The sequence below is a fragment of the Thamnophis sirtalis genome, unplaced genomic scaffold (genome assembly GCF_051295495.1).
Source record: "Thamnophis sirtalis isolate CommonGarterSnake01/CBP01778 unplaced genomic scaffold, rThaSir2_p1.2 scaffold_4, whole genome shotgun sequence".
Classification (NCBI taxonomy): Eukaryota; Metazoa; Chordata; class Lepidosauria; order Squamata; family Natricidae; genus Thamnophis; species Thamnophis sirtalis.
The window spans coordinates 94,599,350-94,743,528 of record NW_028261384.1 but is presented as its reverse complement, the minus strand read 5'-3'; the positions used below and the strand labels follow the sequence as shown (position 1 = coordinate 94,743,528).

At 37.4% G+C, this 144,179-nt stretch overlaps 4 protein-coding genes across 6 annotated transcripts; 3 read left to right on the top strand and 1 right to left on the bottom strand.

Annotated features, from left to right (window-relative positions):
• Positions 1–24,314: 24,314 nt before the first annotated feature.
• LRRC3C (leucine rich repeat containing 3C) lies at positions 24,315–35,309 on the top strand. Its single transcript, XM_014073837.2, has 2 exons — positions 24,315–24,706; positions 30,838–35,309. Exon 2 carries the CDS (start codon positions 30,941–30,943, stop codon positions 31,721–31,723), a length of 783 nt encoding a protein of 260 aa, XP_013929312.2. The 5' UTR covers positions 24,315–24,706; positions 30,838–30,940; the 3' UTR covers positions 31,724–35,309.
• A 10,063-nt stretch (positions 35,310–45,372) lies between these two features.
• Positions 45,373–56,895, top strand: GSDMA (gasdermin A). Its single transcript, XM_087714437.1, has 9 exons — positions 45,373–45,583; positions 46,056–46,230; positions 47,397–47,559; positions 49,734–49,833; positions 49,935–49,988; positions 50,985–51,121; positions 52,830–53,007; positions 54,305–54,378; positions 56,344–56,895. Exons 1-9 carry the CDS (start codon positions 45,373–45,375, stop codon positions 56,575–56,577), a joined length of 1,326 nt encoding a protein of 441 aa, XP_087570563.1. The 3' UTR covers positions 56,578–56,895.
• A 3,303-nt stretch (positions 56,896–60,198) lies between these two features.
• Positions 60,199–81,339, bottom strand: ZPBP2 (zona pellucida binding protein 2). 3 transcript variants are annotated; one of them, XM_087711867.1, is made up of 8 exons: positions 81,188–81,339; positions 72,684–72,761; positions 71,191–71,350; positions 69,643–69,804; positions 66,963–67,181; positions 65,869–65,954; positions 64,262–64,439; positions 60,199–60,322 (listed from the first exon to the last, which is right to left on the bottom strand). In XM_087711867.1, the coding sequence occupies exons 2-8, from the start codon at positions 72,702–72,704 to the stop codon at positions 60,225–60,227; spliced, it is 924 nt and encodes a 307-aa protein (XP_087567993.1). In that variant the 5' UTR covers positions 72,705–72,761; positions 81,188–81,339; the 3' UTR covers positions 60,199–60,224. The 3 variants fall into 3 exon arrangements, with proteins under 3 accessions (XP_087567993.1, XP_087567992.1, XP_087567994.1); XM_087711866.1 differs by having other exon boundaries at positions 71,191–71,316; XM_087711868.1 differs by having other exon boundaries at positions 81,223–81,339.
• Positions 81,340–86,512: 5,173 nt separating this feature from the next.
• IKZF3 (IKAROS family zinc finger 3) lies at positions 86,513–128,959 on the top strand. The gene is made up of 8 exons (XM_087714436.1): positions 86,513–86,531; positions 88,994–89,074; positions 89,416–89,529; positions 101,425–101,688; positions 102,141–102,308; positions 104,071–104,187; positions 113,907–114,023; positions 126,961–128,959. Exons 1-8 carry the CDS (start codon positions 86,513–86,515, stop codon positions 127,668–127,670), a joined length of 1,590 nt encoding a protein of 529 aa, XP_087570562.1. The 3' UTR covers positions 127,671–128,959.
• The last annotated feature ends 15,220 nt before the right edge of the window (positions 128,960–144,179 follow it).

The following is a 144,179-nucleotide window of genomic DNA, read 5'->3' as shown; positions in this document are numbered from 1 at the left end:
CCTGGAACTCAACCCAGAGATGGTCTGCCAAGTTATCCCCTTGTGTCTCGGCTGGATCTGCAAAGGTGGAGTCCAAGTCCGACCGAAACCGAGCAACTTTGTCCGCTAAGAACTGGACATAATCCTCAGCCTTACCCTGCAGGGGGTCCCCCGTATCCCTCCTATTTAGGAGGGAGCGGGTTATCCTAAACAGGGCGGCTGGGCGGGACTCAGCGGACGCAACCAAGGTGGCAATATATGTTCTTTTTGCTGTCCTCAATGCCCTGATATATTCCTTGGTGCATGTTGTCAAAAGTGCTCGGTTCGATTCGGACTTATCGGACCTCCACAGGTGCTCCTCCGGCGCTTCTTCTCCCGGAGACCTAATTTATCATCCAATGGAATGTAATTTGGCCAGTGGTGGTTTCCGGATCCTGTTCCAACTGTTATGGCTGGACGCGCGCAGCGTGCTCATGCATCTTAGTGCCTCCGCGAGCCTCTGTGATGCTCCAGCTGTTTAATGGAGCATCGCACAGGAGCTGTATGTGCCATGCCCGTGTGCAGAAGCGCCGAAGACTTAAAAGACCGGTAAGGAGCTCGGGCGGGCGGGCCCTCCGGAGCACTGTACCGGAATGATATTGGGTGCTCCGGGCAGGCTCTGGTATGCCCATACTGGGGCATACCACCTGCAACCCACCACTGAATTTGTCTGACCTCATGACAAAGCCATTGGGTATACAGAAATACATGGATCTTGTGAAACAACTTGGTTTAAATGCTGTCCAGGTATAAATTGGAGAGGTGTTAACAGAGATGGGCTTTTACTGGTTCGCACCAGTTTGGGTAAACCGGTAGTGGTAATTTGGCCTGGGTCACAGAACCAGCAGTGACCCAGGCTGGCCACACCCCCGATCCAGTTCCCCAATCTATTCTGATGTTGCTGGCATATTTCTGTGCATGCGCAGAACAATTTAAAATCAACTGCGCATGTGCGAGCAACACGTGTCAGGCATGCACATGAAGCCAACCGATACCAACTGGTACAGGAACCCATCCTGGGTGTTAAGATATTTAAATTTAATAGCTGGAGCAGTGGAGTTGTGCAGGAAGGCAGATCACATAGCCGTGGTTGATTAGTTGTAGATTGCTTGCTCCTGTGTGAGGCAATTTATAGTATGACTGGTTGCTGTAGGTGTGGAAGGGCTGTTTCCCTTCCCCCCACCCTTTTTCCTCTCTGTGTGTTTGCGTGTGTGTGTGTGTGTGTGATCTGTTTGCTCTTTAATTTACCTTATGATGCTCCTGCTGTGTTGATTTACCTGATGATGCTCCTGTTTGCCCGACTATCTTATTTGCTGTACATATATTTATTTATATAAAAACTACAAGTTCATGTCTAGAGTCTCTGACTTCGTTTGGACACCTGCTGCGCAATTCCCTGACATAACACGTTGGAGGCTGTTCACTCTATGGACCTGCTGAAAGTAAAGCTATCTATTAATGAGAGGGTTATGACTTTTTTTTTCAAAAGCCGAGGAACCAGAAAGCTCCATATCGATATCATATAAACACAGGGAGAAGAGAGAAAGGATTTCATTCCATTTCTTTGGGCTTCCCATTGCGTTACGTTCACTCGTGGTTGCTGCAGAGTGGAAGTTGGGAGGGGATATTTATTTATTGAAAAGGTTTGTATGGCCATCCTCCTTAAGCAATCCTGATGGGGATCACAATAACACGTTTGTACGCATGACCTTCAAGCACACAACTATCAGAGACCGAACCAGACTGTGACAATGATTTGTTAGCCTCTCTTGTTTGAACTGAGCTGGCCCCCTTCCAGCTTTTTTTTTTTTAAAGCAAGCAACCTTTCTTTAATATTGTGCCTCTTTCATGCTGCACCAATTCTGTCCCCCCCCCCCAAGTCTCAGCTCTGTGCAGAAACATCTGAGCATCTCAGGAACCCCATGTGTTTCCCTGTTGCTTGGTAACCAGGGGTTTTTCAAGAGAGATGAATTAAGCTTTTCATCCTGCTCTCTCGTGATTTTGCTCCTTCCACGAGCCCAAGCATTCCTCTCCCTGTGTATACTTGTACACATGCAAGCATGCGCGTGCGCACATATGCACGTATGTACACACACACACACACACACACACACACACACACACACCAGCACCAGAAAGGGCAGCCCGTTCTAAAAATAGCTCCTGGTGGGAAAGTGCTGAGTGCCTGAATGGAGGGAAATCCTAATGAGGCTCCGGAAAGGAAACACCTGGGGCTGCCATAGCTTCAAATGTAGTAGAAGCTAAAAATACATTGGCAGTATATAATCTGAAGCCCTTGAGACAGAGACGATGCTGTTGTGGGCAAAGAATAATGGGCCGTAATTCTAGACAAGCCATTTTCATTACCTTTTCAAGGTTTAGAGCTATAAAATCCTGGGATTACTGATCTCTGAACAAGCCATCTGCTTGCATGTGAAATGGCTCACCTGGGATGCCTGTTCAAGTGTGCCCGTCTTCAAAGATAAGGGCAAGGTGAGCAAGATCTACCTAGTGGACTGCATAGAACCCTGAACCCCCAGTTAGAGGAACCATCATTTTTCATGTTTTTAAATCTGGAGGCATGGCATGCCTATTTTGCATCTTAACATACTCTCAAAAACAAAAGATCTCTGTGGCTTCAGCCTTATCTTTCCTGCTGCTATAAATCTGTTGCCTTTGGAGGGAGAAAGAGAAAGTGGGGGGGGGGGGGAGAGAAGAAAGTGTCACTCCTGGCCACAAAAAAAGGCACTGGGCACACTTGTTCACAGGTGTCCTCATACTGGTTACGAATAATCATGCTGCCGCTATCTATTTATTTTTAGAGCACAAGAAAATATTGTATTCCTCCAAGCTCTCATTCAATGACACTGTAATTCTGGGTTGTTTTTTTTTGCTAGTTTGTTTCCAGCCAGGATACCTTAAAAACCTTTTACTGCTGCCTTTGTTTCAAAATTCTGTGCCAGAAAAACGCCTGACATTTTGGTGTTTTTAAGCCACTCTCTCAGTTGAAATATAACCCCCCAGTGGCTCTTTTAAACTGAAAGAGAATTCTGTAAGATGGTAACAAGAGGTTTTGGAAAAACAGGTGCTGACCATAGCCTTTCTGCAGAATTGACCTCCTCTCTTTTATTTCCCATTATTTATTTATTTAGGTGTCAAGTTCAGTTCTTCTTAATTGAGGCAGGATCCCAGCCAGCTGCCCAGTAAATAGGTTATTGTCGCAATACAGCCAAAGGGCAGACAAATATGCCAGGCTTACATTGCAGTCTCAAAAACACAGAGAAGAAATTGAATTAGTATGTTCCAGTGTGCTCTGGTTGTGTAGCATTAGTTCCCGGTGTGAAGTTCAGGGAAACCAAGACAGCTTATTATTGTGACGTTTACTTTTCTCTCAGAATTTGACGATCAAGACTGTCTTCATTAATCTAGAAAGAGTGGCATTTGCCTCTTGTAGGGATATCTGTTCTGTTTTGGCTTCCCCAAAAAGCATGAGGCAGAGTCCTGGTCCTGACAAAACCCCTTTTATTAAACAAATGTGAATTCTTCTCATTCACATTCAGCAAGACCTGGCAAACAGTCTTTCAAAGGAGTAATTGTGACTATAGACCTTATCTAGCTTGGAAAGCTGCCATGTAAATATTTTCTAAACATGGAAAGACTTGGCACAGAGTCTCTGAGATTCACGGACAGATCTTCACACTCCTGAAATGAAACAACCGACCAAATTAATTGTTTCTTGCAAAAGCCCACCACCCCCTTTTGCTCCTCTTTTATTTCTTAAGGGAGGGGCCAATCACCTTCCACTTGTGACTTTACTCCTAAATCTACCCTGATTTCTGAATTGTTCTTTTCTTCTGGCAGCTCTGCACATGCACACACTGGGAACAGGCTCTAGCTGTTCCTTTGTCTCACTCCTGTCTAGCTCCGTAGGCACCTGATCACTGCCAGATGGCCTCGGCTCTGTCTCTGCCTCCAATGCAGAGCCCATGTTGAAGCCTTCCCCAGCCTCCAGGACTGGCCCATGTTCCTCCACAACCTCCTCACTGTCCGACTCTGCTGCCAGCTCTGCTGACTCCTGGCTGGCCATAACAAATTTCCTATAAAATGTAGCAAGTGCCATTAAGTCAGATATCTTTAAAAGAGATTTAAAAATTTAGGGAAGGTCAAATTTACCCATTGTAATCCCCCTCTCTGCAAGGTCTTCCTGTAAGCACCATTGGTTCAGGAATAAGAATCAACAAAACCTAAAGTCTTCATGAATTGAATGTGGATTCCCCAGTAGCATTTTCCCATGGATTCTTTGTTCTTTGGCCAATGTGGGATGGAAGACGCTGGATTTAGGACTATCACATCTGGACTGCAAAAATCTGGATAAGCAGATTGGTACTAGCCCAGTCCACAGCAGCAGTTATTTTGTGAGAATCTTTACTAGAATCCAAACATTTAGCAATGTTTAGCAATCAAGAACTAAGTGCAAAGGTGCAAATTTAAAACAAAAATAAATCCTCCTAGCTGAAAAAATATGTTTGAAGCAAATAAGTCTTCACAAAAATCTGTTTCTCATTACTTCCAATCTTTTATTTTGCACTGGAATAATTTTAGTAGAAAGATTGAATCATTTTTTTTGCAAAATTTGTAACAATTTGAATCAAATATCTTTGCCAGTCTACTGCAAATCAGGTGGATCAGTTGATTCATGTTTTCTTTAATTTTGCTCATTCCTATCAAGAGAAACTTGTAATTGCTTATCAATTTCTTATAAGTTGAAGAATTTCAGACATCTACATTTCTTCTGGTCTGGAAGCCTTATTTCTACCCAATTCCTGTGAGGGCTATGTATAATTCCATGTAAGGGGTAGGAAACTTTCTGCCTGTGCTTAGAGGCAGGTCAATTTTGTAGTGAATTTGTATTTTCTAGGATTGATTTCTTATTTCCCAAAGGTTAAAGGGAAGATCATTGTCAGTGTTTTCTATTCTGATTAGAATATTCTCATTCAGCTATCTTAGATTTGTTATTCTTTGCTTTGTGAACATCTTACTGCCTTGATTCACCAATGGTTCAATAGGATGTCATTTAATAGGAAGGATACATCCGGCTTTTCATGACAGAATAATGAGAAGAAATAGTTTTTGGGGGGTTAGCAAACAATTGCTGCTTGAATCTTGCTGACCCCTGGAGGTCTTTCACAGACCCTACACTTTCCCTTCCCACTTTCTATTGCTCAATAAGTGGGCATTGAACTTGGCATGAAAGTTGGTTGATTGCCTCCCTTCTTCACTTTAAAACATTACAATGGAAGGCTGTACCCTGAGCGCAACAATGGTTAACTTTTACTTGAACTCTACAAAGAGCCTCTTTTCCTTACTCAGTGTTGGGACTGTTGTATTGCATTGTTAGTCTGCTCTGGTTCTTTCATCCAAAGAATTCAAGCTGAAATAAACAGCAAAGTAATTTTTCCTTGCTTGCCACCTGTCCTAGCAACCTTTCAGTTGCCTCTGATACCTGCCTATGTAAATGATTGTAACAATTCTTGTTTGATGGCACCTGGAACATTTTATTGTAGGAGGTCATTAAACAGCAAAAAAATGAGCATTCCAGACTCGGTAAGATGATACATTTCGCTTGGAGTGGTTTATATTGATGGAATCATATGTGAAATGCTGAAGGCGGTTCTACAAAGTCAGTTTAGGATCAACTTCAGATTAGTAAAAGATTATCTGATTACAGGTAGTCCTCGACTTTCAACAGTTCATTTAGTGATCGTTCAAAGTCCCAATAGCACTGAAAAAAGTGACTTGTGACCCCTTTTCACACAACCATTGCAGCATTCCCATGGTCACATGATCAAAACTCAGATGCCTGGCAACTGACTCATAATTATGATGGCTACAACGTCCCAGGGTAATGTGATGACCTTTTGCCACATTTTGACAAGCAAAGTTAATGGAGAAGCCAAATTCACTTAACAACCATGTTACTAACTTAGCTACTGCAGTGATTTATTGAACAAATGCAGTAAAATGGGGCAAAATTCACTTAACAACTGCTCACTTACCAACGTAAATTTTTGTGCTCATACTTCGAGGGCTACTTCCTCCGTGTTGATAGTATTTCATGTTGGAAGTATGAGTCCAATGACAGTGACCTTTTTTGTACTCTGAAAGAGACTTTGGGGTGTTGATAGTTGATTCTGTGTTTCCTATTTATCTGTCTACTTATTTGTTGTTTAAGAGATGGTCGAACCGAGGTCACTTCCTTCTGCCTTTCTTTCCTGGTCATGATCAGAATGACTTGTTACTCTCAAGTAATTCATATTGCTAAACCCCCAGCAAAATGCATGTACAGTTGAATGTTCCTTCTAAATGTAAGTGCTAGACTTTGCTTTTCCCTGTAAAGTATTTCCTGAAAATATATTCCATTATGTTTATAAAACCCATTTCACTAAAGTTTGCTAAGCTTGCATTCAAGCTCTCAGGAATGCTCTCACAAACTCTCTCATCCTCCAGAATCCCAACTGTGAGTTTAAGGTGGAAGTAGACATACTTGGGTGCTATTTTAACTTCTTGAATGCACTGGGCTACCTGACCCAATGCATCATTCAGGTGCATTGTGGGCTCCTCTGGAAGGAAGAGCAACATAAAGATCATGATCACTATGATAACCTTACCTGTCAGATAAGCCCTGGGTAAAATCTATATCGATGGGCTTATCTTGAACCCAGGGAGCTACCCAGGTATGTCACTTTTTGATGCCGAGTCTGACTCGGTTCAGAAATAAATTAGACTTGACAGTAGGGTTGATGTTAGATAGGTCACTTCCTAAGGCAGAACAGTAAAAAGAAATCCACATCAAGATGCATGCTGTAATATAAAAGGGTGATCAAGCTGTTTTGGAACCCAAGGAAGATAATATGTAAGCACTTCTTCCTTTTCCTGGCAGTAAAAACACATAATAATTATAAATGAAACAGCTAACAATTTGCTACCCTTTCATGGCACCCAAACTGGCTGAGGTCTGAGAAGATCTTCCTTAACAAGCATTTCCAAATTATATGCTGACCTCTTCCGAAATCATAGAGAGATGTTAATTCTGTCCCCTTTTCTGCCCTCTTGGCTTTTTTTTTGTTTTTACTGCATTCATGAACGTTTTTTTTTCCTAATGGGGAAAAAAGCTTGAGAGGAAGTAATTTCTGTTTTTGAAATGGTGGAGAGTGAGAAGATATAACTTAATTTGGATGGTCTCTGTTTCATGGCCTCTGCACCTTTGTTCATGTTTAAGTAGACCACATTTAGTTTGACATGTCCACATTTTAATCTTAATGTTTAAGTACCCCATTCTAAGATATTTTATTTTAATAGGATTCTCTGGAAATGTATTGAAAGGCAAGGAAGAGATTAAACAAATAAACTTAATAAATAAAATCAGATTAAACCATGGTAACATAAGCCTAACTGATGGCAGAAGGATAAAACCAGTTTGCCAACAAATGAAATGAAAAGCCACAAAAACATTCATTTATTACCTGTGTGGTAGCTAGGATTGCACAATGTTTTGAGCAAGTTCAAAATGGATGGCTAGTTGATGGGTAAACCCGTCTGTTGTCTTTGTAAGTTGTGTCAACCATGCTATCATGTTAAGCTCTAATGTAATTGATTTATTTGAGCATAACTTGTTATGTGAATGCAGCATTTTTGTTTTGTTGGTTTCATTTCAGAACTGTGGATGCCCTACTAGCATTAGTTAGTTCTACAGAGGAATTATTGTGTCTGTCATCTGCACCTCTATAACTGTCTGGTTTGGTTCTGCAACCAAACAAGGCAGACACAGACCTCAATGGATAATTAGAATTGTAGAAAAAAACAATTGCTACCAACCTGCCTTCCATTGAAAACCTGTATAGTGCATGAGTCAAAAAGAATGCTGTGAAAATAACAACAGACCCCTCACATCCTGGACATAAATTGTTTCAACTTCTACCCTCAAAATGACACTCTAGGGCACTACACACCAGAACAACTAGACACAAGGACAGTCTTTCCCCAAATGCCATTACTCTGCTAAACAACTAATTCCCACAACACTGTCAAATTATCTACCAAGACTGTATTACTATTATTCTTCTCTTCCTTTCTAGTACCTATCTCTTCCCACTTATGACTATAATCATATTTCTTGTATCTTTAAAATTTATATTGTCTTATTTGTTTCCTAGTATAATTTGATTCTTATTAGCAATGTATGATTATCATGCAGTGTTGCATCTTATGATTTCCTGATGAATGTATTCTATTTTATTTTTCTTTATGTACACTGAACTTATGCAGCAAAGACAAATTCCTTGAGTGTCCAATCACATATGGCTAATAAAGAATTCTATTCTATTCTAATTTACATGCTGTTGTATGCTATGGGTGACGTTATGCAATGGAAGATTTTAGGAATTGCAAAATGTGTGCCTTAGAGAGAGATGCACTTCATTATAAAGGAAAAGGGAATATGTACAGTGTATGTATGTGTGTGTGTGTGTGTGTGTGTATGTATATGTATATGTGTATATATATATCAGTTAATGATAGAGTATTATTATATCCTGCTTTTCAGGCTTGGGAATTGTATCCAGTAGTCCCTAATTCAGGTTTATTGTTAATGATGATGAGCTTGCTAAAGAACTATTGGCCTACATCTCTACTCTGTATGCTAATAAGGCTAGTTCAGCAGAGAACTGTTGATCTTGTTGTCTATGCAAATATAGGAGTACAATTTATGAAGACATGCTTTGCATTATAATAGAAGCCACAGCTAGTAAGAGCCTCATCTATCTTTGCAATATATTTACAGGAGCATTAATCAAAAAACCATGTCCCCTTAACAGATGAATGCAAGTGAGTAACTCATTTCATCTCTTAGGACCAGATTATCAATGATCCTGGTTATTGTTCCCAGACAGAATAAGCCTGATGCTAAAGGTAAATGTGAGATCCAGTTTGGTATCCTGGTTAAGCTACCAGGCCTTAGGCACAACGCCAGCTGGGTGATCTTGAGTTAGTCACTTTCTCTCAACCCTAGGAAGGGGACGATGGCAAACCACTTTTGTAAAACCTTGTCAAGGAAACTTTATGAAGATGTCCAGGTAGCCTCTTAAGAACTGGACACAACTGAATGGAAGCAGGAGGGGAAAAAGGTAATTCTTGACTGTAAGTCATTTCTCTGATCTCATAAGATTAGTTCCCATTTTGCATTTAAATTGGTGGTACTCATAAAGATCAGCATGTCCCCAAACTTTTATCTTAGTATCCACCAGGTTCCCCCTTCCTTTCCTGACTTTTAAATAGGAAAGGCCTGAAGAAAAAAAGAAAATCACAGGATAGCTTCCAACATCTTATTTATTCACAGGTTGCCAAACAAGCTTTGCCTGGAAGACACATGATTGTAGCTTGCCTCCTGACATTTTAAAGTGCACCCATGACCTATTCCCAACATTCAAAATGACCCTATCTGCTCCTGAGGGAAACCCTATTTTGCTTTGTACTGCATTCTTTGTGAATCCAATGATTGCCAATCCCAAGCTATGATTTATTGCTTTAAGGCCTGTGCTTGTACAAGATGCTTAACCAGTTGGTATCCTGTGTGGGCTCATTGTGGCCTATCTTCTAAGGAGTTCCAAGTTCAGGGGTGGGAGACAGGGAAAGGAAATTGATTCCTGCCAAGAGAAAACAAGCAATTTCCACAATGCCATAATGTCTGAGTCTGAATTTTCAGGCCGTGCTAAATCTTAGTGAATGCTACCATTTTACATTCTCCTGGATTTCACTGAAAAACCAAGTTTTGTAATCTTACTGCATAATCTACACTTGCAAAATAGTCACCATTTGGGATCTGCCATATACATCTCCAGTCTTAAGTTCCACCATCAGATGACGTAGCAATCAACAACATCTAGTTACAATCAAATATATATGACAGGGTCAAGTGCCAATTTGTATGCACTAGTTAAATGAGATTTTTATTTGATGATAACCACAAATTTTAGGTTACTAGTCTTGAACTATGGCTGAAGCTCTGAAATAAGTTATAATAGCTTTTTTTTTTTAGAAGACCACATATTCCTCCAAACAATACCTTATAGGATTAATATTGAGAGTTGACATTTTTGACATTACCTTCAGCCAGATTGAACTGTTGGAACATTTGATGTCATTTTATCAATACTCTGATTTTTAAAGACATCTTGGAATTTTGCAATATATCCAGTCACCCAAAAGGCTGCAACATTTTTAGCCACTGATGGAAAAGAAATGTGTAACAACAAGGCAGCGAACTTTGTATAATTGTTTCGGCAAAGAAAGGACTATTGTACACAAAACTGGTTTTGTGCGAAAGGCAACCGTTGTTCTTGCACCTCCACTTGTGGCTATTATTTGTGGCTCATAAAGAGCCACAATTTGTGTTGCATTGATAAATAAGCAAATGGTGAAGTGATGGGATGAGGTTAAAATAATAAATTAAAAAGCAATGATTACCTTGATCCTGAAAAATAATTTCATCCTACTATGCTGAAATTAGACTTATAAAATCCATGGTGCATAATGAAGTGAAATAAAGTATTTTACAAGAGGTTTTGTATGTTTACAAAAAAGAGATTAGCTATGATCAAATACCTCATATATGCCTCAGAGGTTTAAGCTATGGTTTTCTGAATAACTCAAAATGACTGAGTTCATATATGATTCAAAGCCACAACAACTGAGTTCATCTGCATAAAACCACAGACGCAGTGTTCATACATTGCACTAGGCCACAATGAAATAAACTACATTATGGTCTATTGTAAAGTGGAACCTAGACCATAGTTTTGGATATTTTCACAGATAGTCTGGGGAATACTGTTTGAAATCTAGAGGATATTTTTGATTTTCTGCTTCTTAGAGTGGTTATAATTCCCACCTGACAACATTTTTAGGTTTCCTATACTTGAAGAAATATTTTATCCATGACCTTGAAGATGTTGACTGACAAAAATTATTCCTAGGCAGTGACACATGTTTCTCTATCAGGGCGCAAAAAGGAAATATTTGCTGCGAACTCTGCATAGGTTTCAGGAAGGGAATCTGGCCAATAAATGCTCATCTCCATTTAGTCGTCCTAATCCATCCTGATAAAAGGGATTACAGAATCATAAAAGGAAAAAAACATGCACGCACATGCACACACACACACACACACACACATTAGCATTTGTATAGTTGTGCAATATATATCTTATCTATGATGCATTTTCTTTGGGGAAGTGACGTGATTAATATCCATTTTCTGCTTGCTCCCCAGTTGAGATCCATATTTATTTTAACCTACACATTTCCATGTCTCTCCCTTCCTTAGGAAATGTATCCCCATAAGCCAATAACAGATTGGAAATTCTTATTATTACAGAAGAAGGTACAGATGGTATTACATGTGTACTGTCATGACAAGAAAGTAAGTAGTTTTTATATGCCCACCCCAGCTGCACTGATGGGAACTAAAATTGGCCATATGTGAAAACATAAGTTTGAGGAAAGTTGATCTGAAATTGTATTCAAGTTCTGAAAATGGAATTTGAGGATTTTGCTCTTGTGACTGATAGCTGTCAGTGAACATATCATCTCTTTATTCATTTTTAAAAAGCCATCGATGGTCTTCATAAATGGATTTGTTTTTCTTTGCGTTCTTAAAACCATCTATGAATTTCTACAAATTACACGTTCTCTGAGATGAATGTAATTCTTGCTTTTAATTCTGTCCAATTCACTGGAGCGTCTGAGAGAAAAATATAATCAGGCCTAACCTGGTGCCCTCTAAAAACATGGGGCTTATAGTGCTTAGAATTGCTTGTTAATGCGTTTATTTTTCACTCACATTTTAGTTTTCCTCTCCCTATTGTAAACATCTAGCATACATGAATTAATAGTCAAATTGTAGTGAAGTGAAAGGTGGAAGAATTAGACCCTGTATCTCTTTTTCTTCTGCCTCTCCCTGCAATTGTAGGTATAATTTTGTGGAGGTACTTGGTGCTCTGTTTTTACATATTCTTGTGCCATTTTGAATCAGAATCAGAATAGAGCTGGAAGGGACCTTGGAGGTCTTCTAGCCCAGCCCTCGTGCTCAAGCAGGAGAAGCTATACAATCCCAGACAAGTGACTGTCCAGTCTCTTCTTTAAAAACCCCAGTGATGGAGTGCCCACGATTTCTGAAGGCAAAGCTGTTCCACTGGTTAATTGTCCTCACTGTTAGAAAGTTTCTCCTTAATTCCAGGTTGCTTCTCTCTTTGATCAGTTTCCATCCATTGTTTCTTGTCCTGCCCTCTGGTGCTTTGGAAAATAAATTGACCCCCCCCCTTCTTCTTTGGGGCAACTCCTCAAATACTGAAACACTGGTATCATCTCACCCTTGATTCTTCTTTTCTTTAGACTAGTCAGACCCAAATCCTGCCATGACCCGTCAAAACCGCGCTCGACTAAGCCGCGCCCGATTAAACCGCGTCGCTGACGTATTCAACAGGGCGACAACAGCCAGCACGGAGAAAGAAGGGCGCTTCAAATAGTGCTTTGAAAGCAAGCCGATTCAACTTAAGGTAAGGGTTAGCTTTAGGGTTAGCTTTAGGGTTAGCTTTAGGGTTAGGGTTAGGGTTAGGTTAAGGGTTAGGGTTAGGGTTAGGGTTAGGTTAAGGGTTAGGATTAGGTTTAGGGTTAGGTTAAGGGTTAGGTTTAGGGTTAGGTTAAGGGTTAGTTTTAGGGTTAGGTTTAGGATTAGGTTTAGGGGGGTTAGGTTTAGGTGTTAATTTTAGGTTTAGGTTTACAGCGTGCTTCTGTCTCCGCGCTGTTGTCGCCCTGTTGATGACGTCAGCGACGTGGTTTAGTCGGGCGCGGATTAGTTGAGCGCGGTTTTGTGGTGGAACCAAATCCTGCAGCCGTTTTTCATATGTTTTAGTCTCCATTTTTTCTTCTTTTATAATATAAGTTTTATACTAAATAGTTCACATAGTTTTATGTCTTTCCACTGTATTAAAGTAATGGTCACCAGCCAGACTACTTCCTTATTTATTGGTTAGATTTATATCCTGTATTCATTGAGGACTCAAGATGATATAAATAGCACTCCCTCCTTCCTACAATAACAACAATCTTGTGACATAAGTGGACTAAAGAGAATGATTGACTCAAAGCCATCCAGGGAGCATCTGTGTCTGAGAGAAGACTTGAATCATGGTATTCCTGTGCCATTCCAACACCTTGATCACTACATTGTACTGAATAGTTGCTAGTGGTTCCTAGCATGTAAGCATTTCTTCCCAAGAGATTCAATCCTGGTGTAGGAGTATGGATATTATATATAAGCAAACCCTGCCTTTAATGGGTAATGCATTGATATGGTATTTTTGAGCCATGCAATACAATCAAAAACACATTACCAGATCATTATGGGAGTCAGGATGATGCAGGCTGGCCAGCAGGCAAGTCTTTTTTTTGATTTACTGGTGGGCCACATCTGTAGCTGAAGGATTGAAACAAGATGTTATGAGAAAGAAATCTATTCCCCAGATTGAAAAATTCTCCATGGATGCATTCATGAATTTAATTTAATGGACATATGCAGAAAATAGAATCCAATTAAGCAGAAGTATACTTTTTAATCAACTCCACATAACCACATGTTTTGTTTGACTATTTTTTGGATCAATGGTTCAGTTAGTTGAGAAATGATATTGTCAACCCTGGAGCACCTTGGCCTCGGAATTTTGATTGCTTTGGGTCTGTTACTTGGAATCTTGACAGATATATTGGATCAATAATAATTTCTGATCATGCATCTGTTTGTATTATTAGTTGTGTTAGGAAAAAATGATAGTTCAAGGAAGGTGACATTTGAATTTGTGATTGTTAGGGGATCTTTATTTTGTTGATTAACACAAAGCAGATACATTTTTTGAAGAAATAAACTATTGATTAATGTGATAGTAGTTTGGGATACATTTAAGCATGTATACATGTACTGTATATATGTATATATCTTAAGATAATATCTTCCTTTTGTTGCCTGGAGGAAAAATGAGAGCCACAATACAGATAGTGAGAAAAGAAATTAAGAAAATGTATATACTACCAATCAGACTATGGAAGCATGTTATGACTTTAGATCAGTTAAATTGTTAGCCAATTATATGCTTTGAAAACAAGAGTGTTTGGTGAACAGGGAGAAATAACTGGTAAACTATTGCCTTCTTATTTGAAACGATTACAACAAATTAATACAATAACTGCACTAAAGGACAATTGAGGACAATTCATACTACCGTAATTAAAATAAAATTAATTTCAACTTAATGGCATTTTATATATAGATCAAAATTTTGCAATTGTTGGGCTACACATTGAATGTATGAAAGATTTTAAAATTTAAAAATAATTTTACAAAAATTTAGATGCCCATTTAAGAGAGTTAGTCAAGAGTTTAATACTGCAAGAAGAATTTGATGCTATTATGGCAAAGAAATCTGGAAAGGCCCATGGACTTTTATATAATCCATAGAGTGACATCAAAAATTTAAACAAAACTTGGTTTCTGTTTTGTTATATGAGTAATCTTTTAAAAAATGGATCCTACCAAAATCATGTTATAAGGATTGCATCATGGTTATTTTGAAACTAGAAAATGATCCTATGAATTCTGTGAGCACTTGCCCAATATTTTTGTTAAAGATTGATACCAAGTTTTTAACAGGCACTTTGACATGATGATTATCTATGCTGATAAAAAAGGAACAATTGTTTTAGCTTCTTAAAAAAGAAAAAAATGCTTTGTTATTCTGTAAATTCTGCAAAATGGATTTCCAAATGACATACTTAGTGTCAGTATTTGTTTATTTATTAAACAAATTACATAGCTGCCCTCATAGGTGACTTCTAGTAGGAATTCCATCATTTTCCATCCTTAAGATTGATTAGACATAATCTCATATTTAGGTTTTATTGGGGCAAGAAATAAAAAAGCTTAAAGAATATTATGTCAGTCCTGCATGGTTTCAAAATGAAATTAATTCAAGGATAATCTTTGACTTCCCAGAAAATGTTTTAAAAAGTCGGGTGTCAACTTGTTTGCTGAAATGTAAAATAATTACTTTTTCATGACTTTTCTAATGTCTGTAAGTTGTTAGAACAGACTGGGAAATAGTTCAAAAATGTGAATGCAATTTTGAATTAAAGTTGGAATGTATAATTATATGAAGAATTATGGATATATCAAGCATGAATTCTATCAGTGTGGATCATATATGGAAAGATAATGCTACCCCACATTTATGGCCATGGATTCTTGATATGTGTTAATTTTCTGTTTATCAACTGGCATTTTATGAATGCAATGGAAAAATTAGCCAATGTGCTCAAGTTTTAATACATCTTTTCTCTATTTTTTCAGTATGATAAAGCAGCAGAACTAAAATGGTAAAAGATACAAATTAATTAAAAAATATTTTCAGGTCTCTCTTGTATTTTTCCATCAAGTAAACCTGTACAGCTACTCAGAATTTTCTCTTTTCTCTCATTCAGCCTCCATTGGGGACAGTTAAAGATAAAAAAAGTGTCTGAGAACTCATTTGTGCCTAAAGCAAAGGACAAGATGTGTCATTTTTCTACTCCATACACAGTAGCTAACCAGACAGGAACCTGAATTTTCCTTCAAAACTGATCAGGTGGGACAACTCCTTGGCCACACTTGAAAGAAATAAGCAGGCCATAAGGAATACACCTAATTCAATTTTTTTCAAGCTTCATTGTCACTCTCTAGTCTTCCGTAGGAGGCAGCTGCCTGGCTCAGCTAATGATATAGCCAAAGCCAATAAATGCCAGAGCTGTCTTGGCTCTTTTCTTTTTCTCTCTTGGGTGCCTTGTTATGACATCATTTGCTTGGGACAATGAACTCTTTTTCTCAAATAACTTCCCCTATAGCCCTGGTTGACATCGGAACGTTATATAACAATGCTGAACCTCAGTTGTGTTTAAGGACATTTCATATGAAAGCATCTTGCTTTTTAAAACTCTAACATAATTCTGAGACACAGGACAAAAACTGCAAATTTTACAGCAAATAATAGTTGGGAAATGACTTTTCTGGCCTGTAAACCTATTTCAATATATTTCTGATTCCAAGGCTACTGCCAGGACGTAGTCCTCTCCATCATAAGAGGCTGGAAGATGAATTTGAGATGGTTCTCAGTGGTACCTCTCACTAAACTTCAAGTTAGTTTCAAGAAAACAGATGTGATCCAAATTACAGATGCCCACAAGAGATGAAACATGCATTATGATATTGCAGCATAAACTGTTACTTATATACTTGCACCAGATATTTCAGGAAACGTACAAAAAGTTGGGGTTTGTCATTGTTAATTGATGTTGTTATAGTGTCTTTGATGTTGTCTCTCCATCTTCTTTTGAATCTGCCTTGTGTTCTTTGACCTCCTTTTTCTTATTCAGTGGGTGTCGAACTCACTGTGTCACATTGATGTCACATGACGTATCATGATACTTTTTGCCTTTGCGGAGGTAGAGTGGGTGTGGTCTGTACCTGACGCATCCGGCCCACAGGCCACCAGTTTGAAACCCATGCAAATGGTCTGGAATCCAACAGTATCCTCTCCAGGTGATCAAATTACTATTTTATTTGCTGTTTTAGTATGTAATTTAGGGTTGGTTCTATGCCAATTCTTTCCTTATGGTCTCATTTTTGATTTTATCTCTTCTGCTCACTCCAGCACCTTTACTTAAACATCTCATTTTTGTGTGACTAACTTTTGTTTAAATTCTGTTGTGAGCGTTTGGCACAGGGTGGGGATGAACATGCTTTGTATGAGATGATTTGAAGTGAAGCAAGCTGTACCAATACTTGATTTGTCTTACTGCATAGTAAGTTAATCTCATTTTACAAAGATCTATCATCACACCTGATATTAGATTCCTGTATCTTGGAGGCCACTACCTGATACATTCTCCTTCACTAAGAACAGGCTTTATAGAAATATTGGCATCATAGAAACAAAGATCTAAATGATGTTAGGTTAGGGAAGGGCAATGTAGGCAGTGCTGAACTAAATGAATAAACCATGGATAGCAACCTGCGGCTCTGGAGCTGCATGTGGCTCTTTAATCCCTCTACTGCAGCTCTCTGTTGCCAATCAGCTCACAATTGATAGGGCTTTCGGTTAGGACAGATAGAGGAAAAAGGACACCGCACTAAGAGGAGACTTTATGGTGGGGTAACCTGACTTCTGGTCAGCTCCAGTTAGTACCTTTGTGGCTCTTTGAGTATTTAAAGTTGCCAACCCCTGGGATAAACTGTCTGACTCCATAGACTCCATATTTCTATTTTCCTACTACATTTCTTAACAATAACACTAATTCTATTTTCTTCATAATAAGGCTACCGTATTTACTCTGAAGAAAGTCTCACTGAATGTGTTGAGATTTCCATAAAGCTTATTGGGATCCAACCCACTGTTGTCCTGAACCTCTGCACAGCTTTCAGCAGCAAGAAGAATATATAGAATTGGCTTGGTTTCAAAACTCTTAATTCTTCCCCAGGATTAATCTAGGGTTGCTTATGGTACTACATATAAATTTCAAGCAGAAGGGAACAAGATAATTTTTGATATCTTTAGCCAGTATTTCCACCCAGTGGTTTTATTCTAGTCTTGTAGAAATCCCAAGGTTCATTTCCAAAGTTTTCATCCATAGCAATCTTGCAGTATATAATGAGTAAGTGATTAAAAGTCATCTTGAGTCCAGGTCTCTATCAACAGGCCTAGGAAGTGTATAAAGAGCAACATCCTTCTAAAAGCTAAAATGAAAGGGTATCTCTATTTTTAGTGGGGAAGAAAATACTTTGAGCAAGATTTTATAAGATTTTCAGAAGAACCATATGCCAGTAACTGACTTCACAGTTCACATAGTTAATTTAAACATAGCTAATTAGGTAATTGAATAATCATAATGACCTGCATTAATAAAAGTCATTGTTTGTAAATGACCATAGCTAGATTTGAGGGGTCCTTGGTGCTCTGAGTTTGCTTGTTTTCTTGCAGATGTTTCATTACCTCAAACTAAATGACATCAGTGCTAGGGTTAGGGTAACACATGATGTTACCTAGTTTGGGGTAATAAAATGTCTGCAAGAAAACAAGCAAACTCAGAAACACCAAGGTGTTTCTCTGCACAAAAACAAATAATGCAGAGAAGAGCAACCAGGATGATTAGGGGACTGGAGACTAAAACATATGAAGAATGGTTACAGGAACTGGGCATGGCTAGTCTAGTAAAGAGAAGGACCAGGGAAGACATAATAGCAGTGTCCCATTATCTGAAGGGCTGCCACAGAGGGGAGTCATCAAGCTATTTCCCAAAGCACCTGAAGGCCAGACACGGAATAACAGATTGAAACTGAACAAGGAGAAATTCAACCTAGAAACAAAGAGGAATTTTCTGACAGTGAGAACAATCAACCAATGGAACAGAAGTTGCTTTCCGAAATTGTGGGAGCTTCACCACTTGAGAATTTCAAGAAGAGATTGGACTGCCATTTGTCAGAAATGGTGTAGGGTCTCCTGCTTGAGAAGAGGGTTGGACTAGATGACCTACAAAGTACCTTCCAACTCTGTTAATCTGTTAAGGACTCCTCATATCAACGCTGAGCTACAAATATTCTCCTTTAATAGCTGGATTTATACATCATGCTAACTCAAAACTAAGCCAATCACCCTGTGACTTTGCAGAATTTGAATCCAGAATTTCCTTTCATGCCTAACCCTCAGAAAAGTAGATTGGACTTATGTGAAGCTTGCAAATTAAGGATATGTTTCTAGTGGCAGGAGAGCAAGGATAAAGAAGAGCGTGTCTGGCCCCATTTCTTAATGCAATCTTCCACCTCTGATCCTTTTGAACTTAGTGCAATTCATATTTATGTCTATTTGTCCACTGGTTATCTATTGTGAAATTCAGTGCAACTATCAGGCAAAATGGTGACAACTATACAAATGTGATATTTTTTACATTTTTTGCATAAGGAGTTGGCAGTTGCAACTCCTTATGCAAAATGGAATTTATCAGTTGCTATGAAGTCTCCGTCCATCCCAGCAGGTATCACCATTTTAGGCTAAGAGAAGAGGGAGACAGCACAAAATCTATTTTTGGGCAATATCTAGGCAACTGCATTAAATTCAGAACCACCATTTTGAGACTGACCTTGACTTATAGATGGCTCATAGGCTAGGCCTAGTGTCAGGCTTCTTGTTTCCTTCATATTCCCTAGGTTTTGTTTAGTTTATTCATTTTGTCTGCTGATGATCTTTGAAGAATTGGAAAGCTAGTGTATTATTCTGTGTCCTTTTGGGTGGTCCTTAAAAAGACAAAAACCTGGTCTTGATTTTAATGCCTTTTGCTGAGAAATAAGGGGGTGGGAGATAGAGATCCCCTGCATGTGATTGAGTGACAAGCTACATCATACAAAAACTCTATTTGATTCTCTTGCAGTATGATTCTCATACTGTTTCTTGGTATATGTGTAGTTATTTTTAAAAAGACCAAACATTTCAGCTTGCTTTTGCAACCAATACCGATTCCATATTTTCTCACATTTTCAAATGTACCTTTGAGGACCAGAAACCTATAACCAGGAACACCAATACAGCAGGGTACTTAAGAAGCTGGGTTCTGCATGGCCTACCATCTTTAATAACTGTCTGTTATATCTACATACATTCTTCAAGAGAAGAAGAATCTATTTGGGCTCGAATTCTCCTCCTCTAGTCTGTTATAAATGTTGGACCAATTGCAAGCAGGGTTCAATTAGGCAAACAACAACAAACATGGAAGCTCCTCCTTATACAACGGGGAGGAGGGGCTGGTTTGGAATAGCTCTGCTTTCTTTCTCTCTTAAGCCTTCATCCTTGCCTTCCCATCAATTGACCTCCTCCTCTCCTCCCCCCTCTCTTTTCAAGAAATAGTTTTCACATAACCACCTTTTCTCCATTGCAGTACACATTCGTTCTCTCTACATATCTGGCCACACACTGAATTTATTTCATCTCTCTGTAAAATGCATGTCAGGGATACGGTAATCTTCTCTCCATCCTGGGAGGTTCAATTCAGCCTGAACATTGAATAATAATATTCATGAGCTTTAAAGCTTGTTGACTTGATGCTTTTATTTGGGGGGCGGCTACATGTGTGGGTTCGCGCGCGGGGAAGGTGGGGGTGACGACGACATTCGTCCCAAGAAGCCTAAGGTTCATTTGTCCCGCGGAATATTAGCGCTTTACTCATCCAAGGAAATTCTGGGTTCGGCTGCCCACGCGCGCGCGGATTGAGAATGGTGCCTTGGGTTGCCCTCTCTGTTCCTACACCATCCCTCCCTACTTCAGCAGGCAAGCTTTCTCCCAGCTCAGGGCGAAATTCTAGTTGCAGGCGGCGATGTGTGTGCGTGTGTTTCTGTGTGTGTATGGGCGGTCTCTCTCTCGCTTGCTCTGGTGCCAGGCGGGGTTTTCAATCCCCAGAGGAGAGCGGTCGTTCTCAGAGAAACGGGGAAACCCACCCTCGCTTAAACGCCCAGTGGCGGGAGGACGGGCGCGCGCGCGCACGCAGACACGCACACATACACACACACACGCTTGTTCTTCCACCGAGCAGCACACATCTATCTTCCACCCCTCGGGAACCGCGGCTTCCTCACTCCCTCCGCCGCGATTTCTCCTAAGCTGCCCAAATTCTGATCGAGGGGACACCGGTAGTGTCCGCCTCCCGCAGGCATTCGCACAACGAGTCCAACCTTGACACGCGTGGCGGTGATCACCTGGCAAATTTCCCGCGTCTTGCCCGGGCGTGATGGGGCTCCTTGCGGAGGGCTGGGGTCACCGATTCCGCACTCCGGGAGGCACCGAAGCCTGCGGATTCAAGGGATAAAAAAATAGAAGGCAGGGGGTGGGGGTGGGGGGAAAGGAAAGGGTGAAAAGCCGCAATGCCTGTTGCTTGGACGGGGAGCGTGGCGGATTCTGAAGACGCCCCTTCCACCCATTCGCCTTGTTTCTTCGCCCCTTGGGCTGCAGGTCTCCGGAGGACCGAGAAAACCGGTTGCTGGAGGCAAAAGGCGATAGCAGGTGAGTCCCATCTTCCCTCCGCCCCGCGCGTGTGGAACAGACGAATGAGGCGAGCAAACGGGGCTCTCCGAGGGCCCGCGCTTCCGAAAGCCCGTGGCAGTTTCAGGAAGGCGGCGGAGGCGCTAAGCTGCAGGATGAACGAGCTGGTGCAACTTTCCCGCATCGGTGAAAGTTGTATCGGAGGACAAACTCTTCCCCCCACTCCATTCCCCCAGCCCCCCCCCCCCCCTAGACAGACATGAACTGATATTTACTTAGAAGCAAGCCAGCCCCTCGGACACTATTCCCTAGGAGCCCTTACTTCCGAGGAAATGCCTGGAAAATGGCAGTGACCGGGGCTGCACATCTCTGGTCGCTGGGAATCCTGCAGAGGAGCCATCGCGGGGCAATAGAGTCACGCCGCAATCCGAGACAGCCCTGGCTACTCAGACGGAACCTCCCCCGTGGGTCTTGTGGCTGGTGCAGCCAGCCCAGGATCGCAACCTCTGCGATCTTTAGAAAGGAGTGAGAAGCTCCGAGGGAGAGGACTTTCCAAGGGCCACTGTGCCTGAATTTTCCGGAGGGGGGCGGGAAAGGGGTGTGTGATTTTTCGACCCTCCTTCAGGACCCAGGTAAGGCAACCAGCTGCGGAACGGAAGCCTGAGCCCCAACCAAGCAGGCTTCACGTTTCCGCCTTTCGTTCTCCTACTCCCTGTGCTTTCCTTATCTGAACTTCTAGGAACGACGTAGCGTATTGTGCTATTGTCAATTAAAGCTGGGGAATCTCCTACACTGAGCTAGCGGCGAGTGTGTGCATGTGTACCCGCGCGGTCTCTATTAGGGAGAGAGAGAGTTGCTCGGGTGCCCCCTTGTGGCTACCTTCCATATAAAATCTTTTATTTTATAAATGAAAGATTATGGCTTTTTAACTTTAAGTTGAAGACGAGATGTGGGGAAGAAGTCAAGATTTTGATAGTGAGAAAGCTGATTTTCACCTTCATTCACACTTGGTCTGATAGAAATCATTGTCACAACATGATTTAAGTTAGTGATTCTTCACAGTTGGTTAAGAGTTTTCAACCACCCTCTGTTTTTTGTTTAACATAGCTTTTCCACATTCTGGCAAGTTTTGCTTATATTTAAAAAGAAGATAATGATGCTACTTTGTGAGCTATTTCGTAGTAGCATGTTAGAGAGTGGCCAGTTGTAGCCATTTCTCCTAGCTCTTCATCAAAGTGTCAGGAGCATGTGCATGAACATATAGACACACACACACACACACACACACACACACACACACAGAGACATAGATACACCAATCCTGCAAAACAAATAGAGTAAAAGGAATAGCAAAAATAAAGTACTGAAATGGAACACCATTTTTAAAAAATGAAACATAACATGCTTTTCTTCTCTTCAAATTTGATTCTCAGCGTAGCCTTCTCTAATGACTATTTCTTTCCCAGATGTGTGGAGCCACATCTCCCATCATCCACATTCTGCAAACCATAATGCTGGAGGTAGAGGTAATAGTCCCACGCGTGATGCAAGGTTGAAGAGAAATGATGCATTTGTAAATCACATGGCGCAAACCTGATTCAAATTTTCCCCCATGCATGTGTGCCAGACTTTCTCCCTACATATGCACATACATTACAGCATTAGGTTGCTGTCCCAGAAGATGGGTCATTCTAAAATACCTCCTTTTTTATTGCAGAGGGCTTCCTTTCTGCAGATTAGGTACACCAAAAAAAATGACATCAGAACAGCAGCAGTATCAAAAAAGAAAGAAAGAAAGAAAGAAAGAAAGAAAGAAAGAAAGAAAGAAAGAAAGAAAGAAAAGGGGGTGTGTAAGAGATGGTTTTGTTCTGCTACACCAAAATCTGCAATTTGATATCTTCTGAAGTTAGGCTTAAAAAATACAAGTAAAAGAAATTGGCAGAGGTGTGCACGCTGCAGTCTTTAGAACTCTGGAAATGTCATAAGACAAACACTCCAAGAGATATGGATGCTTTCCAAATTGGCTCCTCTGGAGCTGTGAACAATGGCTACTTCATGTAAAAAGAGCATCCTTGTAACGGGTCAGCTTCTTGACAACACTTACAGAAATAAGGTTTTGCATATTGTGTACATTAAGCAAAGCTCATGTTGCTGCTCAGGGGCTTATTAAACAGCCGGTTCCGACAGTAAGAATTTAGGGAAATTCTAAATGTTCAGTGCAGTCTATCTAAAACATTTTAATTGCCTCTCTTTTGTTCAAAAGCTCCCAAGGCAATTTGCAACACTCATAAAGATACTAAGGCTGGCACCGGGTAGTACAAATGAAGTAATTAGGTTTCAATGCTTCGCATCAGCCTCCGCATCCTTCAGATCTGTTGGCACTACAGCTCCCACACTCCCAACTACTAGCACAGCCATGGTGGCTAGGGAATTCTAGGGTTGAAGTCATACAACATCTAGAAGGCGTTTGATTGGGAAACAGTGGAATCTATTTCTGAATGGAGTTGCTTTTGCTGACACCACTTTGTTAAATCATCAATTCAGATGTATCTTAGATGGAATCCTAGGAAAAAGCTTGGAAGAGACAAGGTTTGACAGTGAAAGGACATTAATGTAGCAGACAAAGCTTTCTTGTGAAAGAATTACACATAAATTCCAGCTTTAAAGGGCTTGCCTGTCAGACCTATTATAGTTTTGGAAAAAGAATGGCTTCATATTATTTGACATGTGATTTAGACTCATGAGCAGTTGAAATTATTTGGCACTCCAATGATCACTCTACCTTGTGCCCATAATTTTCAGACTTCTGATTTGGTGTCTTCAAAATGTTATGGTGCACCCATCATTCCTAGAGGCCCAGATTGAGAGGGCCAATCTCTTGAGTGTATAATGCAGAGGATACTCCAGAGGGGTAAGTCCTGATATATCTCAGCATAAAGACATTCATCTCATTCCTTCTCCCTATTCCTCTCAGTGGAAGGAAATTTAAGCAGAATTCTGAGAGGAAGGAATGAAGCAATAAAATGGCTGCTTCCATAAACCTAGCTTGCGCAGTGAGGATTTCCATGATGAAAAGTCAAGACCTATTGTATATCTACTACTAGGAAGTGCCTACTGCCTTTAGTAGGTGTAAGGTACTAACTTCTTTCCCTGTGTCCCCAAGAAGAGAGTGGAGCGAGGCAGGGTATCATTGATGTTATCAACTATAATAGATGACAGAGGTGTTACTGAGGACACTCCACATGATGGCATTAAGTAGGACATCAGTAGCTATTTGGACAGTTCTGCCCTTCTTTTTGCCTATTGCTCCTCCATTTTCATACATAGTCCTCTGCCTTCATAGTTTTGTGTTGCTCAAATAGGATGCTTGCTAGATTTGTATATGTTCTGACTCTACTGCTGCTATCTTCAGGCTCCCACCGTCTCAGTGATGACCTTCCACCTTTGGGACAGCTTACCCCTGCATATCTGGACCACCCCCTCCTACCTGTAAAAACATGGCTCTTCAGGAAGGCATTTGGAGATGAGTAAGATCATGCTACCCCCAATACGATGGCACATTGGATTGTAATTGTACTAATTAGATTTTGCTCTTAATCTTATTCTTTTGATATGGAAAGCCACTCAGGAAATGCAGTGGCGTACCGTTTGTTACAACAAACATTATAAATAAATCTAATTAAATGTTTACTAGAGGATGTATACATTTAATATTGGTTTCAAAAAGATAATATCAGCTGCTGAGAGACAAAATACCAGAGTCACTTATGTTTGTCCTGAATCCCAGAAAAAATAAATCTATTTTACTTGAATGTCTGTTCACCTGACTCTACAAAATGTAAATTAAAACCTACAATCTGGCAGCTACACTGTTACTTATTTGTCGCTCACCTTTGAATAAGTACATGCAAGCAATTTGCTGATTTTCTGCCTTTCCAAAGTTTGTGGCACACCAAGGCTCTGAAAAGCTTTTAAAAAATGAACCAAATTCAAATCTGGTCTGTCTCATTTAAGTAGGTATTACTTACTTAAATGAGTACGCTTGGAAGACATTTTGACTCATCATTACCCATCAGAAAAAGGCTACCAAATACAAGCTGCAAAAATTCAGAATGTCCCAAAGGGGCAGCCATGGGGTTATGTGGTAGCCCTTTGGTTATCAGGAGTTTAGTAGCTTAAATCTGGTAGGCTTAGTTACTAGGAGTTTTCCTACTGTCCCTATTTATGCAAGCCAAAAATAAAGGGCCAGGCTAGCGCACTCTCTTTCTATTATAGATGAAATGTTGCTTTCAGAAACTGAAGAAAAATTATTTTAATGAAGGTTTTTCGTTTGGCTAATAGTCTTCCATCAAAATGAGCAAAATTCACAGAAGTATTTCTTAACCTGAGAAATTTTCAGATGTCTGGACTTCAATTCCCAGAATTTTCTAGGCAATGTGCTGACTTGGGAATTCTGGGAGATGAAATCCACACATGTGAAGATTGCTGAAGTTGATCCACAGGGCACTCTCCGTTCCTCCTTTGACACTGGCAGCTTCTTTAGCTCCCACCTCAAGTCCAGCTCCTGTGCTCTTTTCTTGATACAAGGCTTCCTTACTCTTTCAGTAGCTTTAGTTCCTGAATTATAACAGAACTCTGCTCCAAATGATTGCCCTGTCTGGCTAAGGTCTCTTTAGCTGCTGTCTTGAAAACAAGGAAGTACAATATAGTTTATGTGTGAAAGCCGTAATTTCCTAGACCTAAAGCCCCTTAATGTATATTAATTTCAAAGGGGCTTGCTCCAAGTCTCCTTGGTAATGGTTAATTGGCCAGTCTATCATAGGCAGGGGTTTCCTCATCATTCTGGGTGCTTTTAAGCACAACAATCCATCATTTATAAGGACTAAAATTGAATCTCTTTCATCGTTTAATAGGATTGCCTTTTTGGCAAAAAATCCATTTTCATGAAAGGGAGGAAAGACCCAAACAACTTTGCTTGGCTCCTTTGATGGAATTCTAGGCTCATAACCTTTTATAGTTCTGCTGTGAGATATTTTTTTTTGAAAGTCTACAGGACCTCTCTCTCTCTCTGGCTCTCTGAATTGGGCAAAGATCCATTGAGTACATCTGGGAAAGCCACTAGGCTGTTCCACCGATTGCATAGTATTCATTAAAAAAAGTACAATATGTGCCGTAATGTTTTGCTTCCTGACTGTGTTGTACACACTTTCTTTCCTTCCTTTTTTAGAAGAAAAGTTACAAATATTCTCGGCATCCTTGGTGCTAAAAATATAAACATATATAAACAGAAGCTAATATTCAATGAGGTGCATTGAGAACAAGCTTTAGCCACTGATTCCTGATTACAAAGAAAATATTCAAACATTAACCCTTAAGTCTAATTTATTTGGTATGGGTGTAATGTATTATATGGAAACAAATACAGGTAGTCCTCAACTTATAATAGTTCATTTAGTGACTGTTTGAATTCACAAAGCCTTTGGAAAAAAAATGACTTATAACTGTTTTTTTATACTTATGGCCACTGCACCACCCCCATAATAATGTGATCAACATTCAGATGCTTGGCAACTGATCTATATTTATGACCGTTGCAGTGTCCCAGGGTCATGTGGTCCCCTTTTGTGACATTCTGACGAGCAAAGTCAAAGGGGAAGCCAGACTCATTTAACAACTATGTTATTAATTTAACAATTGAAGTGATTTGCTTAACAAATGTGGCAGGGAAGTAATATGGGGCAAAACTCACTTAACAAAACTTTGGGCTCAATTGTGGTCATAAATCAAGGACTGCCTGTATTGTAGTTGATAAATTATACTTTCATACTTCATACGATATAAAAATATAGACCAAAATATGTGGCGTATTCAACTAACTATATAATAAAGCATGGTTTAGCATGGTATTTGCAACAAGTATATTGGTACTTTGGTACTCAACTGCTTTGAAATCTATCAAATTTGGTACTCAATGCATTTTGTTGCAAAAATTTTGTCCCAGTACTCATTGTTGTTTTTTTGGTACTCAACGCACAAGCTGGAACTTGCCGATATTGACTGCCTTGTGACTCACTACATTAATCCTTAAGGGAAAATTTTGTTTGGTACTCATTGTTTTTGGTATTCATTCTGCCTCCCGGAACCAATTAATGATGATCCTTAAGGTACCATTGTATTAGATAATTTAATCAGATATACAAGTTTCCTCTTAAATGTTCCATTTCCAAGGCTAAAAATTTTGGCAATTTGGGATGAAGTTGGATCAGTAGATATTACTTTCTACATTTTTTTTTAAAATAGGGGAAGGAAACAACAACTGAGGTGAATATGGTGATTTTTCTGTTTATTACTATACTTATTATTTTATTTACTTGCTAATAGTAAAAAAAAATTGAATGATGCTGACGTGACAGATGTTTCAATCTGATTTACAGTTGTGTGTCGGAGATTGTTTTGGACATATTAGTGAATGATTCATATTCAGAACTGGAAGGCAAACGCCTGTCTCTGTTGGGCTCTACCTGTTCCATCTTATCTCCAGGCAATTTAATATATAGATGAAATAATTTGGAGAGTTTGCAAGCCATTCAGATAGTAATGACACACCCAGCTACTGATACCTGGTGTTTAAAATAGCTCAAAAGAGAGTAAACACATTAAAGCTTAATCCAGACAAGAGAGATGCTCTTGGATACTTGATAGGCAGTGACATTTCTATGCCGGACAAAGGTTGAAGCTGCTGCATGGGTATATTTCACAAACCGCTGATTTGATGCCAGTGGAACTGGGTCTACCTTTTAGCAGATTTCTTTTTTCTGCTAATGGTTACTTTCCCAACCTCAACCTCATCTGATTGTTTTTTTTTCCTTTTGGAATTTATTTTGGAATTTACAATATATAGTATGGATCTTCTAAGCTTTCCAAGTCTATATGTGCCTCTTACAGGTCCCCCCCCTCAAAGAAACTACAGTTATTTTGTTCAGATATAGTTAGATTGTGTTACTTGGAGGGAGGGACCTTTATCTCTTATGTCTTTGCTTAAAATATGTTGGAATGTGACAAGGAAGATATTCAGAAGCAATGGTCCAATCATTATTTTCTTACATCGGTAAGGTCCCCAAATAAAGGACGTATCTTTTCAGCAGATCTGTCAATTTTAATTTTAAATACAAAGCCTACCCCAGAAATGTTGCTTATAGGCATTTTCCTCACCAGGCTCCCATGCAACTGATTTTTTTTAAAAAAATATCATTTTACTTAAATATAAGTTAAATGGGAATCTGACACATTGCAAAGCAAAGTGGCAGGTTCCAATCTCACTCCTCCCTACGACCAATTAGATCCCACAGATTAGGCCTCCTCCGAATACCATCTGCTAGCCAATGTCGACTGTCGACCCCTCGGGGGAGGGCCTTCTCTGTGACTGCTCCGGCCCTCTGGAACGATCTCCCTGTGGAGATCCGGACCCTCACCACTCTTCCGGCTTTCTGCAAAGCCATTAAGATCTGGCTGTTCCGGCAGGCCTGGGGCTGATGAGTTCCCAGCCCCACTTGAATTGTTGCGACTGTTACTTTGTTTTTAACTTGTTTTGTCTTTTTGTTTTGTTGTTTGTATTCCCCCCTCACCTTTGTTTTGTTAGCCGCCCTGAGTCCCTCGGGAATAGGGCGGCATACAAATGGAATAAACATTTCCAAACATTTCACTTTATTTCCAAGAGTGGAATTGTTTTCAGAAAATAAAAGTGATAGGTAACTGCCACCTACTCAGAAAAAATTGTAGTGATAAACATTCTGTAGCACCAGAGATGATGGTGAGAAATATAACCACCTGTTTCGTGACTGATGTGATCCATCATGGCAAACCAGTTTGTGAAGTGTATCCTTGCAGGCCTTTGAAAAAAAAAACTGCTCACAAAATGCTCTCACAAATTCCAAGTTAGTTTCTCTCCAGCCTGTTAAAAGCCTTCTGCTTCCTCTCGGAATGATACTTATGGGTATGCCCAGTGGGGTGCTAACAGTCCCTTGTACCCAGTTGGAGCGTAGAGTGGATAACTGAAGCTTCCCAACAAAATATGTTCTGGATACCACAGAGAAAATCTTTGTACTATAGTGAATGTGAAATGCTTTTTACATCCTGGTCATTACTGTAATGGATTTATGTTGCAGTTACATTGTGCTAATCTTTGGCTGTTCTAACAGGCTGCCTACACTATCCTTTCTTCAAGCCAGCTAATTCTTCTGTCAAAGAAGAATTGAGATCTCTTTAGCCTGAACAAAGAGTTGAAGGCCGATTCGCGTCATGTTCTCAATTCCTGGTCAGGTCACCTGAGCTGATGTAGGTTTCATCTACAACCAGGACAGGGTTTATCATCTGCTAGATGGTGGAATTCAATACTCTGGTGTGGAATTTAGTAGTCGGTGATCTTGCCAGAAGCTTGATTTTTATAATATGGCATTGTTAATAGAATGATAGTTTCATCTCTATCTATCTGTGTATCTATCATCTGCCTCCCTCCCTAACCTCCCTCCCTCCCTCACCTCCCATCTTTTGAACAGGATTTGGCATGCATCCTGTTCTTTCCCTTGTTATTCCCCAAAAGAGCAACCCTGTGAGGTAGGTTGGGCTGGGAGAAAGTGATGGGCCCAAAGTCATCCAGTGAGCCTCCATGGGCTAAATATGGATTAGAACAAGGAGGCCTTCTTAATATGAATATGGGGTTTTCAAGTTAAGTTGGAAAATGTTCATTAGGTATATTTTTAAAAAGTATCTGCATCTATAGTTGCTTTGGGTATGCTTTGCTGGAAAAGTGTAACAGACAGATAAATTGTCTGCAAATTAACATGAGTACATGGAGGTGCCTCCAATGCACCTGCAGATGTATTTTATTCATCTTACCTACTGAGTGCACATTACACTTAAGTCAAGGTGGCACAGTGGTTAAATGCAGCACTGCAGGCTACTTCAGCTGACTGCAGTTCAGCAGTTCGGCTGTTCAAATCCCACCAGGCTCAAGGTTGACTCAGCCTTCCATCCTTCCGAGGTGGGTAAAATGAGGACCCGGATTGTTGTTGGGGGCAATATGCTGACTCTGTAAACCGCTTAGAGAGGGCTGAAAGCCCTATGAAGCGGTATATAAGTCTAACTATTGCTATTGTTGTCATCCTATTCAATGAATGGGACAGTGCTCTTTACTATCTTAGTCCTGTCCCCATCAAGGTTCTAAACTTGCCTATAACTTCATGTGTCTTTCAGACTCGGAAGAGCCACTCTCCCTGGTTAGCAGGATTCAGAATTGTGAACCCATATTTGAAATTATAGTTAAAACTTCTGCCAATAGAAAATGGCAGTCTGGGTTCACATAACAAGTTCAATCTTGGGTAAACCTTGATTAAAGGACCATATGAAATGGGATGGGTATGCATGATCAAAGCTCCAACTACCCAATTAATTATGGAAGGTGACTTAGCCTTTGTGTGAATGTAATGAGATACATTCCAGTTGATGAGATACACTCTCGCACTTCAGTTTTATCCAGTGTGAATCAATTATGCGTTAATATAGAAAATATACCCAGTCCACATACCTTTTGTTTGGATAGTGGAAATTCTAAAGTGTTGGTTCATACCTAGCTTTCCCCCGCCTGTTCTGTCTTCCACAGATAGCACTCCCTAAGTCATATTCTCCAAGACTTCCTAAGAAACAGAGAAAGTACTGGAAGGAACAGATGACAGAGTGGATACACAATTACCTGGTGCCCCAATATGCCTTTTCTGGACTGGTTCCTCTACCACTCAGTTGCCATGTGGCTGCTCCTCCAGAGTTTTGTTCTGATGGCCTTTTGTTTCCACTCAGCCACCACTTTTCCCAAGGGGTGTTACCCCTCCACAGAAGATGGCTTCAAAACGTTCCGCTGCAGCAAAGCTCAACTTACAGTTATCCCAAAAGATATACCCAATGATACCAACAAGTTATATTTGGATTATAACCAGATTTCTTTCCTGCCCAATGACGCCTTCCAACATTTGCCACTTCTAGTAGAACTAGACTTGTCCCACAATGTCATAAGTCGCATGGAAGTCGGAGTCTTTAGGGGCTTGTCAGAGAACCTGCATTCACTGGACTTGTCTTCTAACAAGCTAGTGTCAATCAATAAAGATGTCTTCAGTGCACTAAAAGCCAAAGCCAATTTATCCAACAATCCTTGGCTCTGTGACTGCACATTCCAGCAGCTCGTTGAGAGAGTAGAGCTGGTTGCTGGTACCTCTGATGGGATTGTGTGTGATGCCTCTGCACGGAAAGAGCACATTGGCAAGCCTTTTCTGCAGTTGATTGGAGACATAGATTTCTGCAACATCTATAAAAAAACCACAGACATCGCCATGTTGGTCACCATGTTCGGCTGGTTCGCCATGGTGATCTCATATTTAATCTACTATGTCCGGCAGAATCAAGAGGATGCCCGACGACACTTAGAGTATCTCAAGTCCTTGCCCAGCAAGCAGAAGAAGTCAGAAGAGTCATCTACAATTAGCACTGTAGTGTGACCAAAATTAATCCTTTCACCCTCACAAATCCCCAGGAAACTATTGTCCATTGGAGTAGATAGGTTTTACATCTACTTCAGGTGGATCGTGTCTGCTAGATGCTTGAATGCACAATGGCTGAAGAGACTGTTATTAAACAAAAGAATGAAATTTTTAAAAGACTTAAGGAGGTAAGGCCTTGCTTATATAAAAGGCCTCTCTTACTTTCATTCCTGAGCAATGAAAAAACACAAGTAATCATAAATCATAGCCATGGTTGAATTCACTGGCACAATTCAATGTATGGAATAGTGCCATGTTATGTATCAGTTATTTCTCAGTCCTGCAATGGAGGCACCGTTGCACCTAGACTTTGCAAAACCTCACAGCTCTCAACTTGTACTATTCTATGAAGTTCCCATCCTATAATGTTCTAGAGATGCCAAGAATTGGGAGTGAGATGATTTTGTTGTTTTCTCTTGTTGTCACAAGGATTTTGCTGCAGCCCTAACTTACCGGAGTCAAGAGCAAACTTCCCCAACCTGGTTCCCACTAATTGTGTTGGACGTTTAGGAGTTGCCCTTACATAGTGGTGGTATTCTAGGTTTTGGGAGGGAATAATAATAATAATAATAATAATAATAATAATAATAATAATACAGTAATAATTAAGTACTAGAAGACATGCCAGCCTGTTATTCATGTGCATAATCCCAAATTCAAATACTGATCCTTTTCTTTGGACACACACGTTAATAACCACTGTTGAGTTTCCTTTCCAATGCTTCATATCAAAATGTTTTTTTTTAAATAAATATTTTTCCTATTTGCAGGAATCTATTAGTATATTAAGTATAGAGGGACGGTCAAATAATATATTAAGCCATTATTGCCATTTTTATTGCTCTTTTAAGATTCTTTGTGGGGCCTATTTAGAAATGGAAAATCTCAATTGAAGTGATGCAGCAAAAATTCAGAAAAGGACACAAAGAAAACATTCATAATCACCTTGATCCAGAGAACAAGAGGAACAGCAGAAGCTGCAGACAAGGAATCTGCTTCTGCAACCAGTCATCTAGCTTTGAAGTTATGTACGCAGCTACGTTGTGTGTAGGGGAAGAGGTAGCATGTGATTTCACATGGTTCAAAACTTCTTTGCCCAGCACATGGCTTGGTGAAATCTAGGTAAGCAACCTTGTCTGCAGGTCGGTGTTCTAAGAAAATGGAATCTGCCATGCTGTGACTTCACTTGATCAAGGTGTGATTATGCTTTTCACTCATTTTCTTTCTCGTTGCAAATGATTGCATCATGACAGTGGTGATAGAGGACTTCAAAAAGCCTAACAGTTGAGAGCTTTGTTCATTCTGATGAAATAACTTAGAGAAATAATAATTATTACACAGAAATCATCAACCAATAGCCAACATTATTTAGCTGGGCACGTATAAGCAACATATGTCACATGACCAAGAAATGTATAGCAGTTTTTTTTTTCCTTCTCTCAAGGGGAACACTGCACATTTTCTTTGGCTAAATTTTCTGGACTTAAAAAAGTGGAAATTCAAACACATGTCAGTAGTTTTTAAAATGGGTCAATTTTTAAATATAATCTGTAGCAATAGCTGGATATCCATTTTGCTGGAATGCTTCACTTCTACTCATGAATATGGACTTATGGATCACTTATATAAATATTTGGATAAGTAGTCAAACATGAACTGGAAGATACATCTGCAATATATGTAAGGTATAGAATAGAATAATGAGGGTTATGTTCTTCAATACCTTTTTAAAAAACAAAATCGGTTCTAAAATCAAATAAGAGAATAACTTAACTGGATTCCAAAAGAGCATTGCTTTCTTTCCATTTGTCAGAACCAGAAATATGAACCCGTGAAACGGAGGAAAGGAGGGGGGGAGCCATTCACATCTTGCATTTTGTTATTTCTTCCCTCCTAGAATTGGGTCTGCTTGTGTGAATAAGAATCCAACACTTGAGCAATGATTTTAAAAAAAAAGTTTTTATAACAGCTTTCCTCAAGCCAGCATTTTCCAGACGTGTCAGATACAAACCCCAGCAGTCTCGATATGTAGCAGGATTGGGGATATTAAGAAATGCAGTCTTACATACTTGGTGCCTGTCAGGACTGTGGCTTGTATTGGAAATCTAATACAATTCATCCTCTGTGGTCAGCATTGTTAAAATAGGGCCACTAGCTGTATGGCTGGCCATTGATGCCTGTTTATTCTTCCTACCTATCTTCATGAATGTAAGCCAGATGTTCTCACATCTCAGCTGTGATAACCTCCATATCTCCAATTATCTGAAATGTGACAGGAATTGACATGGCTGAGATCCCCACATTGTGCTACTCGCATAAGTAGGTTCTTTTTAAGGGAAACAAAATTATCCAGTTGTAACATTTGCAATGGGCTCCAACTCAGACACAGTAGAAAATGTAAACAAGCCTGATGTCTCCTGCTACCCAACTTTGCACCACCTTTATATATACCAATGTGCCATTTTCAAGGGTTGCTTTGTCAAGATTTCCCTAAATACTGGAATAAGCAAATGTGGCGAACTTGAGGGAAGTGTCCTTGGAGACTGTTTTTACTTAATCTGGATATTGAGGTTGGAGATGGAACTGTAGGCAATGAAACCATCTGTGTGGCATATCATTAAAAACTGCCATTATGACCTGGAGGTCCACCTGTATTCCTCATGTGCCTACCTGGTTTGTACTTGAGGGAATTCTGCCCTGCCAGGTTACTAGACCATCTTACACTCTGCTCTGGCCCATGAGGGTAAGAGGCAGAGAATCGCATCAACCTGCCATACTCTCAAGTGCCCTTCATTGAGAGGCTGTCTCCTCAAGAGCTTTATGGTCTGGTTTTTCAGGGCAGAGCTTTCTGTGGGTGGACAAGGTGGTTTTTTTTTTGCAAGTCCTACCTACTTTGTAACAAAATTCTTCCCTTGATTTTCAAGAGGTTCCGTCTTCTGTTTCCTTACCAATAAAAGCCAAAACGCCTTCATTGGAAGAAAGAGATTGTGCTGCCGTTGTGTACCATCAAACAGAAGGGGCGCTGGTCACCAAATGTTTGTGTGAGGATCCAGATGAGAGCTGACCTGCTACTGTGACCAAGTATTGAGGAAACAGGATGAGAAGAATGTACATGCTCTCTTTCTCCGTGGATAAGCAGCCTTATGCCTTGAGCTTTTCAAACTTAGTACCTCTTCTCTACATTCCCAGTATGCAGTTGGACTCCTCTAATGGGATGCTGGTAGTTTACAAAGAGCTGCGCACAAAGAAAATCTTGAGAAATCAGAATGCTCACTGAAAAACCTTTACACATGCACAAAAGGGAGAAAACAAAGAAGTTATGTAATAATCAAAATATTTCCTGTTTTCCCTTTCCCAACAATATTATTTATTTAATTTTCTTTTCCCATGAAAAAAAGATAAATAAACAATAATTAAGCAGGATGTATTGAATGGTGCCATGATGTTCTTGTGTCTCTGGAAAGAGGTCCTTTTTTCATACAGCTGAACTGATGGGATGGACCAAGATATGTGGGTTCCTGCAATGGGCAATATAGATCGTTAGGTGGGTAGATGGATGGATGGATAGATATAGATTTTGTAGTGCACTTAGATATAACCACATACCAAATAAAAATACTGCTAAATATTAATATAAATGTCTCCTGTTTTTGCTACAAAATTAACTCAGTTTTTAATCTGAGAACCTAACATGCTGTTGGAAAAGTATGGATCTTCTGATTGCTTCCAAAACTTTTTTGCAAAGAAGTGCCTACTAATTTGATAAACAGGAAAATCAACTACTTCTGTGTTGGCATTATGGAACTGGTTAAGTTAATACGAATTGTTCAAATTAATAGTCCCCCAAAAATCAGCTTAGAAAATTGGCTAAAGTACATGATGGATGAGGCAGGTAAGAGGAAAGAGATCTTGATCTTTGTTTCTACTAAAGAACTGGTAGACAGGAAAAGATTCATTTTTTAAAAAATTGATGAGTAATGAAAGAAAAATGGTGTAAAGTTGCACACTTTCCACAACAAAAATAGAAGAACACTCTATAACATAGATGACAGCAACACCTGAAACTTAAAATACATAGCCTTCTTGGCACTTCCTATTTCTCCTATGGTTACAAGTTATATGCCTTGTACTGTACTCAGTTACTACATATATCATCATCATATTTTCATGGGTATGCCAAATACTAGTTGCATTTTGGAAAACTACTGCCATCCCACACATAATAACCTAGAGCCTGACAGAGGTTCAGATTCTACTTGATATTACCCTAATATCATCAGACAAGAAAATTACTTTGCTACAAAAAACAAAAAACTTCAACAGCCACTTTCTGAAGTTGCTGCTTTAGGAGTGGGCTGTTAGGACAAGATTGCTAATTCAACTTCTTTCTGGAGATGTTCAGGACTCATTCATGGAGCTTATTTCCTTGTTCTCCTGAGATGTGCAGGAAATGGGTGGTTTCATTTAACTACTTGTAACTGAATAATTTTGGCCCTGACCCCTCATAAACACAACTCCTGGGACCTTATAATGGTCTTGTGCAGGAATGAGAATCAGGATTAAAATAATCCCTAAAACATACCTTGTGTTTAGCTGGGCCTTAGCAAAAATGCATGACCGATTAGGTCCTCAATTTTAGAAGTAGTCAGGCAGGAGTAACTATACTGAGCCCTTTTTTGGATTAAAATACACTATAGCTGAATTTCAACTCTTGGTGGGTCTGCGAAGATACTTTTATTCTTCTGAATTACTAAATGACTCCCTGGCTTCCTTTTTGTAGTGTTCAAAGTTTAGAAACAAGATATTACTACCCTACTTTCAGTCAAGAATGTGTAATACTATCTTATCCTTGAATGAATAAAAGAAGCCTTTGGGGATTTGTGAATCGGAGAACAAGGTCATATCAAAGCCTTTGTGATAAGGTTACCATCTTCTTCCTCATTTCTTGGGCACGAGAGCCTGCAGAATTCCCAGTGAACATGGTGCATGTCATGCTTTCTTGAAAATCTGTAATTTCAACATATTTGGAGAGCAACAGGCCCAGGAAAGCAATATTATGTCTTGGCTATCAGATTAATTTATTGCCATCAATGCAATAAATGGGACAAATATATAAGGATCTAGAAAAAAATATTTTAATTATTGCTTTGGCAGGAGCTGGTTGTGCAATCCAGATTTCTTTCTTAAGGGTTTGAAAAATAATTATTTTTCAGAACAAACTGATGTGGAAAGGAATGGAATTTGTATTCTGTATTTTTGAGATAACCAAGGTGTTTCTTCCAGGATTAGTTTGTCTTTAAAAACCCACTGTAGGTATTCAGCAGGTTCTGATCAGTTCTGGAGAACCAGTAATGAAAATTTTGAGTAGTCTGGAGAACTGGTAAATGCCGCCTCTGACTGACTCCACCCCCATCTATTCTCTGCCTCCCAAGTCCCAGCTGATGTGGAGGAAATGGGGATTTTGCAGTAACCTTCCCCTGCCATGTCTACTAAGCTACACCCACTAAGTCACTCCATGCCCACCAAGCCATGCCCACACAACAGGTAATAAAAAAAACCTGAATCCCACCACTGTTCTGGATCATGTGAAGGCAAGTATCCCCTGGCTGGAACCAAACTGATTTTGAAAGCTGGAGACCTGCCTGACTGTTTTATTAATTGATTGTGTGCTTTGTTTTCTCCGTGATGACCTGTCACTAAGCTTCATGTCTTACAAAGGTGTATCCATCTGCCTTCTGCTGGTCATCCTGTTCTCTTTTCCTCCATTTTTCCTAACATTAAAGCCTTTTCCAGACAGCATATTGTGTCTGAAGTAGGATCATTTGATTATTTGTGTCAAGAGTTTATGAGTTGACCCAATAGGCAACCCTGGGTTGATTTGTTTAATAATCTGTTTGCTTGTTTTCTTGAATCTCCATGGTATTCTTGAGTCTTCAACACCAAATTCAAAAACATCAGTATTATTTCTATCTGCTTATTATACTATTTTTTTTAAAAAAATAAACAAAATCTCAGCCCTTCTTTGAAGAATGAGTGACTAATACAGGAGGGGAAACATTAGTTGACACTATAAGAATTGGGCTATTGCAATAGGAGAAATTTGTGCACCAAATTGTTACACAACAGTCTTTCATTTGAATTGTGCAGACTCATAGCAAGCTCAACTGTATTTTAACACACTGTTTTAAAGATTATTTAGGGTCAACTGGAGCCACAGGTATCTCTCTATCTATTAATCTGCTTTGAAAAATATTAGGTTTAAATCCTTGGGCATTTGAAATTTTGGGGAACACACTTATCTCGGGAAATAGCTATTACAATAATTTCCTCATAAATGAAGGAAATTGGGTAAATTGGGTAACTGAATGGAGGTCAAGAAACAATTCAGCTTTTTTTGTCAAGAATATAAATGTTTATTAGGAAAGATATAATTTCTGAACTGCCATGAATGTAAATGTATTTTAAATACAGACATTTGCTGAATTAATTGTTTAATTATTTTAAGGCTACAATTCTTAAGATAGAAATTATGATCCCTGCTTCTATAAGCAACAACTATAGAAATAAATTGGATTCTCTGTACATACATTCTAAGGAAAGAACAATGGTCCCCAAATTACACTGCCTGGGATTCTCTTCTGTCAGACAGGCTTATATTGAGTGTTTTGGCATTAAATAGCCCTCTCCAACTTTGCCTCTTCAAGATAATGGCTGCAGGTAAAAGGATTTTAGCCCAATTATTTGGAGGCAACTAGGATGAGTTGTCTTAAACTAGATTCCTAGACATCTATTGATCCTGTAATTAATGTGACTATACTGCTAAAGAATCCTGAAACATTAAGTATAAAATAATATAAAACCAAGAAAATAAGGGGGAAAAACAAAATAGCCCTTAAAAATACAGATATTAGGAAGAGCTAATAGCTGTTGGAAAACCAACATAAGAGATTGGGTTGTACAGGTACTTTATATAAAATGAATCAGCATTGGAGTCTGCTTTATCACCAAGGGTGATATGATGAACCAAATGTATAATGTACTACATGGTTCTCACAATGCACAAAAGTAATAATTATGATTTAGGGTTATATTTAAGCAGATCATTAAATTGTATAGAACTTGGTTTCAGCATATTTTTGCATTATAAGTGAATACTGGAATATATTTATATTCTACTAGCTCATAAACCAGCGTTGCCCGGGTATTTATTTATAGAGGGAAAATGTCCGGACCAAATGTAATTTCTAATGTTAGATTTTCCCCCTTAACAGAGGGAGTCCCCTTGTGGAGTACTGTGAAGCCATTACCATGGCAACTCCACTCCGCTGTTCAGTAGAAACCATTTTACAACAGTGCAGTAGATGCCATTTTAAGGCACAACAGGCTGTATCTTAACAGAATATCCCCTCCTGCCCCTTTCTATAATGACTGTTGCAGGATTTTTTAATACATTGATTGTATTATTTTCCAGATACTGGCTGCAATTGTGGCTGATTTAGGAGATCTGTTTCACAATATGTTGACAACAGATACCTTCAGAAAAATGCTCTCCCCCCCCCCCCCAGAAACAGGCAACAATGCTCTGAAGAGAGGTTCTATTTAATACAATAAAAGTTCGATGAAGGGTGTTTGTTTTAAATTAGAAAATCCTAACAACACTGCATTTGACAAATGGCTCCCCAATAGAGGACCAATCATAACAAATCTTGCCACGGATCATGCTGTATCTTAACATTGCCCAAATTTCAGATATTTGCACTTCAACAGAATCACCCAATCACTATGGCCATTTCTGATAATTTTGAGTGTTAGTCTACACATCTGGAGAGCATTCAGACAGAAGAAGTCATCTCTTCATGATATTTTCTTGACAATATCAGCAATTTCATCAAGGTTGTCTGTTTCTCTAAGGATAGAGTACTGACCCTGATGCCTGTCACTATAAAATAAGTATGCAACTTTTATTAATACACGACTTTGCTGGTTTTTTTCCTTCCATCTCTTCCCTGTTATCTTTTTGTGTCATTGTTTAGACTTCAAGCCTGGGGATAGGAACTGCCTTACTTTTCTTATCTGTAGTTTAGCTGGTTATAGGAGCCCTTTTAGCTGAAGAATAAAGTGTCAAATTTATTATGATATAAAATATTTATAGCCCATCCACAACCTAGTGGATTTTGTAAGGGCTGAAAATGCCTAGAGAAATAGTACACATTAATCAATTATAAACATGCACTCTGCATTAATTAGATGCTCTAGAATTCTCAAAAATAATGAATCCTGGGGTTTGACAAGTGTGACTATTAACCCAGGAAGCCAATTGTGAGAGTTGCAAGAAACAGTGTTTCATCATGGAAAGGAAATCCCGCTTTTAATTACACAATTCCTTCCTGTAGGAGGGGTGACCCAGTCAAATCATCACCGCAGACTTCAACTTTTGCACAATTTCTTTGACAATTTGGAAAAGCCTTTTGCAAAGTTGGTTGGGGTTATTGAGGGTATATTGAACAAAAATAGAAAACAACACGGACGGCCAAAGGGAAGAAAAACAGAGTACCCAAGGGTTTATTTTCATACTGAGGCAAAGGGATTCCCCACCCCACCCCACCCCCACACATTTTCAGGAGTTGATAAAGGAGATATGGGAAGGTCTGGATTCTTGCCTGGGCTTGTGCTCATTCATTTGTTTAGCTCTCTAGATAAATATAACAATAAATATATATTTATTTTATTTCATTTTTATTTACTTCATCATCATAGTTATATGGCTGCCTAACTCACAAAATGTAACTCTGGGTGATGTACAATGAAAAACTATAAAATAATAGTGTGAAAAAGGACCACAATTACATATATTAAGGCTACCCAGAAATGGAAAACGTTGTACAGTATGACAGGGCTCTTAATTTGCTGCACTAAAAAAAAAGGCAGTGTATATTAGAAGATAATTATTTCTTATTTCCACTTTGCAAATCTGAATAATTTAGATCATCAACCCACAATTCAGTATCATTTGGGACTTTGGGAGGAAGGACTAGCAAATCCAGAAACTGGGAATGGAATGGAATATCCTGGAGATGGAAATGCTTGGCAATCTATAACAGGGGTGTCAAACTCACGGCATCACTTCGTCACGTGACGTATCAGTTTCCCCCCCTCTTTGCTAAACCGGGGGTGGGCATGGCCAACATGTGATGCATCTGGCTTGTTGGCTGCAAGTTTGACACCCTTAATCTATAATAATCTACAACTTCTTTGGCCCTTTCCTTGGTCCCTGTATCCTTTTAAAAATCTGTCACTCAGGGAGCCAACCATCAACTTACACAAGGAACCAATTTTCATCCCCTCCCTCTAATATGCCAGAAAATAAAAGATGAGTAAATATCTCTTTGTTTTAATATGACCCCAACCACTGACCCTGCCCATCCCCAGCTGCCTCAGGAGCCACATCTGAGGAAGGAATGGACTAGAGACGGACGTCCCAGAAGCTGGCCTCTTCAAACTGCTTCCTTAGTACCTCCATGGTGTAGCTTCCCAGAACCGTCGAATAACTCCACTCACCCTTGTTGTCATCCATCAGCTTTCTCTCTCACCATTCAGATCACTGAGCACCCTGCACCAAAATAAAATTCCCCAAACTAGTATGTCCCTGAAGAGCCAAGAATACTGGGCTTGCTCCTTCCACTCAATGATGTCACCACATCAATCATTCCTCAGGCAAAAGCTAAACAAATCAGTTTTTGATCATATAAAGTTGTGGGATGGAAACATGATAGGAATTTCAGTTTTTTGAGCCTGTACAATTTTTAATGTCACCACATCAGAGTTCATCCTCTGCCCATTTGGTTGGCATGATTGTCAGGGAAAATCGGGTTTAGGTAAAGGAGAGTGATTTCGAGGTCAGCTTGGACCTTGGCACTTTTGAACTCCCTCACCCTAAGATAAACAAACCACATTTATCCCCTCCTGCACAGATGAATACTAGCCTTTTGTGTGAGTCAGAAGGAAAAGGGAAGAAAGTGACTATGAGTGTCGGAAGCTCTAACTTCCGCCTCTTACTATAAAATAAGAGGTCAACATTTCATTTCATAATTCATTTCAATCTGTGGTTGCACCTGAAAGATTGACCCTGCAAAGATTCTGCTAAAATTCAACATCAAATTTATTCCTGTTAAACAAAGAGCACTGGTAAATCTAAGAAGAAACCTAAAGGCATCAGAGTTTGGGTAAGTCAGCAATTATTCTTTAAAGGCCATCAAAAAGTCTGCTTCTGTGCTCTCTGTGATCTAAGACTGAAAATAATGACTGAGCAGATACATTGCTCTAAGTCATGATTAGGTTAACCATGGCTTCTTCCATAAACTACAATTGGTTCAATTTGCACAAACTGCCAAAGTAAACCTTGACGCCTCTGATATATTTCCAGCACAGGCAGTGCATGGAGCATTTGGGGGAACATGTTGGACAACAGTATAAACATGATCCTTGTTGGTGAAAATATCCAATAAGGAAAATGTTTGAATTTATTAATAAGAGGGAAGCTGCCCAGGCACATTGCCAATTTCTGGAATTAGCTTCATTGTGTTTCTTAATTGCCTTTGGAAATCTTATAGCTCAATGGTGTCACCTGGGCCAGGTGTGCATGTGCAGACCACACCCACCCCAGCCTCGTGAAGGGAAAATGTCACGTGACAGCAAATGATGCTGTGAGTTTGACACCCATGTTGTAACTGAATCAGATAATAACAGTAGTATATTACTACATTGACTGTGTGTTCTTTAAGGAGAATTCTATGAACATGTTCAAAATAGCATCAAAGCATTAGCAAAAAAGGAAACGAGACTAGTTTCAACCATAAAATGAATACATTTAAAGATCACCAACAACTGCTTTTTTTGCACCAAACAAATTAAGTGGTAATAATTAGGGAAGTTGTTTATGGGCTATTTTCATCAGCATAAACTTTTGTTTTCAGCACCAGGTATAAATTCTTCACAAATGATGTTTGAAACAATATTTCAGTTTTAATTTATCATACCAAGAAAATGAATGGAAAACCTGTTTTGAAATTGACTAGGATAATAGAAGAGGCTACAGTCCTGTGCACACCTATGAAGACTAAACTCTTTGAATATAGTGTGGATTCCCTTTGTCTCCAATTCAAACTGACACAAATATTCAAATAATTCCCTATGGGATTGACTTGCTATTTCTCCATTTGTTACTTATAAGCATCTTCATAGCATCATCCAACAATAGCTGAAGGAATATAAATATTGCCTTCATGTCAACGGTTGGATTTTAGAAGCTACTGATTAATTTGGAGATAAATAATATTTAGCTAAACCAACCCACATGAGTTGTAGTTATTGTTATTAACTGAAATTGATATTTAATTAATTATATTTGAATAATGATTAATGACGCCCCTTTGCTTTTCATCTTGCCTTTAAAACATTGATAAGAAATGCACTTGACTAAGAAATATTTTTAAATCATTTCCTCAAATATCCTGCCTCTCTTTCAAAGATAGGGAATATAACCATTTTGAGGGAATTAATGGGATGAACTTAGCTTGGGGAAACTTTCAAAAGCCTAGAAACTCCTCTGTGCAATCAGTCCAATAGCAACCAACATCAGATGATCAGAAAGCTAACAAGGAAACTGAACAAATCAATTTCATTTTTGGCCAACAGGCCCAAAGGCAAGCTATGCATATATTTGAACTCGGTACTAGACAAAATAGCCTGAATAAAATATTTAACAAATATTATATAAAAAATTGAATTGAAGGCTAAGGCATATTTATCTTTGGCAGATAGCCTTGCTGTTTCCCATTCAATGGGAAAATATATTTTTTTCTGAAGTCTAGTAAGATCGAATATGGGCATATTACAGGAACAATCTTAAACAACAATCTAAGAGCAATATTAATTATCTCCACGTTTCAAGAAATTGGCAAAATCACAGTAATGGTGGCATACAAATTTGATAGATAGGTAAGTAGATAGCTATGCAGACACACAAATGGACAGTAGATAGATAGATATGGAGATTTTAAAGCTCAGATTCCAGAGTATATGCATAATGAACATATCTTATTTTCATTGATACATTTTGCTATAAACTGTATCTTACACCAAAGAATCCAGGGAGTGTATTTGGTGATCCTTATCAAAACTCATACTTTTCTATAGAGACATAACTATAACAACCTTTCAACTGTGTTACAATAGTAATTCTGAGCCCTTGTAAATAATGGTTTATCTATGGCGTAAGTTCTTCACTCTTAAAGGTGACATTCAGAACAGCTTTATATTTGAAACAAGTTCCTATCTGATGAGCCCCCAGATTAGTTAGTGCAAATCAGCAAATTTTACTACTGCCAGTCGGCTTCTGGGAAGCAACACAGCAGCCCTCTGTTATAAAATGCGTGTCATTTAAAAATTCCCATAATGCCCTGAAATCACTTCAGTCCTATGTTTATTGATTTTCTAGATCAGGGGTGTGAAATTCTATTTCATGAAGGGCACATCAGAGTTGTGTTTGATGCCAGAGGGCTGGTTAAGGTTAAGGTTAAGGTTAAGGTTAAGGTTAGCCTTGAGTTTGACACCCTTGCTCTAGATTCTATATTCTTTAGATCTAGATCATGGTGATTTCAAAAGTGTTTTTTCCCCCAGAAGACAACTGAACTTTGCTTTTTCCTTCAGTTGAAAAAGTTTCTTGGGTGAGAAGCAAAACATCTTCAAGGAAAAAAACGAAGTCCAGTTGCTTTTTTTTTTTTTTAAAGCACTTTTGGGATAGTTTCAGTCAGGCATCATGGGACAGGGAAATTTAAATTTTTTAAGTTCACTTAAGGATAAAAGTCTGCAATTTTGTGATACCTTTAATCATGGATTGTATAACAATGCATAGGACATATTTGTTTATTTTTTATTTTAATTAATGGAAGTTACAGATTAACAATGATTAGTGCCATTAATTTTCTCAGCAGTACATTCTTGTCGATTTCAGCTAGAAAAGTCTGAAACTAAAAAAAAAAAAAAAAGATAACAGGAAATGTGATGGCTAGGGCAAGCCATGGCCAAAGAGGTCATGTCAGGGTAGTTTCTTGAAGATGAGGGTGCTTGCAGCTAAGGGGGAAATTAAATGCCTTATGTTTGTCCTGATAAAACTAGAGTTTTCACTATCTGTCCACAGCCAAGAGGAGAGGTGTGTTTTCCCCCTTTAGCACTGACTTGTTCACAGTTATATTGGAGTTTTCCTGTGCAGTCTTTTAATTGTCAAGCAATCCTCTCCTCCTGAACTCTACTAATTGAAAATTTGTGTGTGTCTGTGTCTGTCTATGCATGTATCAGAAGTAAGTTGGGTGACTTTGGGCTAACTCTTCTGATTCTACCTTACAGTGGGAAGTAAAAAAAATCTATCAACTTGTACTAGACAAGGGTGGTAGATTATGATCTACTCAATGAAGATTATTTCATCCTGCTATGGATTGATTCAGGATGATGATGATGATGATGATGCTTTCTTTTGTCCCTCCTTTCAGGTTGTTTGAGATCTCCTTGCCAATATCATTTCTGCCCCATTTGTCCATTGGTGGGAACAAATGTTTAAAAAATTGGCCAAGCAGCTTACCCAAGAACTGGATTCTGATGGGAAACTGATTCCTGTGAGCAGCCTGGCACAAAATGATGGCTTTCAACTTCTCTCTTTGGTGACTAAAAAGCCATCTAGATGGCCTTGGAAGAGTAGAAAATATTCCCCAATCTCTTTCAAACTGGCAGACGTACTCCAAGAAGAAGCAATAATGGAAATAGGTATTCTTGTTCAAACTAATTCATAGAGATCATTTTGGATAAATACAGCCTGCACAGTTTTCTGGGAGCCCTGGGACCAAAGGAGAAACATAAAAGTTTTCAGAAACCACACCCAAATCATTCATCAGGCTCACAGATTTAATACAGTCTGTGTAGATTCCTCTTTTGATCTGAAGATCAATCCTTTGCAGTAATTTCCCTGATTCAGATGTAATCCTACATGCAAACATTGTGCTAAGACATAAACCTGCATTTATAAATCACAGTGGCAAGAGTCATGCAACTTGCTAAGCCAGAACCAGTGTTATATATGAATTCAGCGAATTGGGGTTATTTCTTATTTGAAAGGAATCTGAGTATACAAAAGAGAGGAAAAATGTGTAAGGTTTGCTCCAGTAGGTTTGACCATGGTAAAACAATTAGACTGTATTTTGAGCATTATCTTTTGCTTGCTTTCGATATTTTTTTTTAGAGCTGAAGCATTCTGAGCCGCTTTTGTTTTCTGCTAACACATGCCACAAATCTGGAGGACGGCTGAACTTTAAGATACAGTCTACAGAAGTAGATGTTGGTGGATTGGCCTTAGCTTGCTTGAATGCCTCTCCAGTACGTCTCCAAAAAACCTATGTGGACCCAGGAGAGTTGTGGTGAATATGGCTTTGCTTATTATTACCCAAGGGTGTGTGACACGAATGGAAGAATAGGATCTAATTACTAACTAGGTAGCTTTCCTAAGAATTGTACATGAAAAAAAAAGTCTCAAAAACATTCGTAATCCAACCATGAAGCACAAAGGGTCAATTGAATTTTGGTATTATTAAAAGCTGAAGAAAGGGATAAATAAATGGCTTTGACCTATCTGCTACAATGCATTTGGGGACTTTATGGATCACAATGAAATGAGGGGTAGTTATGATACTCTGGCAGAACTCTTATAAATCTCTTGAGACCCATTCAGGCGAAAGTACTGGTGTAGAACATTCATGCTAACGTGTGACAGGGCTTCATCGCCTGGATTTTCATTTGAATAGCTGTCTAAAAAACACATCAATATCCCCCACTGTACAGAGGAAACCTATTCAAGATCAGTCATGGCAGTTTCCCACAATATCTCTGTGGACTTAGGTGATGGGAATATTCAGAAAAGAAAATGAGAAGTTTTGCCAGTTCTCTCAGATTTAAGCTCCTAGCTTCCAGGACTTAATAATGCAGCTTGTTGAAAATGGGGCAGAGGGGAGCAAGGATTCTGTTATGTAGGGCAATAAGTCTTCATATTTAGGGTAGGGAATGGTAGAGAAATTGCTTTGATCCTAATTTGGAGTCCTGCTGAGCCCCTTTTTAATGTTTTATCTTTGCTTAAGCCACTGGGATCTCACCTCTCATCTTTCCCAGTCACCTTGTTTCTGGCCTTTCAAGCACTTCAAGTACTGATCTCAATCTGCTGAAAACTGTTTCTGCTGGCCCATAATGCCAATTCCTCTTAGGTAAAGGAATTGGGAAATGGAAGGAATTGAGGACAGGGTAGTTAAACGTAGAGCTGAGCTTAAAACTCCAGCAGCTTGTTTCTTTTAGGGCATCACCTAAGATGTGATAGTTCATTGTGGAAAGGTGAACTTTCTTACCCACTAAAGGCATTACTGCAGATAGTAAAATGCTTGGGGCCAGTTCCAGTCTAGGTGAAAGGATTTCATTTTGAAAACTTGGATGGTTCCCCCAGGATAGAATAAAGTTTCCAGGAATTTCGTGAGAAGTTCCAGAACTCTAACCTTATTGTAAGAACTGCAGCTATTACCATCTTACATTTTGTTTGTAGGAAGAGAGATCTCTCTCTCAGCATTGTCCAGCAAATCTACCCTAAACTCCAGTTGTATATTGTGACAGAAGTTTTGGAGATAATGGAGCCCTTTCTCATTGAAGAGACTATCCAGGCAGGTGGGAAGGGGGAAATTTCTGCAGTGAACATACTTAAAATCCAGGTGTGGTTATCATTTTTGGCTTCATCTTTTTGCTGTTTCTTGATTTTTAACTGAACAGGTTAATGACTAAAATCACCACAATATCATTCCTTAAGGAGGAATTGATTGATCAAGTATTTTATCTTTTTCATAGGAATAAGCACAAACTTAACCTCTCTGACCAAAACATGAGCTCAGCCCCAGAACCTCTATAGCTGCTATCAAACCTAATTTTAAATATGACATTAGGGGGAAAATGGTTTGTTTAAGCAGTAACAGTTTAAATGGGTTGACCTTGAAAAGCTTGAAAAGCTAAGGAAGGTTAAGCCTTATGCCACCAGGATTGAAACTTTAGGCCTGGACAACCTCAAACTACACCACTTACATTCCGACCTAAGCGTAGTACACAAAATTACCTGTTACAATATCCTACCTGTAAACGGCTACTTCAGCTTCAACCACAAGAATACACGGGCAAACAATAGATACAAACTCAAAGTAAACCAAGCTCCAAACTCGATTGCAGAAAATATGACTTCAGCAATACAGTGGTCAATGCCTGTAACACTCTACCTGATTCTGTTGTTAGTTCCTCAAATCCCCATATCTTTAACTTTAAACTGTCCACTGTGAGCCTCATACGTTTCCTAAGAGGTCCCTAAAGGGGTGTGCATAAGTGCACCAGCGTGCCTACTATCCCTGTCCTACTGTCCCCCCAATTTGATATGTACTCATTTTATGTGTTCATGGCCATGTTATGCTTATTTATATCCATTTATTTGTACCAACTTCATGCAATAATGTCCATTTCTATACTAATACCTGTGACCTTGTACATGTTGACTAAATAGATAGATAGATAGGTAGGTAGGTAGGTAGGTAGGTAGGTAGGTAGGTAGATGATAGATAGATAGATAGATAGATAGATAGATAGATAGATAGATAGATAGATAGATAGATTAGTATTTGGATAGGAGAGCAGCAGGAATTACTGACTGTAGCAGACCACTTCCACACAGTGGCGAAAGCAAAACAATATAAAACCTATTCCTATATAGATCAATATTAAACTTCACTTGAGTAAAACTTTTCTAAGAAAAAATGTTTAATGCATGGAGAATAGCATATGACTTGTTTCTTTTGATCTTGGCTCTTCTGCTTTTAGGAGCATGGTCTTGGCATGCTGTTGAAAGACCAAAAATGGCTCCTGGTACTACATGTATATATATATGCCCTACCTTATAGCACAGAGGGAAGCCCTTGAGTGACAGATTTTGGGAGTGTTTAATAACATTGTGCCACTAAAGCACAATAAATAATGTTGCACACTGAAATGTAAGGAATAGGCAAAGGGAAAGCATAAAAATTCACTGCAGAAAGATTACTGTACTTGTGTAACAGTATATTGTTAGCTTTATTTTTCATGTGTGTGCACAGAGTGGACCTGCAGGAAAGAGAGATTTTGGGAAAGTGCATGCCATCATAACCAAATGCACTGAATAAAGAATACGGAATGAACATTTATTTCCTTTACTATATTCCAAAGTGAATATAATGAGGTCTGCTGGAAGAAGAGTAGTGCTCACTACTTACATTTATAAGAAAGAGTTTCCTGACTCCTTATAGCTGTAAATAAGATGGGTGGGATGCATTCCCATCAGTGGTGGGATTCAAATAATTTAACAACCGGTTCTCTGCCCTAATGACTATCTGGGTAGGTGGGGCTCAGTGGTCATGTGACTGGGTGGGCTTGGCCAATTCAAGGTCACTCAGGTCGATGGGTGCTTCACCTAAGCTGTTACAATGTAATAAGAGTTAACCGGAGAGGCAGTTTCTGTAAGCAGGTCAATAAAGATTAAGCTAGAAACAACACTAGAATGTTTCCTTCCTGCCTTCCTTACAGGATTAGCCCTGTAAAGTGGAGAAAAACAAAAGGAGATTTTTTCCAACAATCGGTTCTCTGAACTACTTAGAAAGTTACCAACCGGTTCTCCCGAATAGGTAATCTTTTGGTAATCTTAGGGCTACGAGTTTCCAGTCAGACAATTTATGACTGATCACTAGAGGGTGGAATCATCCCTGCCTGTTTTCTGTGAGATGATGAGAATGCCTATGGATTGCTAGCTTGCTTTCTTCACAATCTGTGACTTGGTCTAGGGTGAAACATTCTTAACATCCTGTGCTCAAATCTCCAGGGCCAGCACAAGACAATGAAAAATAAGTCCATGCTAATTCCTTTTGGTACAGTGATGGCATATGGAATTGAGAAACTCCAAATCTGTGAAGAAGACTCTGGTGAGTGAAAAAATCGTTTCACTGATTTTTTTTTGCCATACTCAGGGTCAGGCATCTTTCTTTTCTTTTTAATTTCTTTGCATTTTTGTTTTTTTATATAGTTTACCTCAACCAGGAAATTCAAACAATGTTGGACCACTCACTCACTTATGATGGTATGTTTAATATCTATGCTTTCAAAAAAATGTGTGTATGAAAATTAGAAAAAGCATGATTGTTTGTGGAGCAATCTAAGCAAACAAACAAGATAGAGCTGTCAACCAAAGATCACAGAAGATGACTTTTTATTGTGAGTAAAAGGTTAAGTCTGCAAAAAGAAAATGCTAGTCTACAATGTAGTTAATTAGTTTGCAGCTCAATATATGATGTGAAGTCATCCAACATCATTGGCTTATAATTCGGTGACCTGTGTGAACCTAGAAAACTGGGTTAATTCTATCAACCATAGCTTAATTAAATGGATTGACATGTAGATGAAGTATGGCTATGGAGGAAAGAGACAAAAAGATGTCTGAGTTTCCATGTCAACAAAGTGCCCTGTTTAGTCACCCAAAGGCAGTGTGGCACTACAGCTTCAGTTGTAGGAGTTGTAGTTTATCAGCATTTGGAAAATCAATCTCCAACTAATTTGTGTCTCTTTGTATAGAATAACTACTAGTATTTTATATGTCTCTGTTGAATTTCCAAATGTTGTGCAATAGTGGACCTTCTCCATACATGGTTTGAAGCTTGGAGACTTTTAATAATTTAGTTCTGGGTCAATAAAAAAATAACATTGAGTAAACAATGTGTCCTATTGTGCCTCTTCCTTCACCTCTTCCAAAGAAGGAATACTTCAGCTTTTTCTTCTTAATTTCAATCTAATATTTATTTTCTTCTTTTCATCGTAGCATTCCAGAGTGAACTGGGATCTTCACTCACAGGCAAGTTATGACTGAACTTTGATTCATTCTTATATTTGGTCTCCCCAATAGTGCAGATCTCTTTGATAAGATCAGTAATGTCTCTCCACCACACATGCCGATTAGGTAGTACACAGAGACCCAACAATATGGGTCACAGCAGTTGTTCAAATTGTTCTCTTTTTTTAAAACTAGAAACTCAATTGAAACTATACTGCCCATAATCTTAACCAAACCAATGATCTTTAGCTGTCCAACAGGTGCAAGATGCAGTTAAGGAAGCTTATGAGCCACTGTTGCACCAGACCCAGCCTTTGAAGAAGAATCTTTTGGAATCCTTTGAGATTTTCCTGAAGAACAGAAATGTTTCCACTGTACGGTCCATGGTATGTTCCTTTTTTTTGGCTGTTCGATGGCTTACAGCTATTCATTTGTACTGTAGCATCCTGTACAAATATGGATTTATTCATTAGACTTCTGCCTTGCCTTTATCATTATTATAAATAACTCAACTAGGTAAATATTTGTAATAATCATTCCTTCCCCTAGTTTTCCTACAACAACCACGCTTATCCCTTTGTTTTTCCATCTCTTTGCCTTATGTAAGAAATCCCTCCCACCCCTTTCATAATATTGCAAGCTCCAAATCACATGTCTTCCAAATGTGTTAGGAGAAGAGGTGTCACAATTCTCAGATAGTCTGTGAACTATAGTTCCAGCACATTTGGAAGACTGTTTAAGTCATTCCTCCATGAGCATCTTCCATGCATCCAGCCATTGGGTTAAAATAATAATAGTGAGAAGGAACTTTACATCAATTAAGGATGGCTTGATGATGCTCTGAAAATACCTAACATATTTTGTGATGCTGCCCAAGGAGGGCAATATCCCAAGATCTGCACATGCAGCAGAATGAGGTGGTCATATTTGAAGCAAATATGTGGTCTGTACTGTTTTTGGGCATGAGTAGGAGACACGGTTTTTGAAAATACATCTTTCTGTAGATACAAATCAGTCTCTCTCTAAGGTCAGAAAGAGTTCTCAAATATAATTTTTTTCATGAATTTCTAGACTCTTTGAAAGCTCTATACAACAAAATGTCATTTTAATGTATGCCAATTAGTGTACATTCAAAGTGACAATAAAGTTATTCTAAATCTAAATCTATTGCTAATGTCAAGTAAGCTAAATGCAAACTAGAAAGTACACTTTTCCCCAGATTGTGGATCATATTGCCGCATAGCCCTTTGTTTTTGGCCTTCCTGAATACCCTAAAAATTCCTTTTTAAGTGAATTGATGGTAACCAAGGAAGAATGTTTAATATTATTCTCTTATGAAAAAGTTGGTTTTTCATTTATGGATTGGAGAATATATATATAAATCCTGCATATCAATACTAGTTGTGAAACAGGGAGAAAGGATGTAGATAAAAACTCTCCCTGATAAGTTTACTCTTTTTTTTTTAATTCGCAGGGCCATTTTTACACAGGGAAGGACAGGACCCCTCCTCTTGCCAATTGAAGTGGCACAGTCCACAGACCATTATCTCAGGACTTCTCATGTTCTTTTGCTGCTTCTGTAGATTATTAGGTGTGGAATCCTGTTCAGATTAATTTCTGCTTGAATGTTTAAGATTCTATCACCACTACTACCCTTTTGCTCCAACTTCCTGTTTAGCTGCCTATTTTTTGCCTGTTTACTTCAAGCCTACTTCTACCTAGAATGCATTTTCTCAGCTCCTGAGTAAATATGTTCCAAGAACCCTTGAGTGCTACATAGCAGGAAATAATTATTTTCAAAATTTGTGAATTTACTCATTTCTTTATTAGATTTATATCCTTTTTGTCTCTTGGAGCTGAAGGTGATATACATTGTATACTTCCCTTCCTCTAATTCTTTTCCTACAACATTCCCCTGAACATAGTAATTGAACTAAGACATAGTAACTGGCCCCAAATCAACTATCAAAAATTCATGGCTGAGGTCAGGTCTGAATCACTACATCACTTGGGTGTAACCATACTGTGTTTATTAGATATTAACTCTCTATTTCACCTCTACTTGACTGACTGCTATACATTTTTCCCCACCAGCTGGAGCTTTCCATGGCAGGTGACAATGCTGATCGCTCCATGTTGGAGTCATTGAATGAGGAATTCCGAGTTCCAGTAGAAATGCTGCTATCCTACTTAGGGATTTTCCAGGACACTAAAAGAGGAGAAAACCAAGATCTCTGGGGACCAATCTACTTCTTTTGTTCTTCTATAGATGGTACAAGAAACTATGATTTTGATGTTGTTGTACTTATTTAGTATTCTTTGCTTTCTCAAGCTTGGAAGGTACCTCTTTTAAGGTACCCCTTCAGAATTTAGCAGTTCATTCCCAACCTTTCACAATGAGCAGAATTTATTGTAGAAAGAGATTGTTACTGAATTTGGGGAAAAAGTTGAGAACCCTGGGAAAATGGTAGGAGAAGTATGGGTAGAGCAGGCACAGGCAAACCATCTAGCTGCCAACATTCTAAAACAATAGTTTCTATGAAAAAATAAATGATGGTTTGAGGCGACATTTGAATGTTGCTGCTGTATTACGTCTGTAGCACTTCAGGCACAATTTATAGTAATTTGTTTTAATGTAATATGTATAAGAACTTGAATCTATAAATTGCAATTATAGATATGCAATTTGTGTTTTTCAAATGAGAAGTCTGAAGCTGGAAGAAAGGGATTTTTAACGCTTAAATTAAATATGAAAGAAACACAATTAGCCATACTTTTTTCTCACTCCCCCCCCCCCAAACTGCTTTTGCCCAGCCTGAATTTCAACAAAACCTTTTCAGCCTGGTTCAAAGAGTTATGTTGTTTCTTTGCCGCATTTTTAACTACTGCCATTAGCTAAATATATTTATAAAATGAGTGACAATTTTAACACAATCTTATTATACAGATAGACACTGTTCTATTTATATTGGCTCTCAAGACAATGTGATGGATGGATGGATAGATGGATGGATGGATAGATAGAGCCAGGCAGGCAGGCAGGGAGACAGGCAGGGAGACAGACAGACAAAACTGCCAGCAGCTTCGGAATCCCTCTAGAGTTGATTTCACATTGAAGCCTTCTATTTTTGTTGTTCACAGCACATACTGCTCTATGATTGTTCTAATAAACATAGACGAAGTTTTCAAACTGAGTACTTATGCAGATGCTCACTGAAAAATAAGAATTTCCCCTCATCCAAAAGTCTGACTTACTATTTTTTGTAATCAAAGAAGAGGAATGGAGCACATTTATAAACTTGCCCACAAATGCTTTCCCTCGTTCCAAGTCTAAAGTGAAGAAAGAGGAATGCTGCAATATTCTGCAACAGAAACTGCAATCAGCAGCACAAAAGTAATAAAAGATGCCTTGAGAAAAATGTTATATTCTGGAGGCAACAAAAAACTGTGAGGGGAGGGGGGGAAATATATCAGGAAGAAGAAAAATGAGTGTAGATAAGTTCCACATGTGACAACAACATATGATTGAATCGTCTGAATTATACCTGTCTGTGTTTTTGCATTAATAGAATTAGACTATGAGATGATGCCCCTCTTACAGAAAATGTTGGAAAAGAAACAACTGGCCAAACCAATGGAGATGGTGAGCTCTTACTATCTTAAATCTTTTGCTATGATCTTTTTCTAACTTGTTGTAATATACAATGCTTTTTCAAACTCATACCAAACATGCATGCCTTAAAAAGCAGGTAGCTAAAACTGATGTTCCTCAGAATTCCATTGAGGTTTTATAAAAGGTTGCGTTTAGGCAGAGATGTGCCAATTCCTTGGAAGATATATTGATTCAGTGAAAAGAGAAATGCTCTATTTGTGAACTAGGCATCCTAGTGGCTTTGTGGTCACTAGAAGCCCTTCTGCCATATGCCGGAATCCCTTTTCAGAACGTTGTTTTCATTTATTGTGCTTCTAAGGGCCACAGCTCCTACTGAGAGAGCAATGAGTCAAAGGTGTGGCTGGAAATTGTCAGTTTTGGTGAAGAAGCAAAAACTGGCCGTTTCCCCAGGCTCCAATTTGTTGCATGGAATTCCAAACAGCAGGTCCCTATCCAGTTATAGGTTATTCTCCATGTCTGAAATGACTTTGAATATTATATTAGGATTGATTTGACGGTGAAATGTGGAAGACTTGAAGTTTCTGTGAAGTGGTTTGGGGCTGTTAGCCGGGAGACAGTTTTGAAGGCCAGCAGAAGAAGGAAGCCTATCTTCCTTCAATATAATTAGATACAAAGCTATGTGAAATAAACTGCCTGGGGTAAAGAGGACTAAAGAAGGACTATTTGCCCTTGTCTCAAATTCAAAGGAAGCATGAAATGTGTAGGTTAATCACTCACTCACTCATTCACTCATTTGTTTATTCATTCACTCACTCATTGAATTTAGAAATTGCCCATTTCCCCCACAGAGGAACCCTGCATATGTAGAAATAAAATGTAAAAACATAAACTGTGCATAAATATCATATTAGGAGGAAAAGTTAAAATTCAAAGTTAAAAAGGCAGGGGGGGGGCATCAAGATGTTAATTAGTTTCATGGCTTCAGGCACCTCCATGAGTTCAGAGCAAGACACCAGAACCAAATTTCCAGATATTTCTGAGGCCAGAAGGCTGGCAGCCTGCCTCATGTCTGGATGACAGACAGGGCAGGGACAATGGAAGAGAAAGTTTTCTTCTTGGACCCTTCAGATCACAATTCTTTAACTGTTGAGGCTCACAACATACATTCCTGCCTGACCCAAGGGGATGGACTGATCTAATGGGGCAAAAACAATTCTTGGCCCCATACCATATAGGGCTGTAATGATTATAACTAACCCTTTGAATTGGACCTGGAAGCAAGTCAGCATCCAATGTAGCTTGCACAGCAGTGATGTTACATGTGCCATCCTTGGGTCACTCAAAATTGCTCATGTGGCCACAATATATACCAATTCAAGCTTATGGATACTTTTTAAGGATAGTCCCATATAGATTACATTGCAAGACTCCAAATGAGAGATGACAAAGGTGTGAGTGACTGACTAAGGAGCTTCCCTATCCAGGAAAGGGCATAACTGGTGCATGAAGTTGAGCAAAAGCTCTACTAGCCACGACTGCCAGCTATTCTTTGAGTAGGAGTTGTAAGTCCAGCAGAATCCTCGGATTATATATTGGGTTTGTCTGGGACAGTGAAATCCCATCCAATAATTATATTGTGCCTCCTTTGTTTTTAAATTATGTTTCAAAATATCATTATGTTGTCAGTTGCAATCCAAAATATTTATTTGGAAAAGGCTGCAGTATGAGAGATCCAAAACAGGGAGTCTCCATCAGCCTCAGCATTTCTGAGTTTGAATTTTGGACTATAATCATGACCGGCATGGGTGATAATGAGCTGCCCAATCTAAAATTTAAAACTAGGAGTAGATCTCATCATTATTGTTGCAGTTTTTATTGACTCTATCTCTGGCTAACCAGTTACTTGCATTTGTAAATTGTTTTTTTCATTATCTCTGTCTCCCAACCTCTCTTTTCATTTTCTCTCTCATTTGTTCTCCTGCTTCACTTCAAAAGGTGAAATTCACTTTGGAAAGGATTCTTTCTGGCGAAGAAAGTGGTACTTTCACTCTTCCTTCCCATTCCCTGATGGAGGAGGAAGTTGATCTCAACCTCGATATGCTGCAAATCTGCGGGCTGGATTTAGAAGTTGGGGAAGATTCCATCACTTGCCAGTGTAATAATGATGCCTGCTCAGAACTGGCTGCTCTATACTCCAGCTTGTATGCCCTGCAGATCCTAAGTGGATGAAGGAAGAATTAAAACAATATAAAAAGACAATTTTTACCTTGCGACTGGAAAAGGTCAACCAGGCGGTGAACTAAAACTAATATTTCAAAAAAGTTCTTAGCGGTTCAAAACTTCTCTTTGGTTTCAGATAGGCTGATGTTTCCCATTTTCTTATGAGAAAATAATGAGGAGTAAGAAATTGTTGATATTAGCTACTAAGGAGTTTCCCACCTGATTGTCTACAATTCTCAGTAATTTTCCTATATTATGTTGAATCTATGCAGTTGTATGCGTATGGCCAAAGGGCTTGACGAGGTTTGAAGTTAGATTTTAAATTAATTATATTTTGGTTATTACAAGAGTCTTGGAAAAAACTGAGGAACAACTCTCTGTGTATTTATGTATTTCTTTTTTGTAAGTGCATAGAAACGTTTATATTTATTCATGTTCTGATTGAACTATAATTGATATTTGAAAGTTGTGTTTTCTTTTACTTTAACAAAGGATTCTGTTTTTCCTTTAAACCATGAGATCTACAAATAACCAGAATTCATGATTGTTATGTCTATGGAGATTCTCAGTCATCTAGATCATGGTTGTCCCAAAGGTGCTTTTTCAAGAGGCAATTGGACTTTCTGTTTTTTTTTTCTTTTTTGGGAAGACGTTTTGTTGAGACGAGAATCCAAGAAGCTTCTTTAGCTCTGAAGCTCGAAAAACCATCTTTGAGACATGATTGTTAAGGCATCCCATCCCCTACCTCAATGTGACAGTGGAGCGAGGAGGGCCTTTGCACAACTTCATAACTTTGGAGCACTTGTGCCAGTTCCTAGATCAAGGAGACCTACTCATGGCCATGCATGCTCTAATCCTTTCCCAGTTACACTAATGCAAAGCACTGTAAATAGGGCTACCATTGAAAAGTATCTGCAAACTTCAGACTGGAGTAAAATACACAGTCTGAGCACATGTGTATTTCTGGTGGTACATATGTTGTACCCCTGCTTTGCAAGCTACACTGGTTACTACTTTATTTTCAGGTCCAATTCAAGGTGCTGGAATTGACCTTTAGAGCATTCATGATATGGGACAGGGTTATTTAAGGAACTGTCCCTTCCTGATTTTATCTGTCCATGCTAACAAGATCCAAGGATATATTACAGATTCTGTTACCTAGGAAGCTATTTGGGGGGAGTGGGGTCTGGGTGGCAACTTATTTCTGACTTCATCTACTATATTAATGAATCTCAGATAAAAGGATAGAGAAATATATTTCCTAATTAACACACTATTAAAAAATTAAAAATCCAATAAAAGCTCAATTTCAAAGGGTACCAGACCATAGTCAGAGGTTAGGTTCATTAATCATCTTCTATTATACATCATGATTTGTTACAAGCCATAGCTTTTGAAGAGCCAACACAAAGCGCTAAGCTATCAACTAGAATTCTTAAATCAGAATGGGTTAGTCAGAACATCAAAAGATTTGAATGTGGTATTCAAACTCTGTTTCCTGGAACCCAAAGGTTCTGTAAGAATCAGCCAGGAGTTCAACATGAAGTTTCCATTTGCATTGTATGAAATTTATTACATTAATTGAAAATTTTGTTCAAATAAAATGTATTACTTTAAATGTATTAATAGGTTCCAAAATGTTTTTTTTTAAATTGAGAAGAATTCTTCTGGTATCTCATCATAGCTTAGAATGATTTGTGAAGTGAGGGAAATCCTAAATTCCAAGACACAGGTTCTATAGCCTTCTCTTGATGCATCACCAAGGCATTCATTTGATTTCAGAAATGTCTGAAAATCTGAAATTAGTGGTGAAAGTAGCAGTGATCCATTTTCTTTTTTGAATGATGATCAGCAGCTGCTTCACGAGTGACCTATGTAATGACTACATGTTCAACTGAGAGTAAAATGCTACAATCTGTTTGACTTCCAGACTCAGCATGAAACATGAAACAAAAAATAGCACATTCCAGATTGAGAAGATGCTTCAGCAGCATTACCACTATCTTTTACACTTGTTGGTCTAGTCTCTTCATAGATTCAGGGCTATATTCTGTACACTTTGTTGGCCATTACTTGGAAATGAGGTTAGTTCTTTAGACACAATCAGTGGAGTGACTTTGCAGTGGTGAAGGCATGTCCTATCCCTCCAATCACTAATAGTATCTGTCACAATTTTATTTCTCCCTCCTTTCCATTTTTATTTTGGTTCAGGTTCTTGAGTTACTTTAATACTTGTCACCCTACTTCGTTTTTGAAATCTTCTTTCCAGATTTCCTATAAAGAAGAGAACAAATAACTTTTTCTGTTATTAGAGTGGAAAAAATGAGGCATATTTGCCCAATTTGATACTAAGAGGACAGGGAAATATCCAGATATCCATTATTTTAGGTATTAAGGAGACATATTTGTGCAGTTCTGTGTCGATGGTATTCTGAAATGGTGATCTGTACATCAAATGTGATTTTTATCTATTACTGCAAGTGTCCAAACAATAATAAGAAATGTTAACCTGAGTTTTTGTAACTGTTTGCCATTTTACTGTATTTGTCAGTTTTAGTCACTTCCCCTCCCTCTCCTTGAAGATGCTCAACAGTGGTCAGGTTCAGTGTTCACTTCTCTAGAATTTATGAGCTGCCCAATTTATTTTCATTATGGTGTGATAATAAAAATGCCTTTAGATTTTAAATCCTTCCATTCTTTGACACATTTTCTCAATAACAAGTTTTAAAATTTAAATTGCCCAAATGAGTGTTCTTAGTTAACACTTTTGCACATAAAATTCAATACTGTTCCTTCTTTTTTCAAAAATTGGAACAAGACTAATGCTACTGGTTCTTGATTATTAGAGCCCTGATTGCAAAGTTTGATAGGTTGGAAAAGTCACAATCTTTTTCAGCAGATTTTGGAGGAGGATTCAGGTGTACTTCCTCTTCTCTATTTATCGACTCCCATGGGCAGTGAACAGACAAGGAAAAATTCTGTTTCCTCTTTATTTCTTACTCTACCTGTTCTTTGTTTACAATATTTCTAATCTTAGCATCTTCCATGTTGCCTTTGCTCTCTCCAACATAGACTTCCTCTTTATAGCCTTTCCTGCCTATCTTCTGAATTCCTGCTGAATAAACCTTTCTCTTAAATTACTAAACCATAAGCTTGATTTGCTTTTCACTTTCTAGGAACATGCATTCAAATTGTTTCTTCCAATTTTTGCTTTCTTAGGATTACTTTGCAGATCCTTCAAAAATTATGCCAGGGCAAATGTGATAATATTCAGAGACTTGCTTATGACAATGGAATTACTGAATAGTGCATAGAGAACTAGATCACAGAGTTCAATTACATACCACATGAATTGCATGGCTAATTAGCTGTTAGCCATGAAAGACAACTATTTCACTTCTTGTTCAGTGATCATAGCAACTGATATAATTTATATTGTTTAGATATTATGAAGTTTGGCATTTTTCATACTGTGTTATCAGTTGCCAATAATGTGGGATGTAAATTCTACTACATAATTCTACTGCTAAATGCATAACTATTGTTTTTCAATTGGAATCTTGAAGTCAGCATAACATCTAAACATAACATAAAATGTAAATAATGAGATAACAAGATGCTTTGCAGCAATTCTTCTTTTCTTATTTTGATTTTATTTAGCAGGATTTTGCTCCATAGTGTTTAATCCGGATGCTTGTACAAGGCTGGCAAGTTATGTCATTGTTTGGGCTGTAACTCCCAGGGTCACAGGCAACTGCAAACAAAATAAATAAACAGTATGTCAATTAGAGAAAGGAAGATAGCCGCTCATTGTTGACATTTTTGAAATACTTGAATCTCATGGGCCATATAAGATGAAATATGCATGGGTTTGAATTATATGAAATGAATTAATAATATGAATATAAATAAATAACACGAGAAAGATAATATTGTATCTCAGTGAAACTTGAAGAGATGGGAAAGATGCAATAGATATGAATGAAGGTGATGTGATCTTGTGGAGTAGAGTTATCAATACATGCAGGGAAGTAAAGGTAAAGATTTGATTTTGAATGAAAGGGATGAAAAGTATAACAGAAGGTATGAACTGGTGCAGTGGTGGATTGCTAATTTCTTTACTACTGGTTCAGGCATGCTCCCGTGCTTGCGCTTGCACCCATGCCACTTCTGTGCATGCACCAATCCGGGTTGAACCAGCAGCAACCTACCTCTGACCTGGTGTGATCTAGGTCATTGTTAGTGAATATGAAAATAGAAAGCTGTAAAAGAGGATGATAACTGAACAATCAGGGATGAGCTGGAAAGAGAAAATTGTGATCTGAAAAGAAAATTATGCAACATTCTGAATCCGATCTTTAGGGGGGAATTTTTATGCTGGGTGACAGGACTGAATAATAAAGATAAGACAAGAAGTGCAGAATAAGTGATTGGGCATTTTTTGCGGGGGGGTATGTCTTTTTTTTAGCCTTTATTTCATTGTTGATACTTGATGACTTCTTGGACAAATTTCTATGGTTTTCTTGGTAAAGTTTTTAGAAGTGGTTTATCATTGCTTTCTTCCTCCTAGGGCTGAGAGGAAGGGATTGTCCCAGAGTCACCTAGATGGATTTTCGCCTATGGCTGGACTAGAACTCAGTCTCCTGGTTTCTAGCCTGATCCCTGAAGCCCTATACCAAAAGAGCTTTCCTACCTTCTTAGTAACACTATAATTTGATTTACAGAATTTAGAATGAAGATATTTTATATGTTAGTGGCATAATAATGTAAAGCCACAGTTTCTGTGACTATCTATAGTTTTATGTCCTATTTGACTAAAATAATTTGACTACTGCCACCCATCTTCACAATGCCCACCTCAGACACATCAACATCAGCCAAGCCACCTACAACCTACCCCATCCCATTGGGCCCACAACCTTTGGTAATAACAAAGAATGAGGTACAAGGTCTATTTCATAGACAAAAGCCAGGAAAAGCACTGGGCCCAGAGAAGGTAACTCCTTCTTGCTTAAAAGCGTGTGCTAACCAACTGGCCCACATCTTCACCCACATCTTTAATAAATCTCTAGAGATGTGCTATGTTCCTTCTTGCTTCAAACACTCTACTAATATCCCAATGCCGAAGAAACCCTCCATCAAGTCTGAACAACTTCAAACCAGTTGCTCTGACATCTGTTGGAATGAAGACTTTTAAAAGGTTAGTGCTGGCCCACCTGAAAACCAACATGGATCTGCTGTTAGACCTCTTACAATTTGCCTACCGAGCAAATAGATTGAAAAATGATGCTGTTAATATGACTCTGCACTACATACTACAACATCTTTGTAGACTTCAGGTAAGCATTCAATACCATCATTCCAGATATTCTTCTAACTAAACTAAATCAGCTAGGGGGACCTGACCACACTTGTAAATGGATCATAAGCTTCCTAACAGACAGGAAGCAGCAAGTGAAGCTAGGTAAAATCACATAAGATATCTGTACAATTAGCACAGGAGCCCCCAAGGCTGTCTGTTCTCTCCACTTCTCTCTATATACCAATGACTGCATCTCAAAAGATCTCTCTGTTAAGGTATTGAGGTTTACAGATGAAACAACAGTGATTGGTCTCATTTGAGACAACAATGAATCTGCATACAGATGGGAGGTTGAACAACTAGCCTTTGGATGCAACCAGAACAATCTTGAACTAAATACACTCAAAACTGTAGAAATGGTGGTAGATTTTAGGAGAAACATTCCTATACTATCATCTTTTACAATACAGTAGACAATACTCTATAATATCAATGGTAAAGTTGTTCAAGTTTCTAGGTTCTATCATATCTCAAGACTTAAAATGGATACCTAACATCAAAAACATCATCAAAAAAGCACAACAAAGAATGTTCTTTCTGTGCCAACTTAGAAAGCTCAAACTGCCCAAAGAGCTGCTGATTCAATTCTACAGAGGAATTATTGAGTCTGTCATCTGCACCTCTATAACTGTCTGGTTTGGCTCTGCAGCCAAACGAGGCAGACAAGACTTCAACGGATAATTAGAACTGTAGAAAAAAATTGCTAACAACCTGCCTTCCATTGAGGACTGTATACTGCATGAGACAAAAATAGGGCTGTGAAAATAACTACAGACCCCTCACATCCTGAATAAAAATTGTTTCAACTTCTACCCTCAAAATGATGGTTTAGGGCTCTGCACACCAGAACAATAAGACACAAGGACAGTTTTTTCCCAAATGCCATCACTACTAAACAATCAATTCCCACAACATTGTCAAATTATCTACTAAGACTGTATTACTGTTCTTCTTCTCATCCTTGCTAGTACCTATCCCTTCCCACTTATGGTTATATCCATGTTCCTTGTATCTTTACAACTTATATTGTTTTTATTGTTTCTTAGTATAATTTGATTGCTTATTAGTATCCTATAAGTATCACTAGTGTTGTATCTTATGATTCTTGATGAATATATTTTATTTTTTCTTTATGTAAACTGAGAGCATATGCACCAAAGACAAATTCCTTGTGTGCCCAATCACACTTGGTCGATAAAGAATTCTATTCTATCAAGGCTGCATATGAGGGGAAATGATGGCTATTAAAGTGAAGATGAGAAAATGTGTGTATACACAGAATAGGAAAGTGCAATTAATGCAATAGAAGAGATGACGGAACAGATAAGATTAAAAGAGAGCATGCAAAATGATTTGATGAAAATAAGGAATTCTTCTGAAATTGAATAGAGAGGGATGAACAAAGAGAATCCCCCAATCAGAGGTTGGAACTTCATAAAACAATGAAATTCAAAGTGTCTGATGCTATAATTTAGCTCCTCCTTCTCCTCCTCTTCCTCCTCCTCTTAGCAACACTGGAAATTCAATTACACACAATTCCAATAAGAAAAATAATAAAGAAGATGTTGGGAGGAGAGCCCAGTAAGCCATCTGGGATATATGGAGCGCTTTCAAAGGACATGCACAGAACACGGAAGCTGGGTATAATCACAAAGGAAAACTACTAGGAGGTAGCTGATATTGGCAGGAAAATAGAAATAAAACGCACAGTGAACTGAGCTCACAAAGGAAGATAAAGATAACAAAAGGAAGAAAAAGGGACAACTGGGCTAGATAGTAAGATCTTGATAGGAAATCAGGAGGCCAGAACCTCTCAAGTCATACAACTGTCTCTACAAAGAGGCGCTGTGTTCAAATGGAAATAAGCAGATTGATTGGCACAATGGAGAGGAGCAGAAAAAACATATAGCCTAGAGCCAATAATAAGATTTAAAAAGATCTTGGTACAGGGGAATAATCTTCTTAGTGATAAAACTGAGTAAAATTGCAGAGAACCTTTGATAACCCAAAACAGTATTTGAAAACTACCTATAGTAATTTAATATAATTCCTTTTGGGACATTACACTGTGCAGCTATAGACCATTTTAGCAGGTGGCAGTAAACTTAAAAGAAAACCTGAACCCTAAATCAAATTCAGTAAAAAAAAAAAATCCCCCTAAAATGGTTTTTGTCAAAATAAATGAATGCTCTTGCTTGATTTAACCAAGAAGCTAAGAGGATTTAACCATTGTCGTGTAAACTATGACCAATCACAAATGGTAAGGTGGTTGTGAGGTTAAATCAAAAGCAGAGTCCTAGAGTAAATAAGCACATGGATTAAAATAAATACCACAGCAATTTGCACAGTCATTGTGGATGAAGTCATTTTTCCCAAACCCTGGACGACAGCTGTCTAGCCGAGTGACTTGGAAACTGTGATCTATATAATGGATTGCAGGGATCTTCATAAACTCATGCTTCAAGATGTACCATTGTTCACGGAAAAACTTTTCAATGAGCCCTCGAGCCTAAAACATTAAAACAAGAACATTAATAAATGAAATCATAGGAATAAACCTTGATGCCCAGCGTCCTGAAATCTTGCTCACATAATGTAAGGCCAATCAAAGGGTCAACTGCCTGAGGATCTTCTAGGCTTCGTTGTAGGTAAATTAAACCAAAGAGTTCATGTGGCCAATGCCACCCTTCCCAGATTTCTAGGAGGAAACGCTGTTTCTTATCCAGTCCACTTTACAAACTTTATTTATTTAAATTTATTGGGCACCCAACACCAATGGACATTAGTTGTAAGGATACATCAGAAACACACTCCCAAATAACCAGGTGGATAAAATAAATGCTGTAACAATTTATATTGATGTTTCTAATAAGCCTTTAGGTCAATCCTGTCTGGTATTTGCTCTCTCTGTTTATGGGGGAATGCTGCCAATGCTTGTGTTGCAGTTTTGTGTTTTGATAAAATCCCTGCATTGATTTAAGATAGATTTCAAGGTATTTTGTGATTTAAAGTGCTGATTTTAACCTTAAGGGGCCTAGATGTCTTGGCTCCCAGTTACGCTCAGGTACCTCTTCTAAATGGAATTGAATAATTTGATATATTTTTTATGTGAGAAATTATGAGTTTGTCTCAGTTTAGAGGGTGGGGGCCCAGAAGCAGTGTTTCTGGATGATGGCATTTCTTCTATGCCAAGGTGGCATTAAATCACGGGTCCCCAAACTTGGCAACTTTAAGACTTGTGGACTTCAACTCCAAGAATTCTCCAGCCGACTTGAAGTCCACAATAAAATTGCCAAGTTTGAAGACCTCTGTATTAAATCTTGATAGTATTCTAAAAGCTGATTAAGACAATCAATGAGAGAATAAACTTCTATGATCTTGGGTTGGATTTTATTGTTATTTAAAGTTCTTACAGAAAAATGATCTGCAATCTGATCCTCAATCTAATTTAGTAACTCTGAAGAAAGTGACTGTGACATTTCATCGTTTATGGAAGTATACTTTTTAATGATCTATCTATTTTGGCAGGAACACAGCTTATCTGGTTCAGGATGACTTAATTTTATTTTAATTTTCAGACTCTAAAGGATGCAGGGCAATTGTGCTGATGCATCAGTTCACTGAACAGGGTAGGCTTAATTTTTCCCCTCTTTTTAATTGGTGGAATAAAAATAGGTAAATAGGATATTTACCTATTTTTATTGTTGAGGTTTCAAAGGTCTCTATGCTTTGATACCCTATTTCTCACCCCCCACCACTGAATTCTGCATTTTGATGCTAAAGTTAAATAGTTAAATCTGCAGGGAGATCCCAGGGCCCAGCGATAGGTTCTTGCAACCACAACCTGCAGTTTGACACCTTTTAAACTATTTGGTATTTTGAGTATCCAGAAACATGCCAGTTTGAAAAAGTCTGGGGGGGGGGGGGAAATCTCGAACCTTATGTATATGGCTGTTGGTAATTTCTTCACAGTCAGTGGTAATGTGACGGCAACTAACCTCCCAGCCAGGGGCAAATGGATTTACTAAATGACAAAAAGAAATAAACATTTGCAGATAAAAATATACTTCTCTATGAATTGTGCCTAAATATAACAAATAATTCAAACCTGGGCATTGAAATGGGACTCACAATTGTATGGATTTATGATTTCAGCCACAAAGGCTATTTCTCCCTGGGCCATAACAACTGTGCCTTATGTAGAGCTGTTCCTAGGAAGAACAATTAATTTAAAAGAGACATAACCTGTAATCCAGCTTCATCTTTGAGTTACCCAGATCAAAACATGTAAAGCCAATTGTTACAGTGAAAGCAGATGGAAGTGGGAAGAAAAAAGCTGTTAAGAGTCCCAATTTATCTGATTAGGTACCATGGACAGCAGCTGAAAGAAGCATTTTCATACTGGCTGTCAAAGTTTCCTGAGGAAATATTTCCCAATTTTTCTATGACCCCGAAATTGCAATGAATTCAAGATATATACTCCACTCAGGGTGCAGATTAGTCATACCATCACTTCACTTCAGCAATGCAACAGATTTCGTCTTTCAGCTGAACTTCCAATAGATGTATAGAATTTTTGCTGATGCTGGATTAAAAAGATTTAGCCTGTGACAATCCCCCCTCCCTCAAAATACAGTAGAAGCTCTGGTGATAATAATTAGCCTGCAATAATTTTCTGTTCAGAGTTTTCCATGGACTACCCATAGCAAACCTCTTGTGACTGAATTCAAGAGAATATATTTCGGAATGACACAATCTTGGAATTTTCAAATGGAAGAATTAACAAAGCTCACTTCAAAAACCAAAGGGAGAGCAGCTATGCCTGTATTAAATGGATAAAATTGGCTGAGGGCGAGGACACAGAACTAAATTAAAGGGATTATGATTTGATGAAATCATACCATCAATAAGAAAGGCACTGAAAACAGTTATATTGAACAGAGACTCCCCCCCCCCCACAATCCAGCTCCACACAGGTTGTCCAGATAAGAGAAAAAGTATGTTGAAAAAGTAAGTATTATTTTTATATTACCTTGAAAAACAATGAATAGTTCATCTACTAATCCATGTTTGGGTCGCTTGACAGAAAAACATCTGTATGATGAATCGGCGATGTGGCATTTCAGATAATCAATCAGATTATTCAAGATTTTCTGTAGTTCTTCAAAGAATTGTCTATTAGCTGTTAATTTGCATTCTTTGGTTGTAAAGTGAACAGATATACGATAAGTATAGTCTGGTTCTCGATATGCTTCAAAAAATGGGATGAGGAAAGAAATAGAATGTAAGTGGCGGGGAAAGTAATATGTTGTTGCTCTTCATAAATCTTGGTTTATTATCTACATTATTATTATCTGCATTAGAAATACAGAATAAAAATCTGGAGCATTCTCTTTTGAAGTATCTACATACCATCTTCACAAACTGATGAGATGAAGTACACAAATATGCTACTTTGGGATAGCCATTTCAATAGCGTGGTTTATTTTCTTTTTCTCATTGTTTCTCAAGAAGGATGGAAAAAATAATATCTTCATAATATATGTGTATATGTACAGTATATACTAGCTGAATATCTGTGCTCCGCTACAAAACTATGTGATCAGGCTTGATAAATTGACACTTACAGCTTGAAAATTAATGAGTGGTTATGATCATTCTCTCCTCTCCCTCTCTCTCCTCTCGCTTACTCCACAGAGGCCTCTCCTATCTTATCCCCTTCTCTTCCTTGGGCTGTCCCCATTGATCCTCTCCAAACTCCCAGCCTGAAGGCTAGAAGAGTCATGTGCTGGCTATGCCCAAGTAGCAGTTGGGGTTTTCAGGTGGGGAGGGGGAGTAGAACATCTAACTCCTTATCATCAGAGCGGGTTAACAATAATATAAAAAATACTAATGATCTGATGTCATTTTGAAAAATCCTTAGTGAGCACCTAGAAGCCAAATTTCAAGTTTGTAGGCTTTACAATTCTGAAGATTCTGTGATGCTGCATGAGTGGTATTTTGCTTTTATTTATATAGATTTCTGCCTGCTACTTAAATATGAATGTTCCAGAGGATACTTGGACTAGCATACAGATGTCACAATGAAGAAAAAAATATCTAAAAACAGGCACTTCGGTGAAGATGTAATTATGGGTGGAGAATTCTGGGAGTTGAAGTCCAACATCTTAAAACTGGTGAGGTTGAGACACACTGGTTTAGTGTTCTTGGCTTTTGATTGATTGATATACACACAATGTAACGTAACATAATATAATAACAACATAACATTACATTATTTTATATATATTTTCCAGTATGAACTACAAAAACTGCCCAGTGTGATCTACATCTCAAGTTGCTATAAAATACAGAGGTGTAGGGATCAACTGAAAATCTGAAAAGTTTGAGGTAATGGAGGCTTATCATTTTGGAACAACTGAAGAGATTACTATGCCTTTAATATAATACATAATCACTTATGTTTTTTTAGTGCCACATAAAATAGCATAAACTACTTGGAAGCAGATAAAATACTAGGTGAAAATGGGATTGATATATTTTTGGGTTCTATACACTGTGGAAAACCAATTCATTTTCTTAGCATTGTCATGCTATCACATTTAATGGGATCTTACATGCTATGGAGATTCTGTTAACCAATTAAGAAATGTAGGATATCATGTAAATACAGGCATGAAATAGGATGGAATCATAATGTTTTATCAAAGAAGTATCTCATGTTCATACACAATTTTTAAATTTAAAAATTAAGAAACCTAAAATAGTAATTTCACAGGGGAGGAAATGGTAAGATTTGGCTGTTCAGATCTGGGGCATTTTTATTTGGAGGGTAGTAGGTGCCATCTAGTGGCATGATGTTTCCATGTTGTTCATCTCCCCTTGCACGCAAACTACCGTATATATGTGAAGGGTGAACAAGATGTTTTAAAATTGTTTTTGACCTTGGGAAAGAAACAGAAGAGGAAGTTTTCTTAATTAGATCAGAACAATTATGAGAAGGTTGAGATAGAGAAAAAGAACTTTTCAATATTGTTCTAGTGGAACATTTGTTCTGTTAGAATTTCTTCACCTGTTTACTCATTATAATGGAAAAAATGCATAGGCATTTGAAAACATATTACAGGGAAGGGATTCTTTTGATTAGAACAGTGGCCCACAGGGAAAAAATTAAGCACCCCTTTTCTCTGATACAATTGTTCCAATCAAATTCAGACTCTTATATGGACATAATATGGTAAAAAATAAGAATAAGAAAAACACTGGGACATATTTCCATCATGTTGAATTGGCCCTGAAGCTTTGTGAGTGGGCTGGAGGAAGTACTTCCTACTGAATTCTTTGCCTGAAGTCTGTATTTTCATACCAACCAACCTCTTAATTTGCCCCCGAACTATTTTCCAACTCATGGCAGAAAAAAATATATTGCCTGCACATCTTTTCCAGTGCAGAAAAAAAGATAGCAGTTGATTATATTTTCATGTGAATCTTTTATTTTCCAACATAGTCTACTATTTTTCATACAATTAAAATTATACAGTATGTCTAATGGAATATTTTGTTTTAAATTGTTTCTTTAGGAGACTAGGTGAAAGGTGGATTAGACCTTTTGAAAATCCAAACTTTTTAAAATGTTTTTTTAATTAATTTGGATCTAAAGCTTAGATTAGCCTAATGAGGAGCAACCTGGCAAAACCTAAAATAGGGCTTACCATAAACCATAAATTTATAGGTCTTAAATCTTTCTTCTTCTGCTTGCATGTCGTTTCGAAAAACTCTGTAAGAAAGCGTGCACATATAAGATCCAGACATGTGCTCCTTAAAACCAACCAACATCAGCTTTCCAGTTTCTGTGAGGTTCACATATTGTTTTCCTGCAACAAAAATGAGAAGCCAGGTCAACATAATTCAAGTTTGGGTCTGTCTAAGCTTTTGGTTTTCCTGGGCTACTCTGAGTGAAGAATTGTCTTGAGCTGGTTATAAAATATAGAACTACTGCTAAAAATCATATGTTAAAAGTTTACAATCTTGTGGAGCTCATTACTGAGTGTCCAGCCTGCAGGCTATAGTTTATATACACCTGATCTTAACTTTGGCTTTTAAAACAGCACTCTTTGGAAAGTAAAAGTTGAATATCACATTTTTAGGAGGCACCTCAATTTTGTTTCCTGTTTAACAATGGCATTCAAGGCTCTTAGTAGTTTTTCCTAATACTTGAAGGAGGACTGTCTCCTTCAGTATATAACTGTTCAGATATTATGATTTGCATGTGTTTGTGTGTGTGTGTGTGTGTGTGTGTATGTGTGTGTGTGTGTGTGTGATTGAGCATGGAATTTCCATTACTAACTGATGCAGTTATAAAGCATGATATGTGACTGCAATGGAAATTATGGCAGTTCTGGCTGCCATCGTTAAGTGAATAACTTAAGTAGGAAAGGCTTGCAATTTGTGAACTCCTGCCAGCTTCCCTATTGACTATGATTGTAGGAAGCTGGGAAAGAAGTCTCACAAATGATGATCACGTGACTTTGGGATGCTGCAACATTAATTAACTGTAAGTCAGGTGCCAAGTACCTGGATTGTGATTGAAGACTTCAGGGACACTTCAACCGACATAAGTTTGAGGACTAGTCATAAATACCACTGTTGTGAGTTACAGTCGCCTCTGAACAGGTTTTGTAAACTATTAAACTATTTTTCTTTCTCCTAAGACTCTTCTCCTTGATTTTTATTTTCACAGGCATTTTGGAAATTGATGGGATTCACAATCCTGAAATCCCATCCTTTGCTTGTGTATGTTTTCTTAATTGGAGAATCTCTGCTGGAGATTCTCCTACCCCCACTTCCTGATTCACACCTCTACCAGCTGAATTTGAGGAAAAAGCATATTTTTCCAAGTACTATGTTTACAGCTTTTGTGCATTGTTGTTATTATTACTGATCAGGAGTGGGTTCTGTCTGCTGCTACTGTCAGTTCACTCAGGGACATGCATGAAGTACTAAAAAAACGCTTCTGTGCATGCGCAAAAGCAAAAAACAAGACGGCAGTGCGTATGGTGCCACCGAGCAGGCCAAGTTACTACCTACTCAGCTGAACTGGTCCGAACCGGTAGGAATCCACCTCTGTTACTGATATTGTTAATGTACCTTGTATGCCATACAGAGCTATAACATTTTGAGAACAAATAGAGCTTGCAGGACCATTTTGATAGTGCGAGTTTTGAAAACAAATGAATTATTTTGATTAAAATGTAACTTACTTTTTAGGTTCTGTCCATCTGGTCCAATCCAGAGATAGTTGGGGTCTATAACTTCACTTTGTGAAAGAGACAAATCCATGCAGACAAGATAGGGGCTGTTTCTGTGCACTTTGACATAAACATTGACTGCAGAAGAAGATGAAACAGGCATCTTCCATAGCTATTGTGCAAAATGACAACACAGAGAAAATTAAAGCTTCCCTTAGCTTCCCCTTGAGCACACATCCAGTGAAGTAGAACTTACATCTCTCTGAATAAGAGCAATCCGACAATGTAATCAATTGCTCAGAGAAATGATGGCCCCTCACTTCACTGAAAATGTTTATGAGGACTAGTCAGCCATCTGTCAGGGATGCTTTAATTTGTATTTGTATTCTGAGCTGGTGATAGGACTTGCTGGCCTAAATCAGTGTTTCTCAACCTCAGCAATTTTAAGATGACTGGTGGGGGGCGGGATTTTAAGAATATATGCTGGTTGGGGAATTCTGGGAGTTGATGTCCACATATCTTCAAGTTCCTGATGCCAAGAAACATTGGCCTTATTGTTTTCCATCACAAATAAATATTCTTAGCTTATTCACCCACACTATTGATTAAAACTATTTTCTTTAAATAATCTCCTATTCTGAGTGTGAAACTGCTGATTTGATTGTGAAATAGATTGCTTTGGGCAAGTGTTTTGAACACAGGATTGCTCCACATTCAGAACAATTGCTTTGAACACAAAATAATTCCACAATACTAAAAGTCTAGTGTCAGAAATTTCGGCTTGAAATAGTTGGAAAGGACTGATCCACATACCCACATTTATTTGCTTTATGGCAATAGATTTTTGTGTAGCGGAAAAGGCAAAACTTTTGATTTTTCCTAGTCTGTAGTGATATATCTCACATACAGATTTATTATCTTGGGGGAAAATGATCTAAGAGACTATAAATTGATGTTTTGTCAGGAGGGATTTGCCTATTTTTGTTAACTCTAATTTCTGTTGATTTTAGGATCCAAATTCCTGCTATATACTCTAAAGATTATTTTTTTCTGTCTGCTGTAAAAACACACTATTTTCTTTTTTCAGCAGTAGTTTCGATGTCCTGCAGTTTAGGGATAATACGGGGAAGAGCTTTCTCTGCTATGGTATCCCAACTGTGGAATGCCTTTTTCCTGCAGGTGAACCAACACCTTTGGTTCATTTCAATTGGGTTTTGTGGATTGTTACCAGCCAAGAGAACCTAGTGGCTGAGCTAGAAATGTTTTCAATATACAGGTAGTCTTCCGTTAACAATGACAACTGAGGTTGGAAGATTTCAGAATTTTATATAAGTAACTCTTAGGGTCTGCCCAGTTATAGAACATAAAATGTAATTCTTGGTTTTAGTTTCCCTAAAGAATTTTGCTTTTTATGGGTCAATAATTTGTTTGAGCTTATCTGTTTCCAGAATATAGGTACATACTTTGCATCATCTTAGTTTTTCATTAAAAACATAAAATGTTACCTTTATGATTAACGTTGCCATATATATAATTCTTTCTAATTAACTTAACAGAATACTGTGTTTCATCCACTCCATTTCCTATTGCAGGGGAAAAGAAGTATTAAAGTTTATCATTTAGATTAGACCTGGGAATTAATGTGCAAATGTTTGCTATTTTGCCACTTAAAAATATATTTCTAGCATATTTTTAAACAAAAAAAGTTTTAGTTACCACTTCCCCTAATGTACATATTTAAAAATACACTTCCCAAAGACTTCTCAATGCAAATTGTCTTGATATTGCTCTTTATTACATCAATTTCCCTGATGCAATTGTTTTCATTTCACCAAAAAAAGATTTTTTTGTAAAACTATACAATGTTCAGAACATGTTTCACAAATGAATTATTTGTGTAAGGACATTCAAGCCAAGAAAGAGAACACAATAAGGCTACAATTTGTACTATACGTACATGTGTTTTACTGCATTTTAGCAGATTTCATAGTCATATTCATACAAATCCATTTATTTTATAATTTATAACTCTTCAGATTATTAATCAAATAAAACTTATTTCCTCTTTTTCCTTCCTTCCTTCCTTCCTTCCTCCCTCCCTCCCTCCCTCCCTTCCCTCCCTCCCTCCCACCCTCCTTCTTACCAGGTAAGAAATAAGAAAAACACTAATTAATCCCACATGTGAACAAAGGAAGTGACTCAGAACAAATGTAGATCAAAGACTTCAGTGAAGGCATTTTTCCTAACTCTACTGAGCATGCCCAAGATGGTGTCCTATTGCGTTTGAGGAGGACTTCGGTGAGATGATTGTCCTTCTCAGGGCTTGCAGGGGGTACCCTATTCCATCGTTGGCTCCAGGTCCAGCTATGAGAACTTCCTGGGACCTCGGGGCTACCCTTGAGCTGCGATTTCCTGCCTTGTAGCCAGAATGTCATGAGTGAAACGGGGTGGTTGGTGGTGAATGGAGAATGGAGCGCGTCTGCAGCTGCCGGCATGAGTGTGGGACGCCCTGCCTGGGGTTTCTGCTGCTGCCGCTCCCCACGCTGTGGTGTTATCCCGGTTGCTCCCCCCAAAACTTACTTATGGACGTGATAGGCTGGATCAGCGGGGAGTGGCAATTTTTATTGTAAATATCAATTGGGGTTTTTTGGATACTTTATTTAATGTCCCTTTTAATTTTTTTAATATGTGTTTTCTTTTATGTTGTATGCCGCCCTGAGTCCTTGGCAGAAGGGCGGCATATAAATCCAATAAACCTATAAACCTAAACCTTTCCTCCCTCATGATTTATAGTGTCATCTAGCATCATCCAACAATCATTGTGAAGGTAGATGTGTAATGATAAAAAAATTATATTGCCTCAGCAATAGAAGAGATTATTAGTGAGACACAAGTCAAGATAACTATGAAGGACAAAAGGAACCAAATTGCTGTGGCTGTTGCATCATGGGCAGTGTTAAGGATTAAATCAGTGACAATGATGTTGTCATAGGTGTTCCATGAATGCTTGAAGAAATGTTATGATTTAAATCTTGAATTAAGTTTTGAGGTTCTGTGGCCATGGTCTGTGGCCACAAATGGTATTTAAAGGGGTCCTTGGTGAAGAAAAGGTCCGAAACCACTGAATTAAACAATTTCCATAAATATTTTTCAATTCATTTTTGGATAGTTACTTTAATCTCCCATTAGTTGAGGAGCCATAGACTTTGCCTTGTGAATCAAGCTATCACTATACCATGGCTTTTGGACAAACCTAGTTTAAGCAAATAATATGCTTCCAAGCTTATCATATATTATCTGACAGCCAATGTCCTGGAGTTATCAGAAAAGATTTTGCTTACTTCTAAAAAAATCAATTATTAAAAAACTGGTATTACTATTTGAAACCTTTTATTGCTCCATATTAATATTTTGCAAACAAGATTTTTGGATAATAAATAGCTGTTTCTTCAGAGACAGCAGCTGAATGAATATGTAATCATATGGAGCAAAAAAAAATCCACCTGTGCATACTTGTAATAGTTATTTCAGCTGCATCATATAGAATATGATTGGAAAATTATTCTATAGAATAGAATAGAATAGAATAGAATAGAATAGAATAGAATTCTTTATTGGCCAAATGTGATTAGAAACACAAGGAATTTGTCTTTGGTGCACATGTTCTCAGTGTACATAAAAAGACAAGATACATTTGTCAAGCATAAGCTACAACACTTAATGATAGTCATAGGGTACAAACAAACAATCAGGAAACAATCAATATCAATATAAATTGTAAGAATACAAGCAACAAAGTCCCATAGTCATAAGTTGGAGGAGATGGGTGATAGGAACGATGATACGATAATCATATACTTTTCCAAACTTGGTATTTTTCATATGTACTTGATTACTGCTGCTTGATTACTAACCCATAGTCAGCATTGATAAACCTTCAGGGTTCGCCCCCCCCCAGTTGGAAAATTATTATTTCTAAAGTATTAAAATTTAAATCTAGCTCTTAGATTACCCAGCTGTAAAAAGAAAGAAAGTCTCCTTTGATGCTTTTGGTTGTAGGTAGCTTATTTTGGGAATGAAGTCTGGTATTTATGGATCTGCTCTGGGGAGTTAATGTGCACATTAATGTGTTGAACTTATCATAGAAGCTTCAAAACCTTCCATTGTCAATAAATGCTTGAGCTAATTTGGTGTAGCAGTTAAAACGCTGACCTGAAAACCAGGTCATTGTGAGTTCTATTCCCATTTTAAAGATGAAAGCCAGCTGGATAACTTTGGTCCAATCATTCTCTCTCAGCCCAAACCAACCCAGTGCAAAGGATTGTTGTTGTGGAGAAAACAGGAGCAATAATTACATATATTGGCTGACTTGAATCATAATATAATAAAGGTGAGATTTAAATAATAATAATAATAATAATAATAATAATAATAATAACAACAACAACAACTCCGCCGTTGCCGGTCCCAAGCCCGGATGAGAAAGGAGGAAGGTTGGGAACAGGTTGGCATCTGGTCCCGTAAAAAAAACCCCGCCAACCCATACAATATGGTGAAAAAAACGAATAAGAATTCCATACCGCATCGGTCGTCGCGCGGGTTAACAAGGCCCGCGGTGGATGTTGGGGTCCCTGGACATCCGTTGACAAGTGGGCTACAAGTGGACCAGCCAACAAAACGACAAAAATATAGTGCAGATGAAAACCGTGCCATAATGGCCTGTTACTACAACTCAGAGCCAGAAAAAAGAGGATATTTAAAGCGAATGTATGAATTATGGAAACAACAATATCCAGATTCAAATGTTAGTGAACAACGACTAGCAGATCAAAGGCGATTTATTATACGGAATAAAGTGTTTAGTGAAGTTGAACATGAGGAAATTCAGGCAAATTGCAAAACCCAAAAAACAATATCACAAGCGGAAATAACTGATATTCAAGACACAACTAAAGACACTATAGTAGAACTCCCAGAAGAAGCTCTCAGGGAGGAAATAACATCACCACCACTAGAACCAGTTATCACTGAACCAACTGATGAACTAACTCAAAAACAAAAAGAATTGAAGGATAAGATCATGGAGCATTTTCTGCTTAATGAGGAAAGGCAACGTTTACCATCACTAAAAACTGTGCCTAAGAAAATTTTGGCCCCTATCATGAAAATGGTTAATGCAGTGTTTTCAACAATTGAACCGGGATCCATCTTGGAAACAAACCAGTTAATGTACAGCGCAGCTGTAATAGTCACTAATGAACTAGGCATTAAAATTAAAGTACCTAGTCACACAACAGAAAAAGCATCAAAGCCAAAGTGGAAAATCCGTCTAGAACAAAAAATCAAAAAATTAAGGGCAGATGCTAGTAACTTAAAGAACATGCATGAGCAACGGCTTAAAAACAACAAAATCATAGATCGGCTAATCAGAAGATATAGATTGGATACAAGAAACATCAATGAAGCTGTAGAGATTGTAAAACAGCAGATAACAGCAACAGCTAGAAAAATTGAAAGATATGAGGCACGAATCATCCAATATAAACAAAATCAGCAATTTCGATCAGACCAACGGCGTTTTTATCAAAGTCTTAATGTGAATGGTGACACAAAAAGTGAAAAACCAGAAAAGCAGGCCACAGTTGAATTCTGGAAAGAATTGTGGGAAAATGCAAAGGACTACAACAAGGAAGCAAAGTGGATACATGACTTTGAGAAAAGCATTGGCAACAAACAAATGCAAGTATTAGAAATAACAACTGAGATGATCAAAAATCGAGTTAAAAAGGTAAAGAATTGGACATCACCTGGAAAGGACCAATTACATGGTTTCTGGCTCAAATATCTGACCAGTTTACATGCAATATTGGCCAGGCAACTGAATGAAATTTTACAAAAGGGCCAAATTGATGAATGGTTGACAACTGGAAAAACATACTTGATTCAGAAAGATCCAACTAAAGGAACAACACCTGAAAACTATAGACCAATAACATGCTTACCAACAACCTTCAAATTACTCACAGGCATTATTGCAGATAACATGATGGATTATTTGGAAACAAACAACATCTTGCCAGTAGAGCAAAAAGGCAACAAAAGAAGGAGCAGGGGCACAAAAGATCAGCTTCTAATTGATAAAATGATATTAGAAAATTGTAAGAACAGAAAAACGAACTTGAATATGGTCTGGATTGATTACAAAAAGGCATTTGACTCACTGCCACATAGTTGGATCATAAAATGCTTAGAAACAACTGGCATTAGCAAAAATATTACATCCTTTACTGAAAAGGCAATGAAACAATGGAGAACTGAGTTGGCAGTAGGGAATGAGAGCTACGGAATGGTTAATATCAAGCGAGGAATTTTCCAGGGTGATTCACTTTCACCTCTTCTCTTCATCATCGCAATGATCCCACTATCAGTAATCTTAAAAAAAATGAAATTAGGCTACCAAACAGCCAAAAAAGCTGAAAAAATTTCGCATTTACTATATATGGATGATTTGAAACTCTATGGAAAGTCAGAAATAGAAATCCAATCATTGACAAATACAGTCCGAGTATTCAGCACCGATATTTCAATGCAGTTTGGCATGGAAAAATACGCCACTGTATCCATAAAAAGGGGCAAAATCACTGCATCTGAGGGAATTGAAATGCCCAATGGCCAACTAATTAAATGCAAAGAAAATGAAGCCTACAAATACTTAGGCATTCTGCAGTTGGATAACATCAAGTATGGAGAAGTAAAAACTATTGTCAGGCGAGAGTACACCAACAGAGTTAGGAAAATTTTGAAATCTAAATTGAATGGTGGAAATACAATCAAGGCCATAAATACCTGGGCAATACCAGTTATAAGATACACAGCTGGCATAGTTAAATGGACACAAGCTGATTTGGACCTTTTGGACCGAAAAACCAGGAAACTAATGACAATGCACTACAGTTTACATCCACGTGGTGATACTGATAGACTATATCTGCCCCGAAAATCAGGTGGCAGAGGATTATTACAAGTGAAGCAAACAGTTGAAGAAGAAAAACATGCACTGGCTGATTATTTAAAAGACACTCAAGAACATCTATTAATCGAAGTAAAGAACAAAAATCTACTGAAGGCCCAACAGAGAAAACAAGAATACAGAAAAGATGTGATAAAATCAAGAATGGAGAGTTGGCAGAACAAAGCACTGCATGGTCAATTTCTGGAAAAAATAAAAGATAAAGTGGACAGTGAACAAACTTGGTTATGGTTAAAAACAGGTACATTAAAGAAAGCAACAGTCACTAATCCTGGCTGCGCAAGAACAAGCTATCCGCACAAATGCCATTAAGGCCAAAATCGAAAAATCCTCTGATGATGCCAAATGCAGACTTTGCAAAGAAGCTGATGAAACTGTTGATCACATACTCAGCTGCTGTAAAAAAATCGCGCAGACTGATTATAAATTGCGGCACAATTCAGTAGCACAAATGATCCATTGGAATTTGTGCAAAAATTATTATATTAAAACAGCAACAAACTGGTGGGAACATCAGCCTGAAAAAGTCACCGAAAATCAGATGGTCAAGATCTTGTGGGATTTCCGTATACAAACCGACAAAATACTGGCGCATAATACACCAGACATCACACTGGTTGAGAAAAATAAGGTCACAATCATAGACATCGCAATACCAGGTGATAGCAGGGTCGCCGAGAAGGAACATGAAAAAATCGCAAGATACCAGGACTTAAAAATCGAAATTCAACGACTATGGCACAAACCAGCAGTGGTAATTCCAGTGGTAATTGGCACACTGGGTGCTATTCCAAAAGCACTGGAATTACATTTAAAACAATTAAAAATTGACAAAATCACCATCAGTCAAATGCAAAAAGCCGCACTGCTTGGATCTGCACGCATATTACGAAAATACGTTACGACGTCCTAGGCCCCTGGGTGGGGCCCGACTAGTAACCAATGCCAAATCCGGCAAAACAACTGGCCGCTGTGATACAATTGTACAACAACAACAACAACAATAATAATAATAATTAGGTCACAATAAGGTCACAATCATAGACATGGCAATACCAGGTGATAGCAGGGTTGCCGAGAAGGAACATGAAAAAATTGCAAGATACCAGGACTTAAAAATCGAAATTCAACGACTATGGCACAAACCAGCAGTGGTAATTCCAGTGGCAATTGGCACACTGGGTGCTATTCCAAAAGCACTGGAATTACATTTAAAACAGTTAAAAATTGACAAAATCACCATCAGTCAAATGCAAAAAGCCGCACTGCTTGGATCTGCACGCATATTACGAAAATATGTTATGACGTCCTAGGCCCCTGGGTGGGGCCCGACTAGTAACCAATGCCAAATCCAGCGAAACAACTGGCTGCTGTGATACAATTGTATAATAATAATAATGATGATCCCACTAACAGTAATCTTAAAAAAAATGAAATTAGGCTACCAAACAGCCAAAGAAGCTGAAAAAATTTCTCATTTACTATATATGGATGATTTGAAACTCTATGGAAAGTCAGAAATAGAAATCCAATCATTGACAAACACAGTCCGAGTATTCAGCACCGATATTTCAATGCAGTTTGGCATGGAAAAATGCGCCACTGTATCCATAAAAAGAGGCAAAATCACTGCATGTGAGGGAATTGAAATGCCCAATGGCCAACTAATTAAATGCAATGAAAATTAAGCCTACAAATACTTAGGCATTCTGCAGTTGGATAACATCAAGCATGGAGAAGTAAAAACTATTGTCAGGCGAGAGTACACCAACAGAGTTAGGAAAATTTTGAAATCTAAATTGAATGGTGGAAATACAATCAAGGCCATAAATACCTGGGCAATATCAGTTATAAGATACACAGCTGGTATAGTTAACTGGACACAAGCTGATTTGGACATTTTGGACTGAAAAACCAGGAAACTAATCAATGCACTACGGTTTACATCCACGTGGTGATACTGATAGACTATATCTGCCCCGAAAATCAGGTGGCAGAGGATTATTAGAAGTGAAGCAATAGCAATAGCAATAGCAATAGCAGTTAGACTTATATACTGCTTCATAGGGCTTTCAGCCCTCTCTAAGCGGTTTACAGAGTCAGCATATTGCCCCCAACAATCCGGGTCCTCATTTTACCCATCTCGGAAGGATGGAAGGCTGAGTCAACCCTGAGCCGGTGAGGAATATGGAGGCCTTTTGCAGAGAATCAAGAAGTAGAGTGTTACTCAACTCCGTAGAAGTTCTCCACCTTTGCCTTCTGTATACAACATATATATATGTTGTATACAGAAATACTCTCTCTCTCTTTTTCTCTCTTCCTCCATCCCTCCATCTATCTAGCTATATTACAAAATACGGGATAAATAACATAGTTCATGGATATATGTTATAGACAGAAATACTCTGTCTGTCTGTCTGTTTAGTGCTTAAAGAACATATCTTTTCCATTAAAGACCTGCAGTTTTTAGATCATGTTATAATTTAACACCTCTCATTTTCCAAATTAAATACGATCTTAGAATGTATACATATGCTATTAAATCCACAGCATTTTGCATTATTATTTTCATTGTGCAAATTACTCCGTTGCTTTTAGGAAGTGTTTAAACTATAATGATTTGCCATCTTCTGTTGGGGAAAAATTGACCCTCCCACCCACCATTTCCAAATGAGCCATGTTCCTTCTGGTGCTCTCAGCATTTTTAGAGGAATATAGCAATAGCAATAGCAGTAGACTTATATACCGCTTCATAGGCCTTTCAGGCCTCTCTAAGCGGTTTACAGAGAGTCAGCATATTGCCCCCAACAATCTGGGTCCTCATTTTACCCACCTCGGAAGGATGGAAGGCTGAGTCAACCCTGAGCCGGTGAGGAATATGGAGGCCTTTTGCAGAGAATCAAGAAGTAGAGTGTTACTCAACTCCGTAGAAGTTCTCCACCTTTGCCTTATACACACAATTTATAAGATGCCATATACCTTGCTCTGGGGCCATGAAAGCATTCAGCACAAACCTTGCAGGGAAGAATAGGTGCAGGACAATGCAGAGAAAAAGAGTTAACCAAGTGTTGCCCCCTTGCATAGTGCAAGAGAGAGCCCATCCTTCCTCCTACCCGGGCCTAGACAGCCTTCTGTCCATACGGAAGAAAAAAGAGCAAGAAGTTCCCTTCCTCACCCACATGACATTCCAACTGTCAACCAACTGTAACCATGACTACCTTTCTCCTTTACTGGTTTTCAGCTAGGTTCCAGAGAATGTTGGGATTCTTTGTGGACATATTAACTTCAGCTCTGTGGCCTAATACCTCGCTGTGTACTGCCCAAAGTCCCATATAATGCTCAATTTTCAGGAGAAGAACATATCACTTCTAAATCCCTCAGTTGACTGCTGGACTCAATAGGCTTAGCCAGTGGTGTGCTTAGGGCTGATTCTCTCCTTTTGCAAATTGGGGCTGTTGCCACAATCAGAGATTGTTGGGAGTAGAGAGTGGCAATGAATATTGGATATAGGATAATGATGTAACTATAAATGAAATGTACTTATGAGTAAGCAAGCCAAGCTTTCCAATGTTTAGATTTAAAATAACAAAAACCTGTGGCAAATATAAGATAAATAGCAATTTGAAGAACTTTGCTTTTTTGTTTTTTTTAACCAAATCCCAAGACAGAGAAGAAAGAAAGAAAGAAAGAAAGAAAGAAAGAAAGAAAGAAAGAAAGAAAGAAAGAAACATATTTTTATTCTGTCTGACAAAATCAAGGGCTTTCCGATTAGGGGGTAATGTTTTCTGACTGAATTAAGCCCTATCAGATTCAAGATCCTTTTTTTAAAAAAGCATCACGAAAAAGTACTTTTAGGGCTAGAGGAATTATGTTTCTTTTAACAGTAGTTTGGAAAACAATTGTAGCCAGGAATGAATAATAATAACTCCTCAACAGTTATCATTGTTCGGGAATATGATTTACATCCACTGGACCACCTTCCTCACAGCTTGAGGGCGCCCTGTTTCTACACAACTTCTAACCATTTCCTGTCCTTATCATCTCATTATTACAATGCAACCCAGCTCCTTTTTTTGAATCTGAAACTTGCCTATTTGGGAATCTTCCTTCCTTTCTGAAGTTCAGTGGAATCCCTGAACCCTGGAGAGAAGCTTTCTGACTAGGTGCTGCTGCCAAAGAAAATGGAAGGTGAGAGATTTACTGGAATTCTGCTGATTTTATTTTAGCAAAACTCAAGTTTCTTTTATTTTTCAGCAACCATAGTAATCTGAATTATGAACTTTTTATAAAATATTTTTGCTTTAAAATCTATTTCCTTTTCATTGCCCACTTAAGCGTCCCCCCTAGATTTTAACTTTAACATCTCAGAGGAATAATAGTGCGAACATTCGGTCAGAGTAATACATTTGTACTCCAAATTCTTACTAAGTTTCCACAATTTACATAACTTTGCTTTATATGCCTCTTTGCTCGTATGCCTGCTATTAGGATTTTTCAACAGATTTATTTTTCTTATATACTGTAATATTGAATCAATCAATATATTTCTAGAAGAATTATAAGATTTACAAATATATTACCAAGAGACCCCCCTCCCCACCCAAATGGCTGTATTTCTAAACCTGCAAAGAACATCCTAAAATGTCACTAAAAACTACAAGAAAAAGTTTAACTTTGTTTTTTCTGGTTCTCATAACTTCTCAAAACATGAATTATATATTTCAGTACATGCTTTTTGCTGACTAGTAAATTAGGAAATATTTTAACAGAAAATATTTGTCATAGGTTAGAATCTTTAGAAGGAAGTTAGTTAAACCATTACCTCAATAATAGTTTATTAAATTAAATATCAAAATCCTCCCACAAGTAAGTATATATTGATTAGGATGTGGCTGCTCTCACAATTAATATACAATTCCAATTTTCCTTTTTATTTGTTATATAGGATATAATTTCAGATATAAAAATTTAAAAATATTGCATGTTTCAAACATTTTAATCTGGAAGTTTAAAATGTCACTGCAATCAAGATAATCAGAATCAGTTACCTGTCATAAATGTTGTCTGCCATTGTTAGGAGTTTTGCGTTCCAAAATAAAAAAAACTGAAACAGGTAAATTGTGAATTTCTATATCCAGCACAGCAGGATGAACTCTTCACTATAATTCCATAAGTGATATTAAAAAATCCCATCTGTCAAGTGAATTTGTGCTCTAAAAAATTTATGTGTCACAAAGTGAAATTTCATGTGTTTATTTAAAAGAAAGTTTCTTTGAAATCAGTGGGGAATTCCTCTCAGTCAACATGATTTGGTTCTAGCAACAATGTTTGCATGGTGCCAAAACAGTTTTTAAAAGTGTGCTACACCTTTAAAAAGTCTCTGCATCTAGTGAGTTGGTACTAACACATCAAAACAAATATACTTTTTATGTCTATGTGTTACATTTGAGAGAGGAAAATGCAAACCTGTGAAATGAACAGTAGGATTTAATATGTATGTTATTTATATGCCTGTGTATAAATGTAAAACACCACTACACTTCTTTTTTCAGATTGCATTCAGGTTAAAATATATTTTTCGGATCAACATAATAAAAACGAGGCAGGTGTCTTTGATTTTCTTCCTAATGTCAGAAGCAAAATAATTTCTTTTCCAGTTGCATTCTTTCCATTTTATTTAGTCCAACATGGATTATACTTTTTCTATGATGTTGAAGATTTAGATTTTCTCCAAAATGTGGCCCAATATTTTTAATATTGCTTTATTGTCCTATCCCAAACAATGATATTTTAGACTAGCCAAAAATTCAGATGATTATTGCAGAGCAATAAAATAGGCAAATATAATGCAAAATATTAATGCAAAGACTAAGCATTCTTGTCTTCAAAAGAAGGAAGAGGGGAGGAAAAGAGAAAAAAATTGGGGGGGAAAGATTTCTGAGACCCTCCTGCAATCTTTTCACCTTGTTAGGTAGTGATAATATATATATTTAAGTATAATGTTCTAGGCAAATGGAGGGAGCTCAAATTTTTAAATAAACTTTTAAGTCTTTATATCAAACTCTTCCCTATTTCTTTTTTTACAGGCAAAGATATACAAATATATATTATGCCCTAAGATTAGATGCATTTTTATTTTCCTGAGAAAAGAGCAATTAAAATCCTGGGACAATGGAAAGTTAAAATATTCTACTTTACAAATGTGAATAACAAAACATTACCTGGTACCCCATTCTTAATTTTAAAAGGCTACTTTTTAAAAAAATAGAAAAAGTTGGGAATGGTAGCATGAAGTAAGAGGTGTACTTAACAGTATCATTAGTTGGGGATTTCCAGATCCTAGATCTCATTCCTTTTGGTTCTCCAAACCCAGTTGCTTTCTTAACCCTATGAATAAGGAGTTAACATCCATAGGTCTGTTCTTGTCATACCTGTAAGCCGCCCTGAGTCTCTCGAGAGTGGGCGGCATACAAACCAATTAAATAAATAAATAAATAAATAGAGGTTTTCTTGGCCTCTGCAGACTGGGGAAGGTTTGGGTGTATGATTTGCCCCTTCCTCATTTTAAATACTGTTCTGGCCATTCAATTATTCTTCAGAGACTGCATTTCCTAAGTCTTCAACAAAGATAAAATATTTCCTCAGCCTTTTTCTCACTGGGTTCCTGTCATTAGCCGCCCAAGGATATCCAGATGATTATCATTGGAAGATTTGGCTATTTCGTATGTAAAGCTAATTTATAGTTTTTGAAGGTATGTTCCAGGTCTTAAAGGTAGAAACAAAGGATTTAGTTGACATTGGAAATACATTTGCAAAGGAAAGGTCCACATTATTGGTGAATGCATGCCTTCTATGGACATCTAGACATGAACTATGGATTGTTAAAATATTATCTTGGATAACCTACAAATCTGAGGACTAAATGTTTTTTCTTCATATCAAATGAATTAACAGATATTAGTAAAAACCCTAAATGATATCCTTTTGTTTGCTTATTTCTTGGGCAAGTCATCCAATTATTTTTTTCTTATTGGGAATAAATCTTACTATGATCTCTCCCTGAAGTTTATGTCTGTTTCTCCCCCCCCCTGACTTCTTTTCTTTTTGTCCCAGAGAAAGTTTGAGGTCACCAGGCCCTATTTAAAAACTCTGTGAGTGAAAGTTGCTAACACTGACAGTTTTCAGCCTTCATTTTAGTTCTCTCCAACTCTCTATAATTTAAACCTTCAGAAGTGAGTGGATGGAGCAGCTATGCATACTGATCATTGAGTACATACATCCAAAAACCATTGACCTAAAATTCAGGGCAGTTTTTCCTTTCCTTTCTATGAAAACCCTCTTCCAATACGTCCTTTTTCAATACAATCTTAATTGTCAGATAACTGAGTTTGTTACATGTGCTTAAGCTGCAGCTGTTCTTTAATAAGTACAATCACTTTCATTTTTGATATCAAACATTATTAGCTTTTTTCCCCTCTTTACTTGTAAAAAAAGGTGTTGTGGTCAATTTGCAAGCGCTCCTTGCTTCAGATGTCCTTGGTGCATATTGTTGAAGTAGAACAGAATAGAATAGAATTATTTATTGGCCAAGTGTGAATGGACAAACAAGGAATTTGTCCTTGGTGCATATGTACCATAGAGTCTACACCTGCTGTTGTGTCTTTATTCTGCAAGAATGTACAACTTAGGGAGGCAATCCTTTCAAATATCAACATAGTGGGAAAGTACATAAATATTTTTTTTAAAATATATGAGAAAATGAAAGGTGTGTATTGTTTTGGTGACAATGGATCAACATGTTCTTAAACTTTAGCTAAATTCTGCAAGTATCAAAGAAAAGGAGAAAAATAAATAAGAAGTGGTTTTGCTTAACTTCAAAAAAGATTCAGGCTGTCCTTGAAAGTGTTGTTTTGAAACCCCTTAGTTTCTCACATGGGATGAGAGCGTCTCAATGTATAATAATTATGAGAAAAAAGTTTTGAGATATTCATGTTTAGAGATATTCCCCTTCTTTTTTGTTATGATGCACACTTTTTTCAATAGTGCTTCAGCAAATATGTTCTCTGGGTTTTTCACTCAAATAAAGCTGATGGCATCTATCTATAGTTTACATGTGAGAAACAACTATTGAGGAAGGTAGCAATGAGTGGCTATCAACTTCTGACTTATAGCTCAAGAACTAATTGGCTTTACTTGACCTTCCAGTTTCAAACATCATGTAAAAAGATTTTTTCCAATGCATTTCTGTGATCGTTATTTGATCAATATTGTGTATCCTGGTATACATAACCCATTTTAAGTGATATGGAGAGGAATCATCCAGGTACCATCGGCGGGTCAATGTCGGCTGGCGACCCCCCGGGGGAGGGCCTTCTCTGTTGCTGCCCCGGCCCTATGGAATGATCTCCCCGTAGAGATCCGGACCCTCACTACTCTTCCGGACTTCCATAAAGCCACTAAGACCTGGCTGTTCTGGCAGGCCTGGGGCTGTTGATCAGCATCCAGCCCCATTTTAAGTGTATATATGTTGTGTATTTTTTAAATGATTATATTTCTATTTTTAATTTTAAATTCCCTTGTTTGTCTGTCTGTAAGCCGCCCAGAGTCCCCTGGGAGTGGGCGGCATACAAATACCAATAAACTGGAAACTGGAAACAAAAGTACTATCATTTTTTTTTTAATTCCACAGTATTAGGTATCTATTTTTTAAAGTGTTATCTGATTAATATTGTACAGATGTATTAGGTACCTATTTTTTAAGTGATATCTGATAAATACAGATTTTAAAAATAATCTTGAAACAGGAACAATTAAAATGTTACAATTTAAGCTACAGTCCATATTTCTTGCAAGTGATGAAGAAGCATGGGACAAGAAATTGGATTAAATTCCTTCACTCAACCTATTTCATGTTAATCATATATTCCTAATTCTGTAACTTCCCCACCCCCACCCAAAAGCACTTGGTTTGCTTAGGGAGATGAAAGCAGTGTTTTGATAGTGGTTTGGAAAGGTCTTCATTTATCAAAGTTTGTATATTCAGAGCTTGCAGAGGCCCCGTGTATGTTCCATAAACCTTGGTGGTAATGCAAGGGAAGCGGTTAACACTTTCCTGCTGCTTCAAATGAACTAAATTTCTCAGTTATGTAACAGCCAGGAGCAAGATTTTAAGATTTTTCAGATTCCTTGATAAGATGATAAAAAGTGGAGTGAAAGGAAGAAATTAACTTAAAAAGGGAAACTGTAATATTGCCTTTAAAAGAGGAAAATTTGATCTTCATCAAAGGCAGTTGATCAGTTTTGCAATGAACAGACCAGTCATGCAAGGAAAAGAGCCTGTTAAAAACAACTGGCCTATGTCATGGATGGGAATTGGCTGAGCAGTTGAGGAGCACTGGATGGGAGTAAAAGCCTTCTCTTTCATGCCTGGATTGGATTCGGGTTTGGGATGGAAATGGTGCACCTTTAACAGAGTTGGTAGGTCTTCTAAACCAACCCCCTGCCCAAGTAGGAGACCCTACCACATTTTTTTACAGATGGCCATCCAGTTCCTTCTAGAAAGCTTCCAGTGACGAAGCTCCCACAACTTCCGAAGGCAAGCTGTTCCATTGGTTGATTGTTCTCACTTTCAGAAAAATTATCCTTATTTCTAGGTTGAATCTCTCCTTGATCGGTTGCCATCCATTATTCCTTATCTGGCTTTCAGGTGCTTTGGAAAACAACTTGATCCCCTCCTCTCTACGGCAGCCCCTCAAATATTAGAGCACTGCTATGATCTCTCCCCTGATGCTTCTCTTCACTAGACTAGCCATGCCCAGGTCCTGCCACTGTTCTTTATATGTTTTAGCCTTCAGTCCCTTAATCATCTTGGTTGCCCTTCTCTGCATTTTGTCTTGAATATCGACATCTCTTTTATAGTGTGGTGACCAAAACTGGATGCAGTTTTTAAATTGTAAATACCTGCTTGGTATTCTGCTCTATTTCTTTAGAACCTGGCTGCCTAGTTTTATAATACATTTATTTTCATATTAAATTGATATTCCATTATTAATGTCCTGTACTTATTTTTAACAATTGCAATGTTGGAGTGCAATAAAGTTACTATTGTTGTTGTTTTAACATGTAGCAAACCAGTTCTAATATATATGAAAAACTTTCTCTTTCTAATGAGTCTAAACTTCTGCCTCAGGATTCTGCCACTGGATAAAAATTAGGGTGTTTAAACTTCTCAGAGGGCTTTCATTTCCATTCTTATCTTTTTTTTTCCTAAAAAGAAAAAAAGTGGCAATTGAATAATTTGTCCCAAAACTTCAATATGATCTTGTACTGAGGTGCATATGTGGCATGGGGGTGCAGATTGTCCAACCCTGTCCTAAGTGAATTTCAGGGACATCCACAGAGGAGATCAAAGAAGTCACAATATAGCCATAACCATGCAATAAAAATGCAAACCTGCACTAGGCTCAGCTTGCAGAGGCAATAAATATTAAATATTGCATCAGAATCTACCCAGAAATTACATGCATTGCTTTAGGAGTGAATTTTCTGTCTTCTCTTCTGATAATTTATTTGCCCTTGGAAGTCTGGGGATATATTTAGTTATTACATGAATTCCACTGCAGGTATTACAAGACATTGTATAGATTTCTTTCAGAGCTGTCACTTTGGAAAAGTGTTCTAACGTGAAAAATAAGTTTTCAAAATAAGAGCACAGTTCTGAGCCCTTGTGATCTGTACCCGCTTGCATTACAGAAGTGATACAGTACAGAGTTTACAAAGACTGAGTTCTTTCTTTGTGTTTGCCTGTTGTAGATTCACCAGCTGGCTTGGACCTCAGCCGTTGTCAAGAACAGACAGAACATGCAGGTTTGGGCCATTAAACTCTCCTCATTTCCTTCCTTAAAAAAGCTTCTTACCTACTTGTGACAGGGCCCTTTTGGACAGTGGTACAAACCAGCAACAACCTTCCCTGTGGGAAGCTTTTACTATATTATTATATATTACATTTTATTATATATAAAACTTAACAAACTTATTTATCTTCCTACCTTACTGCTAAGTCTATGCCATATTATCCAATACTCAAAGCATGCTGTACCTTAAAAATAGCCTAATGAGGTCTCAAACCTCATTAAAATTCCTGCTACGGTGATTCGTCCTCTTCCTCAACATTTGTCTTTGTTTTCTTTTCATTAAAACTGTATCAGGTTTACGGGATATTTTGAATGATGGGGGTTCTAACTCATATCATGAAACAGAAAACATGCAGAACAGTGAATATGAGAAAGAATATAATTCGACTAATGAAAGAGAGAGAGAAGGTAAAGTATAAGCTGTACAATTAAAATTCATAATTTGGTAGACAGAATGTGACATAAATACACACATGCATGCATACACATACACACATACACACACACACACATTAATTACATAAATAAAGAATTCTATTGTTTGTACAGGTAGTCCCCAACTTATGACCACTATTGAGCCAACATTTCTGTGTTAAGTGAGACATTTGTTAAGTGACATTTGCCTTATTTTACAACCTTTCTTGCCACAGTTGATAAGTGAATCACCACAACTGATAAGTTAGTAACATGGTTGTTAAGTTAATCTGGCTTCCCTATTGATTTTGCTTGTCAAAAGATTGTAAAAAGGGGATCACATGACCTTGGGACACAGCAACAGTCATAATATGAGTCAGTTGCCAAGTAAGTGAAGTTTGATCACATGATCAGAGGGATGCTACAAAGGTCATAAGTGTGAAAAATGGTCCTAAGTCACTTTTTTCAGTGTCATTGTAACTTTGTACCATCGATATATGAACTCTTGTAAGTTGAGGACTACCTGTAATAGCATCATCATGAAGACACCAAAACAGCAATGTCTTCCATAACCTGAATGGGTCTACTGGGCTTTCAAGGCACATAGAATAGGTTTGTGGGGAACTGGGATGGGAGTGAGGATTAAGAAGATCGTGTGGAGTAACAGACACAGGACAAAGATTGGTTGATGGGAGGCAGGAACTACATGGGTGGCAAAAGCAGGAGATGGTCAAATCTTGACTCCTCGGTTGCAATCTAACTTGTTCTTGCAAAATTGCCATTAACTGCAGCTTTAGATTGAAATGGGTAGTGATAGCCTGAATTCTAACAGAGAAAAAAGCCGTCTCCAGGTAGAAAATTTACAAGTTTGGAAGGATTCAGAACAGAGGTGATATTCTGCCCGTTCACCCGGGTTCAGACGAACCGGTAGTGGTGGCGGCAGGAGGCTCTGCCCACCTGCCCAGACATCATCATGGATGCGCTGTGCATGTGCAGAAGATTCTGCACATACGCAGAAGCACCGCGCGCACGTTCCCAGTTCCGAATCGGTAGCAAAGGTAAGAGGATTTCATGCCTGATTCAGAGGGCAAATCAACTCAATTTTTTTCACCAACAGAATTTAGCTCGGAAACGTTGCCTTTATCTCTTATAGAGTTAGCAGAACAGTAACTGTCTATGCATCAAAAAAAAAAGTGATAAGCAACAAGGGAGATAAAAAGGAAAAGGTCACGAACTTCCTCTTTATTTCCCTGTACTGCAGAGGCTTCAAAGTTTAAGCCAAAAAAAGGGGGGGAAGGGAGGGAGAAGGACTGATTTTATGTGTTTAATATATTCTATTTTGCATACTTTACACTGAAGAGAAGTAGCTTATTCAAACAAAAAGAAGAAGAAAAAGACAGTTAGGTGTGAACTTATCATGCTTCTGCCATTTTTCATGCTTCTTTTCCAGAGAAGACAAATTCCTAACTACTACTACTGGGAATTTCTCCCTACTCCATTATAACCACTTAAACACCACTTAAAGTTGTCCAACAGTTCTCTGTTCCACACTGCTGTTGCATGTTTGTATAACATATGAAACATATCATGGCTTATAAAGTGTCTTGGTTATATAACATTAAATGAGAATACCTGGCTTCTTACAATATGTCAAAGCACACACTACTAAAATTCATCTTTTTCTTGCTTAGCATGTTGTGCGTACTAAGGGTGATCATTTTCAAATATGTATGTTTCCAATTACCACTAATGGTCTCTCCCCCATTACAACCATATTTATTTTATTTACTTTTCAAGACTTAATAGCCATTTAATCAAAACTGATTCTGGAAGTCCCAAAGTTCACATTCCCTTCCCCTCTAGCCCTTTGTTTCCTGGCCAACCAAACTTCAAGAATCTAGGAAGACTAGCAGAAATATGTCATCTTTGCAAAGATGATATGTTTTTGCTACTTTTCCTAGACTCTTGAAGTCTAGGTTTTACTTTACTTTACTTTATTGTCATTGTACGAATATACATAGTTTACACATACAACAAAATTCACCTAACACCGAGACCAGGCCCAACACACATAACAATCTCCAAACATACACCCATGAGTTTTCACATGCCCTAAGTTTTGCAGACCACTATTGTTCATAGACAACCAATCTATAAGCAACCAGTCGGTTTAAGCTTAATTTTGTGTTGCTAATTAAAAAATAAAAAAATTGGCCAGAGGCTTCTGAAACCCCTTTAGCAGTGCATATGGTGAAGAATGAAAAGTAAAAACAGAAAAGGGATTGGTCATCGCTATTGTTGGCAAAGTTCAATATAGATTTTCAACAAGGCCATTTCTAGCATGCTGCCCATTCAGTCTATACCTCCAATAAAATGCTGTCCTTAGAAAAGTGCTGTCCGGCCCATCCATCATGGGGTAAGAGATTTTGTTTTGTCTTTCTCAAGCAAATAAACTTCCTACATGCACAATTCTCTTTCAGTTTTCAGCATGATCATACGACATTCAAAATAACTGAATAACAGAGTTGGAAGTTTTGATTGTCACTATTAAGTCTTGAAAAGTAAATAAAATAAATATGGTTGTAATGGGGAAGAGACCATTAGTGATAATTGGAACGGACCTTAGACATCTATTATTCCAAGCAGGAAACACTGTACCATTTCAGACATTTGTTGTCCAATCTCTTCTTTAAAAGTCCTAATCCTTGCACAGAAGTTGGAACTGAGAATCTTGTATGCAAATCCTCCTCATATTAACACCTGCTTGTATAAATAGACCACGTTTGTACTCTGCTGACAGATAAGTGGCATCTTGTATGAGTCTGTAGAAATTCTCAGTCATCCAGGTCATGGTTGTCCCAAAGATGCTTTTTTTTCAGGAGGCAACTTAACTTTCTTGTTTTTCCTTTTGAAGATGTATCGCTTCTCATCCAAGAAGCTTCTTCAGCTCTGACAGCCTCTTCCATTCTCCACTATCTTGTCAAAGCTGAAGAAGCTGCTTGGATGAGAAGCGAAACATCTTCAAAAGGAAAAACAAGAATGTCCAGTTGCCCCCGGAAAGAAAAGCATCTTTGGGACTAGCATGTTGTATCTTCTACAGACAGACAGAGAAATAAGGACAGCTCCCTGTTTGTGTGAACTCCATGGCCAAAAGTAAGAGATTCATGGGGATATTTTGCCAGTGCATAGAAATACATTTCTTTCTCCAACATTACTACACCATTTGCTCCCCCCCCCAGCAACGAGTGACATTGAAACCATGCCAAAGTTTTTGTCAAGGAGTATTGCAAGCATTATTTCATATTACATAGGACTCCTACAGACCTTTGAAGGAAACATGGTGATAAGATAAAGAAAGCCTGGGCATCTGAAAAGGCTTTTTTTTAAAAAAGAAAAACAAAGATAGAGAAAGCTACGTGGAAGAGATAAACAACAATGGGCATAGAAGTCACTTATTTTCATAAAGAAAAACGAAGACAATTTTTATGTGTTCATTTAAAAAGGTCAAAAAACCACTGTGGAAGTTTCAAATAACTTCTTTAAAGACATGTCTTTTCTACGTGGGAATTTGAAATCATAGATTTGGTGCATGCAAAAAAGGAAAAATAACTGCAGCATAAATGTTCCTACTTCAGGCTTTTAAATTAACTGGTGTGGTGATGGTGGTGTTTTATGGGCAGGAAAGAGGAGCAAAGAAGGTGGGAAAATCAGCCCAAAGTACACTTAGGCTTGTAGCTGAGGTTCCAGCCACCCTTGCCTTAGAAGACATGTGGTTGTGCTAGGAAAGGAAATGCCGTGTTTTTCTAGTCAGAAAATTAGATCTTGTGTACCGTCCTACTGAGTTAGAAAATGGGGTGCAACTGAAAAAAAATATTTATTTTTAAATGAAAGTAGGGTGCAGGTGTGGGGTGATGTAGCAAACTCAGCTGATATTTTTTTCTGCAGGTTCAGTTAGCAAGCAATTACAGAAATTATAGAAAGGATTAAAAACCTGAAAACGTTGGTGGAACCTGACACACTACAATGGCATGGCCTTCCTTTGATTGTGGCCATGATTTGAAACTCATCGTCAGATTTTATCATTTTATCTTTTTCCTTTATTTTAATAAAATATAATTCTATAGTTAAGAAATAAATGAAGTGCTCCTCTTTCCAGTATACATAGCGCAAGCCCAGCGCAAGTCTTCCTTTCTAAAGATATTTAATTGTAAGCATATGTATAGCCATAAGAGAGGGATACATATATAGACACAGGACCAGGAACAACATACAACGTTACATACAGAGAGTAGCACACATAAATGAAGAAACATGATTCAAAAACCATGTATATGAGCATGTAACTATTTGATTTAACACAACTTTCCTTCCACAAGTAAATTAGAGGTAGTCTTCATTTAATAACCATAACTTGAGTCTGGAATTTTGATTGAAAATCATTGCATTTGTTAAACAATAGCAATAGCAATAGCAGTTAGACTTATATACCGCTTCATAGGGCTTTCAGCCCTCTCTAAGCGGTTTACAGAGTCAGCATATTGCCCCCAACAACAATCCGGGTCCTCATTTTACCCACCTCGGAAGGATGGAAGGCTGAGTCAACCCTGAGCCGGTGAGATTTGAACAGCCGAACTGTAGAACTACAGTCAGCTGAAGTAGCCTGCAGTGCTGCATTTAACCACTGCGCCACCTCGGCTCTGTAGTCTCTACGTGACCTGATGCAATTTTATGATTGTTTTTATGAACAGTTGTAAGGTAATCGTTAAGCAAATTACATGGTCATTAAGTGAATCACATGATCATTAAGCGAATCCATTCTCCTAAATTGAATTTTTTTGACGTAAACCAGCAAAATGTGTCGTAAGCCATAGTAATGATTGGCGGGATTGTGGCATCCCATAAAGACAAACAAAGCCATGATGATAAACTAAGTGTCTGACCCGTTCACTATTCAGGAATTCGTTATGAAACCATATCTAGAATGGGCTATTTGAAATAGGAAAATAACAATATCAACTACCATTAATATAATATTTAGTTATGTTTTCTGAGATAAAGTTGCTTCAAATACCTGGATGCCTTCTACGTTGGAAGCATAAGTTCCAGTATTTAAAAATCTTAATAGTATTCCATGTCTTTATTTCAGAAGAATGCCCCGCTTGTCCCCTCCCCCTCCTTCCCTTCTTAGAGGTGAACCAGTTTGCACTCTGCATTCATGCTTGGTAGGGAATTCAGAAAGTTTTGTTGCTATTTTTAGCTTGTGAAATTTCCACCAGGTGTTTACTGTCTGTTTGAGTTCATTGAGGCATCACCCCAAAACTGAATTATTTAAATGAAAAAACAAGACAAGTTCAAAACGAATCCCTTCCTATCTTAGTGTTTCAGTGACCTGAAAAGAAGAAAACCCCTCAAAAAAAAAATCCAAACTCCGATCCACAAGGCCTATGTCACTCCCTTTCATGAAATTAAAAATGATATTTCTGAATTTCTTCCCACTTTACCAAAACCATAGTGTAAATGAGTGAAGTTCAGAATGACAGATATTAAGAGTGAAATGGTGTAAAAGAAATCATGGATAAATTTCTTTTAGATAGTTCCTCGCAACTATCCCCAGAAGCCAACCTGCAAGATAACAATTTTCTAAGTTAGCTTTTATGTCTATAAATTATTTAGACAAACAAGACATTGGAGATCAACATCGATATTCTTTCTCCAATCTTTTGTGACCAGTTTTTCTCAATGATAAATGCTAAAAGAAACACATTCTTCAAGTTTCTCTGATGTTGATAGACATTTTCCATCAGGACCATTCATCTTTTTAAATAGATTTTGTGATAAGAGATGGATTTTTCTAATTCAGGTTTTTTTCCCCCAGCTTGCTTTGAAGGATCAGGGGTATTGCCTAATTTTAGGCCAAAGTCCAGTAGCTTAGACATTTGCCCCTGTGACTGCATGTGGCTTCATTTCTTCCTCTTCATTTCTTCCTTAGTTTATATACCTAGCAAGATTCAGCCATTTTTTGATGTAATTGTACAATTTAAGATCATTTTTGTCTCTATAATGTAGGTTTGGGAAAGCCTTTCTAGCAACAATTTAGTTAAATATTTTAAATCTGCAAAAAAAAATTGAGGAATGAAGAATGCATAGAAATTTGTCATTGCAGAATGTAAAGGTGGAAATTACTTCAGTTATCCAGTCCATCCCTCAGTAAATACAGGATTCACTAGATCATCTGTTTGTAGACCTCCAGAGAAAGAGAATCAGCATTATCCACCAGCTGATAACTCATTTAGTCCTGAAGGTCCTCTTGTATGTGACTTAAGAGTTTTTGTTTTGTTTTGTTGTTGTTAGATGGGTAGGTAGGTGAAACAGCCATGATATTGTTTCAGCTGTCACATTAGCTATTCTGACAGTTAGTGAAAAACCAATGGGCCAGGAAAACTAACCAGTTAAAAACCCTAATGTTGAAGAAATAGTAATAATTATTTTGCTCACTTTGTAATATAAATCATCCTGATTCGTACTTAATAAAACAGCACAAAGTAGATATCGTTTCATTTTTGCACTTCTCTGTGTTTTATGATAGTTTGATACAACATAAAAGTGAGTACAAAAGTATATTAATTAGGAGGAAAAAATAGATCTAATTATTTAACAAAATTAAAACCTCTCTTTTGCTTTCATCTGTCTGTCTGTCTGCCTGTCTGTCTGTCCGTCCGTCCGTCCATCTATCCATCCATCCATACATACATACATACATACATACATACATACATACATACATACATACATACATACATATATATGCTAAAACAAAAAAAGGGGGGGGATATATTTTCATGCCTCCTTTAAAAAAAATAAACCAAAATTGTAAATTGATACAGAAATCAGATGGATTGAAGTTGTGAATGAAAAGCTGTAGAAAGTGACAGATAGATTTGTCTTTCTACACAAATATATTGCTACTCTTGACTGCTTCCTAATGAAACTATATTTGATGGTGCATTTGTGAGTTATGTAAATAAAAAATTGTTTCTGACATTAAAACCTGATATTAATCCTGAATTCTGAAAGAGTAAGAAAGTGAATCAGGCAGGAATAACTGTAAAACTGGGTGAAGAACTGCTTTTTATGACACTTTGGAGATCCTTCTCTACAGTTTTAAAAGCCTTAAAAATCTGTGGTTAAGAGGACCTGTCTTACTTGCAATACTCAAAAGAATTTAAATAATTTCTGTGCTGTTCAATGGAAATGTCAGGTTAGGTAAAAAGTGTGATAATTTTAGGATTACCTCCAGAAGCATATATTGAGATAAATCCTTGTGTTAGCCTACCCAATAGATTCTCAATTAGCACTCCAAACATCCTTCTCATAGATTGTTAGAGGGCCACCTCAAGCATCTCCATAATGGATTTCTGGGAATGGCCCAAAGAATCTCAGTGTGCTTATATTGTAATGTGGATCCATCCTAAATATTAAATATTTATCACTTTTGCCTAGAGGCAATGTCATTTAATTTGTTACAGCTACGTCAGAGGTTTGATGGGTGTTTGTATGTGATGGACTGCAATGATGTTTTGCTGCATCAAACTCTTAAAGCTAATGGACTGCTGTTGACACATTTCTAGGACATTTTAAATAGGATATTTAGGAAAGGATAGCCCACACATTACTATTATATACCTCATATATTGATGGAGGTGGGCTGTATACCAAGCAAATCATCTACAAGCACGAGGTGTCTTTACTTGGAATTGTTATAAAAAAATCAGGTGTGACCTTAATTTGCCCTATTAAGATGACTGAATTCCTGGTATCTGGGTGCATCCTTATTGTTAATTAAGCATAAAAAAGAAAATTATAAGTGTTTACAACTTGTAAGGTGTTTGATTTGTAAACCTTTGATCCTGGTTACTAGTTTGGGTAAAATAAGGCTTCAATAGACATGAGAACAAGCTTTACTTTTCAAATGAACAAAAGAAAGTATTGCTAGGTATGAACAAAATGGTTGAATTTAGTGTGATTTCAGACTCTCAGAAATATTACTTCAGTAAATAAATGTTCATCTGACATATCTTCAGAAACTGACTTCTTTTTCTAATGTACTGATTTTCACTCCCTTACAACAATATTGTGATGATTGCTGGGATAAATAGGCAAAATAAATTTTCAAAGCAAGATTTAATTTTTGCAGAAGTTGAATTTAGCTTCTAGAATGTTTCTTTTCTTTCATATTATATTGGCTGTCCTGTGAAACCCATTTCACAATATGGATAACGAATCTAGCTCAGGAGACCCATATAGTTTTATCCCAACTGTATTTTATTTTAAAGTTTCAAGAAAGTTCTGAAAAGAAGTTTTAGTTTTTTCTCAGAGTGTAATTTTCTATGTAAGAGAAGAAATAATAGAATAAGAATATAAGTAAGAATTGATAGGGTTTTTAAAAGAGCAGCCAATAGCTCCTTCTTCATTATCAATATAAATATGATAATTACAGAGCAGCATCCTGAAATTTCAATAGTAGTTATTGTCAGCTAAATATATGCAGAATGACAAACTAAACTACAACATACTCTATAGGTTTGGTCAGATGTTTTACTGAATTCAGTGAGATGTACTGAGACTTATTAGGAGACCATACAATACATTTTCAGCTCAACTATATACATTCTGACCTTTCCAGTTTTCATCAATGGGAACAACACTGGAAGTTTTTAAGAAGAGATTGGACAACCACTTGTTTGAATTTCTATAGTTAAATAAAGTACAGGACTTCCTGCCTAAGCAGGGGATTGGACTAGAAGAAATCCCATCCAACTCTGTTCTTCATCTATTGATGATTTTTTGCAGTTTTCAATAGGCTGTAAAAAAAGCCACTATAGTGTCATAGCTATTAGTTAAGGCATTGGATAGCATTGGAAGGATTCCGGTTTTGGTCCATCCTCAGCTCTGGAAATTCCAGGGTGATTTTGCTCCCCCCCCCTCTCTTTCAGGTAAATCAATTGCAGGAGGATTGGGATGAGGGGAAAAAAGGAGGAGATAGCAGCGATTACCATGATAGCAAAGCAAAGTAAAAGCAAAGTAAACAAAAATAATAAACTGTAATGGGTTGAATGTGGTGGGATTTAAGGAAATCTTCCTGATCATACTCATACGCGTACTGCCATGAGTATGTTTTTTTATCCTCTAGAAGTAAACTATCAGTCAAAGCAAGATTATTCTCATTGCTGCCTATCTTTTGCTGACCAGACTATTTATTTATTTATTTATTTATTTATTTATTTATTTATTTATTTATTTATTTATTTATTTATTTATCGAATTTATTCACTATCCATCTTAGCGCAGGGTAACTCTTACAATATTATTTAAAGTGGGTTACTTGTGATTAAACAGTTATTTTCTCAGTTTTGGTTTTCTGCCAGCCAGCATATGTTTTCCATTGACTTCTTAAACAAAGTGCATTGAAAAGTTCAAGGTTTTCTTTGTGGGGAGCTTTCCACAGCTGGAGCATGGTAAAAAAAATTCAGGAGGAAGATTCAGGTGCATCCTTTCAGTTTCCTACCAGAAGTTATCAAAGGCTGAGTTGCTTATACAAAAGCAGGTGGTTTAGAAGAAAGGCGAACAGCAGATATTTTTTACCATGGAGGAACCTCAAAAAAGAAAAATACCAGAATGAGTTACTGTATATATACCCAGTGGAGTTCCCAGAAAAAAAAATTAAGAAACTCCCCAAATAGAAGACTGGTTTTCTTTTGTGCAACAACAACCAAAAACTCCTGACTTTTGGGAAAAGTGGTATTTTTTATGTGAAAGAATTGGCATGATTTGTAGAATCTGATTGTTTTCAGAATTCAGCACTGAGAAGTATATAAACACCTTTGCAGGCAAAGTTAATAAATAAAGCAACATGAGTTCTCTAAAAGTCATTCCCCTTTTCTGAGTCCCTCTTTTTCTTGCAAAGCTTCTCCTTAGTACTGAACTTCAAAAAATGGAAGGCCTCTTTTTCTGCTTAAACTGGTTACATCCCACTGCCACAGTACTCCTTCGCAGTCTTACCTGAGAAAGTTCTTCAGCAACACTTCTTCTCACTTAGAAGCTGCAGTACAAAGGTTGTGAGAAACATTATAGTTAGTATCCTCTTAGGATGGTTGAAACTGTAAGGCAGGTTCACAGCTATCATTTTAAGACTTGTAGAATATTGGGGGGGGGATTTTCATATACCATTATTAATCCAGTAATAGAATACATTTTAGCAATACTTCTGAAAAATCTTAAATAAGATGTTATTTATGTGCTACCTATAGTGTTTCTGAAAACACAGAACATTCAACTTTTTTCTTTGAATTGAGATATATCAGCTTCTTTCAAGAAGCTTTCACAATCCATATGGACAGTTCTAAGTCAACAACTGCAGTTGTACTGCTTATCTGCTTATCCCTCCCATCTTTCAATATCCTATTATCTAATACAGTGTTCTCCAACTTTAAGACTTGTGGACTTCAACTCCCAGAATTCCTCAGCCAGCCATATCTTAAAGTTGTCAAGTTGGAGACCCTTAATATCTGGATTTTCCAATGTCTAGGCATAGTACATACCTTCTATCCTCTCTCTCCACACCACCCAATTCACCAGACCCATGTTGACATGGTTGATTGATTGATTTCTTGGTTTATGGTCCAGTAAATAATGGTATAGTCATAGGAAAAGGACATTCAGCATTGCTGAAATATCATCATTACAATTTAGATTGCAACACAAGTCCTAGTGACTGGAAACATTTTGTATATGTACAGTATATTTATAATTAACCCTCCCTCATATCACTTCCCTTCAAACTGTATAGAATTTACTGATGTATATATATCCATAAATAGATGAAGCATGTTGGTGAAGACTATGAACAAAATCTCTTTTTTTTTGGAGACACTGTTATTCATGAGTTGAAAGAGAATATGCATTGATTGGCAGACAGTTCTTTCCAAATACAAACCTTACAAACCTAAACTGAAAATATAATCATATTCAAACTATTTTAGTGACTTGCCACAAATGCATCCAAAGTAGCGGCCACTATGTCTTTAAAAAAGGAACTCTTCATGGAAGTTAACATTTGAGCTAATATTACTCTTCCAAGTTCCAACCTATTCTGAATGCAGCAAACCTGCTTTGTAATGTAGGTGATGTCAAGAGGAATGAGTACTCAGAATGCAGTCCTGTTACTTGAAATCCATTATCACAATGCTTATGCTGGAGATAGGCAGTTTTTTGGAAACTGAAAAAAATATCCCCTTCATTCAGAATCAATTTACTACATTTATATTTGCTAAATGGCATGTCAGTCTGTATTGCTGAGCTATGAATATATGGAAGGAGAATAACATCTGCAGTTAAGGTTCATTAAACAAGTTAAATGAATGTTTTCTAAATCAGAACATAAAAGAACATTTTTGTATCAAACTGAATGTTCAGTTTAAAGTTCTATTCAGTTTTGACATCAGAATTGAGAGAGCTAGTTAAATGTACTGAAAAAGGCATCAGGCTAGAAATGGGAATATAGTAAGCTCTAGCTTAAGCACCAAGCCAGCTGGCTGACTTTGGGCCAGTCAGTTTCCCTCAGATCTAGGAAGAAAGTAACAACTCTTCTCTCTCCTCTCCTCTCCTCTCGTCCCCTGGAAAATATTGGATGTAATGGTAGGATTTTATTGATCTACAGTAAATTTCATTGTGCAGATGACTGATTATTTTATCAAAAAAGCTGAAAAATATGAAGGAAGGAAATAAGAAAATGTAAAAAATACTATTCAACAACACCAGTAATAATAATATTCCTTCTGTGATGTTTTATATTTATGTTTTATTTTGGGACCATGTTGATGTTATTTCCAGAAGACCGCTTATTTAAGATCAATTGTGACTATGATGAAAAACAAGGTGGAATTATGAAGTCTGAGCCAGTAGAAATTGGAGAAGAACCCAGAATCCTTTATAACTGCAGGCCGGAATATGGAGACTATGACCACATGGAACTGGAGAGGCATTCTGAACCATGTGACCTTGTCAAATCAAATACTGCAAAACTGAAGTGTGACATTTGTGGATTGGGTTGTGTCAGCCTCAACGTTCTGGTGGTTCACAAACGCAGCCATACTGGTAATTATCATTCAGTCAGAAGAAATATCTCATTTGAAAATACTTGATCTGAGGCTGTTCCAGTAGCTAGTGCAATCCAGTAAGTTGGGTAGATCCCAGGTAGTGATCAAGCAAGTTAGAGTGGCACAACTTAGGTGCGTGCATATGTATGTATGTTGGGGAGGAGGATACCTTGAAGATGTTGTTACTCTTACACACTCTGAAAGGACATTGTTTTGGTAAAGAAAGCTACTGATTGGCAACTAGGGGAAACTGTGCAATATAATCAGAAACAGAGATTTTCCCCTTCTCAACCAACTCTTTATTCAATTAAGCCTTCTACTAGCTCAGGCTAGTAGAAAGCTTAATGGAATAAATCAACTCCTGATTTTTATGGCAGAATAATTTGAATTTATCATTAGCTAAGACTGTAATGTTCTAATAATCACTTCACCACTCATATTGTTTTTAAGGTGAGCGCCCTTTCCATTGCAATCAGTGTGGAGCCTCATTTACTCAGAAGGGAAATCTTCTCCGCCATGTTAAACTTCACACTGGGGAAAAGCCATTCAAATGTCACCTTTGTAGCTATGCTTGTCAAAGAAGAGATGCACTCACAGGTCACTTAAGGACACATTCTGGTAAGGGTTTATTTCTCTTAAGATTGATTGATTTAGTTCCTTTATTTCTGTTTTTATCAGTATATTTCAATTCTTTATTATTATTATTACTACCTGTTTTAAAACCATAAATGAAAAAGTAAGTCTTTAATCTAATCTTAGATTAGACTAAAGAGATTAGATTACTACTCATCAGTATCATATATATCCAATTTCATGATAACTCCATCCAATTCCTGCATAATTTTGCAAATTTTTCATCTATAAATTTCATTTATTTTCTTCTTTTGTCATTGGAGATAACTTTCCCTTGCCATGTTTGTGTCTCTGTGTGTGTGTGTGTGTATTCTGCAATTCTATATATGTATTTGTTTACTTCTCAGATTAAAACATGGATCATAAAATTGTGTTATTTGAGATAATATATTCCTCCATATAGAACTGCAGGTCCCCATTGTAAATTGAGAAGTGGAAATTAGAAGTTGAGTTTCCTTAACAATGATCAATTCTCCTTCATATTAACCATGAAACTTAAGAATCCATTAATTACATCAGATTGATCAATGTGATAAAGCCAATCCAATTTTGTTGCCGCAAGTAAGGAACAACAATTCTGAGGGAATGGACAGTTAAGAAATAGGAAATATACAGTAAATAAATAAACAGTATAAATGATCTGGGGAGAGAAGACTTGATTTTATATTAAGAGCTAAGAAATAAAGAATTACAAAAAAACCTAGTCAATACCCCAAATAAAGGTTGAGAATACTGGTGGCACTTCTTCACTGCTACTGTTTCTTTCTTTTCAAATTGTCAGAGGTAGTATAAAGATAATTTGTTATTATTTTTCAGGATTTGAGCCTTGCAATACTAAAAAGAAGTGAAAATCAGAACAATAGTTTGTGCTGCAACAGCTCCTCTAGCTACTGAGGTCTTGGCAGACCTTTCCCACAAGGAAGAAAGGGAGGGAGGGAGAGTGGGAGACGAAGGAAGGAAGGAAGGAAGGAAGGAAGGAAGGAAGGAAGGAAGGAATATCAGTAGTCCCTCTCACTGCTAGTTTATCCAACATGGAGGCAAGCACAAAATAATCGAATGCTCTTCACTTTATGTCTGGACAGCTGAGATGTAGCTGCGAAGAGAATCATCCTGGCATCTCCCTAATGGGACCTAAAGTTCAGGAACCATGAGGAGGTATTAAGCAAGAGGTCTCATTAGCATGGAAATGGAGCTGCAGTGCATCCAAAAGTAAAGCAAAGTAAATCTCTAGCTTTGCAGCAGTTTCCAGTACATCGCTGATGAATCATATATTGTATAAATGAGCTGAGGTTTCCACTGCTGACAGCATGGAAATACGAAGGTTCAGACAGAGCCAATTTCTTCAAGTCAAAATGTGATCTTGTGTGTCATGATGTCATTGTACAAATGTTGTCAATTAAGTAATTGCCTATGATATCATTTCTCTCTCTCACACACACCCAATTCCTCCACAGACATTCATGAGACCATGGCTTTTTAAAAAAAAGATTAAAATACCTTTCTTGTGTAGCATTAACCAGAGAAAAGCAAAAAAGCTTCTTCCTTCTTTTAATCAGATATATTTAGATTAGGAAATCAAACATTCCCAGTTTAGGGAATCTTTCACTATTTCAGTCTTAAGGCTGTTGGTTATTTAATCTGGCAGGACTGCTCTGGGGATTAACAGATCATGAACTGAAGTACTTGATATGTTAAAATCATATAATATTTATTACATAACATCTATAAATCAAATACTCATTTCTAGTGGAGAAACCATTCAAGTGTGAATTCTGTGGACGGAGTTATAAGCAGAGAAGTTCATTAGAGGAACACAAAGAAAGATGTCGGACATACCTGCAGAATGCTAGCCTCAGTGAAGCTGGTGAGCAGTTGGGAATTCTTAATTGCTGTGTTTGAACAGTTTTTTTGGGAATCTTATTTTCCTTTTGCTGTAAGGAAGAGTGATGGAACTATGTGATTAAATGAATGTACCATATTTTTAGAGTATAAGATGCACCGGAGTATAAGATGCACCAAGATTTTGAAATGGCAAATTAAAAAAAAAAGTGTTTGCACTCTGCAGACCTCCCCAAAACAGCCTGTTTTTTTGCAAAAATGGGCCTTTTTTTTTAAAAAAGGGCATGAATAGCCTTTAGGAGGCTTGTAGAGTGCTCCTGGGGAATGAGCCCCCCCCAAATGAGCAAAAACGGGCCTGTTTTTTGTCAAAAAAAGGGGATGCATAAACTTTAGGAGCCTTATAGAGTGCTCCTGGGGGCTGGGGGGAAATTGAGCAAAACATTGGCCTGTTTTTTGCCCATTTCTGCCCTCCCCAACCCCCAGGAGCACTCTGGAAGCCTCCTAAAGGCCATGCACAGCCATTTTGGTGAAGGGAGTGGGATTTCAGGAGGCCCCAAATTGCTGTATAAAACACACCCAGATTTTCAGCCTCATTTTTGAGGGGAAAAGGTACATATATACTCCAAAAAATAGGGTAGTATGGGAATTTAAATATCATAGAGGTGGTCCTCATTTAATGATCACAGCCAACTCAGCAATACTGTCCTTAATAATGTGGCTGTTAAGTAAACTATCATGTCACTGCAATGGAGTGCAAATCTTACTTCTGCCATAGTTATTAAAGGAAAGTCATTAAGCGAGGCATCACATGGTTGTAACTTGTGATTTTATTGCTGGTTTCTCTCAGATATACCACTGAAGGAATGGCATTTAAAAAAAAACTGTGTCTGTCTTAAGGCATAGATTGCCCCAAAATGGCATCCCTCTTCAAATGGCTTTTATTGCACCAATCTGGCTTGCTATGTCTACAGTAGGAGTTTTTGGCTGAGGATATAGTCACTTTATATTTGTTTGTTTGTTTATCAAACTTCTTAATCACCCATCCCTTCATGTATGTTTTTTTTCTTGCAGGACTAAAAATAATGGTTGATGTACAATTGCATTTAGTATTTGTTAATATTTTATAGTTTTCTAATTTATGATAATATCTACCTTCACTTTTAAAAAATAAATTGCAGAAATATAGATTTAAAAATTACAGGCATTTGTTCAATGCAGTACTTCAAAGTTGAAATTTGGCAAATAGGTTATTTTCAGGTAATATCAATATCTCAAGAAGTAAAGAAATCTCTGATCATAATATTTGTGTCAAAAATAACAGAACAGTTGGAATTATGAATATAATTTAAAAGAAACCTATTCATTTTTAAAATTATAAATGACACAGGTAAAATAACTTATTGCCAAAATTCAGGGTAGCTATCTGGTTATATCAAATTTAGCTGATCTATTGGAAGAGAGAACCTAGAGATTTTCTGTATTACTTACATACTTAGATATTTTGTTACCTAACACTAACCTTTGTTTGACTGCTCCTCTGGAATTCGTCATTGGTGATAATTTTAACATTTATGACCACAGGGCTGAGAACACTGGGGGAAGGTAGGGACGTGCATATAACATTGAATTCAAATGTGGCTCCCATGCTTGATTGGAGATTCATATCAGACCATTAGCAGGCTCTCTTTTTCCGTGTTCCATTCCTTTGGCGACCACATCATTTGGTGTTACAGGAAACAGTGCCGTTCATTCAGGTCACGCTTAGTATTTCTGAGGTTTTTGTTAACCAGCTCTCTTGCTCTGAAAAAATGTGAAACTATAGGCCTGGAATGACAAAAGTCACATGTTGGAACAGAGTGAACTGTTTCTCCAAAAGACTCACCACTGAAATAATAATAAAATAGAGAAGCAAGGGATATAGAAAGAAATGGAATAAAGATAACAAAAATATTACTGATAAGATTAGCTAATTATTACTATGATGATGTTTTAGCTATTAATTCTTACCATTCCTTGATAGTTTTTTCCATCTTATAATTTGTTGGAATATCCTTTAACGTCACCACAGTAGTTCAATAGATGACATTTAAGTTAATGTCATATGCAAATAAGTATTAGAAATACTAGCTTTAATTGGGTTGATTGATTAGATTACATTTAAATATATTAAGGTTTGAAAAAATGGTTCACAAATATATATTTTATTTATTTTGTATAATATATCGGAAATATATTTTGTTATAACCAGTTAACTTATTTATTTCTATCAACTAGTTTAAATTACATTTTCTGTTCACTTGAAATATTTATTCTACAGTTGCATTATTATTTTGCATTTTGTAGCAATAGAGTTGAAAAATTGCCTTTAATTTTTTACTTTTCACAGTGTAGTATTTCAAATTAAAACACATCTATTAACAAAACACATTTGCAAAAATGTATATAGTTGGGCAAAATACATGCAAAATGCATCAATTAGAATAATATACACAAAATCTTTATCAAGTTTATCATGTACAATCTAAAAATATTAAGTTTTCCATATACAATTTTATAATGACCTATTGATTATGTGATAAATTTTATATTGTATGTGAAATTGAAACATGAACATTTCACTTGGAAAAATGGGAAATCAAGAATCCACAAGTGATAGATTTACCCATTTCTACTTATAAGTCAAGAGGTCTAGTTAAGTCAAGAAGGTTTTTTTTGGGGGGGAGTGTCTAGTTGCATTTACATTAAACATACCAGATTCCTATTAGAGAAACTTGTATACTGTATGTTTTTTAGTGTGGAGCTTATTGCATGGACACAAGCTCTGTAAATTAATATTTTCCATGTGATCTGAGTATTTTTCCTCTAGTATGGAAGCCTCTTGGAAAGAAATATATATGGTGAGATTTTACATAATCCAGAAATAATTATTTAGAAATTTATTTATCTAATTATTTTAAACCATTATTTAATTAATTATTTAGAAAAATAATTTATTTAGAAATAATTATGCGATCACTCCATCCAATTAACTTCTTGAATTGTTTGTATGGTGTGTTTCAAGTACAGCAGAGAACACTTGTGAACTGAAACTTAGTGAAATAGCATCCCATACAAAAACTCTGTGAATATTAAAAACTAAAAGACTTTTCAGACATTGCAATGCACTTCAATTTTAAAAAAACCTATTTACAAAATGTGCATGAGATGAAAAATGGGCACAAAAATATATGAATATTTGGAAAGTGTATCTACTGTTTTGGTGGTCTGGAAACATACACAGGAAAAGTCACACTTAGAAATGTCTAGATTTTGATGTGGATTTTTGAATATTTTGAAATAATGAAAACTAAGAAAATAAGTATTAAATTCCATACAATTCTAACTGATGCAATTATTTCAAGAGATTCTGCTTTTAGTATATTTCATTCCTAACTGTCCATTCCAAGCAGTGTTCCAAAATGAAAAAAGAATCCCAAAATTGTCCAAATTGGAAAATTAACACTGATTGTTGGCTTCAATATTTCATACTATATAAAGTAATATTAAATAATTTGGGAATAATATTCATTTTGAGACCATTTACCTTTCGCCAAAGGATAAGGTTTAATAGACTCCATCTATTAATTTCTCTTTGTATTTTATTTATATTACATGGCACTAATGAGTTATATCCTTTGATACACACATGCCTAAATATTTAATATGGGAAAAAGTATAGAATTGATGTTCCTTAAATAGATGGCTAATCAGATTTTCAGCTATAGGTATTAATTCTAATCTTTTGCCTCAACACTATGATAATACCATGAGGTTTACAAATACACAAAAGAAATGTCATCTGCAAAACAAAATTGAACATAAGAGTAAGTCTTTCCTAAAAGTTGTGTGAATTATTTTCCCCTATATGCAATCCTTAAATTGAAAATAGGGATGAGGCATGTTGAATGCTTTGGCTTTTTGGGGGGTGTGTGCTCTCAAGTTAGTCTTGACCTGTGGGTAACTGGGAGAAGGACTGGCTCAGCTGGCTTCGTTCTTAAGGCACGACTAGAACTCACGTTCTTTCAGTGTCTACGTTGATGCCTTAACTGCTGTATAGTAGGAATGTGTCTTTTTTGGGGGGGGTGTCAACTTAATATCCTAAGAAAGAAACAAAAAGTCACAGCAGTGGTTAATCCTACTCTTCCCTGTCACCAGTTTTGATTAATTTCCAGACCAGGATTTAGGAAATGTGTGTTTTGATGGCCCTGTGCCTTCAGTAGCACTTGCTGTGTAAAGTGCAAGTTGGCAAATTAAATAATCTGCCTTTTTATGACGAATATCAGAGCCAATTCAAATAACTCTGAATTTGAAATTTAGTTGTCAAAATGTTTGTTTGTTTGTTTGTTTGTTTGTTTGTTTATTCACATGTATGAGATAAAGGTATAACTATAAACATGGACATGAACACAGGAAATGGGTACAATAAGTGGGGACCATAGGACAGGGACAATAGGCACGCTGCTGCGCTTATGCATGCCCCCTTACAGACCTCTTAGGAAAGGGGTGAGGTCCACACTAGACAGTTTAAGATTAAAGTTATGGGTGTTTGAGGATGTAACATCAGAGGGAGTACCTACAGAGCAACAGCCTTCATATGTGGTACAATATTATGTCTATATAATGCTTTTTAAGCACTTCTTTCTTTAATGACAAACCTCTTCCAGTGGGGCAGATCATAATCATCTTAGCTACTCTCGGCATCAGTCTTTAAGCCATCAATTTGGTCTCTGCAAAGAAAAAAATTTCCAGTTAGACAGATCTTTGAACTCCTCCCAGTAGATGATTCTTACTTGCTTAGCCCAAGAAGGTAAAATTCAGAATGGATTGTATTAGGTAAAAAAAAAATTCCAAGCTTTTCTGTATTTTAAGTTTTAGTTTAAAGTGGTTTGTGTGAAGTTGAATATGAAACTCTGTGTATGCTTTTGCTGTGGATGAGTGGCCTAGAGCATATTTAGCATTTGTTTTTCTTTCAAACAAAGGAAAAATATGTTAGACAAACTTCTTTTTAGCAAGTTTGTCTGCTTTCATAAATCTTCTCATTAATAAAATACTGACAAACTTGTTGCACTCAGAGGAACAAATTTTGAAAGCCACAATTCCAGATTATGTTAATACTGCATTAAATTTAATTGGTGTTATTTCAGGTCTGCTGAAAAAATGCTAAGAGCATCAACAGTCATTTAAATAATTAAACAAGTCTCATCAGATTCTTTTCTGCATTGTTATTTATGGCTTTTATTTGTGCTCCTATTTTGCCACTTGTGCTTTTCTTGTTTTATTTTATATTTTTTAAATATAAAAATAAGAGAGACTGGACTGAAATGCTTAATTATTTTTTTATTATAAAATGATGATAGAGTTTGGGCACTAAGTGCAATTTGTCTACTGCAGGAGTGCAAATAAACTTCCTATCCAAACAAAGGGAGACTTCCTACTTTTCCCATCTTCTGTGTAACACATGCTTAGCCTTTTAACAGTACTTTTTAAATCCACACTCAGTTTTTATTTCTCAAGGCTAAACATTTCCAATTATTTCAATCTCTCTGAATAGGATGTAATTTCTAATTCCCAAATTTTTCTCCTCCAGATTTTTCAATCTTTTTAAAGTGTTGGGATAGTCTCAAAACCAAATACAGATCTTAAAATGAGAGCTGCCCAATGTTGAACAAAGTATAAGTACTACTTTATAGATTTGGTACCTTTGTTGATGTAGCCTAAAATTGGAGTTAATGTTTCTTTAGCCAAATGCTATTGACTCATGTTTGGTTTCTAATGAATATAACCCCCCACCCCTAAATATTGTTTCTAAGAGCCGAGGTGGTGCAGTGGGTAGAGTGCAGTACTGCAGGCCACTTCAGCTGACTGCTAGTTCAGCAGTTCAGCGGTTCAAATCTCACCGGCTCAGGGTTGACTCAGCCTTCCATCCTTCCGAGGTGGGTAAAATGAGGACCCAGATTGTTGTTGGGGACAATAAGCTGACTCTGTAAACCGCTTAGAGAGGGCTGAAAGCCCTATGAAGCGGTATATAAGTCTAACTGCTAAACCACATTCTTTGGTGCACTTGATTCTTGTTCCCTAACAGCCCTTTGTAAAGATTTTGCATAACCCACTACATGAATAAAACTAATGATTTCATTTGGGTTAAGACTGGGCAAGAAATAAGAATACTATTTAAAAAATAATTCAAGTATCAACACAGTGCTACAACATTACAGCTTAGAAATCTGTCTGATTGAAATTTAAAACCTTTTTTCTTTTTAATGGCCAGGATAAATTTGCTTATCTTTGAATCCCAAACCAAACAATATTTGTTTAGATACTGTTACCATATTTTCAAGTAAAGTAATACATTTTGATATTATTTATTCATGAGACAAATGCAAATATAGGCAAAAACTTAATTCCCATACTGATTTTAGTTTGTATATGTATCAGAATGATTACTGATAACTTACTCTCTCCTCACTTTGTTATTTTTACTCAAGGAAGTCCAAAAAAAGAATAGAAATTGGTGGGTTTTTTTTCCTGAGCTATTACGATCATAAGAAAAATCCCACTTCCTTTAAATCACCTGCTTTTAAAATACTAAAGCTTGCAAACCGCTAAAGATTTTAAGTTGAGTTTGGCATTCTTTCCCCATGTAGTTGCACTGCCATAAAGTCACTGCCTGATCATCTATTTCCTTTAGACTCTGATACTTGAAAATCCTGTCCCCCCATTCTTGCAACCCCCTCTTCCCTGTAGTCTGATAGCTACCTCTCTTCCTCATTCATAATTCCAGGGTGGGAATCAATAGTTTTGCTCAAGAAATAATTATTCTTCCTTAAAAGTCAAATGTAGAGGAGGTGGATGGGGGGAAAAGAGAAACCACAAACCAAACCAAACAAAACGCATTAGTCTTTATACAGGCTCTGGAAATATAATATATGTTTGTTTTGTTTTTTGCTTAGCAAAATTTTGCATTGAAGTGGTAAGCCTGCTCATAAGGAACTGCTGAGAAGGCATTCTCTCAGGAACCTCCCAATCTTGCAACTCCTCAAAGTTTTTGACAAATATTTTGAGAAATTGTTGTATCGTCAGCAGATTTGATAACCATTGAAACACAGGATTAAACCTCGTTACACTTCACTCCTACCTGAGTTCAGTTTGATCTACCTTGAAACAGATTTGCTGTTAGAACATGATTGTTAATTGAGCTATATATCCACTAATTATGGTTGTACTTAAGTAGCTGCTAATCATGAGGTATTTTATCTACTCCATTGCTGAAATATATTACAAACTATATTACATATGCAGCTTTGCTATAATCTACTAATGAAAAATAAGATATAGTTAATCTGGCAAAAGTAATTATTAATAAATCCCATATTTTTTCAAGGTGCTCACAGATATTGTCTGTTTTACAGAAGTTTTTTGCAAACCATTTCATAAAAATATACTGTGGTTTTTTAAAAAATTAGGAAAATTTATTTAAGCTTTTTTCCTCCAAGATATATATTTGTTTTTAGGGGACATTTTATTTAATTTATAAAGAATTGCAATATGGAGAGAGAGGAATCTTTTTATTTAGAACTTTAAAAAACCACTATTAGACAAATTAAAAGACTATAATATAAGGTTTCGCTTCCAAAAATAGGGAGCAATAGGAATATTTTTGGAAAGCCACCTTTGAAACATCAAATTACTGGGAAAATGATGTCCATCCAGTCAAGATCAAAATTAAAACATTTCACCTAAACTGTATGCAAATTCTAGAATTTGACAAATTGTTTGGAAAGAAGCCATTCTCAAGAGACTGCCCAAACATGCTTGGACAACTGCTTTTCAAAATTATAATCAATTCAAATTAAGAAATTCTTAATAATGTTAGTGTACTACATCTCTCAGCTAAAATTATGTTCTGTTTATAAAGTTAATAGAGGAGCAAACATCAAATCTTATGAAGTAACAGTATGTATCTTTCTCTCTGCGTAAGTGTAACCTGGCATCTGTTTCCCAGGGTTTCTTAGAGAGGTCAACAACACCAGGCCAATTCCCCATTCCATTGCACTGTCAAAATGATTAGTGCCATCAGATTCCTGGAAACACCAATTCTCCATGCAGGAAGACTAAAAATGACTAAAAACACCATTTCAATTGTTTTACATTTTCATCTGCTAACCTCATATATGACTGCAGCCTGCCCTTATGCTTACAGAAGCAAATTGACATGTTTATGTCAATGCTACATGGTTTCAATTTTATACATTTTTTCTTTAAGAAGATATATAATTGATTTAAAAATGGTTTTAGTGTTATCCTTGGGAGAGGTTACCATGTGTTTCTGCACTGAAAGGAATTGGGATGTAGCTGCAATGAAACACTCACTGAGATTCACAAAATATTAAGAAAATGGAGAAATGGGGCAGTTTTATTATGACAATTATTCCATTTACTAACCTACCTCCTTGCTTTGTGGGAAAAATAATTGTAATACAATATTTCCCAACCAAGAAACCCCCTACATTCTATTGTTTTGTCTTCACAGTACTCTAAACAAACTATAATAATAAAACAAAATATGACTAGACTGTATTATTTCATAGAAATTAAGAGAAAAATGCATTGTAGATAGAATTTAACATGTGGTATAAACCCAGCCATCATGAAATTTTGTTGTGCAAGTTTCTTTCTTGCTATAATCACTATTATTACCCTGATACCTTATACGTGGAATAGTCTTATAGTGTCTATTCTTATTAAGTAATTCTGCACATAGCCTACTGATAATATTCTGCAATCATGAATATTACTGTCACTATTACTGCCAATTACCTCCCTACGACCTATAAGATCCCATAGATTAGGCCTCCTCCGCATTCCATCGGCCAGCCAGTGTCGGCTGGCAACCACAAGGAGGAGGGCCTTCTCAGCAGTGGCCCCGACCCCCTTTGGAACGAGCTCCCCGTAGAGATTCGTACTCTCTCCACCGTCCAAGCCTTCCGCATAGCCTTGAAGAACTGGCTCGCCCGTCAGGCCTGGGGATAAGGACTGTTACCCCGCCCGAATGTTGTATGCATGTTGTTTGCTATTTTATTATGTGTTGTAATCTCAATGTTGTATTCCCCCCTCCCTTGGTTTTCTGTGAGCCGCCCTGAGTCCCCTCAGGGAAAAGGGCGGCCTACAAATGCAAATAAAACCTCTATAAAAAAAACCTCTATAAACTATTAATAATAAGTAATGTTTCATAGGGTGGAGATTGTAAGATTTCATCTCAATGGATCAACATTTCACGGGTTTGAATATTCTCCATGCGCCCCTGCGTTTTACATCTTCAGGGGCCGTTCTGCAGGTGTCTGGTTATTGTTCACAAAATCAGATGGAAATTTGGGCGGGACAAGATCTTCCTCTGTGTTTCATAACTACCAGGTCAAGCTTGTTCATTAACAAGAGGAAGTGTATAATCAAGATGTTAATTCTGTGAGGCTTTGTGAATCTGAGAATTGCAAAATTTGGATGTGTCTTCTATTTTGCTCCTGCTCTGCTGACCACATTAGTGAAACGGAGGTATGAGAATAAGAGAGAGGCAGAAGAAAAAAAATAACCACACAGTTAATCCCATGCAGCTCTGCTAAATGAACAGTTGTGGGCATTTACATCTTCCTTTAACACTTGCTTTTAAAGACTTTATTCTAATTTTTCTGTTTGCTTTTCCCAATCCAGAAAGTTCAGAGAGAAGGCACATCAGAACTGAGATGGGGACTGAGCGGGCCCTTGTCCTGGACCGCTTAGCAAGCAATGTTGCCAAACGAAAACGTTCCATGCCACAGAAATTTATTGGTAAGGATTTTTTTCCATGGACTCTCTTTTGGGTATGGCCATTAAAAGCAATGGAAATATGACATGGTTCTTCTTACGAACGAGTATAAACCTGCATTTATTAGACAACAGTAACATATCAAATAAGGAAAAGCTGTTACTGTATTTCCTTCTTCCTTCTTTACCATGACATGAATGGATTTAGGCGTATTCATGGCTTAATACAGACCAGCCCCTGAAATATACAGTGGAGAGGTTTCTGATGATAGATGACTCTTTCAAACCACAAAGCCTACAAGAGAGCATTAGACTGAGAATTGTCACTGATTTCAAATTATTGTCAACCAATCAAGGCAGCCACAAAACAAAAAGGAGTATAAACAGCAGGTCCTGTTACCAAAGTATATGCAGATACTATAGGGCAAATAATTCTCTCTCCTTTATCTTACATTTGGGGGGGGGGCGGGGAAGAAGCATTATTTCTTCTTCCATGAAATAGATATTATAATAAATACTTTTAGCAAAACTGGTTTTAGCTGACTGCTTTTCATTGATAAATATTTTTTTCAAAAGCTCAGCAATAAGTCTTTTGAAATATAGAATAAACTGCTACAAGAGTAAAACATCTCATTCCTCACCACCGTCAGAGAGCTAGATGAAGCAGTGTTAAAAGCAAATGCAGAGACATTCTGTTTTGTTGATTAAGAATTGTTTTCTTCTACTTACTAATTAGATCAATTGAATATTGAATCAGTAATGATTTTTAAAAAATAAATATTATGATTGCTCAATCACATCAGTTGTTTGTAGAAAGAAAAGTTCAGGTGCTTGCATATACAATCATGTAATATTCCTTTTAATTCCTATCTTCTCGCCATATACTGTTTATTTAAAAATAATTTATTAATTAGAATGATTGTTTATAATAAAATAATATCAGTGTCGGTGTCAATATTGACATTTCAAAATTATGTTTATTTTAATGCAGTTTATTTTAGGCATCTGATAATTATATTGTGGAATTTTAATGAAAATATGATTTGTTCAATTGTAACTGAAATAATTAATTGAAAAAGAGAAAAAAAGGCAAAAAAACCCCACCCCTAACTGAAGAATTATTTTTTTCTTTTTAATTTCTAGGATTTATAGTATTTCCTAAGTATATTATATTATCAAATATGAAATAATGGAATTACAATTAATACTAACCAGGCTATAAGAGAAAAAATATTTTTAATTATGTGGGCCATGTCAAATCAAATATATTTCTCAACTGGAAAAATTGGGTGGTTGCTTGATTTCTCAGCTTTTTACCAAACTTAAAGGAGGCCTATTAAATGATTTCAGTATGGATTTCAGTACAATGTTAAAGGCTTGGCCATTTTTGGGAGGTAGTTTTTGGCAGCTTCATTTAAATTTTGAAGATTAATAAAAACCCACTGAATCATAGGTATACATCTTCCACTGTTTGATCTTAATGCCATAATATAAATCTTTAAGCAATAGCCCTTAGAACTAGATCGATTTTTCTATCTTTAACCTCTGATTTTGTGTATTATTCTATTTCCATTCAGAATAGAAGGAAATATTGTTTTCTTACAGTAGAAACATGCCCAAACCAATATGCCATATTTTTCTTCCCTGCTCCCCAGCCCCCAAATTAAACCCACCACAATTGTATGAAGAGATCTACAACACTTTGCATTTATCTAAAGATCTTACAGCTATTATTCCTTTGCCATTGAAAAAAAAATAAAGTTCACCTAATATTTTTCTTCTGAATTTGCAAAAGTGGAGGCGGAACAATTGTTCACCTTTACCGCAAAGACCTCCCTCAGTCATTTACATCAAAAGCCATGCAAAATTGTTTGATAGTGCCATATATTAAACTCCAGAAATGGCTCTGTGTAAGAATTTGTTGATCAGAGCATCTTTGCAGTGACACAGATTTTCTGCTGTGCAAGCTTCATTGTGAATATTGGAGATGAATCCAAAATGTTAGGGTTGCAGAAAGAGCAGATTATTTTTGCTTGTGCTTGGAGAACTAAGAAAATTCAAAGTTTGATTCAACATTACTGGTATTAATACTCTATACTTAATCAATAACTCTTTCTCCAGTAGTAGTCGATAAATCACAGCATTTGGAGGTAGAATACTAGGTAAGGAGAAAGTAAAATCCTCAATCTGCTATGAACTTCATATTGTGAGAAAAAAATACAGAAAGTCAATGCATACCACCCTAAACTTCTTGAAGAATGATAGGTGCATGGAATGGGTGTAGAAATGCTGTATTTTAAACCAGTGATAATGTGTGTTTTACTGTGGCAAACTACAAGTACAGAGCCTATAAGTTACTACAGTAATCCTTGACTTACAACAGTTCATTTAGTGACTGTTTAAAGTTACAGTGGCACTGAAAAAACTGACTTATAAACATTTTTAACAGTTACGTTTGTAGCATCCCCATGATCATATGATCAAAATTCAGAAGCTTAGCAACTGGTTCATTTTTATGAACATTGCTGTGTCCCAAGGTCATGTGATGCTAAATTTTCTACTTTCTGACAAGCAAAATCAATGGGGAAGCTAGATTTACTTAGCAACCATGTCACTAACTTATCAACTGCAGTGATTCACTTAACAACTGAGGTAAGAAAGGCTGTAAAATGGAGCAAAACTAACTTAAGAAAGGTCTCACTTAACAACAGAAATTATGGGCTCAATTATGGTTGTACATCAGGGACTACCTGTACTGGGTACCTCTCTAGCCAGCCTGTTGCCACCTGAATGCTAAAGCAATATGATTTCTGATTTTTCATTGAATGCATTTTAATTTACATCTGATTACATTATTTTTCTTTTATTGTGTCATTTTCTTTCATATTATAAGTGCAAATTTAATAACACAATTGTCTTACTGTACAGACCCAGAAGATAAAGAACATATACTGGCCTAGACATTGTTAGTCATCTTTTTACTGAGCAGAACTGTCAAAAATCTGTTTAATGAAATTAATCTGGTGAATGACCTCTATGAAAGGAAGATCATTTAAATTCTGTTCTCTATTTTTCCCCTGTACCTATCAGTATATGCTGGTACTTGCAAACATCAAACTCTTGATTCACAGTCAGTATGAAAACAAGATTAGATATCTGTAAAGATTATGAAGCCAACTTCCTTCTTAGTATAATTATGCTAAAGATTTTTATAAAATAAGATAAAGACTAATATAAATTAATATAAAGTGAGAAAAAGAAAAGAAGGAAGAAATCAAAGACAAAGCTAAAAGTGAAAGAAAGAAAGAGAAAAACAAAAATCTGAAAATGAACCATAGAAAGAAATAGCTTCTGATTTACTTCACAGCAGTTATAAGTACAATATGAATTTACTTCTTATTCTATGATTACAACGTAGCTCTCTTCTTTCTGCAATATATTCTGTCTAATCATCAAAACCATAAATAATGAGTTCATTTTTTTCTTTTTTTGTGCAAGGAAGTCTATAAGTTAGCAATAGACATAAATATTGTCTTTTCTCTGATCAAATAAATGAATTTGTTCATCCCAGCCACTTTCATCATCTTCTCCGTCTAGTCTTTGACACATTTAGTGTCAAATCTTTTCATTTATGTGCATACAATAATCTTGCTGTAATTCTAATGTATCAAAACAAAGTTCCATGATTTTTTCTGCAAGTGTTTGTCCATCAATCCTGAAAAAAACCCCATGGTCTCAATTGTATATTATACTAATTTATATGAATTAGTCCATAAATATCTGAAGCCAGAATTTTCTAGCTTTTTTACAGGTCCACCAAAAATGTAAAATATCTGTTCTTGTTCGTATTTCCAATATAGATTTGGATTGTGTTTTAACATTCTAGACAATTTTTCTGGTGATGTGTACTAATGGTACATTTTATAAAAATTCTCTTAACATAATGTTAATTTCAGTCCTTTCAGCCATATATTTTACATTACTACAGCTGCATATTATTATCCAAAAATTAAGCCTACTTTATCATGCATTCTTCTATTTCAAGTTTTAATATAAAAATTATACATTTTAGCAATTACATTTTATTTCAAAGTCACTCTTACAATGTTCAAAATCATAAACTCTTTTTTTTACTTTAAATTTTTCTAATAATTGCAAACAAGAAAACTATTGAAATCTATATTCCCTCCGCCCCCAGCTTTTTTCTTGATTTTATATTATATTTCTCTTGTCCAACTTCTAATATCTTTACTTCTAGCAAAAAATTTCGGGCACCGGACCGGTAGTAATGCCGGCAGGAGCCTACCCCTACACAACACCCATTCTTCATCCAGACCAGGTCTGTCCAATCCTCTTTCTTTTGCATCTTATAATACTTTATATTTAACTCGTGTTTTTTTCCCCTTGCCACCCAAATTTAGACATATCCTCCTGATATGGTTTAAATGTGTCATCAGTTATCAATGTAGGTATTGTCTGAAATGAAAACATCATTCTAAGCAAAACATTTATTTTTATCATAAAAATTCTTCCCAGCAAATTTTAGTTTCCACATCTTAACATATCTTTTTAATTTCATTCCATGTCTTCACATAACTATTTTGAAATAATATACAATCATATTTGGCATAATGATACCCAGATATTTTACCTTATTAAAACCTACCATGCACCAATTAATTTTGATGTGTCCATTAATATTTCAGTTCTCTTTAAAGGATCTTCCAGAATCAATATCAAATTATCTACAAAAGCTCTTAAATTTTAAGTCTCTTTTAAAGTCTCCCATCTTCTATCTCTATTTAGTATTTCAGAAACCTAAATAAGTAAGAGAGACTGTGAGCATCCTTCTCTTGTTCTTTTTTGTATTTTACATGGTTTTGTTAGCTCTTCATTAACAATTATTTATGCTTTCTGTGATGTATAAATCAGTCTTACTCATGTTAAAAAGTTCTCCCCAAAATAAACATCATTTAAAATCTCTTTGAATAAAGAGGCCCAGTTCAAATGGTCTAAAGCCTTCTCTACATCTACAAAATCAGTGCAGCTTTTTTGCATAATGTTGCTCTAAATATCCCAAAATATCTAGCACATTTATAACAGTGTCTCTTTTAACTGTCTTTTAGATTTTAAAAAAATCAACATTGGTCCTAATAAATACATTTTTACAAAATTATTTTAGGTTTATCGGCTATAATGATTATGAACATCTTGTAGAAATTATCCAGTTATGAAACTGGCCTATAGTTTCTTGTTAAAATCAAATTTTGTCCCTATTTAGCTATTAGTATTGTATTGATCTCTTTCCAAGTATCTAGGATTTTCTTTCCTAGATAAAATTCATTCTGTTCATCCTCAAAATATAAGAACCTGACAATCCATTTGGTCCAGGCATCTTCCCTGGTTGTTTGTTGTTGTTGTTGTTGTTGTTGTTGTTATCTTCAGCAACTTCTCTTATTGTTATAGGTTCATTCATAATTTGTTTTTGCTCCTCAGTAATCTGTGATAAATTTTATTTCTTTAAAAATTCATCTGTTTTCTTTAGTAAAATATCCACTCCTTTATATAAATTGGAATGATGGGGTGTTTTTTGTATAGCCACATTGTCCATTATAGCTGTTTCTCCCCCTTATCATTTCACTTATTCATTCACTCATTCATTCAGCTTCTAACTCAACCAAATGACTCTAGGCCATTTTCTTCTTCTTTTTGTATTTTATAAGCTTGCCATTTTCTTGCTTTATTTGCAAATTCGACCATTTTTTGCTTTACATAAGTAATTTTTATTTCCATTTCTCATACTGCTGTTGTAACAATTTAATTTGTTGAGAAATTCTTATCTTCTCTAGAAATGTCTTTCATTTGTTGCCACCTCACCTTTGTACTATCCAAAATAGCTTGTGTACTCTCTTGGCTCTTCTTTTTAAGTACAATATTGTGGTATGTAAAATAATCTCTAATAATAGTTTTACCTGCATGTCAAATCGTACTTAAATGAGTGTCTTTATTTTCAAAAACATGTTTTAATTTCCTTTCACAATCCTTTGCTACTCTTCTTTCTGTAACAACATTTCATTCAGTCTCCATCTAAAAGAATTTGAATTTCTCTTATAAACCAAATCCACAAGATTATAATTCTAAAAGATATTTGATAATAACTCTACATTTGTTCTTTGAAATCCAAATCAGATCTATTCTTGAAACTGATCCTTTGAATTACTGTTCTTCTGTCTCAATATATCAACTAAACTGTCCATCAAATCAAAGAAGACTTTGAAAAGTTCCACATAGGATTGATTATTAGTTGGTATCAACTTCTTGGCTTTATCAAGACTATCTGTCTCTATTCTGATTTTTCAAGTCTTCTATGAGTGCATCAATTGCTCCTGTAATTGAATCAATCCAGCTTGCTACCTGTACTTATCTTCTCTTTCATTTTCTTCTCTTTCTTTCCACTTTTCCTAGCACAATAGACTTCTCCAAAGATCTAGGCCTTTGTGTAATGTTTCCAAAGTATACTTGTTTGAAATTGGTAAGATATGCCTTGCATAACAATTCTGGGTTGATTTTTTCAATGCATGCCTTTTTTGTTTTGTTTTGTCTTGTCTTCTTGGCTATCCATGGTATTCTCAGGTATTTTGTCTAACACCATAGTTCAAAAGTATCTTTTGAATTAATACTTTAAGTATTAATTAAGTATTATTAAACTAATACTTTTTCTATTCTGTTAATTTAACGTCCAACTTTACTTCCCTAGAATGTCACAGGAAAAACAATTTCCTGCTTGATTCTAATCTTTGTAAGAATTGACACATCATCATGATTTTTTCTAAGAACTTAACTATTCTGCTGATTCCATCTTCAGAAGTTAAAGCTGCAGTTTCACTGTCATTTCACTCCACTCTTAATCTATTATTCTCCTGACCACTTGGGTGCCTAGAAATTGTTGTTTTGTGGGAGTGCTATATTCATTTTGGCACTCCTATTTTGCAACTTTTATCTTTTGGGACTTACATCTTTTTTGGGGGGGGTGTTCTTTGAGCTGGTCATATGTATGTCTGTCACCCAATTTTCTGCAATAGTTTGCTAAATGTACCAGCTGATTCTCTTGGAAAACGTCAGACTGTCAAGTAATGCGAAACATACAAACTAATATCTGCATTGGGTAAGATACTAGAAGAGATTATAAAGATGTTTGCCTCTGAGAATGTAAAAAAAAGGCTGTGATTAGTAGGAGTGAGAATTGGTTTAAGGACAAATGTCAGTCTGTCCCTTTTTCATGACAGAGCAATCCCTTAGCTTGGTAGAAAATAAAGGGAAAACTGATATTGTTAGATGATATAGGACATTGAGCACTGTCTTTAGCAAAAGCAAAACCTCTCATTACATTCTTGCACACAAGATAGGTAAACGTGATCTAGAGGTTCTGCAGTTCTGCAGTACAGAGGATTTAGTTGAAAAGCTCACACAAAGAATACTAATAAATTCATTGGAAGGAGCATATTGAGTGAGCTCTGACCTTGGACACCTGCTATTAAATATTGTTATTCATGACCTATTGGATGGAATGGAAACTTTTTAAATTGGTAGATGACATTAAATAATGATTGGCTAAAAAAATTAGAAGAAAAAAACACACAAATAAAATAATGCTTACAATCTTGAACATTTAGCTGTATCTAACAGATGATGCATCAGAGGAAACATCAAATATATAGATCCATGATTGGGGAAATCAGATTTGACCACCATGCCTATGAGAATAATCTAGGGTTTTTAGTACATTACCAGCCGAACATGAGCAAAAATTATGATGAAATAGCTAATTGGACCAATTCTATTTTGGATTGCATTAACAAAAGCATTACACCTGTGTGATGGGAAATAATGCACACTTATTAGCTTGGAAATCTGCTCCAGGACTGGGCATCAGACATTAAATGAGATTCAGAAAAACAAAAATGAGTTCGGGAGGCAACTCACATGATGATGGATCTAAAAACAGTGGCATATGAAAAATAATTAAAGAAACTGTATACTTAGCTTGCAAAGAGAAGATTAGCCAAGGTGGCGCAGTGGTTAAATGCAGCATTGCAGGCTACTTCAGCTGACTGCAGTTCAGCAGTTCAGCTGTTCAAATCCCACCAGGCTCAAGGTTGACTCAGCCTTCCATCCTTCCGAGGTGGGTAAAATGAGGACCCGGATTGTTGTTGGGGGCAATATGCTGACTCTGTAAACCTCTTAGACAGGGCTGAAAGCCCTATGAAGCGGTATATAAGTCTAACTATTGCTATTAAGGGGAAATATGATAGTTTACAAATAAATTGATTAGAGACAATAGACTAGACAGCTTTATAAGAGACTGGAGGTGAATTAGATACAATACAATAACAGATGGTTAACAGAGGAATTTGAAGATTGGAGTAATGTTCTTGTTAACCTGTTGACTGTTCTTATATACACTCTGCAGACCTCCCAAAAGCGGCCCATTTTTCACAAAAATGGGCCCTTTTTGTCAAAAACAAAGGGCATGCATAGCCTTTAGGAGGCTTATAGAGTGCTCCTGGAGGGTGGAGGGGGAAAAACAAGCAAAAAATGGCCCATTTTTGGGTCATTTGTGCCCTCCCTTGTCCCCAGGAGCCCTTTATAAGCCTCTTAAAGCCTATGTACAGCCATTTTTGCAAAGGAGGCAGGGTTTTTGGGAGGCAAAAAATGCTGTAATCAGTGCATAAGACGCACTCAGATTTTCACCCTCTTTTTTGAGGGAAAAGGTGCGCCTTACACTTCAAAAAATATGGTGTGTGTGTGTGTGTGTGTGTGTGTGTGTTTAGATTTTTTCTGTATGTTCAACGTTAGCTCTTTATGATGTTTGGATTATTGTTTTCCTTTTTTGTACACATTTTTGTCGTTGTTACCATTGGATAAATGTTTTTCTGTTTTCTCTGTTTTGTATTTTATTCCTGTTGATAAAACATCATCACCATCATTTTAGCCATTATCTATCCACTGCAGGATGAAACCTCTTCCTTATGTTTCCAATCAATATAATTCTGAGTCCTTTCTTTTACCAATTGGGCCCACAATATTTGTGGATGTCATCAATCCATCTTGTTTATATATATATATATATTTTGAAAAGACACCAGGGTAGAAAGCAAAAGACTATGACTTCAAGACGAGTCCTGCCTTAACCATGAAAGCCAGCCGAATAACTTTGGGCCAGTGATTCTCTCTCTCTCTGCCCAATGCATGTCACAGGGTTGTTGCAGTGAGGAAAATAGGAGGAGGAAGATGTGTTGAATATGTTTGCTGCCTTAGGTCATTTGTTAAAATAACAAATGTGGGATATGAATAAATAAATAAACTCTTTTCCATGGTGGGAGAAACCATCTTCTTCACCAATGCAGAATTCCATTGCAGTATAACCAATATGTTGGTTTTGCTAGTTTTGAGCTCTGACAATGAAAAGCATAAAGAAGAGTGTATCATAGACCAATACTTCCCCTGATTCAAAGAGAAAGGAGACAATCTGAGATTTTGTCTAGTGACTAAGAATCTCCAGTTATTGTAGAGATACAGAATGATTCAATTTTATATCCTTTTTTATGTGCCCCATCTTCTGCCCCAGTGGCTCCATCACTCACAGTTCTGCCACCTGCTTTCCCACAATGAGATTGAGCTCTTAGCTCCATGTCAGCGAGTGAAATTAAATATTGATCAGTATAAGCCTCTTCTCCAAAAAAGGTGAAAAAATCTTACCAAATGCTTTGATCAGCATTCGTCTTCTCTTGATTGGTTGCATTAAAATGTTGTATAAAGAGATGGCAAATGTGTTTTATTTGCCACCTCTTTATATATTAATCTCACTTTTATTGTCTGTATAAATAATCCAGAAAGGTGAGCATACACAATACTTCTTCCACCTCCCATTTTCTCTACAGCAGCCCTGTGAGATGAATTGGGCTGAATGTGCATGACTGAACCAAAGTCACAATATCGCATCGACCTCAGATTTTTAAATTTTTATTTTATTCAGTGCATTTTTATCTTAATAGGAAACTTGTATGGTTCCATTTAAATGATTCCAAGTGTTGTTGATTCTGTTCATACTACAAAAGCAGCTGGAAAATTAATTGTATCAAAATCAATATTATCTGCAGGATCAATATCATTATCAAGCTCAATGGGGCTGAACTCAACATAGCTCTCAGTAAAGACATGACCATTACTTCTAATTAGAGATGTAGGCGTCACATATGTAATAAATAAGTCACATAATTTTTCCACAAGCAAGCCACATCCATACTTTTAATGTGTTTTCTGCTACATCATCTACACCTGCAGTTTTTACCATTTTTTCAATATTTCCCCAGTATTTATGACTTCCTTTTCATTCATATGCACAAATATTTAAAACATCCATTTCACTTCTACTCCTCAAAATATAACTGTTGTTTACATAAAAATCTCTTCAGCTAGCCCAGCATGCTTTTCTCATTTTAGTTTCAGCTCAAATAATTTCACTGGTTTTATATTTAATCCCATTACTTTCATTCTGATGAAGATTCCTTGGTTAGCTCTGATCGCTCACAAGATTTTTATCTTCATCAATGTGAGTTTCCCTTTTCATTTAAATTTTAACAATTCCTTCTTCTCTTTGACTAAAGACCATGCAGCTACCCTTCTCTCTTAGCTACAGCTTTCATCCTCATTTCTGCAACATTCTGTTACGTGCATTTTCCGGGTCCACCACGTTTTTCACTTCATCATCCCACCCATTTTTTACATAGTGATCATTAGAGTAAGTCTTCATATTTCTGCGATCCTCTATAACACAATTCTTTTCATTCTGTTCTACACAGTATTCACATTTTCCTCCTTGTTAACATATGTTCATTCTCCTGGAAGTTTAATCTATCTTTTTTTCCCCTTACATAATTTGTATTTTCTTTTCCCACAGGTTTTTACTTCAACTCTAGGATCTTTTACTACTTTCTTTCCTATGTCTTTTTTTTTCTTTTTTAAAAGAAGCATTTATGAAACTAATGAAAACTGGTCTGCCCCTCATTTGGAGCCATTCATTATTCTTGTATCCTTCACTACTTTTCTCAATTTCTCATTATAAAATCATAATTAAATCTATTATGATTTTAAGGTAATATTTTTCACATAAGTATGTATGAATAAATGGTGTTATGTATCAGAAAGAAACAGAACTTCTTCTAAGCAAATTTTAATTACTGTTTTCATTCATTCTTCAGCTTTCAAGAGTAACCCAAACTTTTTCTGTATTCTTTCATTATCTTCTTTTCACCCGTTCAATCATGTCACCTCAGAGAATAATATTTTCCTCTGAATCACATCCATTCTAAAGGTCTAAAACTCCTCTGTAGTTTTTCAGTCATCACCAAACTATAAATTCCTGTTTTCATACATACTCATAGCAATCGAAGCCCTTTTATTCATAATTAAATGTATATCTTTATTTTCCTGCAAGTATTTACCAATTCTACTCAGATCAGTTTATATTATATATAAAATATTATATCATTTATCTTATTTTCATTAAAAAACATAACAATGTTTTCTTTCTTTATTTCATTTGTATTCCTTAGCATTTACTTTTTTAAATTCTGAATTGGACTTTCCTTATACAGGTAATCCTTGACTTACAACAGTTCATTGAATGACTTTTTAAAATTACAACAGCACTAAAAAAAAGCGACTTATGACCATTTCGCCCACTTATGACTATTGCAGCATCACCATGGTGATGTGATTTACATTTGTATGCTTGACTCACATTTATGATGGTTGCAGCATCCCAAGGTCTTGCAATCACCTTTTTCAACCTTCTGACAAGCAAAGTCAATGGGGAAGCCAACTCACTTAACTAATGTGGTGAGAACAGTTGCAAAATGGGGCAAAACTCACTTAACAAATTTCTCACTTAGCAACATACATTTTGGGGTCAATTGTGGTCGCAAGTTGAGGGCTACCTCTACCATGTTCATCACAGATGGGCCCCTAAAATTGACTTCCACTGCCCAATATGGGTTTGGTCATTCAAGGATTTTACATAATGCATTTTTGATAAGGGCAGGATAGACTGTAGCACCAGCCTTAGTATCTGTGTGCCATATGGGGCATTTCCTACTAATGGTAAAGGTAAGACTGATACATTCAGGCACATGTAGGCCAAATTCAACAAGTGCAACCAAATCTTAATTTTACCACATAAATGATCACCCTATTCCAAGCAAGTTAGTATATTTGCATACTTTTGTTCACATCCCAGCAACTTGGATGGGTGGCAAACATATTGACATATATTCAGGATGCCTCTTTGAACCTAGCTTAAGAATATTATTTGATTCATGTTTTCTAGAACAGGTATTATGAGTCATAGTGAAATGTCATGTTGTGGGGATTTTTTAAATTCCTTTGAACTATCAGATGGGTCTTGAGATTGGCAATAAGCTGTCAGCACTCTCAAGCACATTATTAAAGAAACGTGAGTGTATGGTTTCACTCCTATCCACCGAACATTGGAGGTCCTTGACTCATAGTTGTGCCAGTGATAAATATCTCAAGGTTTTGTTCTAGTTTCTATTAAGTAGCTTAGAAAGTTTTAATATGAAAGTATTGTCTACTGCAGGTTAAAAAGTTGGCTGTGTCAGCAGTTTTGATGAAAACTGCTTACCCTGATTCCATGATTTTATTTTTCAAATACTAGGCCTATATTGTGAACCATTTTACCTGCTGTTTTTTCTCCCCATTTCTGCATTACTTTAAAGATAATTTTCCAGGACTTGAATCAGGCTAGAAAGTATGCAGAGAATGTTTGTTTGTTTGTTTATTAAAGGCTGCCCATCAAAGGTGTGACCTCCTTCATTCATCATAAACATTGCGCTTTGGGAAATTTGTTTTCTAACTCCTCAAGTATTATTTTCTTCTGTAGGTGAAAAACATCCTAACTTTGAAGTGAATTACAGCCATGGCTTTTTATATGAAAAGGAGAGAGAGGCTATGCTGCCAGGGTGCATGGCAGAGCAAGCCTTCAGCAATGCCATTGGCTATCTTGGTGCAGAACCAGCACGCTCACTTGTGCAGACCTCAGCTGCTCCAACTTCAGAGATGGTGCCTGTTATCAGCAGTCTGTACCCTCTTACATTCACTCACACTGAAATGCCCAATAACAACCCACTGAAAATGGAAAGGAGTGACATCCAACCGAGAGACAAGATACCTACTGAGCAAGGCCTTTCTCCAAACAATAGTGGTCAAAATTCTACAGATTCAGATAACATTCAAGAAGAGAACCAGAATCATGCCTACCTTCAAAATCAAATGGTTCCTCCTCCTTTGCAGGCCAGGAATGGACTGCTGACTTTCAAGGAAAACCCTAGATCATATGACATGTTCAGGCAATCAACCATTTGTCCTTGTGATGTCTTGAAAGTTTTCAACAAAGAAGGTGAACCCGTTGGATTCTTTCGATGTGATCATTGCCGTGTTCTTTTCTTGGATTATGTTATGTTCACTATCCATATGGGATGTCATGGTTTTCGTGACCCTTTTGAATGTAACATGTGTGGGTTCAGGAGCCATGACAAATATGAGTTCTCCTCCCACATAATTCGGGGTGAACACAGAGTAGGTATGATATGAGAGCAAAATTACTCTATTCTTTTCTGAGACACTCTGTATTGCAAAAATCAGCCAGTTTTTGAAGTAGAGTTAAATATTGAGTTTTTTCAAGAAGATAAAGCAAAACAAATCTGATCACGAATGTATGAATGGGTATTTTTATGAAATTCACTTAAAGAACTAAAGTGTTCAACATTCTTTGATCAGGAACTGAGAAGGTTAAACATTATACTTTCTAACACAGGCAACATAATAAGATCTTTTTTTAAAACAAAGATCTCCTTAAATTCTGAAGTTTTTAGAAAAACTGGTTTATTTTTCAGTGATTCTCTGCTTTTCAACATTTTATTAACAATGTACTAATTTTTGGCCCAACCATCTTTTGTCTAGTTAAACATCTTTTGCATGTCTTGTGGCAAAGCATTTACTGTATTATAGTGCTACCTAACTCCAGCAGATCTTACTGCCTTATTTTACTACATGCTTTTTAAGGAAAACAAAGGCTTCTTCAATACTAGACTTCTATTAAGCTGTCAAACTGCCTTATTCAGAATTCTACTAGATGTCCAAATGACATCACCTTCTATTTCTAACCATCTTGTCTCAGAATTGCAATAAAGAAAAAAACCTCCCAAATCGCTCCACAATGTCTTTCAGCAGCACTCTGGAAACACATAATGATGATATATAGAAAGGAATAATGACAAAACTAAGGGTTTTTCTTACAGGAAGAAATTACAATTTAGCAAACATATAGAACTCATGTGATTAAGACCTAAGGAATGCCAACAAGAAGGAAAATTTTAAAATGTGGAAACCTGTGACTGAATTAGAATCTAAATCATTATGAACCCAAAGTGCTGAACATGTAACTCATTGCCATCTTTAGTATTAAACGTAGGTTTAGGGATAGTGCTATAGGATTGGCATAATCATGTTTTGGACATCTAAGTGAAGGTACGCGTTTATGTGAACATTGGATAAAGATTTGTAGGGGAAGAATTTAAGAATTTCTTATACATGCCATTCTTTGATTCATGCACTGTAATATTTAGTCAATAGATATTTGAAATCATGTGTTATAAGGATATTTGTCAAATTTTCTGGGAATGCCTTTAGCTTTTGTTGAATATTGAGTACTGAACACAAGATGGGTAGCTAGGATTTGTTGTTTTTCTAGGAATGAAGTTATCCTCTGTAATATTAGTATTCCAATCCAAAAGCGGCATCACGTGGACAATAATAGCCTGCTAGCTATAAAACCAAACCAAGCAGAAGACAATTTTGTTTTTTTCTGCCCTTCAAGATAAACTCCAGATTTGATGAAGAGGGAAGATTGTGGAGTAGGGGTGAAGACATGCCACCACATTTCAATGAAATATGTTTCAATGAAATGTCAATGTTTCTTCTGAGCAAAATAGTATAGGAATTTTGAAGGGATATTGAGATATAATGAACAGCAAAATCTTTCAATGGTGAATAGGGGGGAAATCCAACACATGCTAAGAAATTTTGCTCAGCATCAGCTTTCAAAATCTAGATTTTCTTTTCCTTCAAAGAATTCTTAAGAAAAAAAAAGGACGTTTCTATACAGCTAGCGAAATTACTCAGGCCAGTGGGGAAAAATTTGCATTACTGTGCTAGTAACTTTTTACTGAAGTTTGCTTAGTCTCCTTTCATTTTAATACTTCCGGAAGAAGAAGTCTTTCTCTTACCTAGTAAACAAAAAAAAATCTACTATTATTATCCAAATAGATTTAATATTATCATGTAATAGCTAAATCTTATTTCTAATATATGGTAATATTGTGTATAAACACTGCTGCTTCAACTATTGGCTGCTTAGAACTCTTCCCTAGAAAAAGTGGGTGGAAAGTTTTGACTTTAAACATAAATCTCTACTGTGTTTAGTTTATATTGTAAATCGCTTGTTTTAATGTCTTTTCAATGTAAATTAATAGATATAATTTTAATACAATATGATTTTCAATATACATGGCTCTGATTATTTTACTTTATTGTTATTTTTGGTCTAGATTAGAAATTATAAACCATCTTTGTAATCCAGTAGAAACAGCTTGTTAATACTTCATCTAAGTTGAGAACTAAGAAACCTAATAACAGTGGGATCAAAAGGCACATTCTGTTACAGTCAAATTGCCCTCCACTCACTCCACCCACAAAATCTTTTAGGAACAAATAGCAATGTGGACAATAAAGACATAAAAGATTTTAATTGCAAAGGAAATAGGAGGCCAAATTCTCTGTCTGGGGGATCCTCCGCTATCACATTCATTTTCCATGAAAAAAAATGCTACCCTTTTTTGACAAATGCTGATTTACTACTTTCAGATTTATTATGCTAGTAATCAATCATTGCAATATTTTTTCCTATCTCAAGGATATGTTGCATATGAGAAAAAATACTATATGGGAACAAAGTAGCAGCAAATTCAGAAAACCATTTCACAAGTCTTATTATCCTTGGCATAGGACTCATTATACTTCAGCACACAATTTCTCAATGTAGGAACTCTATTGGGTCAATTTAGTCCAAGTTGCTGTTTCAAGTAGAAGCTAACCAAGTCGATTGCTTAAACTAGCAAAGTGGGAAGCCGAAGCCCTCAGATCTCCTCTACTAGAACTCCTTGGGTTTTCAACTCTGGCCCCAATTTCTGCTTTCTTCATTTCTGTTGCTGCCATCTATCTTCCGGAGGGGGCATTTTATCTGTTTCTCATTTGATAACCAGCATATGGTAGAACTAGGTCATTTATGATAATTAAAAGATAAAAACAAATTGAAATAATAATAATACCCTTCTATTGGGAGTGATAGACCAATCTCATAAAGAATGAACAAAATTAGCCTTTATTTTTTTAAAAAGAAAACAGATAAAATATGTCAATCTCTTATTAACTTTTAAATTTTATTTTAAAATATATTCGAGGAGAAGAGATTCTAGTACAAAGTGACCAACTCAGGTCAACCATTTTCTGAGGAATTAAAAAAGGGAGGAAAAGATAATAAAATATCAGGCAAGCCACAAGATGGCACTGGTTTTCTAGAAATGAAAATTTTCATTACTCAAGAAAGGAGGCATTTTAAAACAATTTTATAGAAAAATATAACTATATAAACAGTCATGACAATTGAATAAAAGGTTAACATTTGGTCTAGTTTGGTTAAGAGAGCAGGCTGAAAACCAAGAAACTGTCAATTCTAATCCTGCCTTAGACATGAAACTGTTTGGGTGACTTGTGCCCAATTCACCTCACAGGCTAGTTGTGGGGAAAGTAGGAGGACAAAGGAACATTAGGCATATATTTGGTGCCTTGAATTATTTACAAAAAATAATAATAATGGGATAACATATCTAAAATAAAAAATTTAAAATAAAGATCCACATATTGTCTTAAATTTTACAGAAAATTCCATTGCACAAATGGAAATAACAAATCGTAGTGCTGTTTCCTAGCTATTAACTATTTCCATAAAAGTAAGTCATTTTTCTGAAGCAAAAGTACTCTGCTTTCTTTCTTGAACTTCCTCAGCTTCTAATAAATTTCAGGAACTATTCAGAAGTCGCTGAGCAGGCTGATGGGATCCTGTTTTTTCCCCTCAGATGCTGTTCCCAGGCTCTCCCCAACTTCAATTGCTTTTTATTATTTAAACAATAAATGTGATTTCCTTAGAGCAGTGTTTCTCAATATTGGCAATTTCAAGATATACCGTATGGACTTTAAACTTGCTGGCTGCGGAATTCTGGAAGTTGAAGTTCACATATCCTAAAATTGCCAAGATTAAGAAACATTAGCATAGAAGAAAGGGTAGAAATAATATGTCTCTGCAAGGGACAAGAACAATGTCTCATTTGAGTGAATGTGCTTCTTTCATATATGGATTGTCCTCTTGCAACAATGTTCTGTCAGTGGTGGGATTCAAATAATTTAACAACTGGTTCTCTGCCCTAATGACCAGCTGGGTAGGCATGGCTTGGTGGTCATGTGACCATGTGGGCGTGACCAATTCAACGTCATTCAGGTCGATGGGCGCTTCACCTTAGCTGTTACAATGTAACAGGGGTTAACCAGAGAGGCAGTTTCTGTAAGCAGGGCAATAAAGATTAGGCTAGAAACAACACCAGAATGTTTCCTTCCTGCCTTCCTTACAGGATTAGCCCTGTAAAGTGGAAAAAAACAAAATAAGATTTCTTCCAACAACTGGTTTTCCGTACTGCTTAGAAAGTTAACAACCAGTTCTCCTGAATAGGTGCAAACTGGCTGAATCCCACCACTGGTTCTGATACACTAAGCTTCCATAGATGCTGTAACCTCTCTTGAGAGGATTCTGGTTAGCACATTAAGAAGGTGTTATTGGAGACAAACTGATCAAAGCTGGAACTCCTCTAAATGAATGACTATTGTACAACTTGGAGTATGGAAAATACAAAATTAAAGGATTGGATTACGTCTGTCTTAAATTTATTGTCAAACAATAATTCTAGTCTTATGACAGTGACATATTAATGCTTTAAACATTTTACTAGGAACCTAGGCCAGAGTTCCCCAATCTTTCCAGTTTTGTGGACTAACGGCTGGGGAGGGGATGGTTCCATAAAAGCGGCGGGCAAGCATGCACATATGCCCAGCCACATTTGCATGAGAGTGTGTCCATGTGCCCACTGCTCATGCAAATGATGATGCGCAAATGTTTGTCCACCTTCTACCTCCACAGCCCAGTTCCAACAGCTCAAGGCCAGTAGTGGTCCACTGCCCGGGGATTTGGGACCCCTGATCTAGGCCAATTCCTTACTTGTGAGAAAATATTACACATTATCTTTTGTGGGCCTTGGAAATTTCAAAGGCTGAAATAGGCATGCTGCTGAGAATTAACAGATACTTTCCAAACCTTATTGAAATGAAATATTTTAAACCTAGTTTGAGTCTGATGTCTTCCATATGATTGGACTATAGTCCACTAAATTCCATTCAAATCATTGGCTCTATTGGCAGTATGCTGAAGTCTCATCAAAACAATGAAACATTTTACTAAAGATAAATTTCAGCCAACATGTAAAAATGTGCTATCCTTCAGAGCATTGAACTAATTAACATCCAAGATAGCAGAGCTTTGATTAGAAATGTCAAGTATCCAAGCATGATTCCAGCTTAATTGGAGTGCAGTGAAGCAGTTGTCTCTTTTGTGGTAACTGCTACATCTCAGAAGGCTGATGCTCCTGCTTAGGGAAGCAACGAGTAACTCAGAGGAAGAAAGCTGGAAATTTTACAGCAAGGGATAACTAGAAGCAATAAACTTTTTTAGAAGACCCTCAAGATTGTATGGTTGGTGTTTGTTATTTTTAGATGAAGTTTCCTTTATGTTTGTCAGATTGTTTAATCTTTGGAACTGTGATATTTGCTAATATTAGAAAACTTAGTTGATCAGAGTGTTATTAAAAGTGAGGGGGAGAATGCAGAAATAGCACTTCAAATCTAGGAGAAACAGCAGCCAGAAAAAAGGAATGGTTTAGAAAGCAGAGAGAAAGACAAAAGTGTGAGTGGCATGTATAAAACATGTATAATAAAGAACTTTAAACTACAAAAATAAAAAAATGAAATATATTCTCATATCAAGATGGACAAATACAGGTTAGATATAGTGATGTACCATATTTTTGGGATTATAAGATGCAACAAAATAAAAGACACACTAAGATTTTGAAGAGGCAAATAAAAAAAAGTTTTTGCACTCTGCACACTTCCCAAAAACAGCAGGTTTTTTTGTGAAAATGGGCCTGTTTTTTGTCAAAAAAAAGGGCATGCATAGCTTTTAGGAGGCTTGTAGAGTGCTCCTTGGGGCTGAGTGGGCAAAAATGGCCTGTTTTTCGCTCATTTTTGCTTCCTCAGTCCCCATGAGCACTCTGGAAGCCTCCTAAAGGCTATGCACGGCCATTATTGCAAAGGGGGCGTGGTTTCAGGAGGCCAAAAATGCTGTATTCAGTGTATAAGACACACCCAGAATTTCAGCCTCTTTTTTGAAGAGAAAAAGGTGCGTCTTATACTTCAAAAATACGGTATATGTCACTATCCCCCCTTTCTTCTGGGGGATATCCATAATTGGTTAGGAATTCTAGATGATACAATCTTTACAGCCTAGTGGATAAGATAAGAACTGATGTGGTTTCCATCTTCAAAAAAAAGGGGGGGGGGGAACAGACCAGTAAACTACAGACCAATCAGCCTATCATCAATATCTGGGAAGATACTGGAAAAAATAATAAAAAACAGATCTGCCAACATCTAGAAACGAGTAAAATAATAACTAGAAGTCAACATGGATTTGTTGAAAACAGATCATGCCAAACCAATCTTATTTCATTCTTCAATATAGTGACAAAATTAATAGACCAGCGAAATACTTTGCACATAATATACTTAGACTTCAGCAAGGCATTCAACAAAAAAGACCACAAACTACTTCTTGGTAAGCTAGAAAAAAGTGGGATAAATAGCAAAAACATTAGATGGCTAACAAACCAGTGGTGGGTTTCAAAAATTGTTCGAACCTACTCTGTGGGTGTGGCCTCCTTTGTGGGAGTGGCTTGGCGCCCATGTGACTGGAAGGGAGTGGCTTGCCGGCCATGTGACCAGATGACTGCGGTTCTGCAGTTCAGCTGTTCAAATCTCACCGGCTCAAGGTTGACTCAGCCTTCCATCCTTCCGAGGTAGGTAAAATGAGGACCCGGATTGTTGGGGGCAATATGCTGACTCTGTAAACCGCTTAGAGAGGGCTGAAAGCCCTATGAAGCGGTATATAAGTCTAACTGCTATTGCTATTGCTATATGAAGATGCCGACAACACTTGTCAGAACCACCTTAAATTACCTCACACATAGCACTGGCATGCATAAGAATATGATGTAAACTTGTTTTTTAAAAGGCGTCTTTGGTTTGCGTTAAAACAACTTCAAGACACGCAATGTTCTGATTGCACCACAAACGCAGTAGTCATCCTTACCTTTCACAGAGGCACTGAGTTTTATAAATATGAGCATGATAGTGTAGAATAATCATATCCAAGGATCAGTGGTGGGTTTCAAAATTTTTTGGAACCTCTTCTGTAGGTGTGGCCTGCTTTCCGGGTCCACTGGTGGAACCTCTTCTAACCGGTTCGGTAGATTTGACGAACCGGTTCTACCGAATAGGTGCGAACTGGTAGGAACCCACCTCTGTAACAAACCATACTCAATGAGTAGTTCTTAATGGTACAACATCTACATGAAGGGAAGTAAGCAGTGGTGTACCATAATGTTCTATCCTAGGCCCACCACTCTTCAATATCTTCATAAATGACCTAGATGAGGGAATAGAAGGAACTTACCAAATTTGCAGATGATAATAAATTGGCAGGAATAGCTAATACCCTAGATGATAGGCTCAATATCCAGATGGATTTTGACAGACTTGAACACTGGACCCTATTTAACAAGATGAAATTAAATGTAAAGTGAAGTCTTACACTTAGGCAAGAAAAAAGCAAAAGTACATATATAGATTGGGTGAAACAAGGCTTAATAGCAGTGAAACGGATCTTGGAGTCTTAATGGACACCAATTAAATACGGGTCAAAAGGCAGCCAAAAAAGCCAATGCAATTCAATGTTGCCTTAACAGAGGGATGCAATCAAGATCAAGGGAAGTATTACTACCACTCTATAAAGCCTTAGTAAGACCACATCTACAAACTGCATTCAGTTTTGGTCACCACACTATAAAAAAGATGTTGTGACTCTAGAAAAAGTGCAAAGAAGAGCAACAAGGATGATTAGGGGACTGGAGACTATAATATATGAAGAACAGCTTCAGGAACTGGGCATGTCTAGTCTAGTGAAGAAAAGGACCAGGGGCGACATGATGGCAGTGTTCCAATATTTGAGGGGCTGCCAGAGAGAGGAAGGGGGTCAAGGTATTTTCCAAAACAACTGAAGCCCAGACAAGGAATAATGGATGGAAACTGATCAAAGAGAGATTCAACCTAGGAATGTTCTGACAATGAGAACGATCAATCCATGGAACAGCTTGCATTCAGAAGTTGTTGCTTCATCACTTGAAAATTTCAAGAACAGACTGGACTGTCACCTGTCAAAAGTGGTGTAGCGTCTGCTGGGTGGGGGATTGAGCCAGATATTCTGCAAGGTGCCTTGCAACTCTGTTAATCTGTATTTATAAAGTTTAGGGAAGAACATTCCTCTTAGTTGAAATATTTTTGGACTTTAAACAATGCACAAAAAACCCTCCAAACATTGTTGTAGAACTGGCTAGTTCTAATTATTATGAAAAAGTAAAAAGTTCACGTTTGATGTTATCTTATTCTATTGCATCAAAAGAAGTCGGACGTCAATGCCTTTTCTTCTTTTTATCTTATTCTATTGCATCAAAAGAAGTCGGACGTCAATGCCTTTTTTTCTTTTTTCCCTACCCTTTTTTTCTCCCTTATCTTCCTACTATTTTCTTTTGCATTTTTGCACTACATATTATAAGCCAATAAAAAAAGAAAGAGGGGAAAAAAGAAACCAAAAAATGGGTTCTTTTAAATTGTTGGGCAAGGATTGTGTTGGTTTTTTCCGCCAGATACTTGGAGAGCTCTAATAGTGACAACTGACTTCATTGAAAGGCTTCTGAAAGATTCTGTTTGACACTTGTGGAGAGATCTTAGTTAGCAAAACTTTGTGGCCAGAGGTGGGTTGCTCCCGGTTCGGCCCACACCGGGTGAACCGATAGTAGCGGTTGCAGGAGGCTCTGCCCACCCACCCAGACTCTTCTGCACTTGCGCAGAAGCATAACACACACACGAGTGAACCAGTAGTAAAAGAAATTGGAAACCCACCACTGTTTGTGGCACTATGTTTCTTCCATGTTACCACGTTATCCATGAGAATTTACATTCTTTCCCCCTCTCCCCTCTCATAACGCCTTGACCCAAACAAGGCTTCCAAACACCCACATATATTTTTTCCACCTCAAATTAGCGAACAACCACTGCAAAAGTGAGAAGTTTAAGATTGATTTTTATCTTCTAAAATTCTTTCAAGAGGTTTTCACAACCCTTAGAAAAACATGTTCCTATTATTGGGAGGTGTGAGTGAGGAGGAGAAATGATTCAATGATTTGGTGTCACAATTTTTTTTGTCTTCCTATAGCATTGAAGTGCCAATAAGTCTTACTTGAACAACAAATGAAATGAAATTTTAACTGGAAGGTCTATGTTTCTCTCTCTCTCTCTCTCTCTCTCTCTCTCTGTGTGTGTGTGTGTGTGTGTGTGTGTGTGTGTGTGTGAGAGAGAGAGAGAGAGAGAGAGAGAGAGAGAGAGAGAGAGAGAGAGAGAGAGAGAGAGAGAGAGAGAGAGAGAAGGGGGGGGAGATATCCTGTATTTGTAGCTTTAAAAGTCTGGAGAAAACTCCATGCTTTATATATTGAGAGCTCTCCAAGACCCTTTCCATATTGGCATACAATTATGATGCAGACAGGCGACAGGGACTTCTTTTTTCTTCTTGTTCCCATGATAATACCTTCAGTTGGTCAATTTGTGTTTTATAATATTTTGAAAGTTAATAGTAGTAGTCATAACATCTTGCCTATCTCAGGTCTTTGGGGAGGACTTACGTCAATCCAGTGTAAACATCTGGCTGATTGTCCAACCATAATAATAATTGTAACAAGTTCTTACCTGCAACAAGATCTTTCACACCATCAAATAGCATTTGTCTATCCTTGTCTATCTATTGCAGCTCCTCGGGAAGGACTTGATCAGTGAATAAAAATGCCAAATCCAGTCTAAACATCTGGCTGACTGTGTGACCAATCATCATCATCATCCTAATATAACCCATGGATAGATTGGCTAGAGATGATGGGAACTGTGCTTTGGTATACTGTACATCTAAGAAATTCTAGGCTGGGAAAGCTGATGTCTGCAATGGCAGATAGGTAACTTTCAATTCAATAATAAAAATGTCATCTCCCTACCATCATAGTATCTCCCCACCTTGACATTAAAGCTGCATCCACAATCTTAATACATTTTAAAGATTATTTGATAATTTTGATGTAAAAATAGAAATATTTAAAGCATATGCAACTTGGATGTTCAAGCTCATTTTAATCATAGCATCATCACAACCAGAATAAAAAGGAGTTTGTTTCTACTGCCTCCATAATAAACATTTTTATTGGGAAATAAAATATATATTGTTTTAGAAGAGGACAATTTCAAGTAAATAATAATAATGAACATTTGTATCCACAAATATGCCCAGCTGTCTACAGAATGTTTTTACAAATAAGAGAATGCTGTGAGGATCACATTGGAAATGGTTGGCCTTTTTCAGTTCTCTGTTACACCCTGCTCAATCAAAAAGTGTGAATATTGGGTTGTCAGATTTTCCCCACAACAACAATCCTGTGAGCTGAGTTGAGGTGAGAGAGAGTAACTGGCCAAAGTTAGGATTGTGTTACTTAGGATTCAAGATTTAGATTCATTAATGCAGTGTTTCCCAAACTTGGCAATTTGAAGATGTCCGGACTTCAACTCCCAGAATTCCCCAGCCAGCGAATGCTGGCTGGGGAATTCTGGGAGTTGAAGTCCGGACATCTTCGAATGCTGGCTGGGGAATTCTGGGAGTTGAAGTCCGGACATCTTCGAATGCTGGCTGGGGAATTCTGGGAGTTGAAGTCCGGACATCTTCAAGTTGCCAAGTTTGGGAAACACTGCATTAAGGAATTGAAGAATATTGAACAGAAATGCTGAGGCCATTTCAACCCATCCCAGATGACTTCTTTGGTGCAAAATAGAATTAAGCATCCACCTCTCTCTCTCTCTCTCTCTCTCTCTCTCTCTCTCTCTCTCTCTCTCTCTCTCTCTCTCTCCCTCCCTCCCTCCCTCCCTCCCTCCCTCCCTCCCTCCCTCTCTCCCTCTCTCCCTCTCTCCCTCTCTCCCTCTCTCTCCCTCTCTCTCTCCGTCTCTCTCTCTCCCCCTTTCTCTCTCTCTCTCTCTCTCTTCTCTTCTCTTTCTGTCAAAAAAGATATGTAGAAAAGAAAACAAGTCTATTGCTTGTTTCCCATGAACTGAACTGCAGTAACAGTAATTAATAATATTCTCTAATTATGCTGGACAGACTTTTCACGATTTCTGAAACTGAACTCTTCCACAGAATCCATTTGTTACCTTCATTGGATTTGCACAACAGAGGTTCCTCCCCCCTCCCTCCCCCCCCCAACCAGTTACGGATTGCTTGCTGAATCTCACTTGAAAAAAAAGAAAGAAATAGAGAACCAGAAGCCAGGGAGCTGCCAGCTTTGCAGCCAGCTGCCGCCTCCTCCACTGCCGCAGCAACAGGAAGAGCACCTGCCGGATCCACAGTTCACATGTGTTCCCATCAAAGACCCCAAAAGATGCAGCCACCCCTGACTCTGTGGTTTCTGCAGATTTGAATAAAACTTTCCTTTGTTCAAAAATGTAGGGAGCGCAGGAGAAAAGATGTGTGAAAGAAGACAAAAAAGAAAAAAAAGGGTGTGTGTGTGCAGGGGACAATCCCTGCTGATTTTCACCACTTCCAATTTCAATGGGGGGAAAAAATTAATAACATGCTGAAATTTCCAGTTGAAACCAATACTTTCTTGGGTTGAATCCTACAGACAGATAAGCAAAGATCAGGTTCTTCGCTCTTAACTGCTGCCATCATTGGCCGAATATGCATGAATGCTTTTGCCTCGGGACCACAGGATCAGGTGCAGAGAGCGAGCATGCTCTCCCTACCACACCATTCCCCTGCAGTTTCCCTAGGGGATAAGCCAGATGGTCTGCAATCTACCCAGAGAGGGCTAAGTAAGGTACTGGCTCTGCACTCAGGAAGTACCACTCCCCTCTCCTCCCACATTCCCTCACCAATGTACTTGCAACAGGTTGAGAGGCCACATGTGGCAGCTGCTGTAGACTGTTGCCTGTGCTTTCCTTTCCCCTCAGCCACGCTCTCACAGCTGCCAAACCCATCCCGTATCCTGCCCACGAGGGAGGCCTGGCCCCAATGAGCAAAGCGAGCAGGATGGCGATAGATGCTCTCGGGTGTCATTGCTAACCTACTTCTTTCAAACGACTTCTTAGAACCTTGCAGTCAAAGTGGGATGAACCACACCTATGGGTTTTTTTTATTCATAGTCGGTTGAATAAATCATGATTAGCGGGATCCATTGGACATGGTAAATAAATGCCATTTAAAACATCCAACGTGTTCTGTCTTTGCACAGTATTCAAAACCCATATAAAATAATAATTTAATGCAGTGCTTCTCAACCTTGGCAACTTGAAGATGTCCGGACTTCAACTCCCAGAATTCCCCAGCCAGTGAATGCTGGCTGGGGAATTCTGGGAGTTGAAGTCCGGACATCTTCAAGTTACCAAGGTTGAGAAACACTGATTTAATGTATTGTATGAAATAGGACATAATAAGACAACAGGTGAGGGATTTTTCAGGAAAGGCTTCAACAGAGTTACTGTTGGCTCAAAATGTTTTTCTTACCCTCTCACCCCTCCAAGTTTATTTATTTGACTTTTTCCTTGTCCTTGGCTTTTTGTAAACTCAAGGAGCATACATATCTAATAGTCCTATTTTTCCAACAACAACCCCAAGGATGGATTAGTTTGAGAAAGAAGTACTGGCCTAAAGCCATCACCCAGCTGCCTTTCATGATTAGAACTCACAGACTTCTGGTTATTAGCCCAGCACTTTAGCACTGGACTAAAGTGCTTGGGGTTCATCCTCTCCCATTCAAAATGTTTTAAGGACCACAGCTTTTCCACATGACTTACATCTTTATTCGTAGGTCAGCTGGCTTTAGCAGGCTGAAAGATAGGAGGGCGCTGATATAGTGGAGTAGTTTATTTATATGCCGCCCTTTTCCCTGGGGGGACTCAGGGCGGCTTACAATTCGGAAGGAGGGGAAAACAAACAGATTAACACATAAGACAGTACATCATTAAAAGCACAACATTCATACAATTTGGGTGGGTTACGGTCTTTAACCCCAGGCCTGACGGGATAGCCAGGTTTTGAGGGCTGTGCGGAAGGTCTGGAGGGTGGTGAGGGTACGAATCTCCACGGGGAGGTCGTTCCATAGGGTCGGAGCTGCCACCGAGAAGGCTCTCCTCCGCGTGGTTGCCAGTCGACATTGACCGGCAGATGGAACTCGGAGGAGGCCTAATGTATGGGATCTAATTGGTCGAGTGGAGGTAATTGGCAGTAGGCGGTCTCTCAAGTACCCAGATCCACTACCATGAAGGGCTTTGTAGGTGACAAGTAGCACCTTGAAGCGTACCCGGAGATCGACAGGTAGCCAGTGCAGCTCGCGGAGGATAGGTGTTATGTGGGTGAAACGAGGTGCACCCACAATCGCTCGCGCGGCCGCATTCTGGACTAGCTGAAGTCGCCGAATACTCTTCAAGGGCAGCCCCATGTAGAGCACATTGCAGTACTCCAGCCTAGAGGTCACAAGGGCACGAGTGACTGTTGTGAGAGCCTCCCGGTTCAGGTAGGGGCGCAACTGATGCACCAGGCGAACCTGGGCAAATGCCCCCCTGGTCACAGCTGACATATAGCACTTGGTTGTCATTCAAGAACTTGAAATGCAAGGAAGATCTCTAATATAATGGTGCTTCTCGGGCATCTGACATAGTAAAGTAGAAGTGGGACTGATAAAAAAGGACTGGTGCAATGGGTCCCAGAAATGGGATTGATGAATTGTTTTATGCCTTATCATTAGCTTAAGTGTTACAAGTTGCACTTCATTTCTCCTAGCTTCACCTGGTTCCTGTGCTGTTGGATTCTCTGCTGAAATGTTGAGTCCAGGAGCAGGTAGGAGGAAAAAGTTCGCCTGAGACCATTCATTGGAGGCTACAATGTGGCTATAAGTCAGAATGTTATTCTCTGTGGGACTGAAATGACTCTGAAATGACTGCTTTCAGTTTCTTCCAACTCTGAAGTCCTCAGATTTCATTTGTCTTTGTGGTCAAGTTTGTCTTTTCTTCTTAAATACATTCAAGCCTTCAGTTCCTGCATCCAGAGCAGTAATGCATCCACACACATTCTGATATTTTTCCTTGGCTCCTCCTTTTTTCCCTATACTGGGCAGTGTTGAAACCATTGTCCCAAAAGGGACTAGATTGACCCCCTCCTCTCTGTGACAATCCCTCAAATATTGGAAAACTGCTATCAAGTCACCCCCTAGTCCTTCTCTTTGTTAAACTAGACATTTATTGTATGGTATACCTACCAGTCCCCTAATCATCCTTTATTGTTCTTCTTTGCACTTTTTCTAGAGTGTCAACATCTTTTTTTGTATCATGGTGATCAAAACTGGATGTAGTATTCCAAGTGTGATCTTACCGGTGCATATAAATCACTGTTGACATTTCACGTGACTTTGATACTATTCCTCTGTTGATGAACCCTAGGACTGTGTTGGCTTTTTTGGCAGCTGCAGCACACTGCTGGCTCATACTGAAGAATTGTCCACTGGATCCCTCTCATATTGACGGCTGTTGAATACCACTTATTTTATACCTGTGCTCAAGTCTGTCAAGATTGTTTTAGCTTTTGAGCCTAACTTCTAAAGTGTTGGCTATTGCCCGCAGCTTGATGCCATCTGTGCTTCCCAATGGTGGGATTCAAATAATTTAACAACCAGTTCTCTGCCCTAATGACCAGCTGGGTAAACGTAGCTCGGTGGGTCATGTGACTGGGTGGGCGTGGCCAACTCATCATCATTCACATTGATGAGCACTTTGCCGTAGCTGTTACAATGTAACAAGGGTTAACCAGAGAGGCAGTTTCTGTAAGCGGGGCAATAAAGGTTAGGCTAGCAACAACACCAAAATGTTTCCTTCCTGCCTTCCTTACAGGATTAGCCCTGTAAAGTGGGAAAAAACAAAATAAGATTTCTTCCAACAACCGGTTCTCCGTACTGCTTAGAAAGTTAACAACCGGTTCTCCCGAATAGATGCGAACTGGCTGAATCCTACCACTGATGCTGTGGCTGCTCCTGTTTATAAGGTTGTTCCTGACAAAGTTACATGCAAAGGAAGGTTGCAACTGGTCCTCTCATTTACAACAGATGCAAAATTGCATAGTCACGTGATCAAAATTCAGGTGCTTTGTAGCCAGCATGAGTTTACAAGGGTTACATGTGATCTTCCTATTTGTGATCTTCCCAACTGACTTCCGACAAGCAAAGTCAATGTGGAAGCCAGATTCACTTAATGAATGCATGATTCACTTAACAGCTGTAGTGATTTGCTTAACAATTGTGGGGGGGGGAGGGAAAGATTGGAAAAATAGACATGACTCATTTAACAACTGCCTGGCTTAATCATGGAAACCCTGATCTCAATAGAGGCCATATGACAAGAACTACCTGTAAGTCATCCTCTTTCTTTCCTTCTGGGGAAAGAGCTGCGTGTTCCTAAAAAAAAGAAAGATGTCATTGCACAGAAGCCTTTCCCCCCCCATAAAACCTCCATCACTATTGTTATTCTGTAGCTATATCTGAAAAAGCATCAGTTTGACTTATGATCCTTCTGCCTTTTAAGTCACAGGTCTTGTTCTGGCACCTGCTTTTGCCAATCCAAGCAGTCACAAAGGAAATGCAGTGCTTCTCAGTCATTTTTGTTGTTGCTGCTGCTTAGACTTCACCATGACTAAAAATATTGTGTCATGGTCTAATAAATACCTCTCACTGGAGATATTTCTGTCTGGGACTGGGAACTGAAACTCCTATGGCTGGTCATGGGCTGCCTACCTTAGGATCATGTGAGCAAGCCTCCCTCCCTGCGCACACTTCAGTTCTCACTCAAAAGAGATGGCCACAATCACCGCTACCACCTCCCCCGCAGTGAAACTACAACAGGAAAAGTTGGAACATAATGATTGCAAATAAGACTGAAAGCAGCAAGCAGTGAGGGAAGTAGAATGAACAAACACAATGTACTAGGAGGTTATCTTTTCATGTATTCAACCTTAAATTAACACAGCAAAGAAAGGGCCAGATAGGCAAAGGCTAAGTTTTTTTCACGGGTTTCCATATTTGCTGAATTCGTGCATTATATTAATGCTTTGTTTAATTGTAGTTGTAAAATGTCACACCTAGGTTCACATAAAATGAAAATAATTTGATGTTGTTTAAAAACCATATGCTTGGAATCATACTTTGCACAAAGCTAAAATGAAGAAATCATTTCACGGCTTAGTATATTGTCTTAAACAGGCCATAAAACCAAGTTATAAATCATAGTTTTCCAACAGTAACTGCTGGATTTACTTATGTAGAAACAAGGAAATCAGATTAATTTTTTTTTGGTGCAAATGGTTAATCCTCTGATTCTGGAAGAGTTCTAAAATTAATTGTCCAGATTCTTTGAAACGGAGTGTTTGCACCCCAATGACCATTTAAATTGTGTGTGTGTGTGTGTGTGTGTGTGTGT

Excerpts from the sequence above, each read along its gene's own strand:
- LRRC3C (XM_014073837.2), top strand. The coding sequence starts at position 30,941 with ATGCCTTTTCTGGACTGGTTCCTCTACCACTCAGTTGCCATGTGGCTG.
- GSDMA (XM_087714437.1), top strand. The coding sequence starts at position 45,373 with ATGTTTAAAAAATTGGCCAAGCAGCTTACCCAAGAACTGGATTCTGAT. Across the intron at positions 49,834-49,934 it reads AATCTGTGAAGAAGACTCTG|TTTACCTCAACCAGGAAATT; the intron begins GTGAGTGAAAAA and ends TTTTTTATATAG. Across the intron at positions 53,008-54,304 it reads CTTTTGTTCTTCTATAGATG|AATTAGACTATGAGATGATG; the intron begins GTACAAGAAACT and ends TTGCATTAATAG.
- ZPBP2 (XM_087711866.1), bottom strand. The coding sequence starts at position 81,290 with ATGCAAGGGGGCAACACTTGGTTAACTCTTTTTCTCTGCATTGTCCTG. Across the intron at positions 65,955-66,962 it reads ACTATTCATTGTTTTTCAAG|TAAATCCATTTGCCCCTGGC; the intron begins GTAATATAAAAA and ends TTTGTCATTTAG. Across the intron at positions 60,323-64,261 it reads TGACTGTGCAAATTGCTGTG|TTGCCTGTGACCCTGGGAGT; the intron begins GTATTTATTTTA and ends TTTTGTTTGCAG.
- IKZF3 (XM_087714436.1), top strand. Across the intron at positions 89,530-101,424 it reads TAATGAAAGAGAGAGAGAAG|AAGACCGCTTATTTAAGATC; the intron begins GTAAAGTATAAG and ends TGTTATTTCCAG. Across the intron at positions 101,689-102,140 it reads TCACAAACGCAGCCATACTG|GTGAGCGCCCTTTCCATTGC; the intron begins GTAATTATCATT and ends ATTGTTTTTAAG.